The sequence below is a fragment of the Canis lupus genome, chromosome 26, assembly GCF_048164855.1.
Source record: "Canis lupus baileyi chromosome 26, mCanLup2.hap1, whole genome shotgun sequence".
NCBI classification, from domain to species: Eukaryota; Metazoa; Chordata; class Mammalia; order Carnivora; family Canidae; genus Canis; species Canis lupus.
The window spans coordinates 43,670,077-43,812,025 of record NC_132863.1 but is presented as its reverse complement, the minus strand read 5'-3'; the positions used below and the strand labels follow the sequence as shown (position 1 = coordinate 43,812,025).

The 141,949-nt window shown below is 48.2% G+C and overlaps 4 protein-coding genes across 11 annotated transcripts; 1 reads left to right on the top strand and 3 right to left on the bottom strand.

Annotated features, from left to right (window-relative positions):
- Positions 1-49,876: 49,876 nt before the first annotated feature.
- LOC140618670 (protein FAM209-like) lies at positions 49,877-51,539 on the bottom strand. Its single transcript, XM_072801498.1, has 2 exons — positions 51,207-51,539; positions 49,877-50,227 (listed from the first exon to the last, which is right to left on the bottom strand). Exons 1-2 carry the CDS (start codon positions 51,453-51,455, stop codon positions 49,964-49,966), a joined length of 513 nt encoding a protein of 170 aa, XP_072657599.1. The 5' UTR covers positions 51,456-51,539; the 3' UTR covers positions 49,877-49,963.
- A 40-nt stretch (positions 51,540-51,579) lies between these two features.
- LOC140618668 (beta-1,3-galactosyl-O-glycosyl-glycoprotein beta-1,6-N-acetylglucosaminyltransferase 7-like) lies at positions 51,580-79,745 on the top strand. 5 transcript variants are annotated; one of them, XR_012018730.1, is made up of 5 exons: positions 65,287-66,140; positions 71,806-72,834; positions 73,970-74,065; positions 77,168-77,696; positions 78,258-79,745. XR_012018730.1 is itself a non-coding variant. In XM_072801491.1 (4 exons), exons 2-4 carry the CDS (start codon positions 71,865-71,867, stop codon positions 77,389-77,391), a joined length of 1,290 nt encoding a protein of 429 aa, XP_072657592.1. In that variant the 5' UTR covers positions 51,580-51,698; positions 71,806-71,864; the 3' UTR covers positions 77,392-79,745. The 5 variants fall into 5 exon arrangements, 3 of the variants coding, with proteins under 3 accessions (XP_072657592.1, XP_072657591.1, XP_072657594.1); XR_012018731.1 differs by having other exon boundaries at positions 77,168-78,609; positions 79,537-79,745; XM_072801491.1 differs by lacking the exon at positions 65,287-66,140 and adding an exon at positions 51,580-51,698 and having other exon boundaries at positions 77,168-79,745.
- Positions 55,829-96,635, bottom strand: RTF2 (replication termination factor 2). 4 transcript variants are annotated; one of them, XM_072801494.1, is made up of 9 exons: positions 96,466-96,624; positions 92,125-92,219; positions 90,881-90,974; positions 88,554-88,693; positions 84,290-84,368; positions 60,353-60,466; positions 57,452-57,506; positions 57,054-57,146; positions 55,829-56,136 (listed from the first exon to the last, which is right to left on the bottom strand). In XM_072801494.1, the coding sequence occupies exons 1-9, from the start codon at positions 96,532-96,534 to the stop codon at positions 55,958-55,960; spliced, it is 918 nt and encodes a 305-aa protein (XP_072657595.1). In that variant the 5' UTR covers positions 96,535-96,624; the 3' UTR covers positions 55,829-55,957. The 4 variants fall into 4 exon arrangements, with proteins under 4 accessions (XP_072657595.1, XP_072657596.1, XP_072657598.1 ...); XM_072801495.1 differs by having other exon boundaries at positions 55,829-56,133; XM_072801497.1 differs by lacking the exon at positions 60,353-60,466 and having other exon boundaries at positions 55,829-56,133; positions 96,466-96,635.
- Positions 96,636-104,034: 7,399 nt separating this feature from the next.
- On the bottom strand, positions 104,035-140,517 carry CASS4 (Cas scaffold protein family member 4). The gene is made up of 7 exons (XM_072801489.1): positions 139,119-140,517; positions 118,782-119,204; positions 112,962-113,063; positions 111,048-111,128; positions 108,835-110,142; positions 107,272-107,349; positions 104,035-105,259 (listed from the first exon to the last, which is right to left on the bottom strand). The coding sequence occupies exons 1-7, from the start codon at positions 139,152-139,154 to the stop codon at positions 104,858-104,860; spliced, it is 2,430 nt and encodes an 809-aa protein (XP_072657590.1). The 5' UTR covers positions 139,155-140,517; the 3' UTR covers positions 104,035-104,857.
- Between the last annotated feature and the right edge of the window lie 1,432 nt (positions 140,518-141,949).

Sequence of the window (141,949 nt, the reverse complement as noted above, 5' to 3'; positions counted from 1 at the left end):
CCACTCATGCTCTCCCTCTCAAATAAATAAATAAATAAATAAATAAATAAATAAATAAATAAAATCTTGAGGAAAAAAAAAAGATGCTACTGTGCTAGCCACTTGGAGACTCACTACCTGCCAGTAGATAGAAGCCTTCTCAAAAGCAATTATTAGCATACCTTGCTTGAGCCTTTCCTAGGCACCAGGCAGTGGGATAAGCCTTACCCTGTCAATCCCAAACAATCCATTGGCCACCTACTAGGCACTGCCCTGATTATAGATTTTGGGCATAGAGCAGTGAACAAAACAGGACTCATAAATGCCCCATGGGGTTTCTGATCTGTCTGGAGAGACAGCCTCGAACAAATACCCAGAGCTGCAAAGTATGGTGGACGAAGAAAGATGCTCCAGGTCAAAGACATAGCATGTGCCCTGCTTTGCAACCCAATTTGAAGAACATCACCTACCGACTCCCAGAATGGATTTGGACAAGACAGTTAATTGCTTAGAACTTCTTTTTGTCATCTGTAAAGTAATAGCAGTCACAGCTCCTTTGACTGTGAGCCCCCAAAGTGTACCATTTTCAGCACATTATTGGGAACCTCCTTCCCAGAAGCTTGGCTAAGACTGAACCCCCACTCCCCTCTCACTGCTGATCAAAGGTCTGGGCACGGCTGCCTTTGAAATGCAGACACCCCAGCGGGGCTCTCCTCCCTAATCCTACTGCAAACCTAACCCAGACCTTTATCTCTGGGAGATGAAATTGTTGGGGGGAGGAATGATGTTCTCTGTGTGTGGTTCCAACATCCTTTACCATAAATGTCTTCTTGGGATAATAATACCAGCTTAATTTTTTATTAAATGATGTGGTGTTGGCACAAGAGCAATCAAAAACCTTAAAGGGAAAAACAAAAAGCCAAAAACCAAAAACCAAAACCTTAAAGGGGGGCAGCCTGGGTGGCTCAGCAGTTTAGCACCTGCTTTCAGCCCAGGGCCTGGTCCTGGAGACCCAGGATCAAGTCCCACGTCAGGCTCCCTGCATGGAGCCTCCTTCTCCCTCTGCCTGTGTCTCTGCCTCTCTCTCTCTCTCTCTCTCTGTGTCTCTTATGAATAAATAAATAAAATCTTTTTAAAAAGAATTTTTTTAAAATTTTTTTTTTAATTTACTTATGATAGTCACACAGAGAGAGAGAGAAAGAGAGAGGCAGAGACACAGGCAGAGGGAGAAGCAGGCTCCATGCACCGGGAGCCCGACATGGGATTTGATCCCAGGTCTCCAGGATCGCGCCCTGGGCCAAAGGCAGGTGCCAAACCGCTGCGCCACCCAGGGATCCCTAAAAAGAATTTTAAAGGACCTGAATAAAGACTTTTAATACTGTATTCATGTCGATATGAGGGTTTGGCAAATGGTAAAAAGTTTCATTTCGTATCAGTGGATAAAGAACAGGCAATTCGTGCATGACATTAAACGGAAACATTAAAAAAAAAAAACAAAAAAACGGAAACATTTTGCAGTGAAAACTTAACTCCTTATTCCAAAAGGGAGTTCAGTGACAGCAAAGAATTAAAGAGGTATAAAGTGAGAAAGGAATAAACAAATTTAGTCATGGACATGACTTTACCACCAACATATGAAGAATAATGTTGATGAGATTTACTACATAAAAGTTTCAAATATTGGGACGCCTGGATGGCTCAGTGGTGTGATCCTGGGGTCCTGGGATCAAGTCCCACATCAGGCTCCCTGCACGGAGCTTGCTTCTCCCTCTGCCTGTGTCTCTCTGCCTCTCTCTCTCTCTGTGTCTCTCATGAATAAATGAATAAATAAAATGTTTTAAAAAATAAAAATTTCGGGGGATCCCTGGGTGGCGCAGCGGTTTGGCGCCTACCTTTGGCCCAGGGCGCGATCCTGGAGACCCGGGATCGAATCCCACATCAGGCTCCCGGTGCATGGAGCCTGCTTCTCCCTCTGCCTGTGTCTCTGCCTCTCTCTCTCTCTTTCTCTCTCTCTGTGACTATCATAAATAAATAAAAATTTTAAAAAATTCAAATTACTTCCCAATGACTGAATCAAATATTAATTTAAAAAAAAAATAAAAAAAATAAAAATTTCAAATATGGATACAATATGGTACTGTATTAAAAAAATCAGTCTATAAGTAGACTTGCACAGTTCAATTCTGTGCTGTTCAAGGGTCAACTTTAAAAATAGATTATATTTTTAAAAAATAATAAATACTGAAAATTCAAATATAAGATATTTCAGTATTAAAAGTTGGAAGGAATAATAACATGCCTACCTGCATGCTCCCCATCCACCCCCAGCAGGAAAGAACATATGACAGCAAGTTAGCAGCCTAGGCAAATAGAAGTTGGAGTAGTTCCTTCTTTTTTACACTTTTTAAAGATTATTTATATATTTACTTGACAGAGAGAGAGAGTGCGAACACAAGCAGGGGGAACAGCAGAGAGAGAGGGAGAAGCAGACTCCCCACGGAGCAGGGACTCCAATGTGGGTGCTCCTTCCAAGGACCCAGGAATCATGACCTGAGCCAAAGGCAGATGCTTAACCGACTGAGCCCCCCAGGTACCCCTGGAGTATTTCCTTCTGTACATGTACCTTTTCGTTGTATTTCCCACATGGGATCCAGGAGTCATACACGGGTACAAAACTGGGTATAAATGCTGGCACACTGTGCCCTTCCTGCAGCCTGTGGTGTACGGGGCTGTGTCCTGGAGATGGGGCTGTGTGGGGACAGGTCGCTCTCCTACAGGAAAGCACAAACCACAGCTGTGGCCCGTGGTGGTTGGCTGTTGGGTGCCCAGCCCTGTGCTACGGTCCCTACAGCGTCACCCTAAACTCTTGCCTCATCCCCCACCGGGTTGGGAGTTCCGCTTACTTCCCATTGAACAGATGTGGTAACTGAGGCCAGAGCATCCACAGGTGTGTCTGGGCCTTGGGACCCACAGGAGGAGGAAGAAGACAGAACAGATGCTGCCCCGGATCCTTCCCTCCCTCCGCAGGGCAGGCTCCCCAGGGGGGCTTTCAGAATGCAGGGGGACCCCCACCCCCTCCGTGGGAAGCACAGCGGGCAGCAGCCCAGGACCGAGCTGAAGAGCAGCCCCTGCCTCTGGACAGGTCCTCCCGCTGTCCTACTGGGACGGAGCCCAGTTCCCCCAGTTGGCCGTCTGCCCAGGCACTGGAGCAGGGAGGGGTTCCTCCATGGGCAGCATCTGCGTCACCTGAGAACCATGAGAAGTGCAGGGAATGGGGACCCCCCCCCCCCGGAGCTCCTGGGTCGGGCACTGGCCAGGGCTCCCCTTGCTCCCGGAGACCCTGCGTTCCCAGGCTGGCGACCGTCCGCTCCATCTGGGACAGGTCGTCTGCGGGCTTGTTCCCTTTGAGCCCGTGGCCAGTGGTGCGCGGCAGGCACAGCACAGGCTCTCGTGACATTGGTCCTCCTGAGAGGACGTGGCAGCAGGTGCTGAGAAGATATTGCTGATTCCCGCCGCAGACTGTTCCTGAATGCCCATGGGTGGGGGCGGGGGGTATCCGGTGTCCGGGGCCATGGGACAGACCTGGGTGGAGAGAAGCCCATTCAGGAGCCCAGCTTGGACAGCAGGACCCGGACCCCAGCTGAGTACAGCTCAGGTGTGGGGAGCACAGGGTGGGGTCAGACCTGGAAGTGGGGCTGGCAGTTTCTGCCAGTCTGAAATGTCTATCTTTTTTAAGATTTTATTTATTATTCATGGCGACACAGAGAAAGAGGCAGAGACACAGGCAGAGGGAGAAGCAGGCTCTATGCAGGGAGCCGGATGCGGGACTCGATCCCAGGACCCCGGGAGCACGTCCTGAACTGAAGGCAGACGCTCAGCCACTGAGCCGCCCAGGCGTCTCATGAAATGTCTATTTTCTTAAAAATACCTATGTTTTAAACAATATATTTATGCGTAATAAATTGATTTTTAAAGATATTCTGTTTATTTGAGAGAGAGAGAGAGTGAGAGCACATGAGCAGAGGGAAGGGCAGAGGGAGAAGGATAAGCAGACTCCTTGCTGAGTGCAGAGCCCGATGTGGGGCTCAATCCCAGGACCCTGAAATCATGACCTGAGCCAACGTCAGATGCTCAACCAACTGACCCAGCCAGGCGCCCCCTAAAATAATCCATTTTTAATGATAAAAGCAAGACATATGCATGCCCCTCAAAACAAATGAGAAGAGCACAGAAATGCAGAAAATAAGGGCTTGAGTTCTCCATTCCCCAAGCCATCCACGTCCTCGTTGTTATATTTGAAAATATTGAAGTATTTTCTAGATTCCTGAAACAGATGGGCCACTGGGTCTAGCATCCCCAGGGCCGGAACGCCTTCACTGCTGTGTTAGCATGACTCTGTGATCCAATCATATCTGAGTCCAATCATATCTGAGTACAAAGAAAGTGAAACGTCCTTCCTGGGGAGCTTCCAACAGCGATAAGCCCAGGGCTGTGCTGCAGTCCAAACAAATCTAAGACATGTGGCCCTAACCTCACACCATATCTCTGTCTCCTTGGCACTTCTGTTTAACGCTGATCTCCATGCCTCAGTCTCTCACCAACGAAGGGGCTTCCTGGGACAACCCCCATGAGTATCCATCGCACCATTAGTTTCGTCCACCCATAATCCTGCTGCAGAGTGCCATGTGTCCCTCCCCTGTCACCCTGCGCACCTAGCTTAGTTCTGCTCTGCCTATCTCAGCCTTTCAGAACTTAATGCCATTGAGATGGGGTCACTGACCACCCCCCCACCCCAAAGCGTGTTGGCTCTGGTACCACGCTGTTTTGCTTGTTTATAGGAAGTTTTAAAATCTTTTTGGGTGTATCCTTTTTTATTTTATTTTGCAAAGTTGGAGAAAAAAGAACTGAAAGGGGCTGGAGACCCTGGTGGTTGGCTCCTTCGGGACGAGGGTCATCTCTGATTTCGCATTTCCAGTGCCTAATGTGATGACCTCCCAAACGAACAGTTGAGAGACCTGCAAGTCCCCATCGTAACCCAGAGGTCACTCACATCTCCCATCAGTTCCTGGTACAGAGAGGTCCTATAGAGCTTACAGCAGCACTATGATTTTACCGGGGTTGCCGGATAAAATACGGCATGCCCAGTTATATTTGAATTGCAGATAAGCAACAAATAATTCTTTTCTTTTTGCTTTTTTTATTTATTTTATTTTATTTATTTATTTTTTAATTTTTTTATTTATTTATGATAGTCACAGAGAGAGAGAGAGAGAGAGAGAGAGGGAGAGAGGCAGAGACACAGGCAGAGGGAGAAGCAGGCTCCATGCACCGGGAGCCCGACATGGGATTCGATCCCGGGTCTCCAGGATCATGCCCTGGGCCAAAGGCAGGCGCCAAACCGCTGTGCCACCCAGGGATCCCTTTTTGCTTTTTTTAAAAAATAAATATGTTTTTAGTAGAGGCAGGTTATACAATTATACTTGCAGAGGGCATAATTTACACTAAAAAAGTATTCATTATTTATCCAAAATTCAAATTTAGGGCATCCTCTATTTTTACCTGCTCGGTAGATCAATCCTACTCATGAAGAACTCTTTCTGTTTTAAGATTTTATTTTTATTTATTCACAAGAGACACAGAAAAAGAGAGGCAGAGACACAGGCAGAGGGAGAAGCAGGCTCCATGCAGGGAGCCCGATGTGGGACTCAATCCTGGGACTCTGGGATCATGCCCTGAGCCGAAGGCAGAGGCTCAACTGCTGAGCCACCCAGGGGTCCCCTAATGACGAATTCTTGACCAAAGAGTTTCACTTGAATCTAAGTAAGCCAGCAAACTCAACTTTCAGTTTATAGAAAATGAATTAAAAACACCACCAGAAAACAACAGGACAAGCACCGTGTGGCACCTTGTGAGGGTCCCTGGCCAGGTGTGGGTGGGGGGACATGGGATGGAAGACCGTTTCAGATCAGCAACTCAGGAGACATAATGAGCAAATGCAATACATGGATTCTGATTTGATGCTGGAGGATGATGATAGTGATGATGGTGTGTGTGTGTGTGTGTGTAGGAGGGGACAAGGGTCAGATATATTTTTGATATACTGTCTGATGTGCAGATATATGAGTTTTGATGGAGATTGAACCACAACTGTCTAAAGGAGGCCCCCAGGTGTGGGGATATGGTGTACGGTCACCTGTTGGCAAATTAACTGCTGAAAAGATACTTGAAAATTTACAAAATCATAAGGAATAAAATCAGGAGGTGGATGACATAGGATGGAAGAGCCTACCTTTTATTTTCTGCCTTTGTGTGCTCTTGTACTTTGATTTATCTGGATCATGGGCATATCTTGTTTTTGTAAGTAAGAACCAATTATTTCATTAAAACTAAGACCAAACACTCTCACACAAGCACATAAAAGTCCATCAGAAATGGCCTTGGAGGGGATCCCTGGGTGGCTCAGCGGTTAAGTGTCTGCCTTTGGCCCACAGGTGATCCTGGGAGTCCTGGGATCGAGTCCCACATCAGGCTCCTTGCAGGGAGCCTGCTTCTCCCTCTGCCTGTGTCTCTGCCTCTCTCTCTCTCTCTCTCTCTCTCTCTCTTTCTCTGTGTGTCTCTCATGAATAAATAAATAAAATATTTTAAAAATGGCCTTGGAGGGGAGATGGGGGGGATGGGGTAACTGGGGGACGGGCATCAAGGAGGGCACGTGGTGTAAGGAGCACTGGGTGGGATATGCAACTGATGAAATGATACACTATATGTTAACTAATTGAATTTCAATAAAGTAAGGTGGGGCGCCGGAGTGGCTCAGGAGTGGTTCAGTCAGTTAAGCTTCTGCCTTCAGCTCAGGTCAGGGTCCTGGGGTCCTGGGATGGAGCCCCACATCTGGCTCCCTGCCCAGCGGGGAATCTGCTTCTCCCTCTCCCTCTGCCCCTCCCCCTGCTTGTGTGCACCCTCTCTCTCTCAAATAAATAAAATCTTAAAATAAACAAATTAATAAAATACGTTTTAAAAATAACTAAAAAGAAAATGGCCTTAGCACAAGTCCTTCCCTTTGCACCACTGATGCTCAGACTCCTGCAAGCTCCCACTTTTGGGGGGTGGCGGGAAAATGCTGCTTGGTGCTTCTTTCCTTCTGGGTCTCCCCACTAGACCCTGGCTTCCCTGAGTTCAGAGACCATCTGCTCTTCCTTATTTCCATAAGCACCTACTTCGTGCCAGACCCTGGGCTAAAAGGGACCTGAGTTTGTCCCATGGAGGTAAAATCGGAGACTATTGGGTTAATGTCTGCACAGACTAGGTCTCCAGTTCAGGCAAATGGGCTAATTCCCAGCAGCAGGGCTCAGATCCAGTTCCTTCCTGGTGGCTGACACACCCCAATGCTGGTCGGGTCACACCCCAGGGAGCATGCCACCCTGAGGACAGGATGGAGGCCAGCATCTGTTCTCCCCAAATCTCCCAGGAAAAATAATAATGAAGATGAAACATTAACCTAAATACGACTTAAGACAAAGTCTTTATTTATTTATTTTTAAAGATTTTATTTATTTATTTGAGAAAGAGGAAGAGAGCGCAAGCAGGAGGAGCAGAGGGAGAGGGAGGGGGAGAAGCAGACTCCCCGTTGAGCAGGGAGCCTGATGCAGGGATGGATCCCAGGACCCTAGGATCATGACCTGAGCCAAAGGCAGATGCTTAACTGAGCCACCAGGGTGCCCCAAGACAAAGTCTTTAGTTTTTTTGTTTGTTTGTTTTTATTATTTTTAAAAGATTTTATTTATTTACGAGAGACACAGAGAGAGAGGCAGAGACCCAGGCAGAGGGAGAAGCAGGCTCCATGCAGAGAGCCCGATGTAGGACTCGATCCCAGGACCCCAGGATCACACCCTGGGCCGAAGGCAGACGCTCAACCACTGAGCCACCCAGGCTTCCCAAGTCTTTAGTTTTGATGCAGTTTTTAGGAGAAAAATGATTATTAATAAGTGAGAGGCCAAGACTGCCTCTTGGAATGGAAATTTCCAGATTGGCACCTTGGCCTCAGTCACTGTGACTGTCAAGTGGGGTCCAAAGGCACCAGTGCCATAGAGTTGGTGTGACCAGTAAGTGCAATGGTCTAGGCGGGCAGCTTGGCACAGCGCTGGCTGGCGAATGTCCCATCCCCACTAGCTACTATTGAGGCTGGAAGGGACGAGAGGCTTTCCTCCTTCTCGAAGGGTCTCAACTGAGCTTAGTTATACTGACCAAAGGCAGATAACAGGTGAAAAGCACAAGAGTTTTATTAGATTTTTCCACGTCCATGGGGGCCTTCGTGAGGTAAAGGTACAGAAGGGACCAGGGAAGGAGCTTCCGTACCTTCGAGAAAGACAGGAGAGTCACGAAGTAATGAGGCAGCGGGGTTTGAGCTGGAAGCCGCAGGGAGGGACCAGGAACTACCCGGGGAGGGACCAGCAGAAGATAAGGCTCAGTTCTCGGGCTTGTTTGAACAGATCCATCCCAGCACCGATTCCCAGTCTCTGGAATGTTCTCCTCTTCCTTGTACAGGATGGCCAGGCACCTTTCTCATGGGACATTGTATGACCTGTCTTTGGGTAGAGAGGAAGGGGTCAGGGGGCCTCACCTGCATCCACCGTTTCTCAAGCACCTGCAGGTCAAAGCAGTCAATAGGCCAAAGCAGCACACCTGCGCGCAACACGCTCCGGATGCTACCAAGGCCCTGCACACCACTGTGCCAAAGCTCGTGGATGAACAGACGCTGTCAAGCAACATTGCTGCTAAGAAAGTTTTCAAGAGCCCTTCACACAGGGCCCCTGGGAGGCTCAGTGGTTGAGCATGTGCCTTTGGCTCAGGTCGTGATCCCGGGGTCCTGGGATGGAGACCCACATCAGGTTCCCCATGGGGAGCCTGCTTCTCCCTCTGCCTGTGTCTCTGTGTCTCTCATGAATAAATAAACAAAAATCATAAAAAAAAAAAAAAAAAAGCTCTTCACACACCCGCCAGGATGACAAGGATCGGAGACATGGGAAGCCCCGGGTATCGCCAGTGGGAGCGCATCACGGTGCAGCCACTGGACAGAAGTTTGCAGGCTCCTCCAAAAGTTAAACATAGAACCACCATATGACTCATCAATTCCCACTTCTACGGATACATCTCCAAGAATTAAAACAGGCATTCAAAAAGGAGGAAAAAAAAAAAAACACAGTCATTCAAACAAAAATGTGGACACAAACGTGCATTGCAGCACTATGCACAATAGCCAAAGGCAGAAACATCCCAAATGACCGGCCCGACAAAATGTGGCACATCCCTCCAGTGGAATGGAGTACGAAGACTTGCTCCCATGAGGGTGGACCTCAAAAACATCATCTTAAGTAAAAGAAGCCAGTCACCAAAGGGCACATATGATGTGATTCCATTTCTAGGAAATATCCACAGTAGGCAAATCCACAGAGTGACTGCTTAACGGGCCCAGGGTTCCGTCTCACGGAGATGGAACATTCCAGAACTAGATAGAGGTGACAATCATACCACATCATGAATGTCGTACACTCCACTGAAGCGTACACTTTAACATGGCTCACATGGTGGGTTTTATGTTATGTGAATTTTACCTCGGTGTAAAAAAATTGGCATATCAGTATGATAGCTTTTATGCCGATTTTATTTATGTATTATTTTTAAGATTTTATTTATTTATTTATTTATTTATTTATTTATTTATTTATTTACTTATTGGGGGTGGGGAGGGATAAGCACACTCCCCACTGAGTGTAGAGCTGGACATGGGGCTCGATCCCAACACCCTGAGACCATGACCCAAGTCAAAATCGAGAGTTGGAGGCTTAACCAACTGAGCCACCCAGTCGGTTTGTTGTTGTTGTTGTTTATAAAGATTTTATTTATTTATTCATGAGAGACACAGAGAGAGAGAGAGAGAGAGAGAGAGGCAGAGACACAGGCAGAGGGAGAAGCAGGCTCCATGCAGGGAGCCCGATGTGGGACTTGATCCTGGGACTCCCAGGATCAGGCCCTGGGCTGAAACAGCGCTGAGCCACCCAAGCTGCCCACCCAGTTGGTTTAAATTTAAAATTTAAACCAATTTTAAAACATGCAAAAGAGGTATCAATCCCTCCGCAGGGAATAACAGAATAAAAATGTGAAGGAGAAGAAAACTCTGAACTCAGTTTACCGGGGGGAGGCTGGGCACTGTGAGGTCATGGAGAAGCAGCTGGGCTTTCCGGTTGGCTCCTCTGTCCTCTTTCGTGAGCTGCGAGGTGAGCGTGCAGGAAGTCTTGGTATGTGATGTCCCCTCTCCTTGCTTCATGCCTGAAATATTTCATCTTTGAAGTCCCTCTGGACTGAAACAGGTCAGCCTTCTTCATCGTCCTGGTGCTTCTCTGTTCTTTCTACTATTTTCCTGGTGAGAGTTTACGCACTTACCCATTTGCCAAATCCGCCCTTTCCTTGGGACAGATAAATGAATGAGGTGTCTTTTCTTTCTTATGTCTTTCAGTAATATATGTATTTTTGTCTTTCAGTAATATTATTTCAACTGATCAATTCTCCACTGATGTGAAATGACATGTTTTCCCATTTACCAAACCCCCACTGAGCTGACTGCTTTTCCTTCTGCTCGTAACCACATTCCATTCCTTTTGATAAAAAAATTGGAATGATCCATATTATTACCACAAGGACATGTGTTTGTAGCAAACAAAACTGAAATAGCACATAATGGCTGCGGTTTCCCATTGCCTGTGTCATCCCACCTCCCGGGTGAGGTCTGGGTTAGGGTTTACGGCAGGACCAGGGGGCAACAGACTAGCTGGGGTGCCAGCAATTTTGTGGACCTTCTAGATAGTCCTGATTTCCCCCCACCCCTTTTTATTAAAAGGTTTTATTTATTTATTCATGAGAGACAGAGAAGCAGAGACACAGGCAGAGAGAGGAGCAGGCTCCTTGAGAGGAGCCTGATGTAGGACTGGATCCCAGGACCCCGGGATCACACCCTGAGCCCAAGGCAGATGCCCAACCACTGGGCCACGCAGGGGCTTCTAGTTGTGACTCCTTCATGAGAGATGAGGACGCTCCGAGAGCTGTGTCCGCCAGTTCGAATGCCACACCTCCTCCTGCCATCACCCAGTCCTCGTGTCCTCGTGTCCTCGGGTGCACTCTATGCACCAGGCCGAGGACTTGGGGGGTATCAGAGCCAGCAAGAGGCTGAGTGGCCCTGGGCAGCTGACCCCCATGCTGCCTAGAGCTGCTCAAGGGTGCGGGGGATTCAAATCCCATTTTCGGGCCTCACTAGCAAGTAACTTAACCTCTCCGTGCCTCAGTTTCCACACCTCTAAAATGGAAATGACATTCTCGACCTCTTGGGAGTCTGGGGGAGGGAGAAGTGAAAAGAAATGTCTGCAAAGCCCTTGGTGAGTATCCACAGTGGGACCTGTGACCTTGAGAGGGACTCACTCTGCGGTGAGCTCAGCGTCCGCGTTTCTGGGGCACAGGCCCTGGAGAAGGCCTAATTCTCGGATCACCGTGAGTCATATGTGTCACCTTCTCGACCTGGCCTTCCCCAGCCACCTGGGTCCACGAGGTCTCTCACCGTGTGATTCCCTATCTCTGCTCTGAGTTGTCTCTTCTGCATTCATGCATTCCACAAATATTCATGGAGCATCTACTATGTGCCCAGCGCTGTTCCAGGTGGGAGGGATCCAGCAGTGAGCAGAAAGGACTACAGGTCCTGTCCTCGTGGATTTTTTATTCCAGGGAATGCACCTAATAAATAAGTCCGGTACATAGAGCGTCAGAGCCCACCAAGAACCCAAGAGAGGAATAGGCAGGTGAATGGGGCAGGGAGAGTCCCTGGCCGGTATTTCAACAGGATGGTTGGGAGGGTCTCCCCAGGGGCATCTCGTTATCAGAATTTGCAGTGCTTCATTTGTCAGGTTCCTTATTTTTTGCCTGTTGGTTGATGTCAACACCCCTCCTGGCGCCCACTTTAGGGTAAGATCCCAGGAGGTGGGGGCTCTGTTCATGGGTTCACCACAGTGTCCCTAAGGATGGCCGCAGTCCCTGGAACATTGGAGCATCAATGTGTATTCATAGGATAGCCAGGGAACCCCCCCACCCCGGGCAGCAGATCTCAAAATAATAATAATAATAATAATAATAATAATAATAATAATAATAATGTTGAAGTGGAAAAATCCAGAACTGGCTGATAGCCTCTCAGAATTTCATTCAAATATCTTACAGGGCTTTGCCCATGGCCCACAGCTTCCCAGTTTTTATTTTGGCCTGAAGGAAAAGTTGGAAAATACAAGGTAGACCACGGAAATGAGAATGACGGGAGCTCAGATTTCAGGAGAGGTGACAATTTAGCTACAAATGCATCTGATTCAGGCTCACAGTGTTATTACTGGTGCTTAATATCTTTATCACCCGAGGGATCTGGATGCCGAGTGTCAGGATGATGATGCCATAGGCCTAGGTACATTTTCCTGAGGAGAAGGGTCAGGGCCAGGGTGCTCATATGATTTATGAGACAGGGAATTTTCGAGCGTGGGGTGAAGCTAGTAGTTGCCCTAGCTCATGAGACGCCAACCAGGAGGATCTAGGAAACCTGTCCAGAGGTTCCCAGCAGGTGTGTGTGTGGGGGGTCTGGAGACATTTGCGGTTGTCGTGACTTGTGGCGGGGGTAGGGGCTGCTGCAAGCACCTAGAGGCTGGAGTCTAGGGACAGTGCCAAACTTCCCACTTGGCCCCAAATATCAGCAGTGCCAGGCCTGGTTTGACCTCTCACCTGGTTCGGAACTGGATTGGGGTTGACTTCTCAGGGTTTTTTCTGCAGAGGTCTGGGTAAAATGTTCATTGTAATTTAAATTTTCTACTGCATCTGCCTCGCCCTGGCCAGAAAAAAAAAAAAAAATCTAGCCTGACCCGGGAAGCCCCTGAGCTGGTGCATTTACCCACAGAGGCACAGAGCAGAGCTAAGCAACATCCCCCCCAAGCCCCCCTGCTCCCCCCAACCCTGGCCCCAGTTTAAGCTTGCTACCTTCCTGTTTGTTTCAGTGCAGGGTGTTTTCAAAGAGATCTGAATACAATCCCCTCTGTTCACTCTGAAGAGGTAACAGACTCAACCAATTTGCATTTCTAGGCCTTCGTCTGGGCAGTCACCTGAATATCAATGCGCAAAAGTCCAGCATTAACACTTGCTTTGTTCTCTGCACTCAGCCGGGATGTCGCCTTCCCAGGGCCTCCTCACCCTGAGCACCCGGCAGGCGCTCCATTGTGTGCATATGGCTTGGTGCTCGGGCGGGAGCCCCTTCCCCCTTAATGCAGCTTGGGTTATTCCAGTTTTTCCTGTTATTACAAAGGGAGATAAAAAGAGCATCCTCGTGCACACCTGTCGGCCCCGAGTGCTTCTGCCCGGGAGTTTCCAGGAACTGAAACTGCTGAGTCACAGAGTCTGCTCCGATTTTTAGATCGTGTTTAAAAATTCTCCATAGCGGTGGAGGGTTGGGATATCGGAGCCCTACGTTACCTTAGTCTAAAGACGTGCGTGTAGATGTGGGTTCCTTTCGTCCCGGGAGTAGAGGAGCCCTACAGGGAAGGCCAGACCTAAAGCATTCCTTAACATCTGTTACTCTTAAGAAGAGTCACTGTTTTATCAGAGCCCAAAACTCCCATCTGATTGGACGGTGATAACTTTGTGAGGGCCAAGCCCAAGGAATGGTAATTACAGGAAAAAATCCTGTTTGCTGGGGACGCCGGGGTCAGGCCCCAGCCCGGCACAGAAACCATCCCCGAGAGAGCCCAGCGCGGGGGCAGCGTCTCCCGCTTCCTGGGTCTGCCCGAGGTGGAGGGTAGATGGTTAGCAGAGCCCCGTCAGGTGGAGTGAGGGGCCCGTGATGAATTCCGGGGTGCTGCTTCCCGGGAGGCCCCTGGTGAGCGGTGGGAGCAGCTCTGCTCTGTGGCTAAGCGTGCTTCTCCGGGCTGGGGTGACGGACCCTCCCAGAACTCCAGGAGGCTGGCACCTTGGGGCCTGGGTGTCTCCAAGGGAACAGCTGTCCTGCCTACAGGTGGAACACTTACCAGGCAGCAGGCTAAGCATCTGCATGTGAATGACAAGTGTCTGGAGGACCAAGGCTGTCCTGGGCACCCCGGTGTAGTCACGATGGGACGCACCTGGTCTGTGCTCCCGGGGAGCTCCTGATCTAATAGGAAAGATGGATTTAATATATAAACGGCACAAATGGGGGGGCCTGGGTGGCTCAGTGGGTGAAGCGTCTGCCTTCAGCTCAGATCATGATCCCAGGGCCCTGGGATCGAGCCCCGCCCGCATCAGGCTCCCTGCTCAGCAGGGAGCCTGCTTCTCCCTCCCCCTCTGTCCCTCCCCCTGCTTGGGCGCTCTCCATCTCTGTCATAAATAAATAAATAAATAAATAAATTAATTCTTAAAAAAAAAAAGATCACACCCATCAATAGTCACAAAGCGTGGTTTGGAGCTGGGGGTGAGGGACTACTTCCGGTAGAAGGAATAGCCTTTGACCTACTACGGACTTGTAATGGGCAAATCCTGCCCCCTCAGGGCGTAGGTGGTCGCAGCTGGTCACCCAGCCTCTCTGGACTTTCCCTACAGAGTGGAAATAATAACCTGCGATTCACTGTATTGAGCTGTGGTCATACAATTTGTCATCTACAGAGGAACACTTTTTTGAGAATAGTAAGAAGGGCACCGTTGCTGGCGAAGCCAGGAGGGCAGGCATGAACCAGGCCGACGGCAGGCAAACGGGGTGTGTGGCCCCCCCCAATCCAAGTGGACACATGGTGTGTACCTGGCCAGGGCCACCGTACACCTGCCTTCATCCTCGGAGCAGGAAGTGGTGTCCTGACTTGCAGGTGAAGAAGTGGAGCCTCACCCAGAGAGTTCACCTGCCCATATCCACCTGGAAAGTGGGTGGAGGAGCCAAGGTTTTTACGCAGGATCTTTCGACTCCCAAATCCAAGAGGGGAATGACTGTGCTATCCTGAGGTTAGGTTGAAATTCTTGCCTTTAGGCTTAATTGCTGAAAGGTGATCAAGTTGTCTGGCCTGTAGGAGGCGCTTCAAAAAATGGGCACCATTATTAGTGTGAGTAGTGAGAACTAAGACCAACATAATTCTTTTGTTAAGCAAGACTGGGATGAGCCTCTCTGCCTGTTCCAGGAAATACCTGCTCCTGGAAGATAAGATTATGCATCAGCTCCCGCTTCAGAACCTCACCTCCCTGGCCCACCATTCCAATGCTCTTAGGTCAGAACCTCTGCCCAGTCCTCACCTGCTCCTTGCCTTGCAAGACCCGCTTCAAAATCCCCCAGCCAGGGCCCTAAAATCCTATAAATACCATCCCTAATTTCCCTAATTTGAGACTCTGTTGCAGCGGTGTTGTCCTTTGCTGCAGGAGGTCTAACAAACCCAGTTTTGCTCGATCGACAGGTTTTTCTGGTGGAATTAAAGGCAGTTAAAAATGCTTTTTGTTATTTTCCTAAATAAAAATCAGTAAACGCGGTAGCCAGAATGACCCCCGCCAAAGACATTCACATCCAAATCCCTGGACCCTAAACTATGTCACTTTCCACGGTGAGAGATACTTTGCAGATGTGATTAAGTTAAGGATTCTGAGATGGGGAGATCATCCCAGATTATCCGGGTGGGTTGGTGTCGTCACAAGCATCCTTACAAGAGGAGATCGGTCAGAGGTAGATGGTGTAATGGGATCTGTCAGCTTTAACGATGGAAGCAGGGAGGGACCCCGAGTGGCTCAGTCTGTTGAGCATCTGACTCTTGGTTTGGGCCCAGGTCACAATCTAGGTGCAGGAATGTTGAGCCCTGCGTCAGGCTCCACGCTCAGCACAGAGTCTGCTTGAGAACCTCTCCCTCTATTCTCACTCATACTCACTCTTGCTAAAATGAAAAAAAAAAATAAATCTTTAATAATTTGGGGTGCCTGGGTGGCTCAGCGGTTGAGCATCTGCCTTTGACTCATGGCCTGATCCTGGATTCCCAGGAGCGAGTCCCACATCTGGCTCCTTGCATGGAGCCTGCTTCTCCTCCCTCTGCCTGTGTCTCTGCCTCTATTTCTGTGGCTCTCATGAATAAATTTATAGAATCTTAAAAAAAAATCTTTAATAATTAAAAAAAAAAAAGATGGAGGCAGGGACTTTGGGCCAATGGGCCAAGGATGCTGGCGGCAGCTAGAAACTGGGAAAGGCACAGAAATGGATTTTCCCCTAAAGTTTCCAGGAGGAGCCCTGCCAACTGTTTTTTTTTTTTTTTTTTAAGATGTTATTTTTAGGTAATCTCTACACCCAACCTGGGGCTCGAACTTACAACCCCAAGATCGACAGTCACACAGTCTACCAACTGAGCCAGCCAGGCGCCCCTCGTTTTAGATTTCTGCCTTCCAGAACCAGAGAATAAATCTGAGTTGTTTTAAGTCACTGGGTTTCTGGAACTTTGTCACAGCAGCCGTAGGAAACAAACGCACCAGATGTTCTACAGTGAGAAACTGCAAGACCCTTTTTCAGTAGAGATGGCTTTGAAGCTGGAAGTCTCTGGAGCTAGATTACCTGGGTTACAATCCCTCCCCTGACACTTCCAGGCTGGGCTGCATTGGTTGAGTTAGTAAGTGACTCTCTGAGCTTTGGTCTGTCCATTTGTAAAATGTGGGTGATACGAGTAACAGCCGTGTGAAGTTCCTGCGGTGCGCGGATATCATGAGCCTACTCAGTGCCTGGCACATAGTAGGTGCTCAACACATCTCAGCACTGAGGTCAGAAACAGAGGAATTGCTTCTTGTCCATTTTCTCAAGAGAGAGTAGAGAAAGAACATGCGTTATTCGGATAACCAGGCAGTCTCCCCTCTAAGGCTAACCCCCCTGGCCCTGCCTTGCTTCTGAGATCGGTTGAGATCAGGTGCGTTCTGGGTTATTCTGTTATGCTGTTGCTGTATGCCACGAGCATTTAACTCACCCTCTGGCATTTCATGTCTCAGTCCACACAGCCAGTTGTATCCCCTGCCACGATTACTTCCACACGTCCACGGCATGTCTTTCTAGGTGGCTAGACACAAGCGACCATGTGCATCTAAGTGGCCCATATGTATGTGCAAGCGTGAAGCAAGGTGAAGAAGGATCCACAGTCGAGGCAGACGGGAAGAGAAGAACTCGGGGTGGAGAGTTTCTCTCCCCCTGCCCCTTCCCCTCCCAGTCCCTCTCCCGTTTCTCTGCCTCCTCTTTTTCTTTGTTGCATAGATTCCACAAAATGTGCAGAAGGAGAAAGGCAGGAATAGGGGTGGATGATAACGCTAGGCGTTTGAAACCAGCGGGCCCAGGTTCCCGGGTGGGCCACCAAAAATGCAGATCCCCTGGGCAGCTTTCTGAAATTCTGCTCAGCTCTCAGATATTCTGTTTGATTCTATGGGTCTCCATCTCCATCATTTATTTTGAAGTTGAAGTCTTTGAGCACCTCCTTACTTTGTAGCATGAAAAGACTGTCCTGCTCTTGCTCTACTCCCACCCCAGCCCTAGGATCACGCGGTGCTCTGTGGAGGCCTGCTTCCTCTTTAGTGCAGAGTAGAATTTAGAAACCAAGATCGGGTTGCTAGGTGTGCTCAGGGCTAGTGGGGTGTCCTTGCTCCCAGCCCCTCTCAGGGGACAAAGCTAGGAAATACGTGTGTGTAGGGCCATTTACATCCTTATTTATTTTTACATCTATACTAAAAATCACACATTCATATCAATCCTTGCAATTCTAAGCCAATTGCACACAATTTATTCTAGCATTCCCTCCTTCCATATTCGGACCTCTTCCCTTTAAGAGTAAGAGAGATGGATCCCGTGATTCTTAGTGTGTTTACTTATTTTCCCAATCCCCTGTGTGCAGCAAATCTCCTGCACCACTGGGCCCTGGCTCTCAGACACCCACTTTAGGTGGACACCGACTCCGGCAGGGCTGCCAGTCAGCCCTGCTCCAGCCGCCTCCACAGGATGGCTCTGACCCCATGTATGTTCTCCACCTTCAGTTCCATTTGCCTTGATGGCGCATTATGGAGGATTTTTATTTTTATTTTTATTTTATTTTATTTATTTATTTTTTTTTTAGGATTTTTAAATCTATGTTCAAAAGCGATGTTGGGCATGGTTTTTATTTCTCATGGTTTCTTCTCTGGTATCATACCAAGGTAAATCTAGCCTCAGAAAACGAGATGCATGGTTTTTCTTTCATTTTTTATCCTCTGGAACCACATAGGGATCATCTGGGTTTTGGTAGGACTTTCCTGTGAAATCATCAGGATCCTGTGGGGCCTCCGCTAGCTGGATGTGGAGCTGCTGGGACAGGTGGATACAGTAACGTAATAGATACAGGTCTCTTGCTGTCCTCCTAGGTGATGTTGGAAGGTTCCATTTTCCCAGGAAATTGTCAGTTTCCTCTAAATTTTCAAATGTGTGGGTGTAAGTCTGCCTCAGAGTGTTCTCTTACTTTCTAACTGCTACAGTGTCTGCACTGCTCCTCTTTTCATTTCTAAAATGTGTATTTTCTTTGTAATCTGTAAATACTATCATCAGGATTTTATCTATTTGTCTTTATTTTAGAAGAGCCAATTTTTGGTTTGTTGGTACCCTGAATTGATTCTAATGAATTATTATTATTTTTTTCATTCTCTCCCTCCCATTTTCTTTGGGTTTACCCCGATGTTCTTCCTCTAACTGGCTGAATTAGACATTTAGCTCATTTATTTGCCTGTGAGATCATCTACTTCTCTGGAGGTACCACCTTAGCTGCATCCACAAGGTCAACGGGGCTGGGTTTTCACTGTCCTGCTGTCATAATGTTTTCTTCTTTTTTTTTTTTTGTCATAATATTTTCTCATTGACATTATGATTTCTTATTTAACTCATGAATGTGTTCAAATTTCCAAACATATAGGATGTTTTGGGTTTTCTTTCTAGTGTGTTACATATAAACATAGTAAAATTAGGAACACAAAGTGAGCAATTTGTTTCTAGCAGAACACAGTTTTAATTTTTCCCCCTCATTTATACCTGAGACGATATTTTAAATGCACACAGTGTGTGCATTTCAATATGACTTATAGTTTGTGGGGTGGTGCTAGCTGAGGTATCAGCGCCTGGCCCCTACGAGGACCTCGGCTATCGGGCTAGCCTGCAGAGATTGGCGTGGTCCAAGACAATGAGGCGTTGGCGGGGAGCAGATGCCCCCTGGTTCCAAGGAGCCTGAAGATAGCGTGGATTAGAACGAAAGCACCCAAATTCATCATCCATCATGCATCCATCCATTGAAAACCCTTCTCCCACATCCAGGCTGCGGTCTGTGAAAGGACCCCTGTGGTTGCTAATTCCCAGGCTTAGTCAGAAGTCCTTCTGAGGAAGCACAGAATCAATGGCAGAGTCAAACAGGGACTTTTCCAGCCGCAGGGTGGAGGACGCTGTGCAGGGATGATGCTAGGCACAGGCTGTGACACTGGCGAGCCCAGCCGCTGAATGCCCAGGGCAGGCCATTGTGTGGTGTGGGACCTGCCTTTGTTGGGGGTCAGGTGCAAGGAACCTCACTGAGGCATCTGCTCCCTGGCCCCACCAACTCTCAGGCCCTCCCAGGTCCTGAGACTCTCAGGTTCTCCATTAAATGATGGGGTTGCCATCATCCCTCGGGGAACTGGGGTATTTCCAGCAAGGGATGCCCCTACTCCTCTTCCCAGGGGTGTCTTGTTAAGGGGATCAGAAGAAATCCCCAGAGACATTCACACTTCATACCTTTCTACCTTTGGAGGCTTCATTCATCTGGTTCCTCAAGCAGGTGGAGGCTGGGTGGGATGAGAGGAGGAAATGTCTTTATTTGGGTCCTGAGTTAGTATCAAGGCATTGAGGCAGGTGCATCGTGCCCACCATCTTTTATTCTTTACTTCATTTTTCAAAAAGCAATGAGTGAAGGTTGGAGCATCTGGGTGGCTCAGTCAAAGTGTCTGCCTTCAGCTCAGGTCATGATCCCAGAGTCCTAGATTCGAGCCCCTGCTCAGTGGGGAGTCTGCTTGTCCCTCTCCCTCTCCCTCTCCCCCTACCCAACCCCCATGCTTCCTCTCTCAGATAAATAAATAAAATCTAAAAAAAAAAAAAAAAAAAGAAGCAATAGGTGAAAGTAACCAATTCCCTCCAGGTCAGAGAGAAGATCATCAGCTCTGAGACAACGTGTCCCTCCTCATCACCTCTTTATAAGCCCCCACCCCGAAGAGCTCACAGCTTCTCTTGACTCCATACACTTTAGTGAACATGAACCCAATTTCTAGTTAAGCAGAGACGGTTCCTTTCTGGACCCTACCACTCAGTCGTCTTGTGCACGTCAAGACATCTCCCTGAGCCTCAGCTTCCTCATCTGTAAAATGGAATAAACTACTCGCAAGGCTGCTGGGAAGATTAAACAGAATAACGAGGTTATAAAGTGCGTTGTTCCGCAATCCCCCTAAGAAAAATGTTATTTGGTCGGAATGAGACCCAGGGCGACAACCTCAGCCATGCAGTTTGCTGGGATGGAGCAGCCACTACAACTGCCCAGTGCCTTGAGTGGCCCCTCCTCCCCGCTGTACCTCAGTTTCCTCTTCTGTAAAGGGACAGGTGTGGGGCAGGAGCTTACTCAGTGCCAGAAATTTCGCACCCCCAGAGCCCACAGCCCCACTCACAGGTTCTACAGATGCCTCTTGGTCACAAAGAAGGACTCGGCTTCCAAAGGGCCATGAGCTCCATGATCTTTGTCCTCACTGGCCTGGTTCCTGAACCCGGGTCTGGGTGCCCACCTGGGACCTTCCGCCTTCCAGCATCCTCGCCCTGAAGCCACAGGAGCAGCAGTTTGCATCAAGCAGTGGTAATCTTGAAGAGTCTGGACTTCTACTTTCCTCTTTCCCTGAGTCTGTTTCTTCCTCTTTAAAATAAGGTCACCCTAATGACACCCCAAATCCCTTCCAGTACAAAACATCCACCACGTAGGCATCCCACTTTCTTAGTTTAAGGTAATGCTGAAGAAAGATGCTCGTATCTCACCCTCAGAAAAACCATACCCATCAACCACAACCAGGAGAGTTTCCAAAAGCCTGTGAGAACCAGAATCTTATTTCTCATTGGGTCTTTACCCCAGAAATGAGTGTTGCTGTCCCCGCCATTCAGATAAGACACCCGAATCCTCCTCAGTCCTACGGCTGGGAGGGTGAAACCAGCACGTGAACATAGAGCCTTAGACCCCAGATTCTGGAGGGACCACAGACTGGGGTTCAAATCATTAATGCAGAGGCCCTGGAGTGTAGGATGGGAAGTGTGTGGTCCTTAGGTTTGACCACAAGATGGCAAGCTGACTCAAGGCATTGCCCTTACCGTGCAGGAGTGGCGGGAGGGAAGGTCATCTGGGATCACAAATGCACCTCGACACTCTCAGCTAATAATTTACTTTCTTTCTCCAGGCCTGGATATGGCTTTCCAGAGAGTAGCAAAGATATTAAAAAAAAAGGTTATCAGATCAGGTGGTATGTTTAGTTTCCAAAGGGCTTCTCACCATACTGAGAATGAGATTCATAAGGTCAGGGGCACCTGGGGGGCTCAAGGTTGAACGTCTGCCTTCGGCTCAGGGCATGATCCCAGGGTCCTGGGATCGAGTCCCGCATCGGGCTGCCCGCAGGGAGCCTGCTTCTCCCTCTGCCTGTGTCTCTGCTCCATGTGTCTCTCATGAATAAATAAATAAAGTCTTTAAAAAAAAAGAAGAAAGAAAAACCTGGTTTCTATAAAACCTAGCTAAGTATCTTTTCATGTGAGCAAAGAATAATTTCATTAACCAAGTCTCTGGTTTGATTATTTCATTTTCTGATGATCTGTCCCAATCAGCTGATCACATGAGTCACCTGTCAGGTAGAGATTTGTGTTTTCCTAGTGCTGTGTAGTTATTTATTTTTAGTTACGATCCTTACCCCATTTCCACTAAGCGGTAACAAAGAGGTCAAGTAAAAATGGTGCGCTTGTTATGCAAACAAACCTTCCTGATTTCTCCTCAGGGAAGAGAGGAATTTATGACTCAGTTTTTTGGTCTGATTGGATTTTGTTTGTTTTGGGAGGATGAGTCAGGGAAGGCTTCCTGGAAGAAATGACATCTCAGCCAGGCCAAGGACAGAGTGATAAATAGGAGCTAAGCGGAAGTGGGGGAAAGGGTAGGGTTGGGATGGGCATCCAAGAAAGGAGTAGCAAGTGTAAAGACCAGAGGGGAAGGAACGTTCTGGGACCTGAGCAGGCACCTGTCCCTGTGATTGGGACCTGGAGGACACCCTGGCAGGGGCGGGGGCAGGGCCAGGAGGTGAGAGAGGCGGGGAGGGGCCAGGCTCCACAGGGTTGTGTCAAGCTTGCAGGAGGTCAGACTTCACCTTAACCGCAGTAAGGAGCATGACATGGTTTTAAGCAAGGGACTGATCTGATTCAGTTTTCATTCTAGAAAGATCTCAGTGGCAGCAGTGTGAGAAGCCAGGGCTGACAATCGCTTAGGAGATCACTACAGGTGGGAGCTGCTGGTGGCCCGGCCTGGGGTAGTGAAGCGGGGGTGAAGAAAGTGGGACCCGAGGGACATGTGTGGAGCAGCATGACAGCTGGAGGTGGATTGGGAGGGTCTGGCGGTGGGAATGAAGGAACCAGGGACCACAGCTCGGGTGTCTGGGCTGAAGGGCAGTGCAGTCCCACAGGAGAGGAAGCCTGGGGAGGAAAGGCTTTGTTCCGGACGTGTGGAGAGGGGGATGCCCAAGAGACCTTCCCTTGGGGGTGTCAGTGGGCTCTCAGTTGTGAGGGGACAGCAAGAGTGGAGGGATATGCGTGGGAGCCCCCAGCCCCTAGGTCCTGGGGAAAGCCAGCTCTGCAGAACCCAACACTGAGAGAGCAGGCCGGGGAGGAGGCCAGGGGGAGTGGGGGAGGCCGGGAGGAGGCCGGGGTGGGGGGGGTGGGAGGGGGTGGGGAGGCCAGAAAACCTCGAGCACATCAGAAGGAAAGCAGGGAGGAGTTTCTGGAAGGAGACAGTGGTCAGCTGGGTCAGGTGCAGCTAAGAAGCCCAAGAGGGGGGACTGACAGGTGTCCCCAGTGTAGGGAGCACGGGCACCCGTTGTCCTAGCAGGAGGAGCTCGAGAAGGGGCAGGAGCTGATGGAGGGCAGGCAGCGGGCCCAGGGAAGCCGGTTTCTGAGGGACAGCAGCGACGGAGCTGGAGGCTGGCTGGGCCTGGACGCTGGCTGGGCCGGGCTTGGAGCGCTTCTGTGCTTCAGGTCCCAGGAGCCGCTCCATTGCTGCTGAGATGCAGGGGGGGTGGGAGGGGTGGGGGGATGGTGGTGGGGTGAGGGTGGTGGGGGTGGTGGGGGGATGGTGGTGGGGTGAGGGTGGTAGGGTGGTGGGGGTGGTGGGGGTGGGGGGATGGTGGTGGGGTGAGGGTGGTGGGGGGTGGGGTTTGGGGGATGGTGGTGGGGTGGGGGTGGTGGGGGTGGGGTTGGGGGGATGGTGGTGGGATGAGGGTGGTGGAGGTGGTGGGGGTGGTGGTGGGGGGTCAGGAGGCGGAGAGAAAAGGACAGACTTGCATCCTGGACAAGGTGGAGGGTGGGAGCCAGCAGTGGCCTCAGGTCGGAGCAGGTGGGCTGCGGGGAGGGAGCGCTGAGGGAGGTGAGAGAGGAGCAGGCTGGGACCCCACGGACCGGCCAGGCCCTTGGGCTCTGGAAGCGGGGAGCCCCCCCAGCTCTGGAGCAAGCGGCCCTCGAGCGCAGACCCAACCCAAAGCAATGGTCCGGCTCCCCACACTGGGCTCCCCTCCCTGGGCTCCCCACCCGGCCCCACCCAGCCAGGGGGAGCCCATGAGGCCCAGGGCGGTGTTGCCAGGCTAGTCTAGCACCGCTCCAGGCCTGGTCTCCAGGGCTCTCAGGGGGAGACTCGGCTGGAGAGGAAGAAAGGGGAGGAAGAAGGAGGAGCGGGGGGGGGGGGGGGGGGGGGGGGGGAAGAGTCCCGAAGCCCAGGAGCCTGAAGGGGAGACTTGACAGCAGTGCCTTAGGCCCCCCTTCCCCAGCACCGAGCTGGGCGCCTGCACGGCCAGCGGGCTCCGGGAGGCCCGGCGACAGGCCCTGGGCACCAGGCCTGCAGAAGCTGCGGGTCCCCACGCCCCCGGAGGGACCCTGCTCTGCCGGCAGGGAGCCAAGGCTCGGGCAGCTCAGGGCTTGGCCTCACCTGCCAGCGAGCCCCGCACGCCCCGCACCGGAGACTCTGGGAGGGGGACCGGGGGCGACCGTCGGGCCTTCGCGGTGATGAACCCGGTAGCTGCGTGATCTGAGGAAGGCTGCGAGGACCCCGCTTAGAGCTGGGGTTTAAGTGAGTTCATATTCACAAAGTACACAGTAAGGGCTACGTGGTGTCTGGCCTCCACGGGGTCACTCCGGGGTCACCTCCCCGCCTCTCCGTCCCCCAATATCAAGATGCTTAACCGCTCAGTCGGTTAAGCATCTGCCTTCTGCTCAGGTCCTGGGATAGAGACCCACATCGGGCTCCCTGCTCAGGGGCGATTCTGCTTCTTCCTCTCCCTCCACCCCTCCCCTCTGCTCCTGCACTCACACACACACACACACACACTCTCTCTCTCTCTCAAATAAATACCAAAATTAAAAAAAAAAACAAACCCAAACCCCCCAAATAAGCATATAATCTACATAAAAAGGATAAGCTTCCTAAGATTCAAGACAAATTCTGCTTCGAGACAAATACCTACATTTTAAGTAGTTCCTACTTCTAATCCTCCTCTACCTGCAGAATTTCAGGAACTGTTGGTTTACCTTTTTTTTTTTTTCTTTTTGGCTGTCATAGTTATTTTGTTTGATTTTTTTTGTTTGTTTGTTTGATTTTTTTTAAGATTTTATTTATTTATTTGAGAGAAAGAGATAGTGAGAGAGAAAAGAGCACCAGCGTGGGGGGAGATGGAGAAGCAGGCTCCCGGCTTAGCAGGGAATCCAACTAGGGCTCAATCCCACGACCCTAGGATCATGACTTGAGCCCAAGGCAGACCCTTAACCAACTGAGCCACCCAGACTCCCTACTTTGTTTTATTTTATTTTATTTTAAGTAATTGTTACACTCAACATGGAGCTTGAACTCACAACCCTCAGATGAAGCTTTGCCTCTACCGACTGAGCCAGCCAGGCGCCCGTTATGGTTATTTTAATTAAAATCACTTTGGATCAAAGCAAGAACTATCTGAAGATACTCTCTGAACAAATCTTAACTTCCCAAGAAGGGGGGAAAAAAAAACAATAAAAGGTATTAGCCACATCTCTAAGTCACCACTCTGGCATTTTTTTTTTTTTTAACCACTCTGGCAATTTCACCAAACAACCAAAACTGTCTTTTTAGCTGCACATGAATAAAATGAGAACCAAAGGCAAGTGAAATTTGCCTCAGTCAGCATAATTTCAGGCTCTTTGCTCTACTGGCTTTCATCCCTATTTCGACTCCTTATTGCAAAACTCTTTGAAAGGGTTTTTTTTTCTTATATTAAAATAAAGGCTTTAATACATTTGAAGGAGGAGAAATGAAAGCATCCAAAGGAAAGAAACATGGTTTCTACCTGCTACCTACTACCCTCTCCTCACATCAGATATATTAGGGGGAGGGTGTTCCCACACCAACCAATTCTCCAACTCCCCGGACATCGGTAGGGGCCTACAATTCAGGGCAGAGCTATTATGACACGAACTCCCAGAGTTAGAGCAGACCTCGTGGGTTAAGGGGTCAACACTGTAAGGTTCCCCTCACTTCAGATGCTCAGCACCCAGTACCTCTGACCAACGGGCTATAAATTAAAGTTCCCATGACCTGCTCTTTGGGTTCCATAATTTGCCAGAAGGCTCACAGAAGTCAGGAAAATAGTGTAGTTACTGGATTACTGGTTTGTTATGAAGGATATGACTCTGGAACAGCCAGATAGCAAAGGCGTCTAGGGCAGAGTATGGGGGAGAGGGCACGGAGCTTCCGTGTCCAGCACACACGTGGGGCACCTCCACACCTTCACCCACCTGGACGCTCTCCGAAGCCTGTTGTTCAGGACCTTCTGTAGAAGTGCTGTGATGTAGGCATGACTAAGTAAGTCATTGGTCATTGGTGTGATTAGTTCAACCTCCTGCCCCTCTCCCCTTCCTAAGGCTCAGGGCATGGGGCTGAAAGCTCTGACCCTCCAAACACAAAGTTGGCTACCCTGGCAACCAGCATCCCCCTAGGGCCACCCAGGAGCCCCCAGCCACCCATCATCTCATTGCCATACTAAAAGACACACCACTTTGGAGATTCCAAGGATTTCAGGAGCTCCTGGCCTGGCAACAGGGGCAGAGACCAAATATATATTTATTATGCCTCAGCATCTCAAAACGAGTAAGGAGGTATTTGGAAGAGTCATTGGTGCACCCAAACTCTCTAGACAGGTGAGCATATTGGGGTTCCCTCTGCTCGTCTGCTCCACATGACCCATCAGAACCCTTCTCTGGGATTTTTCAGCTTGAAATTTTGTGGTTTCTCCCTTCTGTCTGTCCTTCAGGAAGGAAGACATGAATCTGACAGGGTCAAATTCTAAGATATCGAGTATGATTTACTGAAGGGCTAGGTCACTGTCACTTAGATGGCAGCTCTGACCCCAGCAATTCCAACCGGCAAGTTCTCATCCTCGCTGGGTCGTCTCTTGGCAGGAGTCAGTCCTGGTGCCCAAGTGAAGGTTGACCGGCCATTGGCAAGAGATGAAAGGCTACCCTGTCCCTCCATCTTCACCACTAAGCCAAGAGACACAGCTCTATTTGTTAACAGCCTGCCTGCGAGTTTTGCCAAAAGCCGAGTTGATACTAATGAAGTTAACTTTTAATTGGCTTTTGCTTTTGCCCTAAAATAATTCAGGCATTCCCAGGATGGCCTGCCCAGCAGGGCCCTTCCCACTTCCTGTGGGGAAACCCATCCACCTAGAGCCAGCCTCCGCTTCAGCGTAGCTGCCGATCACACCATCCCATCTCAATATCTCTTGGTCTCAGAGAAGAGCGCAAGACCCAGATCTGGCCAACCAGACCGCCCCATTTCCCTAGCCACAGTGAATGGCCCAGGAGTGGGATATGTGACCACCCCCCCCCCCCCAAGCCCAGCCAATTGGATTCCTTGAAATCGGAGGAAAAGGAGTTTCGATGCTGAGGTAGAGAAAGGATGAGAGATGGAATCTTGATGCTCCATACTGATTGTCCCCAGTCCTGGTCCTATATAAAAATCACCTCGGGCTGCCTGGGTGGTGCAGTCGGTTAAGTGCCCTACTTTTGTTTTCAGCTCAGGTCATAATCTCAGGATCGTGGGATCGAACCCCACATCTGACTCCATGCTCAGCACGGAACCTGCTTAGGACTCTCCTTCTCCCTCTGCCCCTCTCCCTAAAATAAATAAATGAATCTTTAAAAAATAACCACCTCACAGGCTTGTTAAGAGACACAGGTGGGAGCCCGGGTGGCTCAGCGGTTTAGCGCCACCTTCGGCCTGGGGCGTGATCCTGGGGTCCTGGGATCGAGTCCCCCGTTAGGCTCCCTGCATGGAGCCTGCTGCTCCCTCTGCCTCTCTCTCTCTCTCTCTCTCTCTGTGTCTCCCATGAATAAATAAATAAAAATCTAAAAAAAAAAAAAAAAAAAGACACACATTCCTAGGTGAGAAAACTGAATCAGAATGTCAGGTGGGGAAAGAGGTGGGACTCCAGAGGTTTTCATCAGCAACGTGGGTGATCTTGGTGCATGCAGCCTGCCTGGGATGGCCTCAGAATTCAGAGTCACTCATTTATGATACAAAGAAGCCTAGATATGATGTGAAGCATTCCATCAGCTGTCAGGATATTTTTCTTATAGGGTACTCCATACCCGTATATTCCAGGATGGGCTGGATTTCCTCCTTCTTGTTTGGTTGAACAATAATTCTAAAATGTTTTCGTGTGGGCTGATTTGTGTGTGTATTTTGATGTACACTTTGCATTGACAAAAAAAAAACAACAAACCCACACTATATCAGCTGCTTTTAATTACTGTTGGGAGACTGTGTCTTTGCATGTCACATCGCATGGAGAGTGGATGAGAGGGGGCCCAACCTTTCATTCGGGTTATATAGCTATATTTCTCTCACAGCCAGAGATGGGGAAATGGGCCTCACTGACAACCAGACACGTTTCCAACAGGACACAAATGGGGCCCCGAGCAGATCACAGATGAGGCCACACAGCGACCATAAAAATAATTTAACGCAATATCCCTCTCTTCTCACGCGAGTGACTGCACGTCCGTCAGTGTGCATCCCAACCCTGCTTTACTCCAATCAGATACTGCCTCAGTTGTTAAGATAGTTGCCAAATGGCCCAGCTTTTTGACAGCATCTGGTCCAGAACTGGCCCGTTTCTTGCATCCCTGCCTAGAATCAGCCAGCACAAGCTCTAACCCCCCACCAATCTCCCAAAGGCCCCTCTGGGTACTCTCCTCTGGGTGCTTGCAGCAGCAGCTAAATAAGCCTATTTTTATTCGACTGCAGGAATGTTCCTAATTGGACCTGGTCGGTGGGCTTCTACAACGTGACACACGCGTGTGCGTGCACACACACTAGCTACTCAGTTCTGATACTTTTCACTACAGAAACAAAATCACGACTCACACCAGCTTAAAATTTGGGAGCATCCTCTGTCACATAAGAAGGGCAGAGGCATAACAGGCATAAGGCACTGGGCTCCTGCTCTATTTCCTACTCCCTGTGCTCTATTCTCTTTCCCACATCTGCTTCGTTGTCCCGTCGTGGTTCCTGGGGTCCTGTCTGGTCACCAGAAAGAATAGCAGGAGAGCATCCCCGTCAGTGCATCTCACTTAGGAGGAAGGCAACCTTCCCCAGGCGCCCCTCCGCAGATACCTGCCTTCTCACCTCATGGCCCATAATTACATCCCATACTCTGGTCCAAGACACCTGCCGGGAGGGAAATGGCCACCAGGACAAATTAATCTCAAATTGATTACCCCTTATTCAGGGACACCTGGGTGGCTCAGTGGTTGAGCATCTGCCTTTGGCTCAGGTCGTGATCCCGGATCCACTTCGGGCTCCCTGCAGGGAGCCTGCTTCTCCCTCTGCCTGTCTGCCCCGTTCTTTCTCTGTCTCTCATGAATAAATAAATAAAATCTTTAAAAAACACCCACTTGTCCAGAGTGGATGCCAGACAAAATCAGGGGTGTCTTAGGAAAAACGAAGAGAATGGATGCTGAACAGACAACCCACAGTGCCTGTTACCCTTACTTCCAGTAAGGGCTGGAAAAGTCTGTCCTACAGTGTTGTCTGTCTGTACCTCCTTGAACATGGGCTGGTGGCTAAGGTTGGCTTCCATTTTCCAATTCTCTAATGACCGTGTATCCTTTCATAATAACAGAATTTCAAATAAATTTCTTTTTTTTTAAGATTTTATTTATTTATTCATGAGAGACACACAGAGAGAGGCAGAGACACAGGCAGAGGAAGAAGCAGGTTCCATACAGGGAGCCCGTTGTGGGACCTGATCCCTGGTCTCTAGGATCACGCCCCGGGCCGAAAGCGGCGCCAAACCACTGAGCCACCAGAGCTGCCCTCAAATAAATTTCAAATGAACTTCAGAGTCCAAAACTTTTTTAAAAAAGTGTTGCTATCAATTTGAAAAATGAGCAGAATGATTGCCTCTTATTTCTGTCTGGCTTTTCCAGTTTACCTACAAGTTGGGGCGGGGAGGTGACATGTCTGTTTGGGGTGTTGGACGTGATAAACCCAGAGGTATAACTAGCCTGGAGATTTTTGGTTTTTCAAACTCCACTATTGATTGGTACAAGAAATACCCTCCTGGCTCAGGAGGAGAAATGTTCATAGTTTTTCAGGTGAAAATTATACCAAGGGAACTTGGCAGAAGTCCAGGGTTATAGGGTGCAAAGACTGTAATTCCTCTTTAATAAAAAAAGGAAAAGCCTAAGAGGCAACACTTTCCAAACAATTGTCTTCTCCTGGGGCTCCGGAGGGATCTAAGGCAACAACGAGCCCCAGGTTGTTCACAAAACCAGGTAGGGTTTCTGCCTAAGAAAAGTAAACCCACAGCAGAATCTGGAGAGTGCCTTGGAACTAGAAAAACTGGTTCAAGGGATCCCTGGGTGGCACAGCGGTTTAGCGCCTGCCTTTGGCCCGGGGCGCGATCCTGGAGATCCGGGATCGAATCCCACGTCAGGCTTCCGGTGCATGGAGCCTGCTTCTCCCTCTGCCTGTGTCTCTGCCTCTCTCTCTCTCTCTCTGTGATGACTATCATAAATAAATTAAAAAAAAAAAAAACTTAAAAAAAAAAAAGCCTGTGTCTTCAATCCTCTCCGTTGATCCAGCAGGAAGACCCCCAGCCCAGCTTGATTGTAGAGTGGACCCTAGCAAGGAAACCTTCCTCCAAATAAGACCAAGTTTAAACGGTAATTAAGAGGGGGAGAAAGATTTCAAGGAGCTCCTATAAACTGCTGAAAAGTAGCTTGATGTGAAGGGGACCCAGCTGCACGGAACAGAGGGATTTGTCCTAGATCTACCAGGAGAGGGTCAGCGGGATTCCCCAGCAGGTGGCCCAACTTAGGGGTTTGCAAAATTGCCAAAAAAAAATATCCAGACGATTGGATCCATGGGTCCTGAGAAGTGACTCAGAAAGTGCCCCCTTGTCAGCCCATCAGAGCTTAGAGACCAGGCCTAGGCTGGGAGAGAAGTCAGACAGGGCTTTGAGGACACTCCTCATTGCTTCCCAAATTCAGAGGGTGACTTCCCACGGCAAACTAGGTTTCTAGAACATTGGCCAGAGAAATGAATGCCCTCAGTAGAGCAGCTTTGAAAATGTTAGTGGAAGGGAAGCAAAATGCAGTCAATTAAAAAAAGGCAGTAAGGCGGGGGGGCACCTGGTGGCTCAGTCGGTTAGGCGTCCGACTCCTGGTTTTGGCTCCGGTTGTGATCTCAGGGCTCGTGGGATGGAGCCCCACATTGGGCTCTGTGCTGGAGCAGAACCTACTTAAGATTCTCTCTCTCCCCTCACTCTTCTCTAAAAAACAAAAAAACAAAACAAACAAACAAACATAAGGAAGGGTATTTACTGACTTGAAAGATATTCATCATATCTGACAGGGTTGGCAAACTCTGTAAAGGGCCAGATAGAAATTTTAGGCTTTGCGGTCCATATGGTCTCAAGAGGCGCGGCAGGCAGTGTGTAAATAGTACGGCTGCTGTCACTACAACAGTGAGTTGAGTAGTTGTGACAGGGACCATATGGCCCCCCAGAGCCCCAAATATTTATTATTTCTGGCCAATTACAGGAAAAGTGTGTGGACCTCTGGATAGATTGGGTGGATTAGGAGCCAGGTCAGGAGAAGCTGCCTCCTTGAAGAATCCCTGCTCTCATCATTATCAAATGATGGGATGGACTCAGAGGGGGAACTCACCAGCCACCCAGCCGCTAGCACCCGAGCCAGGGAGTGCTGGCAGGTGTTCCTTCAGGGGAGGACCCTAGAGCCAGGAGACCTTGGGTGTGACTCGCTCCCTCTGGGATGCTGGCCCGTATCTCCCAGCTGCATCTGGGCTGCAATCCCGTCTCCCTTTGGGTCCTCGGGGATCTGCCCACGGCCTACCTGACCCTGAACCCCACTGCTTCAGGCTTTCACTTTACATTCCCATAAAGACAGTATTTGGTGTTTCCATCCTCCAATTTCCATTCATTCTTCCTCTGAAAACACGTCCCCCCACCCCCAGTTCCTTCCACTCCTCCCACCCCACCCCTGGTAGGTGTCTCCCAGGTTGACCCACCCTGACCTGACGAGGGACGGGGCATGGCTGGTCATCAGTCTTAGCCACATTGAAGGGTCGGGGACGGGCAGATCATCTAGAAAGAGCCTAGGAGAGGTCATGAGGCATCTGACAAGGAAGCCAAAGGAAAGCCTCAGAGGCTGTGGCTCCCGGCAGGGCAGCCGGCTTGCAAGCACAGGGGGAGGCCTGTCCGAGAATGGAGCCAAGAGAGTAGAAACGAAGCCAGCGACAGAGAACGAAGCGAGGTCCTGGGGATGCCATCTGATGGCCTGGGTCCTTAGCATCATGTCCACCCCCACTTGAACTTATCCATCCTTTGAACCAACGTTGCGTTTTCAATCTATTTAGCAACACTTGGGGCTGCAACTAAGAGTCTTAACTGGTACCTTCTGCTTCCAGTTCTTGGCACATCTCCTGCAGCTCTTTCTGTCCGGGATGCCCTTCCCAGGGTGGCTCGTCTGGCTCACCCCCCCCCCCCCCCCCCACTGATTCTCTAGGGCTCAGCTCAGAACCACCCACCTCCTCCAGGAAACTTTCCTGAAACCCCTGCTCAGCCTCCTAGGCTTGCCTGGCTTCCGGATCGTGGCATTTGCATAAACCCCTCTGTGTACTGATTCATAGGAGAGTTTGTGTCGTGACAACCCAGTATGTCTTTGTATCCTCCCACTGTGCTGGAGTGAGACCTTGACTAGTGGCCGCAGACTCTGGAGTCACACAGACACGGGTTCAAATGCTGCTGCTCACCCGCAGGGTGACTTCAGGCAAACCGACAAGCTGCTCAGAGCCTCACATTGCAAGGCTCTTATGTAACTGTGCAAAGTGCTCAAGGCAGTGGAAGATTTTCAGTTTAGTTGTCTTTTTTTTTTTTTTTAAAGATTTTTATTTATTTGACAGGAAGAGAGCGAGCGAGCACAAGCAGGGTGGGGGGCAGAGGCGGAGGGAGAAGCAGACTTCCCGCTGAGCAGGGGAGCCCGACTCGAAGGCTCGATCCCAGGACCCCGGGATCATGACCTGAGCTGAAGGCAGGGGTTTCACCGAATGAGCCCCCCAAGCGCCCCCACATAGTGTTCTTTATAAGCAGAAATGATCTCTGGTTAATTTAGGCCAGAAAGGAATATGTTTGGAAGCTAAAAATAGCAAAGGAAAACCTCAGTAACTGGCCTTAGGCAGGATGTCGGCCAAGGTGGCTCAGGGTTACAGACCATGTTGTCTGGGTGCTACGGGCCCCGTGAGCCGCCAGCGTGTTCAGCCCTTGACACAGAGTCAGGGCTGGAGCGGAGTTACCCTGCTGGACCCCCGGATAACCGGTCCCACCAAGGTGATGCGCGCAGCAGGTGGTGGGAAGGGGTGCAGGGAGGAGGTGGCCGTGGCTCCCCAAGGGAGCATTGGGCTGCTTCAACCAAACAGGCATGGACGCAGGTGAGCAAACCCCCCAGACCCCGCTGGTTCCTGTCCCGGCAGCCAGAGGCCCCCTGATCCCTGATGGGCTGTTCTCTTCAGGGCCGGCCAAGCCTCACTCCTTTGCTTGCTCTTGTGTTCATTTTTTACCTTAAACATACACGATTTTATTTGTGAATCATACTTCCATGAAGCCTCTTCCGTGAGGCCTCTTCTCTATGTTTTGCTTGCGAGAGTCTCTTCTGCCAGTGAAGATGTGGGTGTCAATCTAGTCATCTCCGCGGAAGGAGGTGAGCTTAGGTAGGGCCCTCCTACTCCACCATCCCCCGTGAACTCTTCTGTTTCTGTGTTAATTTAAAAATCAAATTTCTCAGGATGCCTGGGTGGCTCAGAGGTTGGGCACCTGCCTTCGGCTCAGGTCGTGATCCTGGAGTTCAGGATCGAGTCCCGCATCTGGCTCCCAGCGAGGACCCTGCTCCTCCCTCTGCCTGTGTCTCTGCCTCTCTCTCTCTGTGTCTCTCTCATTTATAAATAAATACATCTTTAAAAAAAATCAAATTTCTCCAGGGGTGGGTGCCTGGGTCAGGAAAGTCAGATAAGCCTTCGTTCGGCTCAGGTCCTGATCCTGGGGTCCTGGGATTGAGTCCCACGTTGGGCTCCCTGCTCAGCGGGGAGTCTGCTTCTCCCTCTCCTTCTGCCTCTCCCCCTGCTTGTACTCACTCTCTTTCTCTCTAATAAATAAATAAAATCTTTTTTTTTTAAGCCAGTTTCTCCAGGGGTGATTCAGTCGATAGAGTGTGGGGCTCTTGATCTCGGGGTTGTGAGTTCAAGCCCTAGGTGGGTGTAGAGATCACTTAAAAATAAAATCTTTTAAAAACATGAAGTCTCTCTAAATACACAGATAATATATATACAAAAATACACACATTTGGGAAGCTCGGGTGTATCAGCGGTTTAGCGCTGCCTTCAGCCTAGGGCATGATCCTGGAGTCCTGGGATCGAGTCCCACATCTGGCTCCCTGCATGGAGCCTGCTTCTCCCTCTGCCTGTGTCTCTGCCTCTCTTTCTCTCTGTGTGACTCTCATGAATAAATAAGATCTTAAAAAGAAAAAAGAAAATACACGCATTTAAAATGTATAAACTTGCATGAACATGAGTGTGCTGTATGATTGGGGGGGATGTACTTGTGCTGGAAATTATTCATTGCGTATCCGGAATTCAGATGCAAGTGGGCATGCTGGATTTTTATTTGCTAAGTCCGGCGGCCCTAAGTGGAAAGCTACTGGAACCGAGAATCAGCTTCTGATGCAAAGGCTCGTTCACACAGGCCCCAAATGTGTGTCCGTAGACCTACTAATCGCCCTCAACCGTGGTCAGTCCAGGACGGGACCCCAAGCTTGGGGTGTCTGGAGGTTTACCCACAGCAGATGAGAGAGCAGTGCCCTACTGGTGTGGCCACTTCCACCCGCGTCCTTGCTTCTAGGAGGAGCCGCTGGCCGTGCTGCCTGTCATTATTCTGACAGCCTGGCGCGCGTTGCAAGAGCCCAGCAGCCTGGGGTAGCAGGTGTGGGGGCAGACAGGTGACTTCGGTTGACTATGTGAAGATGAATGCTTGATTCCTTTTATTTTTTTAAAGATTTTATTTACTTATTCATGAGAGACACAGAGAGAGAGAGGCAGAGACACAGGCAGAGGGAGAAGAAGCAGGCTCCCTGTGGGGAGCCCGATGTGGGACTCGATCCCAGGACCCTGGGATCATGACCAGGGCCAAAGGCAGACGCTCAACCGCTGAGCCACCCAGGCGTCCCTAACGTTTGATTTCTAATGACAGGTGGGCTTTGGGCTCTGAGGGAATTGAACTGTACCCCGTCACCCTGTGTCATCAAAAAAAGTTAAAAGACTTTCAGTCTACTCTGTCTGAAGGCAGTGAAATGCGTAAGACAGCTCAAGACTCACATTTTTAAACCCTTTATTCAGGAGACTTCATTTCCTTGGGCAGTCAAACTTTTTTTTTTTTTTTTGGTGTAATAAAGTATTGTTGAGAAGCGCCTACTGGGTGCCAGGCGTCACAGTGGGGATTTCATGGCCTTATTTTACTGAATCTTGGCAGCGATCCTGCTCCACCCCATTGTAAACCTCATTGTGCAAATGAGACCCAGAGAGGTGAAGGACATTGCTTCGGGGACCACATTTTGGGGACCACAGCCAGCAAGAGGCAGCGCTGGGCTTAGGAAGGCAGGACCTCCCGATGCCAGCTCCCACTGGCTGCCCCCTGCCGCCCGCTTCCTGCCTAGCCTGTGACACCAGAGTGCAGAGCTGTGTGCCCATCACCTGTCTGCCCCCAGTGCGGGTGGGGAAGGATCCCGAACTTCCCACTGCGCAGTGTCTGCCTCCAGAGCCTCGCCCCTGCTCAGAGCCCTCCCATCGGCACCCAGGGCGGGCGGGACCGTGGACCTGCAGGGGTGCAGGCCCAGGGGAGGGCGATCCCCATCCCCCAGCTTCTCCCCGCCTGCCCTGACACCCGACACTGTCCCGCTTACTGTCCTCGGTGCTATCCCAGAGGACAGGAGGGGCGCTCCGGGGCCGGGACCCTGCGCTCAGGAAGGCCCCACGCTTCATTCAGTGCTCTTCTGTAGGTCCCTTGGAATTCCTGATTTTTGGATGAGAGGCCCCAGGGTCTTCATTCTGTACCAGGCCCTGCAGACACGGCAGCCAGTCCTGCCTAGAAGGAATGGGGAATCCTCAAGCCCCCCCCCTTTTTTTTCATTGTTGTGGAGACTGCAGATGAGCGAGAAACCCGAAGGGAAAGCGAGTGGCCTCCCCCCTTCCTCGTTGCTCTGTACCCGGCTCAGCAGCCTGGGCCACTGGCTCAGAAATGCCCTTCGAGGGAGCGTGTGAAGCTTCCACTTGGCAGCCACCCGGCTTCCCCTGGGACCCAGAGCACCTCAGACAAGCCAGGAACCCCAAACCTCGGGGGCCCTGGGGCTGGTCACCTCTCGAGCCCGAAATCACGGAGCCAATGTGATTTGGGGGCATGTGAAGATACGAGAGCAGGTGCGGGGTGCAGGGCAGGTTCTCATGCCTCCCACCATCACCTCCGTTTCAGCCACGTGGGAGGGGAAATTCGAGAATGTGGTCACTAGTCCCAGGACCCACGGCAGCAAGGGATGGTGACCCGCAGCCCAGAGCTCTTTGCTGGAACAACTGTGGGGTTCAGTAGGTGAGGTGAACCCCGGGAAGCCCGTGAGCCCAGCTAGTGAGTCAATGGGGACCTTGGCACATGTGTGCAGGGCGCAGGGGTGGGAGGGGACACCAGGTGGGTCAGGGGAGCGATGATGTCCATCCAATGGGTTTTGGAGAATAAGGTGAGCAGAAGCCTGCGGGGCATCCCCTTTCCCTGGGCATCCTAACCCGCCCCCCGGGGGGGTGCCAGAGTTAGAGGTGGACGCAGGTTGTGGGGGCCTGGTGGCCTCAGGATGCTGCTGGACGGAGGGTCCTGGGCTGACTTCCAGGGAACTTTGGCAGAATGGTCACCTGGCCGCACTCCCTGGGGGGCTCCCCAGAACCTCCTAGCAGCAGGGCACAGGTTTCCCTTGTGAAGGTCCCTCTTCCAAGGTAGGAGAACCGCTCATCCCCGGAGACAGAGCTGGCGCCGAGGTGAGTCTGCACAGGCAGAGCCCACTCACATGACCCTTACCTCCCATCCGTTTCCCCGATATGTCCCCTGGTCACATCCCCATGGATTAGCATCCCTCAGACCTCAAACCCTCTGTCCTTTGCTAAAATGGCTCATAACCCCCAGAGTCTATCTTTTTTTTTTTTTTTTTTTTTTTAATTCTAGGTAGGTTCCCTGCCCCATTGCGGAACCCATTGTAAGCCTTGAACTCATGACCCTGAGATCAAGACCTGAGCTGAGATCAAGAGTCAGATGCTTAACCGACGGAGCCCCCCGGGTGTCCCTTTCCACTTCTTTACTTTCACTTTTTTTCTGTGAACTCCTGTGCACGTGGATATTAATAAAAATCATGTGCCTTGGGGATCCCTGGGTGGCTCAGCAGTTGAGCGCCTGCTTTCGGCCCAGGGTGTGATCCTGGAGTCCCAGGATTGAGTCCCACCCATATAGGGCTCCCTGCCTGGAGCCTGCTTCTCCCGCTGCCTGCATCTCTGTCTCCCTCTCTGTGTCTCTCATGAATAAATAAATAAAATCTTGGGCAGCCTGGGTGGCTCAATGGGTTTAGCGCCAACTTTAGTCCAGGGCTTGATCCTGGAGACCCGGGATCAAGTCCCATGTCGGGCTCCCTGCATGGAGCCTGCTTCTCCCTCTGCCTGTGTCTCTGCCTCTCTCTCTCTCTCTGTGTCTCTCATGAATAAATAAATAAAATCCTTAAAAAATAAAAATAAAATAAAATCTTAAAAAAAAAAAAAACACGTGCCTTTTCTCCTGTTGAGTGATCTTTTTAATTCACAGGTCCCCATGGGTATAACCTAAGAGGTTAGAGGAGAAATTTATCCTTCAAGACAGGCATCACATCATAGGTGGTCTCCTGTCCCTGGCTTCTTTCACTCGGCATAACTTTTCAAGGTCCATGCATTGTGTAGCATCTGCCACCTGTATTCCTTCTTATGGCTGAATAATGTCCCACTGCACGGACAGACCACATTTTATTAATCTGTGTATCCGTCGTAACGGACATTGGAATTGTTTCTACGTTTTGGCTATTACGAATAATGAATAGCTGTGCTGTGAACATTCATGCTCAAGGTTTCGTGTGGACCAATGCTTTCCTTTTTCTCCAGTGAACACCCAGGAATGGCATCGCTGGACCATACGGCGACTATATGTTTACCATTTTGAGGAAACGCCAGACTTTTTTCAAAAGTCCCTGCAAAATTTTAGACTTCCGCTGGCGTGTGTGAGGGCTCCAGTTTCTCTTCGTCTCCCCCAACACTTGCTTCCGTCTGTCCTTTCATCGTAGCCGTCCTGGTGAGGACACATGGTTTTGATTCGCAGTTGGTGGCTTAACGGGGTCGGGCGTCTCTGCAAGTACGCACTGGCCGTTCGTACACCGTCTTTGAAGAAATGTCAATTTATGTCCTTTGCTCATCTTTAGTTGGGTTATTGGCCTTTGTATATTTTGAGTAGTAAGTTCATATATTCTTTTTTTAAAAAAATATTTTATTTATTTATTCATGAGAGACACAGAGAGAGAGAGAGAGAGAGGCAGAGACACAGGCAGAGGGAGAAGGAGGCTCCATGCAGGGAGCCCGACGTGGGACTCGATCCCGGGTCTCCAGGATCACGCCCTGGGTTCAAGGCGGCGCTAAACCGCTGAGCCACCCGGGCTGCCCCTCCCTTCATATATTCTTAATATTAGACCCTGGCCAGTTATAGGACTTAAACGTTTTCTCTTATCCTTTGAATTCTCATTTTGCTTGCTTATCATTTCCTTTGAAGTGCAAAAGTTTTTAATTTTGATAAAGACTAATTTTTTTTTTCCTTTGGTTACTTGTGCTTTGGGTTGCTTTGTTTTTGCAATCAGAATTTTTTTTTTTTTTTTTTTTTTTTTAAGGGGAACGTTTGACAGAAAAATGGGCCCGGATGAAACGCAGTCTATCTACCCAACCACCTCTCTGTCCTCAAGGAGCTGACACTCGGTGGGACTCACCCTCAGTGCTCGAGCATGCTTTTTATCTTCCTCTTGGGTTCTTTTTCGGGTTGCTAGGCAAAGTCTTTCATATTCTGATGAACCAGATGGCCCACTAAACAGCTTTGAATTTAAGCGGGATGAGTCATCATATAACGGTACTTAGGAATTCTAAAATTAGTGAAGTGTAAGCCATTTTAGGCTTTTTGTTTTCTGCGTCTTGACTGGCTGCGGCTGCAGTGTTTGCTGACTGTGGGAGCTACCCAAACACTGGCAGATGGCGGTCGTGCTATTTGAAGCGACGATCACCAAGTCCTACCCAGTCTGGAGAAACACGTACCCTATGGGTTCGTAGTAACAAGGCACTGGGGAGAGTCCAGACACCCCTCGGTAAGGAACTGGTTCGATTACGGGACATCCAAACTCTAGAATAATCAGAGCCCACACGTGTGCTGAGGGTTGAGAATTGAAAATGTGGGGGAGGCAAGCTTTTCCTCTACCCTCTTAGGTTATTTTCCTGAGGGTTGTGAATTAAACCACAAAAGGCGGAACAACGGGAGAAAAGACGCGCTTTTTCATCGACTTCTGAGGCCCAGCACTGCATGTCACGTCCAAAGAAGGAGAACTCAAAGAAGCAGTCAGAATGGAGGCTTAGACACCATTTTAGCAAAAGAAAGAGGCTTTCGGGCTCCAGGGGTACGTCGTGGAGAACTGGCTAACACATGTGTGGAGGACTGACGGACGATGGACTTTAAGGCCTGTTGATGCAAATTCATCCCACTTTTAACTTCCATCTTGGTGGGAAGAGTCACTCTTCTCTCTTGGCCTTGGTGGGAGGAGGAGACACCTTCCTCATCGGGAAATTTCCTTCCTGCTTTTATTTTATTTATTTTTTAAAAGATTTTATTTATTTATTCATGAAAGACACAGAGAGAGGCAGAGACACAGGCAGAGGGAGAAGCAGGCTCCATGCAGGGAGCCTGATGCGGGACTCGAACCCAGGACTCTGGGATCACACCCTGAACCAAAGGCGGAGGCTCAACCACTGAGCCACCCAGGCGACCCTCCTTCCTGCTTTTAGACAGAAAGGGGGAGAACAGGAAACTGTTTCTGCTTCAAATGCCTTCAGCTCAAAATAATCCTTATGCTGAGACGCCTGGGGGGCTCAGTGGTTGAGCGTTGGCCTTTGGCCCAGGGCATGATCCCAGGGTCCTGGGATCGAGCGCTGCAGGGGTCTCCCCGCAGGGAGCCTGCTTCTCCCTCTGCCTGTGTCTCTGCACCTCCCTCTGTGTCTCTCACGAATTAATAAATAAAATCTTTAAATAAAATCCTTATGCCAAAGCAGCGCATTTGGGGGACACAACCTGCCTGGGATCCAATTATAGCACCATGAAGGTATAAATAAGGATGGGGGTTCTCCGGGGGAAGGAGAGGGTTTCCAGGAGAACTTCAGGGCCTTTGCACCTGCTGCTCCACCTGCCTGGAGGCTCTTCCCATCGCTGTGCTCCCCCCTCCCGCAGCCCAAGGTGTCCCCTGAACGCTGTCCCCTGGCCAGCTGCTCAACCGGCCTCTTCTGGGCCATTTTTCTTCCCAGCACGTACCGGCTCCTGACACCCTGCGTCTCTCCCCTAATTGCCCCCAGCCCCCATCAAACTGCAGGATTCGACTACTTCTGTGCTCCCAGAGTCCACACGGTGCCGACTTCTGCGGCCCAGCGCTGCAGCGTGTGCATCCGTCCACTCGGTTTGTCCGTCCTTCCCCCCGCGGCCACTCGCTGCCTCCACAGCCTGGCTGTTGCGAACCGTGCAGCCATGAGCACGGCTGTGCAAACCCGTCTTCAAGATCCTGCCTTCAGGGATCCCCAGGTGGCTCAGTGGTTGAGCTCCTCCCTTCGGCCAGGGTGTGATCCTGGGGTCCTGGGATCGAGTCCCGCACCCGGCCTCCTGCATGGGGCCTGCGCCTCCCTCTGCCTGTGTCTCTGCCTCTCTCTCTGTCTTTCATGAATAAATAAATAAAATCTTAAAAAAAAAAAAAAAGATCCTGCTTTCAATTCTTCAGTGTTTCTAGCCAGGAGAGGAGTTGCTGGATCCCACGCTAAGTCTGTATGTAGGTGTCCGAGGCCCCTCCGCCCTTGGTCCCAGCACGTCTTCACCGGCGGCCCCGATGGGGCCCCAGTTTCTCCCTGTCCACGCCAACACTTGCGATTCAGGTTCTTCGACAGTGGCCGGCAGTGAGGGTGAGATGGGATCTCAGTGGGCGCACGTCTGCGTTCCCGGGTGGGCCGGCGGGCCCCTCGGAGCTCCCCCAGTGCGAGCGGAGTGACCACCAGATGGATGACCCAACAGAGGAGAAATGAATGCGCGGGAGGATGTGGAATTTCTGGAACAACGGAGTGATGCGCTTATGGGTGATGCTGGTCCAGCCAAGAGGCCCGTGGTCCCCCAAGGTCAAGCGCCCTCAGCCTCCCAAGGTGTCCCCGAGCCCCACCCAAGGGCAGGGCTGTCCCCAGGGTGGGGGCAGGAGTGCACCTGGCCTGGGCCACCCCAACCCACAGAGACCTCAGTCCCCGGCGAGCAGGAGCCGCCTTGCTGAGCAGGGGTCCGAGGGACCCTGGGAGACCCGCACAGGGCGAGCAGTGGGGACACGGCCGCAGCCGAGGCGCAGCCACATGCCCCCCACGACCCTTCGGCGCCTCTTCCACGCGGGTGCTCTGCGGACATGGGGTTCCCAGAGTTCCGGGGGTTGTCGCGGAGCTGAGACCCTGCAGGGCTCCCTGGAGGACCCGTCGTTTCTCGGGGTAGCTGCTCACGGGTTTTCCCGGCAGCAGGATCAGAGCCTCTGGGGGGCCTGAGGGTGTCCCTGCCACCCCCCCCCCCCCCCCCGCTGTGACAGTCCCCGCAGCAGAACGGAGACCAGGTAGGTTCCCCGCAGGTGCCCCGGGGCTGGTAGCTGTCTGCTGAGGGATGAACTGCAGGCTTGGGGAGGGGGAGGAGGGAGCCCTCTTTCTGGGCTTCTGGGGATCTGGTGTTCTCTCCCGTGGCTCCCATCTCTCACCGAGGAAAAGTCCAAACTCCCGTGGATGGCCTGCGAGGCCTCCACGACTGGCACCCCACACGCTCCTCGTCTCTTATCTCTTCTCCCCACTCACTGGGCCCCAAGTACTCTGAGTAACCCCCATCCTGCCGGCCTCACTCCTGCCTCAGGGCCTTTGCACTTCCCATCACTTCTGTCCCTCACACGTTCCTGCTAGGTTGTCCTCATGGCTTACTCCTCAGTGCGCCCTTCCCCTACTACTGCCTGACTGTAAGCCAACCCCCCAACTCCCCGCCCCCCCACCTGCACACACACCCCTTCCCTTACTCATCTGCCTCTGTAGTATCTGTGTGCACCTGGCCGGCTACATAGTGGACGTGTGTGTGTGTTTATGGCCTCCCTCCCCCAGGCAGGATGTTTGTCTAGGCTCTTCCCCACTTTCACATCCCCAGAGCCTACAACAGTGCACAGAACAAATAAGTCCTTGAGGGAGTAAATAACCAAACGGCAAATGTCAATTGTTAACGAAAATAGTGGTATTTTTGCTGCTAGTACTATGCATGTTAGTCGCTGTTAGTAATAAAAACATGACTACTCTTCCTTCCCCTTACGCATTATTGTCAAGGGCCTTTGTAAACAAAATCTTGGGGCAGGGGGTTGGGGGCACCTGGGTGGCTCAGTGGGTTAAGCGTCTGACTTTGGCTCAGGCCGTGGTCTTGGGGTCCTGGGATCGAGCCCCGTGTCGGGATCCCCACTCGGCGGGGGTCTGCTTATCCCTCTGCCCCTCCCCCTGCTCCTGCTCTCTGTCTCTCTCTTGAATAAATAAATAAAACCTGTGTAAAAGAAGAGAAAAGAGGGTGCCTGGGTGGCTCAGTGGTTGAGCCTCTGCTTTTGGCTCAGGGTGAGATCCCGGGGTCCTGGGATCGAGTCCCACATCGGGCTCCCCGCAGGGAGCCTGCTTCTCCCTCTGCCTGTGTCTCTGCCCCTCTCTCTCTGTGTCTCATGAATAAATAAATAAAATCTTTTTTTTTAATAAATAAAATCTTAAAAAAAAAAAGAAGAGAAAAAAATTCTTGGAAACCAGGTGCCCTGCTCTCTGCAATGGGCGCTGTCCGCCCCCTCGTGGCCGTCTCCGGAACTGCAGGCCACGCGCGCTCCAAGAGCCGGTTTGGTTCACAAACTCCGGATGGGCATCCCGGGCGGGCGAGGATGCACCTGGCTCCACCTGAGGGCAACTTGGCAACGCCCGACAGAGGTACATGTGAGCCACCTTTCTACCCAGCAGCCCCAAGCACAGGCATCCACCCTGAAGGTACCTCTCCAACAACACAAAACCGCTTTTGTACGAGGTTATTCATTGCACCATCGCTGGTCATTTCACTACTGGAAACCACCTGCATGTCCACATAGAGCAGCTGAACCAGCTACTGTCGGTTTTGGTGCAACCACGCGCTGAGCCCTCTGCGGGCAGGAAAACGAATGAGGAAGGTCCCTGTGAGCCTAGATGGAGCCGTATGCGGGACCCGCTCTTATGCAAAACAACAACAGCAAAAAAGCCCCAGAGAATATCGGGTAACATGGTATCCTTCACGTGAGTAAGAGGGGCTCTGAGAAAACACACCGTCTGGCCTGTTTGTGCAAGAGAAACACAGGAAGGGTAGAACAGAAACCAAAGAGGCTGATCCTTGATCCATGGGAGGGAGGGGGAGAGGAGCAGGGGGAGGGGGGCCCACGCACCAGGGACGGGGACAGGGCGGCAGTTGTCCGGGTCTATCTTTTTCTCCATCTTTGACTCTCAGCACCAGGTGATCCGTCCCACACCTGCACACACAGGTAAATAAGTGAACCCAGCCAGGATGTGGGGAACCCCAATTGGAGTGGACCTAACACACGGCCATGGGCTGGCGACCCACCAAGGGGCGGGTGAGAGAAGAAGCCACCTCCGGAACCCTGGAAGTGTCTTGGCCGGATGCTGCAGGGCCAGCCACACTAGTTATAAGTGTGCTCCTCGCGGGGCCCGGGTTCGAGTCTCGAGCTACTCTATGTGCGTTCTAGAATTGAGCGAACCCGTAGATGCAGCTCTGGAGAGCTGGGTTGTCACTGCGGGAGGCCGAAGCTATAAACAGGGGCCGGGGGACGGCTGGAAGGAACCCGAGGTGTCGGACGGGAATCAGAGGCACCAGGAAGAGGAGGTCGTGGTCACAGACTCAGAATACAGACTGGGGGGGGATGGGTGACACACGCTCGTGGTCCCCGCTGGGGGGGCCTGGGTGCTGTGACAGCCCAGCGTGGCCTGCCCAGCCTGGTTGCCAGGTGCCGTCCTCCGGTACCGGGGCGGGGGCGCTCCGAGCAGTGGGGGACCTGACGCAGGAATAACCAGGATGATGCTGGAGCATCGTGAGCTGCCAGAGAGGCGAATTGCTCGAAGGAGGGCGGGGCTTGCTCAAGTTCACCAGAGCTAACCTGAGGGCACCGGCAAAGTTGGAGCCAGAAAATAAACAACAAGAATGTTGGATTTGTGGGCGCCTGGGGGGCTCAGTCAGTTGGGCGTCTGACTCTGGCTCAGGGCATGATCTCAGGGTCTTGGGATCGGGCTCCCTGCTCAGCGGGGGGTCGGCCTCTCTCCTCTCCCTCTGCCCTGCCCCCTGCTCACGCTCTGTCTTTCTCTCTCTCAAACGGATACAATCTTTAAATATATATTGGGCTTTAATAAAGTAAAATAAGTATTTATGTGTCTCTACTGGTATCAATCAACCAATAAACGGGGAAGAAGGCCCAGGTCTTCCTCACAGCAGACTTCCAATTGATGAATGAAGACGGAAAGAGGGAATCAAAATTACCATCAGGCAAATACCAGTATCCCTGAAATAATTACTGCGGAAGAGCCCCGGGAGGGATGCTCCCATCAGTGGGTGACAGTCGGAGGGGCCGAGGGCGCAGCCTCAGGGCGGCCTGGGACACATCTCCACCTGACCTGAAGCCGCTGCAGGCCCCACCTTGGTCACAGGTGAAGGTCGGGATGCTCAGCGCTGCGGCTCCTCGGGGGCACAACAGCACGTCTCGGGGCTCCTGCCCAAAGGCGTCACCTCATTCCCACCGCGAGAAAACAGGCGCCACTCAACCCAGACGGAGGGACATTGTGCAGGACCGCTGGTCGCCCTTCTCCCAACCGCCAAGGCCGAGGGGACGAGCGCAGGGACCGCAGCAGACACATCCCTGTCCTCATGGAGCTTACGCTCAGGGGACCGGGACGAACAAGGAGCAGGTCAACAGAAAGCATCATGTCGCACGGTGATGGTGATGCAGAGAAAACAGAAACTGGGTGATGTGGGGAGAGCGGCAGGGGGGTCAGCGGGTGGTCAGCGGGGGCCTCTCTGAGCAGGTGACCCTCTGGGCAAAGACCAGAAAGATAAGCACAACAACCAGCACCGTGACAGCTGATGGCAAAGCGTCCCCCAGGGCGACAGGCCGCGTGCCACTGCCCCGAGGCAGAAGTGGGCCTGGTGCGGCGGGACCGGGAGGAGACAGGTCACGGGGCTCAGAGGCCGCTGGGTGCCTCTGCACGTCGGTTGGGAAGGCGCAGAGGGCGTACGTCCTGCAACTCCCCTTGTGTTTATTTGTGTTTTATAGAGACTTGCTGACTTACTGTGCCTCCCTCACTAGAATATAATGTGGAATCTCATCGTAAGATGTTGGCCACGAATCCCGAGTTATAACAATTTCACTGGAGGCCAAAACACACCCTTTCCCGTATGACCTGGCAATCTGGGCATTTGTCCCCGAGAAATAAAAATGCATGTCCACGCAAAAACCCGTACGTGATCCTTTGCAGCAGATGTCATCGAAGAGCCCGAACCTGCGAATGACCAGAATGTCCTTGAGCAGGTGGATGGGGAAACGAGCTCGGCTGGTGGACGGCACGAGGGGGAGGGTCGGCGCAGGGAATCACTTGAGGGGAACGCGGGGCATTATGCTGAGTGGAAGAGCCGACCTCCAAGGTCACACGCCTGGTGGCCCCAGTCATGTGACAGCCTCGAAACAACAAAAGCTGGTGGCTCAGCGGTTGAGCGTCTGCTTTTGGCTCAGGTCGTGATTCCGGAGTCTCAGGTTCGAGTCCCACATCGGGCTCCCTGCTTCTCCCTCTGCCTCTCTCTCTCTGTGTCTCCTATGAATTAATAAAATCTTAAAAAAAGGAAAAGAAACAACAAAATCTTAGATGAGCGGCTGCCGGGGTGGGTGCGAGGGGGACGGTATGCGGAGGTCCCCGAGCCGGCGCAGACCTGTCTCTCGGCTGCGTGGGTGGTTATTTATTTATTTATTTTTTAAATTTCTTTTTATTGGAGTTCGATTTGCCACCACATAGCATAACACCCAGCGCTCATCCCACCAAGCGCCCTCCTCAGTGTGGGTGGTTGTACCAACCTCCACGTGGGTAAGATGCCACAGAACCCTTCACCCACGCCGTCCCAACGTCAGGTCCCTGCTTTGGTGTTTGAACCAGTGACGCCAGACACGACCGCTGGGGAACTTGGGGGAAGGGCCTCACCGAGTCTCTTTTCTAATCTTTTCAACTTCTCGTGACTCGTTCGGTCCCCGCGCCAACACTTGGTAGCCTCTGGTTTCGAGGCCCAGGATATTCCCATTCTTGATCCTGTCCTGATACTGGTCCTGCTTCTCGGATCCAGAGGCCGACGTGCAGCTCAGAGGGCAGGTGGACGCGTCATCCCGGGCGTCAGAAACAGCAGGTAGAAAGATCTGGTGCGTCCGGGTGCGTACACGTCCTGCATTACTTTTTTTCTACTTCGGTGTAATGAATTACCACAGACTTAGCGGCTTAAAGCAACGCACACTTACTGTCTCCCCGTTTCCGTGGGTCCGGAGTGTGAGTTCGGACAGCGGGCCCCTGTGCTCAGGCACTTGGATGTCAGCTGGGGCTGCGGGTTCACCCGACTTGGGGGCCTCTGTCCAGGGCACTGGTTGTTGCTAGAACCAATCTCGTCGCTGCGGTGTGACCGAGACACCACCGGGAGGGTGTCTGGGCTGGGATGGAGCCTCACGGGACACACCGGCATCATGCAGTGACCACCCCGGCAGCTCCAGCCCACACTCAAGACAGAGACTGACTACACAAGGCTGCGTGCCCCCTCCCCGGGCCCCCCCTTCCGCCCCCGTCCATGCCCAGACACACGAGAAAGGCCTTGCGGATGACCAGGCCGAGCGGGGCCCCGACCGGACTCCCACTTCTCCGTTAGCATCCTCTAGCGCTGGAGCGGCCGGCCGCCCTCTCTGCCGCGGGGTCTGCCGTGGCCCAGTCCTGCCGCTCATGCCGGGTGTCACCCCCACCCCTAGAGAGACACGTTTCTATTCAGTAGGTCATGTGACAGCTGTCACTCCTGCGATTTCCTGATTTCCTGGGGTCCTACTCCTCCTGCTGGCCTTCAAGGAGCAAACCACTGGGACGTCCCCGCTGCAGGAGACAAGCATCAACGCTGCGGGGGAGCCCCTGGGCCGAGCACGTCATCGCTAGAGGACCACGGTCACCGTTGGCCCGTCAACCGCTCTTTTGAAACCAGAGTGTGGTGACGTTAGGATTTGAGTTTTTGCTGGAACAGCAGAATTCAGTAGCTTTCTTAGGCTCTAGGTCCCGAATTGAATGCATTTTTTTGCATGAAAATATCGCATGAAATTGGGTTAAGAAAACACTGTTGTCTACGCAAAACTGTGGCCTGCAAAGCTCTGCATGAGGCAAGGCAAAGACCCAGGGACACTGTTTATAGAAATTGCTACATCCATGGGGCACCTGGGGGGCTCAGTGGTTGAGCACCTGCCTTTGGCTCAGGTCGTGATTCCCGGGGTCCTGGGATCCAGTTCTGCATCGGGCTCCCCGCAGGGGGCCTGCTTCTCCCTCCACCTGGGTCTCTGCCTCCCTCTGTGTGTCTCTCACGAATAAATAAAATCTTAAACAAAAAAAAAGAAATTGCTACATCCAAAGGCACAGCAGCTTTTGTTCTAATTTGTATCCTTGTCAGCTTGCTGTAAGGAATTGTGCTGTTTTGCCTTCTCTTAGGGTCCCCATCTTTAGTTGCTCGTGACCTGGACAGAACTACAAAAAATGTGATTCATAAAATTACTTGTTTGCCTATCAGACAAATGTGGGAGGGTTGTGAAGGTTACAGCCTTATATATATATCTGCTCCTCTTGGACACTCTCCCTGGTTGTTAACATGTAAATAAGATTAGCATAAACCAGGGGTTGGCAAACTTCCTGTAAAGGGCCCCCATCAGCAAATATTTTCGGCTTTGTGGGCCACAGGGTTTCTGTCGCGCGAACTCAACCCTGCCAACCCTGCCAACGAGCACAAAAGCAGCCATTGGCAGTACGGGGATGAACACGCGTGGCTGTGTGCCAGCAAGAGTCAATGGACACTGAAAGGTGAATTTCATGTTATTTGCCCGTCGTGAAATATTACTCATCTTTTTTCAACCATTGAAAGACATAATAGCCATTAGCAGCTCATGGGTAGTATGAAACCGGGTAGCGAGCTGGCCTGTGAGCCATGGTTTGCAGACCCCTGGCCTCGTAGGTGATCGCCATTCATCTAAAATCTGTGCCACGTGGAGATCACAGGTTCCAACCAAAATATCTGTTGCCTCTGAGTGTCCTCAGAGTCGGCTGTGAAAACAACTCGCATGGTCCCATTTGCTTGGACAACTCGGAATACTGAACGCACAACTCCGCTCCTTCCATTTTTTCCCATCCTGTTAAGACAATAAGTGTTCAGGAGGGACGAGACGGGAAGAGATGGGCTTGGCGGCTCTTGTCTGAGGCCTGACTCCCCCACACACGGGACAGAGCCTGAATGCTCGGCCCAAACAATGGGGGTTCGCTGATGGAGACTCAGGACTCCCCTGTCAGGCACACATTGATTTGGCCCTTCCGTGGTCCTCCCCACTAGCTTGCCTCTCCAGGCCTGCACCCGCTGACCTTGACTGGGGCTCAGGAGGCTAATTTAACAGCCTTGGGTAAGCATAGTTCCCATTAGCCATACAAAACATGCCAAAACATCCATATTTTTAATAAGCATTATACACATTCGTGTCAACTAATTTGGGAAGCCCCGGTTAGCTCACCTGTATCTGAATTACATTGAAAATATAGATCAATTCTCTATTTCTTAATCCAGTTAGACATTTGGTACAAGAAAAGGTCAATACGGGTCATCCACGAGACAGAATGAATAAAAAGACTTTTCTGATGGTAAGAAGATCAAGTGCTTCTAGAATCAAGCATTCCCCGACAGAGGCACACATGTGCATCCCCATGCGTGACTGCACACACACACACACCCCCTCTTAATTCATTTTTCTTTTAAACCTGTAAAGTTGGCCTTTATAATAAGTTATAAAGAGGGATCCCTGGGTGGCGCAGTGGTTTGGCGCCTGCCTTTGGCCCAGGGCGCGATCCTGGAGACCCGGGATCGAATCCCACGTCGGGCTCCCGGTGCATGGAGCCTGCTTCTCCCTCTGCCTATGTCTCTGCCTCTCTCTCTCTCTGTGACTATCATAAATAAATAAAAATAAAAAAAAAAGTATAATAAGTTATAAAGATAAAAATTGGTTCCATCTTTTGCACAAATAGCTACTACAAGGATGACTACCATGAAGATGGTTTCTGCATCGTATCCCAAATTTCCTAAGCCGTCTCGTCCTCCAGGGGCCCTGGTGCCGTGGCTGAGAAGGCCGCCCTGCCACCATGTTGCTGTCTGTGCTTTTCTCACCACTCTCTGCTCTAGTGGAGGTGAGGAAGGCAAAAACAAGAGAGTAACTGCTGCGGCTACTGGCTCACATTTATTTTTTCTTCCAGTTTCAAAAGAGAGGGGGCGGGGGAAGAAAAGGTGTCAAATTTGAGAATTCTTTTTCTTCAGAATAATTTTATTGGTTTGCATACGGTTTGTCAACACTCAATTTTGTCTCTCCTACTCTGACACATAAGTGCATTCATTCAGAGTCTTCTTCGCCCCATATTTCATAGATGGTAATATTATTGTGTGGCTCTGGAGGTACCTCCAAGTGCTGAAGCTTGAGGTTACTGCCAGTTGCCATGGCGACTTTCAGGTTCCGCACCTTGGACACGAATTTCACGAGGTCCATCTCCAGTTGGGTTAGGGTATTGAATGCATAGTCTTTGTTGGGGGAAGCATTTTGATTTTTCTTTAGTGGAGAGCGAAATGGACAGCCTCGAAGGCCGGAAGGATTCTGCTCCTGTCAAGAAAGATACTCAGGGTGAATAGCAACATGGGTGGCTTTGCTGTCCTGACGCAGTTCCGACAGGGTCGGGCTCACCTTGAGAGAAGACGGTTCTAGCATTGCGCTCTAGTCCAGGGATTGGCAAACTGTGGCCCAATCGGGCCCACCGGCTGTTTCTGTAAATAAAGTCTTATTGAAACGCAGCCTTGCTCATTTACTGGCACATTGCACGAGGCTGCTTTCACGCCCAAACGGCAGGGTTGAGGAGTCGCAACCGAGACTGTGTGGGCTGCAGAGCTCAAAGCATCTACTATCCGGTCTTTTCCAGAAAACGTTTGCCAAGCTCTGCTCTATCAGTTTGGACACAGTGTCATGAAGTTGGGGCCTGTCTAGCAGAGAACATGCTGTATTTCTCTCCCCCTTTCCCCGTCGGAGGCTTGTGCAGCCCTTTAGGGAGGAGCTGTTCCTCCCTTACACCTTTATCCCTTCACGACAGGTCTTTTCCTTTTCCTGGGATAACGATGCCACTTCCATTCGGTTCGGCAACTGGCGAGAAATTAAGAAACTCTTCTAGGGAAATTAAGAAGCGGGGGCGGCGAACCTGCCTCCAGGAATAACTTCGGCCCGAAACACCCCACGATCTCGAATCGATCTATCCCTTGTCAGGAAGAAGACCTCATTTAGTAGGACGGAGATCGAGCCACGCTCTTTGGGGGCCACCGAACAGCAGGGCGTCCTGGGCCGTGTGGGCCCCGAGCCCGAGGGCCGGGGGCAGGAAAGGATCGTGGCCCCGGGTCATCACAGGACCTCGGGGTGGGCGCCTCGCACCCCGCCTGCGCCCTGCCGCGTTCCAGCACCCCCCCTGCCTCCAAGGACCCCAACCAGCACCCAGGTCTCGGAGTCGGATGCGCCTGCGGCGGGCCCAGGGCGGCAGGCCCAGGGTGGCGGGGCCCGGGGAGGGCCCGGGGTGGGCCCGGGGTGGGGCCGTCCTTACCTTACTCTTCTCACTATCTCCTCGAAACTTCAGTATCACGTACAGCACAACAACGAAAAACAGCCAGAGCCATTTGCTCCCCAGCCAGCCCTGGGCATGCTCCGGGAGGTTTTGCCGGATTCGGAAGTGGCCTCCGCAGGGCACCTTCCCCTGCGGCTCTTTGGCCTTGTCTCGCAGCGGGGAAAACATGAAGGCGTAGCCGCAGGAGAGGCACACGGGCAGCAGCAAGAGCCATGTCAGCGTCCGCATGGTGAGCAGAGCTGGGGCGCGAAGCTGCTCATGGTGGGTCTGTTCCCGCGCACCCGGAGACCGGGTGCCTGGGGCCCGGCTGTTGGTGATGTCACAGAGGCCATTGTGACGCTTCGGGCGGGGGCTCAGGAGGCTCCCGGGGGTCGCCCTGGAGCAGCCTCCAAGGCGGGTGCAGCGAGGGCGGGGACACAGGCAGCCCCCCCGGCTCCGCCCTTTCTCTACGTGTCCAGTCCAGACGTTGAGGTGAGCGGGGCAGACGGAGCACGTGTCCCTGTGGGACCCAGAGCCGGGGGTCGGGGGGGGGAGGGTGGCGATGACACCAGAGGCTACACGCTGGGAGCCCCTTGGGCTTTGCTTGGCCTGCGTTGTTCCCAGACATGATTATTTGGGGATATTTATTTATTTATTTTAAATATTTCATTTATTTATTCATGAGAGACACACACAGAGAGAGAGAGAAGCAGAGACACAGGCCGAGGGAGAAGCAGGCTCCCTGCAGGGAGCCCGACGCGGGACTCGATCCTGGGTCTCCAGGATCACACCCTGGGCCGAAGGCGATGCTAAACCCCTGCCTCCAGGAATAACTTCGGCCCGAAACACTTCACGATCTCGAATCGATCTATCCCTTGTCAGGAAGAAGACCTCATTTAGTAGGACAGAGATCGAGCCACGCTCTTTGGGGGCCACTGAACAGCAGGGCGTCCTGGGCCGTGTGGGCCCCGAGCCCGAGGGCTGGGGGCAGGAAAGGATCATGGCCCCGGGTCATCACAGGACCTCGGGGTGGGCGCCTCGCACCCTGCCTGCGCCCTGCCGCGTTCCAGCACCCCCCCTGCCTCCAAGGACCCCAACCAGCACCCAGGTCTCGGAGTCGGACGCGCCTGCGGCGGGCCCAGGGCATCAGCCACCCGGCTGCCCTATTTGGTAATATTTAAATATTGGGAGGGACTCGACTTTTGAAACCAAGGTTTCTGGCTTCCTTGGAAAACAGGGATGAGCTGGTAACACCGGCCACCACTCAGCTGAGGCCAAACAGGCCCTGTGGGTGGCCACGCTCTCCCCCGTGCCCACCGCTCCCTCGCGCCTCCCTCCCGCCTCCCGCCTCCACTCACCGATCGTCCCTGGCTGTGCGGTGCGTGGGGAAGAGGATAAATCACTTCATTCAAATTGTGATAAGCAGCGAGCACTTTAGGAGAACAGAACTGTAGGAGGCGGCTCTAGGTTAGGTTATGCAGGGAGGCTTTCCCGAAAAAGACTTTCGGGTAGTTTGAGGGGCAATGAGGTGGCTGGGGAAGGTGGGGGGTGCTGGCATCTGGGGGGGTGTGAAGACCCTGAGGGAGAAGGACCCCGCCTGTATGCCAACCGAAGCCAACTTGGGGACGTAAGCTAGGGCTCGCTGGCCAGTGTATTTGAAACCGAATGTTTTCGAAATGACACGAAACCGAAAGAATCACATTTAACGGAACACAAGGCCTATGTACCTGTTCCCCCGTGTCGTCTGGTTCACACTCGGTCCCTAGGAATGAAATGTTCAGCTGTCATCAAGGATCCACGGGGGACCCTCCCCGTGCCTCGAACCATGCTGAGCTCTGGGCAGTGACCAAGAAGTTTTCAGACTATCTGAAGGCACAGGAGAAGCCGGCTCCTACACGTGCACAGCTCATGGAGAGGCGGGGGCCTTCCTGTAGGAGGTGGTCTGCTCGGGGCCTGCAGAGAGGCAAAGCCAAAGGGCTGATTAGAAGGTAGGCCGGTAAGAGAACCCATTCCTCGTGAGGGCCTACTTTGAAGTTGCTCCTTGGGGAAGCAGCTGGCAGGTACCTCTGGCCAAGTGCCAGAGGGGGTGCCCGGTGCCCCTCGGGGGCTCATCCTTGGAACCCAGACTGCCCTGGCCCTCCCGAGCAGCCTCACCCGGCTCTGGTGGGAGGGTCGCCCTGTTGCTGAGCCACGGCTGCAGAGCATCTTGGGGTGGCCCTGTGTCTACATGCACCCCGTATTTTAAGTCACTCCCCCACCACCAAACAGGGCTCTAATATGTGGCGGTTTTGGTGTGATGCAGTGAGGGGCAGACAGGCTTTATTCACGTAGATGACCACACACAACAGGAATGCTCAGGAAATTTCCCTCCGTGTGATTTTTGTCGTTTGGAAATGTTTATGTATATTTAACAATAGCAAATGCCGTCGTGGTTTATTCGGTGCTCAAAAGCCTAAAGCAGCTTTTCAATAGGAGGAGGACAGGGGAAAGGCAGGTAAGAAGCAGAAAGATCTTTGAGCCCAAGGCTCTCTGGGTCAAAAAGCAGGAAGGTTCATGGTGTCGAGTGGCAATCTTCTCAGTTCACTGTGGGGAGGCTGTAAAACGAAAGAAAGCGCGTTAAACAGCCTGTGTCCTGGAGCTCTTGCCTTCCCGTGTCCCCCCCCCGGCTAGCAGAGGCTCGGGTCCTGCGGGGTGGCCATGGGGCAGGAGCTGGCAGGTGCCCCGTCCTCCTCCCTCTGGCCCTCACCTGCTGGGGCTGCGATGCTTCAAGGAGGGACGATGGTCACCGGCCGCTCTCTGTGCATCAGTGAGTCCCAAGAGACGAAGGCCATCGAGTGCTTAACTCTTCAGGTGAGCGCTCAAAACAGGGCAGCTCCGAGCCCCTGCCGCCTTGCTCTCCCTCCCCTGTGTACCAGCCATCCTGCCAGGCCTGGGGTGGGGGGGCACCGGATGAGTGCCACTGGCTCCTCGGGCCTCCGAGGGCTCGACGCCTCGCTAGGCACTGAAGGCTGAAAGGCCTCTCCAGAGCAAGCTCTCCTGGGGGGCCGCAGGTGGGGAGAGGCTGGGGCGCTGGGGGGGCTGCAGGCATGGAGGGAGGGGAGGGAGCGCCATGCAGAGCTTGGAGGTGACCTGGAGGGAAGTGGGCGGCCTGAGCTGCCCAGGTTCTGATGCTGGGGACACTGTGACCGGGTCACTGGGAAAAACTGGGGACAGTCGAAATATCCACCTCAATAAAATTAAAGCTAAAATTAGGGAAATCAAAGTTGGCAAAATAATGGCCGTTAACCTATAAAAACACCTCATGACTGAATCTGTGATTAGTGACATTCAGCTAAAAAGACTGTTTAGTTTTGTGAAAGGAGAAAACTCACTGTGACAGAGAAATTTTAGCCAAATAAAACAGGTACTGATCGTTATGAAAATAATTTGACAAAAGGAATAAAAAAGCAACTAGAAATGGTTTAACCGGGCTGTACAGGAAACACGTAAGAAGCGAGTGGGCAATTCAGGTTTGTTCTGGAAAAGTCTACAGCAAAAATTCACTGATGTTACTAGAGTTCTGATTAAAATGCTTCTGTATTCAAAGAAAGATGCCTTGGGGAGCCAAACTTTCTGCCCCTCAGAGGCAGAGAATGTGGGGCCTCTCACACCGCGCCCCCTCCTGCCCCCAGCTCCTTTTCCTGCTTGTTAACGGAAACCAGCCGGTCCCGTCAACAGTGCGACTGGCTCCAGAGAGCCGTGCTGACTCTGGGATATTCCCAGCCCTGACTCAGCTGTCCCATGGGAATTCCAATGACTGCTGTCAGCACACGTTACGCATTGGTAAGAGACACCAATATTACATATAATTTCCTTCATCTTCTTTTTTAAATATATTTTTAAAGATTTTATTTATTCATGAGACACACAGAGAAAGAGAGAGAGAGGCAGAGACACAGGCAGAGGGAGAAGCAGGCTCCATGCAGGGAGCCCGATGTGGGACTTGATCCCGGGTCTCCAGGATCGCGCCCTGGGCCAAAGGCAGATGCTCAACTGCTGAGCCACCGAGGCGTCCCTATTTCCTTCATCATCTGAGTGAAAAAGGAACTCAAGATATGCAAACGCTATGACACTATCAACGGAAAGGCTGTAATTTTCTTACTAAAAGATTATGGAAGAGAGAAAAATACACACAGGTGAGAGAAAAGCGGCCTTGCTTTATTTTTCTATCAAATCCTCAGGTACCCAACTAAATCGCTTTCATCTTGAAACTGCTAAAGTAAAGGAACTTCCCTGAAGTACTCAATTAGCAAGGCCCCAGCTCTACTCAGGGGCACAGATGCCTTCCCACAAACAGACCTGCAGGCAGAGTGCATTTAAAATTCACTTCCTAGAGCGCAGTTTCATTTGGCCTAACTGTTGGCAGCAAAATCATTACAATTTTAGTCAAAAGGGCCCAACCATACACCCCACCAGGCATCTAAGTCCTTAATTATTTCAAGCATAAGAAGTGTGGCCAGTGCGTCTCTCTGGGCCGCGGGGAGAGCAGGTGCATGTGCGTTGGAAGGGGGCGGCCAGCTGCCCAGCACGTCTGTCACTGGGAACCCACGCGCCTCACAAGCAAGAGCAACTACACCAGCAAGGAGGTTTGGGAGGAGGACTTTATTGCCCCGCACAGAGAGTGAGCAGAGTACAGGGGACAGTGACACCTATGCCACCTGCTCCCATGGAAACGAAACGGAGCCCGCATGGCGTGGAGTGCAGCATGGGCTTCAGAAGCAGTAGGACGTGTGGGTGACCCAGTGGGCCGACTCCTCCTTGGAGCGCTTGGCAGAGCTGTGAGTCGTGAAAAGGGACTTGTAAGCTTCAGATTCTTCACTATCGGCAATGGATCTCTTTGCAGCTCCACTCAGAGGCTTCCCAATTTTTCCAGAAGAGCTCCCATTTGCTGCTGGAAGAATGAAAAGCCAAATACTTTACGGGGGGGGGGGGGGGGGGGGGGGGGGGCTACAGATCACTCCAAATATCACATTCTTTTTAAAAGGAAAAAAGTCTGTTAGTCTCAGTAATTTCCCCCTTCCTTTCTTGGGATAAACGTCACAGTATATCACCTCAATTGCCAACTCCTAAAGCAGGTGAAGCTACTGCACTTAAATCACTGAAAATCAACAACTATGCTCTGCTCTGCTCCCCACCCTGTGAATGCTGCAGATCGGACCGAAGCGTGGGGGCTGTCAGCCTGTTTCACAGGGCCAGGAGCAGAACTACAAGAAGGCTGGGTCACCTACCCCAGGCCAGGTGGCTACTCCGTGTAGGCTGGGGACCTGAAGCCATCAAGTAGTACTGTGGGTACTTCTCACATCATGAAATTATACATTCCTTCACCTAATAATAAATCTGTGTTTCCTTTTCATAAAAGAAATCTTTGAGTTAAAGGCAGTGAGGAGAAATGCACCGACTTCTGGACTATATGTCAAATAGCCCTTTGACATGTGGCCAGGAGGCAGGTAAAGGCTGGCTAAGTGCCTTGTGCGCCATGTAAAACCCCAGCCTTAGTGGGACTGGGAACATTCCCGCCCAACGCCGAGCCTCAGGCCACTAACCAGTCTCCCCAGTGAGTCTGAGTCCAGCTCCCCGTGGAGCCTTGGTAGCTTGGCAGATATGTACTCAGCATCTCTGCCCAGGCTCCTTCAACCAGGCTTTGGGATAGGGGGACTGTTTCTTGGCCTCCAGGAGAGCTCAATGAACTCCTCAGAAACAGGACTTAGCATAAGCTTGAGCTTTTGAATTCACTCCAAGGAAACTGCAACATAACCCTCTGGGTTACCAGCTTTCTAAACAGCTCCCTGTTGTCTTGGCAGGACCCACCTGCACTTTTGGGAGCTGAGTTGGCTTTCTTCTCCCTAGAATCCAGATTTTCTTCAGGCTTCATTGCCTTAATTTTTGATGGTCCTGGGGATTCTGTTAAAAAAAAAAAAGAAAAAAAAAAAGTAAACCAAACAAAGCAAAAGCATTAACTTTTTTTTTTAAAGATTTTATTAAAAAAAGATTTTATTTTTTTTTAAAGATTTTATTTATTCATGAGAGAGAGAGAGAGAGAGAGAGAGAGGTGCAGAGACCCAGGCAGAGGGAGAAGCAGGCTCCATGCAGGGAGCCCAACGTGGGTCTTGATCCTGGGACTCCAGGAACACACCCTGGACCAAAGGCAGCCGCTAAACCACTGAGCCTCCCAGGGATCCCCATATTAACTTCTTCTAGTGTCTTACCTTCACTGACTCCTGGCTTTGAGACAGACTCTGCCGCCTTGGGTTTCTTTCCTTTCTGTAAAAAGAAAGAGGCAACTGGAGATGTGCTTGGGTCCACTCTCAGGGTACGTGCAGCTCCTGCCATCTGCCATCCAGGGGGCCCGGCCACCAAGCCGATGCAGTTCATCCACAGCAGGTACTTGTTCTGGAGCAGACTCTGATACCGCATCAATCCTAAACCTGGACCCTTGCCACGTTTCCAGTTACACTCCTCCGCCTCACTCAGGAATACACCTGAAGAGAGCTCCCTAGTTCTCTACTTATGTTCCAAAAATTTCAAATAAAGATGCCAGATTCCAGGGATAACAATGTTCATGGTGACTGCTGTATATAAAAGAGCAGTTAAACAACAAAGTATAGATGGGTACCTCAGGTCCAGCTGCCATAAAATATGTACTGAATCTAACCCACTCCAGTAACTCTTTTTCAGAGTTGTCCAACTGCTTTGATATTTAACTATGAGGACTTGGGGTTAGGGACACCTGGATGACTCAGTTGAAGACTGAGTGCAACTCTTGATTTTGGGGTCATGGGTTCGAGCCCCACATTGGGTGTAGGTAGAGGTTACTAAGAAAAAAAGAGACTTAAAAAAAAAAAGACCTGACACGATAGCGAATTCTCCTAAACTCTGGATTACTCCGGTTAGATTTTTAGGCACTAGAATTCAGTCATTCATAATAATCAACACTGGTCAGCAAAAATTTAAGAGATGACACTGACCATTCGAAAATCACATGGCTGTGTTACAACAGATTCAGTCACCGCACAAACAGAACGACGCTTACGCAGAGAATTTAACATGCCAGTCTCCAAGCTTCCAGAAGGTGGCACTAAAGACACACGGCCTACTCGGCTGGGAAGGCTGCTGCCCCTAGAAACTGGGGAACCCACCTTCCTGGGCACAGGCCTTGAACTTGGAGCACAGGCAAACAGAGTGACCTGTAAAAGCCGCCCGTCTGTTTCACACACGCAGGGCATGCACTCAAATCCGTGAGGACGATACCCCAGTCTTCAAAAACAGACAACTGGATTCTGAAGCCTTTCCTTCACAGCTGAGGTTATGGAAGAAGCAAGAGCAGTAAGAAGTTAGAGTGGAAATGCTATGTCCTGCCTTCGGCTGAGGGTATATTTGGGAAATATTTTGGTATCCTGGTAGCAGTATCTAAGAGGCATTCCCAGAAGCTGAGAGAGTATCTTGCGGAGAGGGCTGTGCTGGCCCCACTGGGCTCTGAACACGTTGGCAGGAACTCTGGGACTGGAGACGACTCACCCCAGTGACACCGTTAATGACCATACAAGACACTGGGAGCTTCCTCTGAAACACACTTTTTAAACAGTGAGCTCGATCATGATAGCGAGGGAGAGTCCTTTTTGTTAACTGTCAAAAATATCTCAAGCTTTTTTCTTTCTGTTTTGCTCATTTGTAACATCAGCCATTTAGACAATGGAGAACGAGTGCACTTATATTCCAAGGGTCCTTCTCTTTCCTCTGTGATAATTAAAACAAAACAAAACAGGACAACTCTGAAAAATCTTTAATAATTACGTCACTGGTAAATGCATGCCACACAGGCAGGCTATTTTTCCCCACAATTTTATGTCCTCAGGACACGGAAACAAATTTTTTTTTAAATTAATTTATTTATTTATGATAGTCACACACACAGAGAGAGAGAGAGAGAGGCAGAGGGAGAAGCAGGCTCCATGTAGGGAGCCCGATGTGGGATTTGATCCCAGGTCTCCAGGATCGCACCCTGGGCCAAAGGCAGGCGCCAAACCGCTGCGCCACCCAGGGATCCCAACAAATTTTCTAATACTTTAAGCTTTCCTTTGACTTAGTTCTGATCCCAAAATTTCTCCCACATTTACCCTGAAACTTACTTTCTTTTGTGGTTTTAATTTATTTTTAATTTTTTAATTTAAAATTATGATTATTTTTAAAAATTTATTTTATTATTATTTTTTTAGTAATCTCTACACCCAACGTGGGGCTGGAGCTCACAATCCTGAGATCGAGAGTTGCGAGCTCTAAGGACTGAGTTAGGGACAAATAAGTCCCTAACTTATTTTTTTTTTAAGAATGAAAATCTTGCTGTTCAGGAAAGATGATAGGGATCATCTGTAAATACTTAAGCAATAACAAAATTTCCTGCTAGATCTAGAATGGATGGCACATAAAAATGACTTCTTAACTGATAAACTGTTTTGAGCCTGGTTATTATGCCAAATCATGAGGCAATGAAACCACTGCCTACGGAATGGGATGCTAAGGCCAGGGCCACAAAACAAAGCCTCCTTGTCACGCATCCACCCTTAGCTTTGGTTCCTCACTGGCTTCCCCGCCAGTCCTCACCACTAGAGGCCCCACTGGAGGCTCAGGGAGGCTGGGGGCAGCCCCCAGTCATGGGAAGGCTGTTACCCCACCCCACCCCCCGCCGGCTACCTGAGGTGCCTCAGCAGTGGGCAGGGATCACAGGCTCTGGGGGCCCCCCCGATCTCCAGGGTACTCCCAAGGACATTCAGACCTGCACAGCAGAGGCTCTCCAGATGTGCTGGGAACCTCTATGGCACAAGTTTTATGCACCCAGGACACACTCTTAAAGCCAGTGGCAGCACAGTGGTGGTGGTGGCTGCCCCTCCCTGGGCTGCACTCCAGGGACAATCTTGGTGACCTCCTAACCACACCTGTCCTGCGCAGGGGCTGTCACCATCCCCACGTCACGGATGAAGCAGCTGAATAAAGGAGAGCAGAAGTGCTGTGCCCCACACAGTGAGCCCTGACTGGAACCCTTGGAGGTCATAAAAAGCACCTTAATCACTGCACACCCGAAAGCACCGCCAGGCACCTGAAGGCTCCATTACCTTCCCGACCTTTGCCCTCAGCCTCCTCTCCTCCATCCTCTTCTTCAGCGTTTCCACATCCTCCTTGGTGCCATTGAGCACAATGACGTCGTCGTCCTGGAAGGCAGCCCCACACTGGAGAGGGAGAACACAGAGGAGACTGCATCACCACGCAGAGGGCAGCTAGCCCAAACGCTCACCCTGAGCCCTGCTTTGGCAAGTTCTGGGTATGGAGTCAGCGTGGCAGGCTTGAGAGGGCTAGCTCTGCAAGGGCCTAGCTCTGCGCAGTGAAGGGTGCCCACCATTTCCTGTGTCAGGCTTCTTTCCACCCAGGTCTGTCCCATGGCCCCGGACACGGGATACCCCCCGCCCCCGCCCATGGGCATTCAGGAACAGTCTGTGGTGGGAATCAGCAATATCTTCTCAGCACCTGCTGCCACGTCCTCTCAGGAGGACCAATGTCACGAGAGCCTGTGCTGTGCCTGCCGCGCACCACTGGCCACGGGCTCAAAGGGAACAAGCCCGCAGACGACCTGTCCCAGATGGAGCGGATGGTCGGCAGCCTGGGGACGGCAGGGTCTCCGGGAGCGAGGGGAGCCCTGGCCGGTGCCCGACCCAGGAGCTCCGGGGGGGGGGGGGGTTCCCATCCCCTGCACTTCTCATGGTTCTCAGGTGACGCAGACGCTGCCCATGGAGGAACCCCTCCCTGCTCCAGTGCCTGGGCAGGCGGCCAACTGGGGGAACTGGGCTCCGTCCCAGTAGGACAGCGGGAGGACCTGTCTAGAGGCAGGGGCTGCTCTTCAGCTTGGTCCTAAAGCCCCCCTGGGGAGCCTGCCCTGTGGAGGGAGGGAAGGATCTGGGGCAGCATCTGTTCTGTCTTCTTCCTCCTCCTGTGGGTCCCAAGGCCCAGACACACCCGTGGATGGTCTTGGCCTCAGTTACCACATCTGTTCAATGGGAAGTAAGCGGAACTCCCAACCCAGTGGGGGATGAGGCAAGAGTTTAGGGTGACGCTGTAGGGACCGTAGCACAGGGCTGGGCACCCAACAGCCAACCACCACGGGCCACAGCTGTGGGTTTGTGCTTTCCTGTAGGAGAGCGACCTGTTCCGACACAGCCCCATCTCCAGGACACATGACGTCTCTTAAGTAGCTTCCTTGGGAGAAACCTCACACACGTGTGGCTGCATCTGCCTTGCAGAGGCAAGTGTGTCTGTGTCCCTTCATGGAAGGGAGAGAGCCTGCTGGATTCCTGCCGAGTCTGCCTGGGTCTCTGTCCCTTACCAGTGGCCACAGAGCCTTACTAGAATGCCGGGATAAATATGAGCTGTGAGCACATCATGTGCTGACCCCAGTGAGTCCTCGAAAGCCTACTATCCCCGAAACAGGAAGAGCCACTGACCTACTGTACCCAGAATCTCTTTTCTACAACACATTCTCAGCACAAGACACTGAATTGTTCTTCTTAAAAGCTGCCAAGACCTTCCCAGCACCTCCCAACACACAGGAGAGCCAGTCGACATGCGCTGACCCTTCAGGTGCTGCCTAAGCTTGGTTCTCACCTCCAAAACCCACCACACGGGCCCAAGGCACCTCCTTTTCTAGGGGAGATCTGGTAAGCTGTCACAACTGACGAGATCCCACTGTGGCCCACAAATCAACATCAGGGCCACAGAGAAGTCACATGAACAATAAAAGGGAACCTGACAGGGCACCTAGCTGGGACTGCCTTGGAAGAAAAGGAGCTTGTTTTTTGTTATCACTGCTGGGAGGCCTCCGGGCTCTGCAAGAGGCGGCCCTCTGGGAAGCCCCGCGCTGTGGGAGGTTTGGGTAGAGCCTTCCCCTGGGAGATCTCTGTCCTGAGGTGACAATGAAAAGGGATCTACAAGAACAGAATTGGGAGGTGGATACAGCCCAGTGGGGCCAGGGCTATGGCGTCAATAACCCTCCGAGCACACAACCAAGAGATAGAAAGGAGTCCCCATTTGTCCCGCTGGCCCGTCTTGCCCCCCCACACTCCAGGCTTTCTACAGCAGCTCTCAGCAGTCAACTGTCTCCTCCACCTGTGACCGTTTAGTTGTCTAGATAGGACTGTGGACCCTGTTCTACATACAGTTGTGGTGTGTTGTGCCTGGAGTTATATTTTTAAAACTGAATTAGCCACTAAGCATATAAAAAGTCAGGAACCTCTCACACTTTTAAAAATTGAGATATTTTTCTTTCTCCCCCAAATGCAAAAGATCTATCAATACTGAACCTGTACTCTCAAGGCCTCAATTGCTGGGACCTGAGCAGGGCTGCCCCCTAGAGCTGGGGCACATGACCCTCCCACTGGCCACAGGCCCTTCACATGCTCCTGGTATGGGTTTGACCCTGGCAGGCCTCTGACTGACCCCAGGAACTTGGGTGAGTGGCCCATCCCTTGGGGAAAGTGAAGCCAGAGCAGGAAGCAGATTTCTGTCCACAGTACCAGCTGCCAGGCTGGGTTCTTCTCTAGGGACTGAAGGGTTAAGGGAGGGTCACTGAGGGAGGGGAGGGCTGCGGCAAAAGCACGGCTGACCCAAAGGGACGGACCTTTTCTCCACTTATGAAGTAACACATATATGTGCAAACACCCATGTATGCCCGCAAATGCATTTTTCTTTTTGTTTTTTTAATTTATTCATAAGAGACAGAGGTGGAGACAAAGGCAGAGGGAGAAGCAGGCTCCCTGCAAGGAGCCTGATGTGGGACTTGATCCCAGGACCACAACCTGAGCCAAAAGCAGACGTTCAACCACTGAGCCATCCAGATGCCCCCAAATGCATTTTTCTATGTGTATGGTTACTTACTGCACAGTTGAAACCACAGATTTATCTTCAATTAGCTTCCTTTGATCAGTTATAATCTAGATGTCCCCCAAATGGGGAAATAGTTAAATATATCACAATAGGGGATCCCTGGGTGGCTCAGCGGTTTAGCACCTGCCTTCGGCCCAGGGTGCGATCATGGAGTCCCGGGATCGAGTCCCGCGTTGGGCTCCCGGCATGGAGCCTGCTTCTCCCTCTGCCTGTGTCTCTGCCTTCTCTCTTTCTATGTCTATCATGAATAAATAAAATCTTAAAAAAAGGGCAGCCCCGGTGGCGCAGCGGTTTAGCGCCGCCTGCAACCCAGGGCATGATCCTGGAGACCCTGGATCGAGTCCCACATCAGGCTCTCTGCGTGGAGCCTGCTTCTCCCTCTGCCTGTGCCTCTGCCTCTCTCTCTCTCTGTGTCTCTCTCATGAATAAATAAATAAAATCTTAAAAAAAAAAATCTTAAAAAAAATAGAAAAAAAAATCACAATACATTCTTTAGAAAGAAGGGCAGATAGTTATTTCAGAGTTTCTGAAAATGTTGAAAGTGCTTATTATCATGCTAAGAGAAGACAACTACAAACTGTATATCCATATGACCTCTGGAGATTAATAGTTTTTAAAAGCATTAGAAAAAAAAAAGTCAGCAGGAAAGCACCGAGGGAACGGGTAGAATTATGACTGTATGCTACTCTATCTGTATGTCTGTATCACAAACAAATGGAAGAGTGGTTTCTCAATCACTATTCTTACAAATAACATTTGTAAAAAACAATCAATGAAATGCATCTCAGACCCCTAAATCCCACTGTGGGACTTGTATATTCTCCGCCACACAGCCTGATTCCTGCAGAGTGCTTCGTGGCACACAGTAAAAAAGCATGTGCCCATGTGTGTACTGACTTGTAAAACAGTGCTTCCCTCTGTCACATGTCGGAGGGAGGGACTGGTCATTGTCGTCTTCAGCTGGGGCCCAGGATCCTGCACACAGGGCATCCAGTAAATAATCATGCTATGTCTGAATGAAAATAGAGACTGAAGAAATACTACTCCAAATGAAGAGGAAAGGGAATAAAATTTTAAAGCCAAATAGTTCCCCTGAAAGATCATATTAACTTTACACTCCCTACAACATGTGAGAGGGCCCAGCAGACCAGATAATTTGAAGGAACAAAAAAACTTACCCTGATCTAGAAGGCAAAAGAAGGTAAACTCCTTTTTGGCTTTGGTTAAGAAACAAAAATCCCTACCGCATTCCTACTGCCTCTCTCACTGATTACGTGTATATGCTTATAGGTCCACTTTATTAGGACATTCATTCAAAAACATTTTGACTTGAACCAACCTGTATAAGAAGTCAATACATTAGGCCTATTAACCTTTGCTCCATTTATGACAGTAATTCCTCCCGTATGTTTGGTTTTATCCTATATTTCCCTTAGGGCTATGGAAGTGTAAAGATGCATGCAGGCCACTCTATGTTCTCAGCTGTTTCTTTCACTGCTTTTTGGCTTAGTGATTCTTCCTCCTTCCAGGTTCAGGCTATGAGGTCACAGGTGAAATCCAGCACCAATCCTTATCCCCTAGGGACAGGCCACTACAAAGGGCCCAGGTCACGAGTACCCACAGGATGACTTTTCCAACAAGCATTCAAGGTACAGGGGGCACACACCGCAGCAAGACTTCACCAGCAGCCTTGCCATATGTGAAAGGACCTTTCCTTTCCTGATTCTTGTTCAGGCATCCAAAGATCTCCAAACACATCCGAGATCTCACTACTGAAAGGCGGCACAAATCTTTTTTATAAAAAGCATACCTGCCACACACAGCCATGCTGCAACTCCATGAGCCTAAAGACACTAGACTTTATCTGCTCAATGAAGAAATCTTTCTATGGCAACAGAAATCTGTTCCACAGAAGAGCAACAGATGCTTCGAGTCACCTGCGGGCAGGTGAAGTGAACCTGTACTCCTCTGACTAAAAGTCAAGCTCCAGTGCCTGGATCCATCCATGCAAGAGGATAAGCCTCCACCGTGTGTAACTCTAGTCTCTTGGCTCCACTACTCTTAGCAGAGCTGTTTGTGGGAAACCTAAAGACATAGCAAGTGAGGGAAGCTTTTAAACTAGAGGAGGGAAAGAAGGGGAGAGTACAGGCATCCAGCAGCGGAGAGCAACAAAGGGAAGAGTCACTGACGGTGGAGCAGAGGGGCCACCTCAGCCACGTGCCGCGGCACAGCCCCGCCCCTGGGAGCCGCAGAGGACTGAGCAGGGCACGGCTCACCTGCGTCCCTGAACTCAGGCCCTCTGGAGAGCCGTGCTGAGACGCTTGCATTGTTCCGAATGCTATTTAGGAAGCAAACAAGATTTTTTTTTTTTAAGATTTTATTTATTTATTCATGAGAGACACTGAGAGAGGCAGAGACACAGGCCGAGGGAGAAGCAGGCTCCATGCAGGGAGCCTGACGCGGGACTTGATCCCGGGACCCCAGGATCACACCCTGGGCCGAAGGCAGGCGCCAAACCGCTGAGCCACCCAGGGATCCCCGCAAACAAGATTTTTAAAGGACTTTTATTATTTATTCTTCTGATGAAAACTGGCCTCCAATTTTTAAAAACATTTATAGAATTTGCCCTGCAACTGCTAGGGCTTCATCCAGCTTTCAGAACACCAGAGCACTCTGCTGCCCTTCATCTGGGCTGAGTGATTACGGCTGCTGTCTCGTCGTGTTTTGTGAAGCAGTGATCCGGTCGTTGAGAAATACTCAGAGAAGAAGCGACTATTTTTCAATCTGCAGGTTGCAACCAACAAGAATAAAATCCTCCAGGGATGAAAGGGTAACAAAACCTGCCAAGCAACTCCGTTCATGTGATTTGAGCGGAAGCCATGGGAAGAGAACCACCCATGGGAGAGAAAAACTGGGCTGGGACGGACACGGCCAGCATTCCAGCCCTTGGAATATGAGGAACGGCTTTTGGTAAGTGCTTCACTAAATATGCCCAGATCATGAATGCCAGAGGCTGAGCAGGTTACAATTATTAAAAATTTTTTTTGCCTCCTTTATAGTTTTAAAACATAAATAGTGGAAGATCAGTAATATTTTAAAATGCATATGTAGCAGGCATCTTTTTCTCTCAAAAACAGCCCTTGGTCTTCGTTTCAGCCAAAGAAAATAAAAGTGGAATATTTTCAAGTTGGAGATTAGATTTTTAAATTTAAAATGCCACCAGCTGCTCCTTCCTCATACCGCAGATAATAACCAAGTCAGCCTCAAGGCCATGTTCAAGGCCTCACTTTGTGCCAATCATGCTATTTTTGTTGTGGTGATTTTGGGTAGGATATCATAAAAAGTTTTCCTCTTTGTATTGAAATGGCTGAAACCGTATACATGCTGTGACTAAGACATCTATTTTGCTGGATAGTTGAACAGTGTTTGAATTCAAAATCAGTCTCACGTTGTAAACTAAAAGAGTTCAAGAAAACCAAATGATTTAATTTGTGGATACTGGGAATCATTCTGAGCCCAGAGACCATAAAATAACAGGCACCAAATTTTCATTGCTGTGGCTTAAGTGGCTTTTTTAGGATAAACCTACTATAAATAGAGAGCATCGACATTCATGGTCTTGGGGTCAATGCTAAGCACCCCAATCCTGCTAAAGCTGAGTACGTCCCCCAGCCAGGCTCAGTAGGAAACTCACACCCATCCACCTGCTCCGGAACTCCTATCCCGGTGTTCCTATGGGGCAGGTCCTATGGTACATTCCATCTTAAGTCCAGAAAATGGAGACTCAATGATTTAATCTTGGCAAGCTAATGTTAATGCTCTAAAACAGTAATATTCTAAAACATACAGGAAACTATTTTAAGTTCATCTTTAAAGAGGCCCACTCATTATCTGTTAACTCACAGAAATTACCCTTGTAAAAAAAAAAAGTATAAAAGATTTAGCAAAAAGAGTTAGCTTCTACAGGATGTTGTCAACTCCCCTGAAAAGTCTTTATAATTAAATCCTATCCTAACAAATTCAAAATGACTGCTCTTAAAGAAAGTGTTCTCGTGGTAATACACGATATCAACCCACGCCGCTAACTTTTGTTTCTGGCTGTTAAGGCTTGCCATGGGGTGGTGAAGGGGGGGCACTGTGGCTGGCTAAAGAAGAAAAGAAAAAGAAAAATATACTCACTTGGTCTAATAATTAGGGGAGTAATATGTTTTGAAACAACTCCTTGACAGTATTATATGCTTGGGCAAAAACATAAAAAGCAAAACTAGGGATCCCTGGGTGGCGCAGCGGTTTGGCGCCTGCCTTTGGCCCAGGGCGTGATCCTGGAGACCCGGGATCGAATCCCACATCGGGCTCCTGGTGCATGGAGCCTGCTTCTCCCTCTCCCTGTGTCTCCGCCTCTCTCTCTCTGCCTCTCTCTCTCTATCATAAATAAATAAAAATTAAAAAAAAAAAAGCAAAACTAGTCCATTTTGAGAACTATTACCTGAAAATCATTTCTCCTATTATATAGATTCTAACACTATAAATAGGGAAAAACTATTTTTTAAAAGATTTTATTTATTTATTCATGAAAGACACAGAGAGAGAGAGGCAGAGACACAGGCAGAGGGAGAAGCAGGCTCCATGCAGGGAGCCCAATGCAGGACTCGATCCCAGAACCCTGGGATCACACCTTGAGCCAAAGGCAGACGTTCAACTGCTGAGCTCCCCAGGTGTCCCAGGGAAAAACTTTAAACCCCATCCTTAACCATAGCTTTGGTAATTATTTTTACTGAAAGAGACTCTCCACTATCTGTTGGGTGTCAAATGTCTTCAGTCAACTAAACATATGATCTTCAAAACATTACTCATGGTCTATTTAATTCTATTTGCTATTTGATTCTATTGCACCCTGAACATACTCACTGATTCTGCCTCCCAAAGGCTGTGGTGATGGAGGGACTAACAGATTATTAGGGTATGTAAGGCCCAGGAAAGGTAACTTCAGTAACTGACAGTACATGAAAAGAGAATGTTCTCACACACAAAATAACAGTTTCAGGAGCCATGTGTGACTCCAGTAAGGTGAGGAAAGAACATACTGGAATAGTAAAAATGGGCCTGATCTGGACAATCTTCATATTATCTGCTCCATAAAACACAAGGATAACTGCTACTCTTTCTAAAGTCTTTTTCTTTTTCTTTCTTTTCTTTTTTCTTTTTTTTTTTTTTTAAGATTTATGTATTAGAGAAAGGGAGGGAGAGATAGTGCGAGCAGAGGGAGAGGGAGAAGGGGAGGGAGAGAGAAGGAGACAGCAGGGAGCCTGACCTTGCACTGGATCCTAGGACCCTGAGATCATGACCTGAGCTGAAGGCAGATGCTTAAACAGCTAAGCCCACCCAGGCGCCCCTTTCTAAAGCCTTCAAAATAAATATTTTAAATATAGGTTTTTGTGGGAGAAAAAAAGGGTCCAGAAGTCAGTAAGACTGTACTTTTTAATGAGCTGTGTATTATCCCCACACTTGAAAAACACCACTTACATGTCTCAGAAATTAGTTCAGTGATAGAAAAGTTGCATGTTTAATAATTACATTTTCATTATGGCAACAAAAGTCGAGTTTACATGATAGACAAACCCACAAGTCACCAAGAATCAAGGCTAGCCAATATTTGCAAACTGAAAATGGTGCCCACCCCCTGCTGAAAGATGACCTGGCCAGCCCCGAAGGGGGGAGGCCCGTGGGGATTTCCATGCTGCCCACTAGGTGTCGTATTAAAGCCACAGCAAGAACCGCGACAGTGGCGAGGCCTCGGGAGGCCGCACTTAGGAGGCAGGGCTGCCTGCCTTAAAGGGCCTGTGCTGAAGCAATGACAACAAAGCTTCACTGCTGCTGACCCTGGTCCCCACGGCCGGTGGCATTCTAGGGCACACCTACTTCTCAATCACAGAGGGAACCTGAGCTGGAAGGAAGGTTTAACTGGGCAGCGCTTCATTGACAGAATTGGGAGGCCGAGTGGCGGCAGATGAACACAGCCAAGCTCTTCTGTCTCTACAGAAGGGAGAGAAAACACTTAGCCCAGGTATTACCCTAAAGGATAGCGGATTACACATGGGACTTGTCCTCATTTAATTATTACAAACTACTGAAAAGATCCAATTCCCTGTGGTGGAGCCACAGTTTACACGGGGTGTGATTTGTCAGTGAAGTGGGGCTAGCAAAATTTCTGTGATGAGACCACAATGTTTTACTTTGACCACAAGCCTAGAAACAAAACCAAACAAGCCAAAGCTATAGTACAAGAGAAAATGCAACAAACTATGGCACATGGGTGCCCTTGAATTAAAGTTTGTAAAAGTAGTTAAAAGCTTTATTTTAATTTCAAGAAGGAATTTTCTTCCTGCTAAATTTCTAGGTTTTATTTTACATACCAGATATGAAATGTGTTCATTACGTGAGTTTTTGCATTTGTAAAAAGTATTACATAATTTCTAAAAATGTCTTTAAAATTATGCCCTAATGTTTCATGTTTGGGGCTATCTATAAACATTTACTGAACTGGCCTAAAACACTGTAACTTGGTCTATGTGGGCAGTAGCTGCTTTTTATGTTTGAAGCAGGGTGGGTAAAACAAAACCATACAAGGAAAATAAATACTTTTTTTAAACTCACAGCCCACAGTCAGCATTTAGAACTTTCACTGGCTCACAGTTTAAGAACACAAGGATAACTCAAAAGGCTGCCTGGTCAATGCTTCATCTAAATGCCATTTATAATAATGTAGGAGGCCAAGGGACTAGTGTCAAATCTGAGACAGAACATTGCTCAAAAGCAAATGGGATTTTTAAATAGGCAATGGTAAAGCTTTTTATGGAAATTGTAATTACTAACAACACAGACAGTTTACCTGCTCATTCTTCTTCCTAAATTTCAAAGATGATGATGCCTTTCATGCATTAATAATTAATTAATTAAAATGCCTTTGGTCACCACCTTTACTCCTGCTAAGCCATTTATGCATTTCTGCAGGGCTCCAGAAAGGCAACTCAATTATTATCAAATAATATTAGATAAAGATATCTTGTTTTTAATCACTGAAGCCTTCTCTAAACATAATCAACTCATGTCAACAAGACAAATTCTATGATCATAATATTTCTGATTTGTTGCTTCTTTTACTGGAAAAGAGTTATATAACATGATACAGAGAGACAGCACAAAATGAACTCTGAATAACGCGGAACAGAAAAGTATTTCTGTCCAAAATAAATATTTGAGATTTTTTTGCCTGTCAAGATTACAGCAGTAAACACATGCAAATATGCTCAACATCATTAAGGAAATGCAAAGTGAAATGCAAAGTAAAATGCAAAGTAAAACCAAAATGAACCATCACCAGTCACCTATCAGAATGGTTAAAATAATGAATCTGACCACACCAAGTGCTGGGGAGGATATAAAGTGACTAGAACTCTGCTACACTGCTGCTGGGAATGTAAAATGGTACACCCACTTTGGGAAATAGCTGGCAGTTACACTGCTATGTATTTACCCCCAGGGAAACAAAAACAACAGTCCTGTTAACATCACCCTGGAAACCTGCTGATTTAACATTCCAGAAGTTTTCACTAAGTGTTTTTTTTTTTAAACTGCTATTGCTCCTAATTTAGAACTGTGTTTAAAAGGATGAGAATTATACTTTCACTAATTGCCCCTACTGTGCCAAAAGCAAGTCTTAGGTAGGCAACATTTATGATTATGAACTTTTTAGTCATCAGGATTTTCTAGGATGTCAGTGAATGTAAGGAGATCTCCAGCATCACAAGTTTTGCAAACAGCTACTCAGTGCAATGTGTAGCCTGAGTCCATCCAGGACAGCTGTGCCCAATTCTGATATCACATTATTGGTCAATAAGTACCGGAAAATAAACCACAGACCCACAGCATATCTTACACTTTTGTAAACATGTTTCGTGGATAACTTTTCAGTTTTCCCAAAGGCTGATCTATATTTCAATAGTTTGAATACATCAGTGTTAATTCTGAGTTGCTGGAGGTCACCTAACAACTACTATGTTTTGGTGCTAAGGGCTATAGCTTTCAATAAAGCTACTGAAATACAAAAACAAAAACAAAGGGTCAAAGTCTTGTGCATGAATGCTTATAGCACCTAGTAATATCCTATAACTGGAAACAATTTCAATGCCCACAGCAGATGAACAGGTAAACTGTGGCTTGCCCACACAATGGAACCCTGCTCAGTTATAAAGAGGCAAGGACGGTGATGAATGCAATGATGTGGATGAAACCTCAAAATCTGTACCCTAAGTGAAACAAGCCAGGCAAAAACTACACAGTGTACAACTCCATTTATATAAAGTTAATGGAACATGCCAGTGAATCTACAATAACAGAATATCAGAAATAGCCCAGAGGGAGGGTGGAAGGAGGATGGAGTAAAAGGCATACAAGGAAACTTTCAAGGGTGAGGGGAATGCTTGTCCTGGTGACTGTGGCGATGGTTTCGCAGGCGTATATGCAAACAGGTACAGAAACACTGAGCATGTTATACACGTTATGCCCCTGCGCTTCAGTCGAGCTGTAGGTTGGGGAAGAGTTGCCACACCCTAAAGTCTACCTGTTGTTCTCTTAGGAAGCTGAAAGGAAAACATTTTAAACCATGGTGACAAGAAGGCCCTTGGAGCCCGAAACATGAGCCAGCTGCGAGCCACGAAGCCTGGGCTCCTCGTGTGTGCAGGCATTTGCATCTTTGTTTTTCTTTATTTAAGGAATCCAACTCCTGAGGAAGCAGAGGAGAAACCCACCTATCCAGCAGTAGTGGAATGTGGTTTTTATCCAGATGAACTGTGTTCAGCTTTACTTGAAGGGAAAGGGGCCGCCCTTCAAATCGCAAGATTTTGTAAAACCCCTCATGCTTCTCAAATACTTGCTCATTTACGCACACCAGGAAACTGTTCTAGGATTTCCCAGGACTTGCATTTCATAACCAGACCCTTGTCTGCAGAAGAGGGAAATTTCTCTTTGGCATATATTATAACTATTCATAAGGAGCTGGCGATGTTTGTGCAACTTCTCAGAGCTATTTATGTGCCTCAAAATGTTTACTGTATTTATGTGGATGAAAAGGTCCCAAAGAAGTACACGACTGCTGTGCAAACCCTGGTTAACTGTTTTGGAAATATTTTTATTTCCTCAAAGAGAGCAAGAGTGGCTTACACTGGCTTTACAAGACTACAGGCAGATATTAATTGTATGAAAGATCTGGTCCATTCCAAATTTCAATGGCACTATGTCATTAACCTTTGTGGACAGGATTTTCCAATCAAAACCAACAAAGAAATCATACATTACATCAGAAGCAAATGGAATGATAAAAACATCACTCCTGGAGTAATCCAACCACCAAATGTGAAATACAAGACAAGTGAAAGTCATCCTGAATTCAGCTCTGAAGGAAATATGCACATATCTCCAAATTCAAAATTCAAAGACAAACCACCCCATAACTTAACAATTTATTTTGGAAGCGCCTACTATGTCCTAACAAGGAAGTTTGTAGACTTTGTACTGACTGACGCCCGCGCAAAAGACATGCTCCGGTGGTCCAAAGATGTGCAGAGCCCAGAGCGCCATTACTGGGTGACGCTGAACAGGCTGAGAGGTAAGGCCAACCCAGCAATATGGGGTCTGGTCAGAGTAGAGGCAGCAACAGCAGAAGTTTACTCTTGAGTGACAAGTCTTGCTATTTCACTATTTTACTATGGCTTGGCAAATAGCTCCACGTTGTACAGGATCTTTCACTTGAGGTTACAGAAGGGTCTTCAGTTTTAGGGGTCTGAGGTTTGCTGAGAGTGCACCACATTCCCAAACCAGCCCAGCTGCTTCTGTTTCCTCTCTGGAAAAAAATCATACCAGCATCTGGGCATAGATCTTCAGAAACTTCTTCATTCACTTAGTAAATACTACTGCATACCTACTAGAGCCAGACATTATGCTAGGGGCTCTTGAAGAATAGAATATATTGGGGCGTGTGGGTGGCTCAGTCAGTTAAGCGTCTGCCTTGGGCTCAGGTCATGATCCCAGCATCCTGGGATGGAGCCTCATGTCAGACTCTGCTCAGCAGGGAGCCTGCTTCTACCTCTCCAACAGCCTGAGGCTCCCCCTGCTTATGAGCCCTCTCAAATAAAACCTTTTAAAAAAGGAATAGAAAATATTAAAAGTAGTAATTTTCTGGGTGGCAGACAGGATACCTCTGGTTCTCTGAAGGGCAGAGGGAAATCTGATGTCCTTCTTTAAGTGGAATTATTTTCTCTTTGTACAAAGCTGATCAGCTTCTATAGCGGGTGTGGCTTCAAGTTCAAACAGCTAAGCTAACTGGTCCAGATGACAGCGCAAACAATGAATCAAGCAGAACTCATGGTCTGGTTAGGATCTCACTATAATCTCTCATATCTATTAAAAATCCTATTTTCAAATCACCTCAGAGGGCTATCATGGAGAAAACACAATCCCAAGAAACCCAACATCATCATGCCAAGGACAGGCTGTTCAGTGAATTACTAGGAATGGAGAAAAGGAAGAAAGCGAAAGTGAAGCCCAACTCCAGAACAGAGGGCCAGCCCAGCACCCCCCACCCATCCCCAGAGCATTAACCCCTCATCAGATGATGACCCAACACTCCGAGTGAGGCCAGACTTTCCGTTTCCCCCCTCCCCCCACCTCTATCCCTGACAGTGGAGGAGGGGAGGGCTGAGGAGCTGTCTGTGTGCTGCAATGCTTGTTCTGTTTCCCCCCAGATGCCCCAGGAGCCACACCAGACTCCGGCTGGGAAGGAAATGTTCGAGCTGTTAAATGGAGAAACGAGGAGGGAAGTGTTCATGATGGGTGTAAAGGTAAAAACTGAACCAAACCAAAAGCAAGCCTTCCAATTTTATGAAAACTATACAACTGCTGCCAGGGTAACATGGGGAGACGCAGACAATCATTAGCAGAAGTAGCGATGTGATTAGTGACAGTCCAATTCCATTGGATCAATCTTTTTAGAACTTACTTAATTCTAACATCTAGACATTAAAGTGCACAAATTGATAAATTTTCACAAAGTGAACACAAAACCAGGCTGTAACTTTAAAGGTTTTAAAATAAAAATACACAAGCTAGCTGGCTTCCACGTGCTCCTAGAATTCAAACTCAAACATTTATTTAAAAAAGCTCCATGTAAAAAAAAAAAAAAAGCTCCATGTCTCCCTAAGTCTCTACTGGAATAGACGAGTAATACGGGTGTATGCTCCAGAGCGGGTTTTTGAGTAGTTCTTGCTGAAGGAAGATCTTTTCGCTTTGCCCTCAGAAGACTCTCCCTGTGAACTGTGAATTATTTTGCCTCTGTGTCCGCTGTCTCAGAGGTTTTAGTTACCAGGACAATACAGAAAAGCAAGACTTGGGGTGGGGAGGGCAGTGCCTTCTCTGGTGAAAAGGCTGGAAAAGAACTGGCTGACTGCAGATTCTCAGGCACCACAGTCTAGGGGGAAAGGCCCAGGGAGTGGGAGCACTGGGCCTGGGCTCCCGCCAGGCTGTTCATGCCTCCTCTCTGGGCACCGGCTCCTCCCGCCCACCTGAAGCCCAGGATCTGATGGCTGTCTGAGAGGAGCAGATGGTCTTGGGGAGGAGATGGAGGCAAACGGTCACTGCGCCATGCACACAAGTCCGGTAGAGAGAGGTGCAAATGCTCTGGGAGCCCACATGGAAAGGAAGTCGAGGTGTCTGACCTTTATGGGGCTGCCAACTGTGGGGGACAGAGAAAGCAGGGAGAGCACAGCAGACGTGCGTGCAGGGGACTGGGGAACAACATCCTCTGTCTGAGCAGATCTGGCCCACCCTTCTGCCTGCTTGCAGCTTTCCAGCCACAGTGGGAGCTACTGTGAAAATAGAACCACCTAGTCTCATGGTGCATTCGGGTGCGGTCCGCGGGGTTGAGTTACAGCAGACCAGATATGCAATCTCAGCTGGGTTCACCCCAGTTCTCAAGGTATTTATAAGACTGACCCAAAAGAGACAGGTTGTAAACAAGTGAAAAATGTAAAACCTAATATCAGAGTAATTCAAAGATGAGTAATTCCTGTTGTCATGTGCACAGCCACCCTCCTGACAGGTTATCAGGTCAGGAAGGGCTAGAATAATTTTCTAGTAATAAATACTTTCGCCAGGATTCAATTAGGGAGCTCTTCACACACAGAAAAAGGTGATAGCCAAACAGGAGGGTAAGCAGCAACCTTGGCCTTTCTTCAGAAAGCAGGTTCTTGCTGCCATGATGCACTGGGATTGACAAGACTGGGGAATAAATGCTCGGGAAAGGCCAGGGGCCTGCAGGGTGGAGCTCAGATTCTTCCTGAAAACATGATTCACTCACAGAAGAAGTCATGTAGGGCTGCTGCTATCAATAATATCGATTTAGAATTTCATATAGTGACAACCTGGGTATTTGAGCGTCTGCCAAAAAGCCTAATTACTGTGGATCTTATCAACAATCATCACTGCCCCAAAGTAAACACTTCTGAAAGTTCTTGCTGTTGCTCACTTCGGTATGCACACCGTTGGCCAGCAGAGCGGTGATGTGGCCATGGATGGCCAGCATTCCGCCGGCCCCCGCCACAGGCCAAGCCCTGGCAGGGACTGTGCTAGACCCTGCCCCCTCCCAGAGCCCGGCTCTGGGCCTGCAGTCAGGCCTCACAATGACTCTGGGTTATTAACTATCATAAGCACACTGTACAGATGGGGAACCCTAGGCCTGGAGGAGCGAGTCACCCCCGATGTCCCAGGCAGCGGCACAGGATGTGGGTCTCGAGCCAGGTGCCGCTGCCTGGTGCCCCTCCACTGGATGAGCTGATACAAAGAGTGCCTGTCACCCTGCTGTTATCAGCAACAGCCTACTCCTGGTCACCAAACAGCATGAACCCAGCTCTGAGGACTTTCCACTGGCTTGGGTTCCCTTTCCCTTCCAGCTCTAACTTGTGTGTATATAAAGGACAGGATTATCCAGGCACAGTCGAGGGACTCTTTTTCACTCTGTCCGAAGTTCTTCACACTGCTTGTCTTCATACTCCGACTTTCCAACTGGTGAAATGCAATTCTACTGAGACTCTGTGACGCTGTACCAAGGATGCCTCTCAGTGAGAAAGATCTGAGTCCTGAAAACAGGGCCATCGGCAGAGCGTTCTCTGCGCGCCAGCTGCTTGGCTCCTTACGGGATGAACACCTGCTCCCAAGGGGAAGGTTCTCCCCACCTTCTCCTGCTCACAAACACCACTCAGTGATCCTGTGCACACAGTTCCTCCCGTCCTGTGGTATTTCCCTCTGGCAGGTTTTAGGAGAAGGAGGGCTGTATGGGCGTGGAGAGAGGAGCAGGGCCCACCTGGACAGACCCCTCCCTCACACAAACTGAGCGCCCGCTCCTCTGTGAACCACAGTGGCGGCGGGGCCACGTCACGCTGCCGGGGAGGGCCTGTGAGTGCACGGAACAGGCTGCTGGGAGGTCAGCACAGGATTCGAACCACCATTTCAGTTCTCCCTCCTAGTTACATCACACACTCACCCTGCCGGAGCAGAAACGGACTGCAGCAACGACCTGTTAGCACCTATGCAATTCTTGCGCACCCCCCACAACTGAGGTTGTTCGTGAAGGCTGATAGAGAATTCAGAGCTGACCAGGCAAACGAGAGACAAGCACTACTATGCCTCCCTTGCGTGTTCATGATTCACAACCATTCCACCGCATTCCCTTAAAGTAGCACCCATTGCACACAGCACGCCTGTCCCCCATTTAGATTCTAAATCCCACACAGAAGCTCCCATCAGGGCCATCCGGGAAATCGTGTCCCGTCTAAGGTCCTGTGAGGCAGGGGCCCGACGGCTGATCCGGGAGAAGCGTCCCTCTCTGTGTGTGAATGTAAACTGACGGAGGACACAAAGGCAGCTAAGTTCTCATGCTTCTTTTGCAGGTCGCTATGTCCATGACAGCTGCGTGTACGGACCAGGAGACCTGCCGTGGATAGTTCGGTCCCCTTCCTTGTTCGCCTACGCGTTGGACTCGACGGACCCCCTGGTGGTGACGTGCCTGGAGCGGTGGCACCGGCTGCGGGCGCTGCGCGGGGCGGAGGCTGCAGTGGAGCCGCACTGGCATTTCCCACGGCAGCGCCACCTCAACGGGAGACTGGGCCGCTGAGCGGGAGCTGCACGCTGCCTGCCCCCCTGGGGCCATCGCCTGTGCCCCAGACTTGTAATGAGAGAACTTTCAACCAAAGAGACAATGAGAGACGACTCCTTGATACAAGCTAGTCGTGAGATGAATTTACAAACACACTGCTGACGAGCGTAGGCCACTTTTCTAGCTTTGAGGAAGAAATCACGAGGAAAAGGAGCTCAAGGAACTGCTGGGGGCATGTGGATCCGCCAGCCGGAGGGCTGACTGTTTCCATAAACGGCAGCAAATCAAAATCTCCAAACACTTAGACGCTGGCCCAAGTTCGAGTTAAGAACACATCTTGTTTTGAACACACAATTGCATATGAGATTCTAATAAAGAGCAAACTCCCCCTGAAAACTAACCTTTGCTTATCTAAAACAGCCTCTTTGGCTGTGAACCACAGAACTCTGTTCTGGTAATCCTAGGAAAACACAGAAGAGTCTGCTTCCTTTGGGTAAAATGAAACTAACCAGAATCCAAACACACTTTCTTAAAACGGTTGCTGTGAATTCCCGTAGTCTCGGGGTGCTAACAGCACCGTCTGCCCTGATGGCTACAAGCTCCACCGGGCTGTCCCACACCGACCATGACCACAGGGCAGCTTCGGGGCATTTGAAATGCAGACAGTGTGACAGATTAAGTGAATTTTATTCTTTATTTAAAGAAAATTTTAATGAACTGAAATTGAAATAGTCACATGTGGCTGGTGGTTACCATACCGAACAGCACTGGCCAAAGGCAGGAATGATCTTAACCCTCTCCACTCATAGATTCAAGTCTCTCAACAGTCCATGACCTTTTCATTGTTCTGAGAACTTTCTCTCTATTCTCTTTCTCCAAAACAGTTCATGGCACCATATGAGACTGAACATGTATAAAACTATGAAGTGGCACAACACGGGAGAACTAAAGGAGAAACGGGAAGCACAGGAAATAAATATATAATTCAGGAGCAGAGTCTAAAGCCTTAATAAACTGAAGCTTTGCGAGGAAATGAAATCAAATCCACTAAGTCAGTGCAATAGCCCTTGGAAAGCAAAAAGCGAAATAGAAGGAAAAAAGGCTTTGAAAGCACATCCCACAAATCAAATGTAACTAACCAAAGAACATTAAAATGTCCGTTTCAACAAGCATTTTTTTCATCCAGGCACCTCGATCCAAGGAAAGCACACACTGAAAATGTTAAAACTGTCAAAGGTGAGAACCCAGGACCTCTACAATCGCACAGCTCTGCTTTTCAACACACTCTTATAGGCAAACACAGTGCTCATGGATGGTGCCAGCTGGCTGGTCTGAAGGCTCAAATTCACCATGACTGTGTCCCTTATATTTTAACAACTCACTAGCAAGTTAAGTGCAAAACCCATTTAAAAAAAAAAAAAAAAAAAAGTTTACATCTTTTCAAGTTACTTGAAACACAAGCCTGCGTTCATTTTGTTTCAATGTCAATTCACAGTATAATCACATTATTATGAAAGGGTCTACTCTGGATACCTACTTGCCAGATTTGCCGTATTTTGCCATATGAAGTACTTAGAATAACATCTGACTTGTCTCACAGATGAGGAAACCAAGGCTCAGGGCAACAATGGAACTTTCCAGGACCACACGGCTAAGCAGGTGGAGCTGGGACTTGGACCCAAGCCGGGAGTCTGGCCCCAGAGCCCATGCCTTTACCACACCACCTCACCTCATACAAAGAAAGATGAACTTTGAGAGCTGCCCTCAAAGGGATCACACATAACAGAAGAAGATATTTCAACAAGTCATTTCAGTAACAGATAAAGTACTAATACCCACACACCTTACTCACTGACCACAAAGCCTAAATAAATGAAGCCAGTGGCAAGTCAAATGCTACAGGTCACACCTCTAACATCTAGATCAGGGGTTCTTATACTTTACAGTGCATGCAAATCCCAGGTGAGGGGGAGATCTCATTAAAATGCAGATTTTGATTCCAGATCTGGGAAGGGACCTGGGAGTCTGCATTTCTTAAAAAGAAAAAAAAAAACCTCCCAGGTGATGCCAATATTGCAGGACCATGGATCATGCTTTGAGTAACAAGCACATCATTTATTCAGCAAACTATAATTACTCCAATGTGTTTCTCTTTATTCCAAGGAGGAAGAACACAGTGAGGAATACAATTAATTTTTTGGCTAGTGACTTGTTTAGAGTGAAAACAAACCAACCAACCTAGCAACTACATCTCTTTCTAGAAATCAAGTGTGCCCAAAGTGATCTGAAGCCCTGAGTCTCTTCTAGTGAACTGAAAAACCAAATGTGTATAAAGCTACAGACTGAAGAATAAAGAAAACGTATATCCTAAATATTCATGAGGTTCCTGAGTCATTCTTATGACACTGGTTTCTCTAAATTTCAGACATTATTTGAAAAAATGAAAATATTTGTTTTTAGACTTAGACGCTGTGGCTTCATCTCACTTTACTGACCGTTCCCTGATGTGCTGCACATCACTCTTCCTTTTGGCAGTTTTGGCAGAAACAGCTGGGGTTCACTTCTTCCCTGGCAACCAGCTCTACTACCTTTCCTAGGTATCCCTGTAGTTCAGTGTGGCCACATGACTGAGTGATGGATGTCGGAACTGCACCACTCCCCGGCCTGGGCCCCTATACTGTATGGTCTCCTCTGTTCCCATCAGTCAGCTGAGTGCACAATACTCCACACCCCAGGGGAGGTCTGAGCCAGAAGAGAGCAGGAGCCTGAGTCCTTGAGTTTCCCTTGGCAGAGAGCTGCCCAACCAGAACTTTCACGGAATTAGGTGAAAATGTGAAAGCTGTGGGTCATAGCAATTAGCCAACCTTGGTTGATACACTTAGCATTTCTACACTTCAGAGACTTTAAATTAGAAGCAGGAGTTTGATATCTGATAGCAGCATACAAATTTGTCATTTATGATTTTAAAATGCCATGGTTTGGAACCTGGATCAAAAAGGAAAATGTCTAAGAATTTACTATAATCCTTCATTTTACATATTAGAATCCGAAACCCAGAGAAGTAATATTCCCAAGCCAGTGCTGGAGTGTGACCCAGCGTTGATACATACCAGGCTATCAAGCGTTGGTTATATGGCTGAATGGCTCCCACTCAAGTGGGCCCCTGACTGTCCCACGCTCTATGATTTTCTAAATTGCACAGTGTTCTACACTGAACGTATCCCCCCACAAAAAGTTGAAGCGCTAGCCCTCACTATGTCAGAATGAGGCCACCTTCAGAAGTCAGGTCGCTGTAGATGTAGTTAAGATGCTGTTACTGGGGTGAGCCCTGATCCAATATGACTGGTGTGTCCTTATAAAAAGGGGACATTGGGACACAGAGACAGACTCCACAGAGAGAAAATCGTATGAGGACATGCAGGGAGAAGGTGGCCATCTCACAGCCCTTAGAAGGAACCAATCCTGCCAACACTGTGATTTCGGACTCTGTGCCTCAGGAACGTGAGTAAATTTGTGTTGAGTTACCTGGTTTGTGGTGCCTTGTTATGGCAGCCAGTATTAGCAAACTAATATGGGGGAGAATTCTATGTGGCTCTGCAGGGACAATTTTTATGTGAATCCTGTAGTTAAAAGTGTTCATTATCTTGCTCTTCTGGCAACAGATTCATTGTTCAGAAAATTCTCTCCTGAGGTATCCCTGGAGTATAGCCGGTGTCCTGTCTTGACTGGCAGTGGCTTCGACAGCCACCTTCATGAGACAGGAGGAGCCAACACTCCTAGTTCTCACCTGCCCTGCATTTCCCTTGTGCAACCCTGGTACCCTCAGTTCCCCTTTCCTTCCTACTTCCTTTCCCTTGAAGCGCCCAACGTGCTGATCTTCAAAAGTTTGCCAGTGTCTGATGAAACTTCTCAGGTAACCAAGAAATGTTTCAGACTTCCCTTGCAATGTTGTATTTCAGTGACATAAAATCAACTTCTCTGTGAAGCTCTGTGCAGACAGTCCTGTTTTGCTGTAGGTTTGTCAACACGGTCATTCATATGGATGTGCGAAGTCAGCCTACGCAAAGGACGGCTTCGTGCCATCTAAGGGACGGTGACCGTTATGGGGCAAAGAAAATAACATCTGATTGCTCTGGATCCGGCAGTTCCCCAAACTCAGCTGCCCACTGGCATCACTCTGGGAGCCCTTAAGTTAAATCAGAAAGCCATGGGGCTTTACCTCAACTGTAAAGACTCAGATTTGGTGGGTCTGAAATGGGGATGGGAACTTACACTACTGTCGTGAATAGCCTGGTTTTGGTACCACTGATTTAGGGTATTGGGCTTCTATCATAAATTTCAGCTTAATTTCCCACCTTCTCGTATTTCTGTTCTTTCAAGCAGACTTCGAGAATGTACCTGTGAATGTGTCTAACATGTAAACAACACCTTCCATACTATGTGGGAAAACACACACACCCTCTTGAACCCAATGTATAGAAAGTTCCCTTCCTGCCTGAAGGAGCCCCAGGCCAGCCGAGCACTGGATCCCACAGTGCTTCTCCCACAGGAACCCTGCGCTCACCTGCTGCCAAATTCCTCCTCTTGTTTGGCCGTCACCCTCTGTGCATCCTGCACAGGCCTACACATTTATGTTCCCACAGGTGTCAACGGCTCTACACTGCATACCCACCTGGACCTACCCCTTGGGCTGGCCCTCGAAGTTTCCAACGTGCAGTCCGCTCACTTCTCAGGCCTCTCTCTCTCTGCTCACACACCCTGCCCTGCCCATGTGAGCACTACCTCTGGCACTGCACCTCCGTCTCCATGGGCTGCCTGGGCCGCCTTCTCCTTCCGAGGTGGCAGCTGCTGCTCCTCCTCCTCCTGTTCCGCTCCCACCTGCTACCTGTCCTGTACCTTCATGCTTCCCTGCTGATGCACTATCAGTGTCTTGTATTTCTGTAAATGTGCCCATTGGTTCTAATTTTACTTACTTTTACTTTAAATGTTAGCTTTGTATCCCTGCCATAAATACAAAACAGCACCCCTTGCCATAAAGCAAGCACAGAGTGCAGAACACAAAACAAGTCTCACCAGAACTGCCTGCCAGAGCTCTGAGTGTAGTGTCCTCTCTCTCGGGGGGCCTGGCATGTGTTGGAGTGAAATGAAATAAAACCTATTCAGAGCCTTTCTCCTCAAGGCAAGCAGGCATCTGAAGGAGCCCAAAATGGGAGTCCCCATGTTGCTGTGTGTCTCGCAGACCCGTCTGGGGTCCTGTCTGTGCACTGCCTCACACCAGCACTCATACCACTGGTGGTCACATCCCAACCTCTGGGAAAGTCTGACCAATGAGAACCATGCTCTGCCTTGAAGGCTTAGAATGAACATCTATAAAGCCACTGCTCACCAGCACAGTCAAAACAAAGTTCTCAGGCCCCTGAATTTAAACAATATCTTTGTCATCCACATGGTAGCTGGCCTCAAAAAAAAAAAAAAAAAAAAAACATGATTTTTCATATAACTTAGGATTCCTGTAGGACTATAGTCTCTCGTTGAGTGCAGGGACTATGTCAACTCTTTGCCCTCGGAGTACCTGCCACTTCACCTTTAATACAGAAGATGTAATAAACAGTGGTGAATACATAAATGACGTAAGTCAATTTCTGAATGCATTCCGTGAATTTCTTTTCTTTTATAAAAGCTCAATGAGACATGCCAAATTCTGTGATGGCTTTATTCACAATCACCCCAAAATGGAAACAACTCCATGCCTCTCAGCGACTTCCTCACCAACAATTACTTTTGGCTTGTCTTTGCATCCCAAATAAATGGAAACGCTCTGGTGTCATCCTCTGCATCTGGTTTCTTTTATAGAGGGACCATTTTCAAACTAAAGTACATCGAGTCCACTTTAAAGCTGCCCTCTGCCTTCCTTCCCACTGTTCTTAGAATAAAATCCATAAGCCCCAATGTGGCCTGCTGGGCCCTGTATGAAGTGACCCCTACCTAACCTGTCTTTCCTACTTCTCCCTCCACTGGCCACTCCTCCACCACACTTTCTGTTCCTTACACTAGCCAAGTCCTCTGTTACTTCAAAGCTTTTGCTCCTCCTTTGCACCCTTCAGGTCAGCTCAAACCTCTGGAAGTGCCTTTGCCAACCACCACTATGGCAGCCTTTCTCCCTAAGGGACATCACCGTGTGTCTCCTTCCTAGCATTTGTCACAACTGCAGCTGCCTTGCTCAGCTGTCTGAGTGCCACTCTCTCCAACTAGACTGTGGGTTCCATGAAAGCAAGGGCTCTATCAATCTTATCCCTTAGGCCATCCCACCATATGCTGCTTAGGACAGAGGCTGGCCCCGTCCTAAGCAGGGGGAAGCAGAAGGAATAGGGGAAACCCCTTACTTTTCTCTTAATTTTGCTGTGAAAACTACTCTAAAAAATAAAGTCTTACAGAAAATAAAAAAGGAAAAAAAAAAACAACCGACCCAGTCTAGTGGGGAAATCATCACATAACTAGCAATTACACTCTGATGAGATCAGTTCGATAACAAGGTACCCAGGGAATGGGGAAGGAGGCTTGGCAGCAGGGGTTTACAGAGGAAGCAACTGCTCTGGAACTAAGGTTTACGGGGGACATGACCTTCCGGGCCGGCAGGTTAGGGCTGAGGGAACAAAGGCACAGAAGAGGGGTCAGGGCGTGGCCCGAGCTTGGCCTGTGCCGGACAGGCCGCCAGGGACAGGTCACAGAAGGCAGTGTGAATCTACATCCAGCAAGCTTGAGCCACGGAAGGGTTTTAAGCAGAGAAACAACTAATGAGATCTGTGTTTCAGAAAGAATTGAAGGATGTTGAAATATCACATGAAGGGAGGGACCCTAAACCACCTGATTTCCTCAGCTACTAAGACGGAAAAAATGATATATGTCAACAACTCACTGTGTGACAAACTTCTGCTTTTATCTCTTTCAAGGCTCGCTCAGAAAACACACAACCACAGCACCGCAGGAAGCAAAACCTGGAGAAATAATCCAAAATGGAGGATGACTTAAATAATTTAAAAATGATCACCCAGACTATCAATTAACATTTGTCCAGTTTGTACAAAGGCCAAGAAGTACAAAGAAAAAAATGGTCACATCTGATTTAAAGGAAAAAAATTAACACGTCCCATATATATCTATATGCTACTTTATATATATACACACATATATAAAAACCAGAAATATAGGCCACAGTCCTATTCCTGCTCCCCTGTAATAATCCTTTAGAATAAAGTCCCTTCTACAAAAAATAAATTAAAAAAACCCTACAAACATAAAAAGTCAAAAGACGGGGGCAGCCCGGATGGCTCAGCGGTTTAGTGCCAACTTCAGTCCAGGGTGTAATCCTGGAGACCCGGGATCGAGTCATGTGTCAGGCTCCCTGGGTGGAGCCTGTTCCTCCCTCTGCCTGTGTCTGTGCCTCCCCGCCCCCCCCCCCCCCCCCCCGTCTCTCATGAATAAATAAATAAAATCTTAAAAAAAAAAGTCAAAAGACAGAATAGGAACTCTGGGAGAAAATATCTTAAATATATAAGAGATTCAGTGTTTATGAATATAGAAAAAGGTCTCAAAAAAGCAAAAATAAGCAATATATTAGAAAAATGGGCAAAGGCATTCACACAGGAGAAAGATAAATGGCCAAAACCTATAAAAGATGCTTAACCTCAACTGTTAATTAAAGAAACTCACTGCAAAACAACGATGTGCCATGTTTTACATAGCCAGCAGTAGTGAGAGAGACTAAAGGTATCCAGTATCCAGCTGGAAAAGGAGGAAACAGGCGAGTCTTGGTGGCAGACACCGCATGGTGTGTCTCAGTGGGACAATTTGCAGTATCAAGGAAAGAATCACTTTTTTGACCATCTCTTAAAGGTTGCAAGATATGTATGTTTCCATGACTGTGGGAAGAACGCTGTTTATTTGTATTTCTAATGGCAGAGGTACAGGGAAGTGCAGAGTATGCATGTTGGTATTGGGCAGGTCTGTAGGGGGCATTAAATTAAACTCCAAACAACTAAGTCCACTGCCACTGGAGGCAGGAACTGCGGGAAAGGGGCAAAAATCACGTGCACATCTAACTTTATATATTCCTCTAAAAATGCCACAACAGAAATTCTCACCAATTCTCTAGGGATTGTAGTGGATACAGATTGCCATAACAAAGACCCAATTAATAACACTTACTACATTCATTTACTGTTGCTTAGGACCCCCCCAAAAAAATCCTATTTTATGGATGATTATTAGTAATTTAGAAAATGATATTTTTTTAAAAAATATTTTATTTATTTGAGAGAGAGAGAGAGAGCGAGCGAGCACGAGCAGGGTGAGGGGCAGAGGGAGAAGGAGGTTCCCTGGTGAGCAGGAAGCAGGATGCAGGACTCAATCCCAGAACCCTGGTATCATGACCTTAACCAACTGAGCCACCCAGGTACCTCAAAAATTATTTCTCTTTAAATAAAGGCTCAATGTTTTCATTACACTAGTCATTTATTTCCATTTTTCTCTGTATTTAAATCTTCATTGTGTAAACTATAATAGCGACACCTGGGTGGCTCAGTGGTTGGGCGTCTGCCTTGGGGTCGGGGCGTGATTGAGTCCCCTACATGGAGCCTGCTTCTCCCTCTGCCTGTGCCTCTGCCTCTCTCTCTCTCTATGTCTCTCATGGATAAATATATAAAATCTTTTTAAAAAAAAAAAAAACTTTAATAAATGTATGAAGTAACCTTCAAATCAATTTTGCAGTGTGGAGGCCCTATTAATAGCAGGAGGGCAGAGCCAAAACAGGCAAAGCTCATTTAATGGGGAGGAAAGAAGAGAGGAGAATAACCAGTGAATAAAAGGGAAAAACTAGAGAAGCCACAATTGGAGCAACAGGCTGTGTACAAGGAACCCCTCCTCAAGACCCCAGATTGAGTCTGTTTCTAAGTTCCTCTTTTGGGGTGAACCATAGTTTTCTTAAAAAGAAGTGGGATGCCAGACACAAAAGGTCAAATACTGAGTGATTCTACACATTGGAAATCTCCAGAACAGGCAAATCCATGAAGCCAGCAGACTGGTGGTAGCCAGGGGCTGGGGGTGGAGGTATGTGGAGGACTGCTCCGTGGCTAGGGACTTTTCCTTTGAGGTGAGGACAATGGAGAAAATGGAACCAGACAGAGGTGCGGGCTGCCTAGCACTGTGGTTGTACCAAACACCTCTGATGTGTGCACCTTAAAATGGTCATTTTTTTAAAAAAGATTTTATTTAATCATGAAAGACAGAGAGAGAGAGAGAGAGAGAGAGAGGCAGAGGCAGAGAGAGAAGCAGGCTCGATGCAGGGAGCCCGACATGGGACTCGATCCCGGGACTCCAGGATCAGGCCCCGGGCTGAAGGCAGGCTAAACTGCTGAGCTGCCCGGGCTGCCCAAAATGGTCATTTTCATGTTACAACTTTCACCTTGAAATGGTGCATGCATACACCACATACAGAACCACACACAAAAGTGGGACAAAGCTAGGTACATTAGTCTGCTTCCCCAGAACTTCAGCTTTTTAATTAATTACTTTTTCTTTCAGCTTTATTTAGGTACAAGTGACCAACACAAATTGCATATATTTAGAGCGTACAACTTGATGATTTGATATATATACACGCTGTGAAACGATCGTCACTGTCAAGCCAATTAACATATCCACCACCTCAGAGAGTTACCACTAAATGGGAAACTTTGAGAGGCTTAAATGATTTAAAGTCAAATGGTCTGAAGAATGTAACCTTTACATGCTCCTTGGGGCTAAAATTTTACTTCTCTCCAAGGCCACAAAGCCACAGGCTATTCCGTTCCAGAGCATGCTGGTTACACTCTCGGGCAGTTTGCCACGCACAGCATACACATGTCCATTAAGTGGATATGCATAAATGTGCCAGAATGCTCCAGAGTCAATGTGGCTGTTTATAACTCAATGAAAGTTTTTACTTACTTGAGATACTCCCTGTCTCACCCCCACCCGTTTCCTGAATGAAAACAGTAAAACAAAGTACTACTTTCCAACAAGTAATATGTTAGATGGAAGATTCCATGAGATGGTAGGTGGGACCACCAGTTACTAAAGGTATTTCTAAATGGTGGGAAAAGAGTTGGAAGCTTTGACTTACTGACACATCCTATAAAAAGGCACCTGATAACCCATTCAATATTCATATTTTTTAAGGCAGAAACATACGGGTTGCTTACATTTGCTATAGAACTCTTGACCTTATGATTACTGGTACCCTAGTCAGAGGATCTGGTCGCTACAACTTCAAAGCAAGTTACCTTTATCAGCTGGGTTTTAGCTGACTGAGCGACCACATGCTCAGGGATATTGTTTTCCACAATTAGAAAGAAACGGGGGGTAGCCCAGGTGGCTCAGTGGTTTAGCACCACCTTCAGCCCAGGGCGTGATCCTGGAGACCCGGGATCGAGTCCCACGTTGGGCTCCCTGCATGGAGCCTGCTTCTCCCTCTGCCTGTGTCTCTGCCTCTCTCTCTCTGTGTCTCATGAATAAATAAATAAATCTTTCAAAAAAAAAAGAAAAGAAATGGGAGTTGTCTTACAGGCACCATTTGTTCTCTGCTTTGCTTCCCATAGGGAAAGACCAAGTAATCCTATTCAAGTCTTGTTTTTTTTAAAAAAAAAAAAAAAGATTTTATTTATTTATGCCTGTAAGACAACTCCCATTTCTTTTCTTTTTTTTTTGAAAGATTTATTTATTTATTCATGAGACACAGAGAGAGAGAGGCAGAGACACAGGCAGAGGGAGAAGCAGGCTCCATGCAGGGAGCCCGACGTGGGACTCGATCCCGGGTCCCCAGGATCACGCCCTGGGCTGAAGGTGGTGCTAAACCACTGAGCCACCTGGGCTGCCCCATTCAAGTCTTGTTAAGTGTCACACTGGAAATTTTTTAAAATCCCTCTTTACTTCAGGTGCTCCTATTCTCAAGAACAGAAAGCACAGACACCAAAGCTGGGTGGACTTGGATGCCACCTTATAGACATCCAGCACTTCTGCCCTAGGCACGACCCAAAACAAACCAGACTTTAATGAAGACTGTGTGATCATAAAGCTATAGGACAAAACAGCACCAGTATTCTCTAACCAGACCACACACCGTCTGCCCCATGTCCGTTACTGACCTGTGCCGGCCATTCATCTCTAAGCCCACGACGGGGCAGATGAAACGTGCCCGCTGGAGGTCATCATGTTTGTCACCTTTTGTGTTTCCTCTGTCTCCTTCCCAGGCAGGATTATCAGAAAGTCTTAGTTCTGTCACATTCTGTGAAAAACCATCAATATATTAAGAATTCATCTGATTAAGGGATTATTCTTAGCTTCAATAGCCACCTAAATTAACCACCTAAATTATTCCAGTTCAGAATTTCACATCCAAACCTGATCTTCCTAGCTACTTCCTTTGACCACCAATTGTAACATGGATGAAAAACTTAAACCATAAATTGTGATAAAAAACAGGACTTTTAAAATTCACTGGCTGGCAAGTGATTAATTTCCACTTTGCCAATATTTTGCTATTTAAAAAAGTAACTTTTTTTTGGTTTCTGTTTTATTTTTTTAAGATTTAATTTATTTATTCATGAGAGACACAGAGGGAGAGAAGCAGAGACACAGGCAGAGGGAGAAGCAGGCTCCATGCAAGGAGTCTGATGTGGGACTTGATCCTAGAAATCCAGATCAGGCCCTGAGCCAAAGGAAGATGTTCAACTGCTGAGCCACCCAGGCATCCCTAAAAAAGTAACTTTGGACATGAAAAATAACTCCACTAACAGAACATTTTGTATTCGTTTTATCCAGAAAGGAACACTTCCTTTCCCTGTGAATGAATCCTCACTAAGGCTGCTCCATATTACTGCTACCCTCGTTTATTTAATAGTTGGACAGACAGTAAAATCTATGAGGCCAACAGTCTAATGAGCCCAAGGCAGAACATTAGCCAGAGAATACTTCCATATTCCAAGATCTGGCTATTCAGGTTCTCAAAAACTCACCTTCACAAGGAGTGATCTAATGGCTCCACTTTAGCATTTGAACACTTCTTGACATTTAATTGTACCATTTTGTTTTCAGCACCCCAGAGAGCAGCAGAGTGCCTCGAAAGGAAAGCCACCCTGGTACGGTCAACTTCCTGGTTGACAGCTAGCCGCCAAGTGTCTCATCAAATTCTCCACTCAAGAGTATTTGTGGGCTATTAATTGACGGTAATGATCATTTTGCTAGTAGCATTGTTTTATTTGAATTCTCTGCTTAAAAGTTCTGATTTCGGGGACGCCTGGGTGGCCCTTTGGCTCAGGGCGTGATCCTGGGATCCCAGTCCCGCATCAGACTCCTTGCATGGAGCCTGCTTCTCTTCCCTCTGCTTGTGTCTCTGCTTCTCTCTCTCTCTCTCTCTGTGTCTCTCATGAATAAACAAATAATATCTTAAAAAAAAAAAGTTCTGATTTCTTGAAGTTTTTTTTTGCATTAAAAGTTCAATCATATACCTTGAATATTATTTTCAATATAGAATTGCATAAATTAATTTCAATGATAATCACTTTTTTGAAATAAAATAATTATGCTACCATGGTTGTTTTAAGAATGAATTCTCAAAAAAAAAAAAAAAAGAATGAATTCTCTTCCCAAGATAAAGGGTGACAAAAACCAGGATGGTTACTTCTGAAGCACTATTTTAGCTACATTTCAGAATTACTAATTTGCCTGAAATTAACATATTTTGCATCCTGTAATCAATCCAAGAATTCAAACAAAAAGCCTAATAGAATAAAAAATTTACAAAGAAAGAAAAGAAAAAAAATCCAAAGCCTTATATAGGGAGCTAGGAATTCTGGTTCTGGTTTAGGTGCCTGATTAACTGTGTAGCCTCAAAAAGTCATGGAGAGTGAGCATTCTCACCTGTGAGATGAAGTGTTTGATAAGCTTGATGGTCCTCAAATTCTCTATCATTTTTCTGATTTTTCTCCCATTGACCAGATTTGCAAGATTTTGTCCTCTCAACCAACCTCTTTTAGTGAAAAATTTGTTTTTCCATTTTTATAAAAGAATTTTAACTGCCAATCAGAATGTCTAATTAGTTGGAGATACCACACAGATTTAACAAGTGATCTCCCTATAAAAACGGTAATTCTTTAGGTATATTCCAAATCAGAAATTCAAGTCGCTGAGTTTTAACTACAAAAAAAGTTCCCAAATATTTATTCATCATATTAAGAGTTTTCGAACCTCTTTTGCACATATTAAATTATAACAGATGTTTAAGGCAGAAGGACAGGTGTGGGAACTTCTGGCTTGAGCTTTACATGACCTGCCCCAAATCACACTTATTATTAGGCGGCTGGGTAGAAATGGAATTCCAAATTTCTGAGTTCAGTCTATAAAGTACATGAATTCTATAAAGTAAACACTAACCACTGAGATCCTTGGAGAACTTCAGAATCACTGGTTTTACCTTAATGCTTTTAATGTGGGATGCGGCCTTCCCAAGAGCCTTTTCAGAAGATTTGTCCAATAGAAACTCAATGACAGCATCTTTGTTATAAAGTCTGCAACAATAAGGATTAGTCAAAACATTCTGGCAACATTCTGTGAAAAACCATCAATATATTAAGGAGTTCTTAATATACTAAGAACCTTAATTTATTCTTACTCCACACAAAGGAGTAAGAATAAATTCACTACAATCCAAAGCAATTTACATTTGATAACAGAAATGCCCTGCATTATTAAAAAAGTAAATTAAATCCTGCCTCAACTATTTCCAGAGCATACAAAGAAAGAATCTAGTTTTGTTTTGTTTTTTTAAAGATTTTATTTAGGGATGCCCGGGTGGCTTAGCAGTTGAGTGTCTGCCTTTGACTCAGGGCGTGATCCCAGAGTCCAGGGATCAAGTCCCACATCGGGCTCCCCACATGGAGCCTGCTTCTCCCTCTGCCTATGTCTCTGACTCTCTCTCTCTGTACCTGTCATGAATAAATAAAATCTTTAAAAAAAAAAAAAAAAAGATTTTATTTATTTGACAGAAAGAAAGAGTGCAAGCAGGGGGATCAGCAGAGGGAGAGGGAGAAGCAAATTCCCCGCTGAGCAGAGAGCCCAATCCGAGCCTGAATCCCAGGATCCTGGGATCATGACCTGAGCTGAAGGCAGAAGCTTAACTGATTGAGCCACCCAGGTGCTCCAAGAAACTAGTTTAAATCAAGGGTTGCAAACTGGCAGTCTTAATGTGATCTGAATAGGATCTTAAAAATTGGGAAATTTAATAGAAAAGTACACATTTTCAACTTTTCCTGGGAAAAACAATCAGAAGTTCTGGAAGCAATAGGCCCACATTCTGGAACTGCAACACCTGGCTGGAAATGAGCAGTAGCCACCCTTTGAGACAGGACGTGAACTCCCCATTTTCCTACAGTCCCCACCATTCTCTACTACCCCACATTGCTCCTTCATGCATTTATGTTTATCATTCAGCTCTTATTGGGCCCTGAATTTTCAGATCATGGATTAAGTAAACCAAACAAAATAGAAAAATGCAGAAGTATGTTCAGAGACAGGGAATGATAACTCAGACTTCGTAAGTTTGAGATAATTCACATTTCATGAATCAAGAACTGTATTTAAAATTCTTTTTTTTCACATTAAAATTCTTTAAAAAATTAGTTAATAAGAATTCATCTCAATTAAGTAAAAGAACCATACCTGCCAAGTTCACAGGCAACTATTGGTCGCCTTAGTATTTCTTGACTTAGAGTACAATAGTTCCACTGGGCCACTAGTTCAGCATCTTTGTCAACCTAAGAAAAGAAAAAAAAAATCCTTTCAATTAACTTTCAGCTCTGAAAGACATATGGTCCACAGTTCTACATATAAAGGCTTATTCAGTAATACCACAGGTGATGATTTTTGTCTTTTATATCAAAAACAGTGACATATGAAACTGGGACTTAAAAAGTCAAAGTAACTACTACCATGTCAAATAAATTTCCCTCCAAATGTGATGCCTACAACAGAACAGTTCACATCAAGTCATTAAGTTGCTTATGAAAGCTTCATATAAATATCACTATCTTGTTTTAAGTTTATTTATTTATTTTTTAAATAAATCTCTACACCCAACGTGGGGCTTGAACTCATGACCCCAACATCAAGAGACATGTTCTTTGAGCCAAAGGTGCCCCTAATATTTGTATCTTAACAATAAGTTAGAGAATCCATACAGAAAAAAATAAGCAATACAGGCTCATTTCTGTCAATGGGAAAGGCTCTAAAGTTTTCGCTGATTTTAAAGATTAAGAATTTTAGAAAATAGATATATTTTCTTAAAAAGTTCAGCAAAAGACTATAAACTTCTTTATAAAAATCACCAATTTAACCCTGTTCATCAGGGGGCATACGAAATCCTTACCCAAACTATTAAAATCCAAACACAAGACCTTCTAATTGCCCTCAAATGATATCTCACCTATGTAATATTCTATGTCTCACTCTTCCCCTCCTAGAATGCCAAACCTGAATATAATAGGATGGCCCAAGTGGGAGAAAATAGGAAGAGAGAAAAAAAAATGTGGAAAAATTCCCTTAAATTTACTTTTTGTAGTAACAACTGCTTAAGTGTTTACTGAGTGCCAAGTGCTGTGCTAAACAGTTTCCGTGACTTGATCTTTTAGCCCTCATAAAAATCCAATAACTTATTATTTCTACTTTGTTACTGAGGAGCTGGAGGTACCAAGAAGTTAGGTTACATGTCCAAGTTTTCACAGCAAGTAGATGAAGGAGCTAAAATAAGAACCCAAGCAGGCTGTTTTATTTTGTTTTGAGATTTTATTTATTTATTTGAGAGAGAACGGGGAAGAAGTATGGGAGGGAGAGTCTCAAGCAGACTCTGCAGTAACCGCGGAGGCCAATACAGGGCTCGATCCCACAACCCTGAGATCATGACCTGAGCTGAAACCAAGAGTCAGATGCTTAACCTACTGTATCTCTGAGACCATGCCTTTTTTTTTTTTTTTTTTTATTTATTCATGAGAGACACACACAGAGAAAGGCAGAGACACAGGCAGAGGGAGAAGCAGACTCCATTCAGGGAGCCCGACGTGGTACTCAATCCCAGGTCTTCAAGATCACGCCCTGGGCTGAACTGAAGGTGGCGCTAAACCGCTGAGCCACCCGGGCTGCCCTGAGACCATGCTTTTAATCACTACTTTCTATTGCTTTTCTATTATTTCAAATAGAACAAAACAGAAAAAAATAGAACAAAGCCCACATTACTATAACTGTTATTCTATCCACACCCCAGATCCAAGAGCCACATTTTGTCAGCTTAAACAGCTTTTATCAAAATTCACAATGCAGCCAAGCCCTAAGAAAAACCTTAGTAAAGTTCGATTTTCTATACCCTTTGCAACGTCAAAAAAAACACATTAAGTAAGTCTACTTTCTGGAAGCCTCACCTGCTTTACCCATAGTCCTCTGCTGATTCAAAAAATAACCGGGAGAACCGGGGATAGGGAGAAAAGTGTTAAACTAATCCTTATACCCAGAGATTTAAAAATTAGCAACCCCAAAAAACTTCTGAAATCCTTTTTTTTTAACCAAGGTCTCTTTTCTTTTCAGGGAAAGGCCTTGAACTACAGCAATAGTTTTGTCAGATCAAACATACCATATGAGTGATCAAAAATATTACGTTATGTATCTATTTGTGTTTTTTAAATTATGTATCTATTTGAAATGTAAGCAATGCAAAGGCTGGACAATGTTCACTGCTGTGTCCCCAGGGCCTAGACTGGTGTCTAAGGTAAGCATTTAATAAAATATTTGTTAAATAAATAAGGTTAACAAAAATCCATCATGCCTGAGCACTCTGGTTGTCTCAGATCACCCTTTCTTTTTTCTACCCCCTACTGACACCTTGCCAAGCTTTTCATTAAGCTGCTCCTCTTCAGTCCTAGCCACAAGTTAACAAAATTAGCTGAATACTTTTTTTGGCAAGAGCTCTCATGAGTGTTAACCATCTACCATTAGTGTATGTATATGTAGATATGAGTGGAGGGCACACTCCATCCTCTTGAGTGCTCATTACCACATTCAACACATTTACTAAGCGTCTACTGTGTGGTGGGCAGAGGTAAGACACGCAAAGTCTCTGCTCACGTTGGAGAAAGACAAACAATAAACAAACAAGAACAACGATAAGCTCTATAAAGAAAAGGAAAGCAGCAAAAGAGGATAGAGAACAACTGGAAGTGACACGTATTTTGGCAATAGTGGGGTTGAAATGACATCTGAGGAAAGAACTGAATGAAGTAAAGAAATGAATAGCTCAGCAAAGAACATTATCAGGTTGTGGAAATTATACTCCAGGCTGAGGAAAACAAGGCTTGTACGACTGGAAAAGGATGAAAGACCTGGAAGCGGGTAGAAGATGAGGTGGAAAAACAGGCAAGGCATCTGATCACACAGGACTTTGTGCGATTTTGTTCTGAATATGACAAATAGCTGGAGGATTTTAAATATAGTAGTGATATGTGAGATTTACTTTTAAAAAGATTTCTCTAGTTGCTGAAGGGAGAATATATGGAGTACCCACATGTGCCAGGCACTGTATCTGATCTTTTACATGCCTTCTGTTATTAAAAAGCAATTATTGGGGGTGGGGGGCACCTGGGTGGCTCAGCAGTTGAGCATCTTCCTTCAGCTCAGGGAGTGATCTTGGGTCCTGGGATCCAGTCCCACGTCGGGCTCCCCACAGGGAGCCTGCTTCTGCCTCTGCCTGTGTCTCTGCCCCCCGCCCCCCATCATGAAGAGATAAATAAATTTAAAAACCTTAAAAAATTTTAAAAAAAATCTTTAAAAAAAAACAAGTAATTACTAACATGGGGCACCTGGCTTAGCTGGTAGATCACATGACTTGATCTTGAGGTCACCAGTTCAAGACCCATGATGGTCGTAGAGATTTTTTTTTTAAGATTTATTTATTCATGACACACAGAGAGAGAGACAGGCAGCGACACAGGCAGAGGGAGAAGCAGGCTCTCTGCGGGGATCCCAATGCGGGACTCAACCCCAGGGTCACGACTTGAGCTGAAGGCCGACGCTCAACCGCTGAGCCACCTAGGCGCCCAGGTCGTAGAGATAATTTTAAAAATAAAGCATTAAAAAAATAATTACTAATGCTGACTTTGAATTCCTGAATAAATGGCTGGAAATTGGGATCCCTGGATGGCTCAGCGGTCGAGCGCCTCCCTTCGGCCTGGGGTGTGGTCCTGGGGTCCTGGGATCGAGTCCCGCGTTGGGCTCCCTGCGTGGAGCCTGCTTCTCCCTCTGCCGGTGTCCCTGCCTCTCTCATGAATAAATAAATAAAATCTTAAAAACTGGCTGGAAATCCTGGCTTCATTATCTGTCCGTTCTGTGATCCTGATCACGCCACTCACTCAATTCCCCTGTTAGCAGCACGGAGATGATCACAGGCGACCTTCTCGGAACACCGCCGGCTCGTTCACATACTCACCGAGCTTACTGGGCCAGGGGCCGTGCGCTATAGCGGCAGGGGACGGACAGACAGACTTTGCTCCGGGAAGCTCACCTGCCTCTGTGACCGACACTAATCAACCACGAAGGCAGGGTGCAGGGGAGTCAGGTGGTTAGGGCCCGAGCTCGTGTGGATAAGGGAACCTCTGGGAGAAAATGAGGTCCAGCGTGCACCAGGCTCAGGGAGCAGCAGCCGCCTGCCCCGGCGACCAACGGCAGCCAGTCTTCAAGTCCCGGCCCCGCAGCTGTGTCCTCCGGGCCCTCGATTTCTCCGTCTGAAAAGCGACGGGGCAACGACAGTGCGTGCCCACGGGCTGCTGTGAGAACGTACGAGCCACCCCGCATTATTAAGAGCGGGCAGCAGGCAGGGTCCGACAGCAGTACCGCTGTCAACTCTGAGTCTCCCCCCAACCAGCACGGCGGCGTCAGGAGCCCCGCTGGCCCCACCCCCACCGCCCCTCGCTCCCTGGACACCCCACGGCCGCCGGGCCCCCCTGGACCCACGTCGCTGACCTTCTCAACCTTCTTCGGCCCCTTGACCAGTTCGTGTCTCTTGGGGATTGTTCCTCCGTCGCAACCCATCGCGAGCCGGGAGCCCGAGTCCGCAGCAACTCCCCGCAGCCGCCACTTCCGGAAGTCCCTGGCGAGCCCCTGGCGACTGCGGCCGTCACTTCCGGCGCGCCCGGATGACGCAGGCGCCCCTCGCGCGCAGCGGGGCGGATCCGTTGCCAAGCTCCGGTTGCCATGGAGAGCGTCGCTAGGCGCTGGGCCGGGGAGGCCCCAGCGGCGCGGGTTGCGGGAGCGCCGGCCTGTGCTTGCGCGCGCCGGGCTGGCGGAGCGTCCCGGTCTCCCGGGCCCCCGCAGGTCCCTTCCTGCCTTCGGGTGGGCGCAGGGCGCAGGGGCTCGGCTGCACCGTGGAGGTGGCTCGCCGCGCTTCGGGAGCAGGGGTGACACAGGGGTCACCCGCCCCGGGTGTCTGGCGCCGGGCGCGGCACATCCCGGGACCGCGAGGGAAAGGGCTGCATTTTCTTAGTGCAATCAGCGATGCATGTGACGGCGCCTGTTATTTCCGCTAACGATTAGGTGTTTACTCGAGAACTTGTTAGGGAGCACCCCCGTGACTTCGGAGCTCACGACAATCCTGTGAAGGCTGTTGCAGGAGGTGCAGGGGAAGTACCTCTGTCTGGGTAGGGCCTGCAACTTTGGCAATGCCGCGGTCCGGTCCACGGAGGAAATGCTGCAAAGCAAATGCATGCTGTGCCTGCATGCATTGGAGTCACAGCCTCCTCTTTTATGGAGTTTATTTATTTATTTATTTATTTATTTATTTATTTATTTATTTATTTTTTATTTAATGGAGTTATTTAAAAGCAAGTATAGTGAGTGAAGAGAGGCAGGTATGAGAGCCGCACTGATGTCAACCTGCCTTTTCCAAGACACGGGTTGTATTACTTCGGAACGACAGCACAGATCCCTTGCAGCCCCCCTGCTAACATCCATGACTGTCTACTTTCATGCTCTTGACCTTCTTTCTACTTGTTCCTTTAATTATTATAGCCATTAGGGGAAGGTCAACCACAGGGAGTAAGGTGGGCCTACCTAAGTGGATGCTACCTTGCTGACCCAAAGTGAGACGGAAAAACAAAAAACCCCCAAAGACACACACACACACAAAAAAAAACAACCCTGAAAACATTCCCCAGTTGGGAACAGAAAATATGTGGCTATGAAAACTTCATAGATTGTAACATTGGATTATCTGTTCCTGCAATTAATGGGAATTAAAAGAAAGTAAGTCCTTTAATCGGTTGGTCTCTTACGGCCTTGGGATGTATTTTTATGCCAGCTAAAGAAATTGTTGACTCTGTGAGGTGGGGGCTTCATTTTCATCTCTATTATATCCTCAGTGCACGGAAGAGCCTTTGGCACACTCAATGGTCATTTCCTCAATGAACCAAAAAGGAAGTGCAGACACATTCATGTCCAGTTTGGGCAGCCCCTAAAACTGATAAGTGCCATGAAAATCCATTTGCAAGTAAGGAACCAGAAGCCTGGAAAGATCAAAGGACTCGCCCAAGGTCCCACAGCTAGTAAGAGGGAGAGCTGGAACTGGATTGCAAGATTAGTTTTCTCCCCAAAACGACAGAAAACCAGGAACAGAGTAGCATGAACGTGAAGGCCTTTAGACAGACTCTCAAACCAGTGCTCTTTTCTGGCTACTAAATATGCCCCTCACCGACTTCGTTTGGAGAAATTAAAATAAAAATAACCATTCTTTATTAAACCATGACTGTGCCCGGGAGATTTGGAGGCATGGTTTCCTCTGTCTTCACAATTTAGGAGGTTGGGGATATCATGCCTTCCATCTTCCAAATGACAAAACTGCGATTGAGGTGTACAAGGTGTCTCGGGTCAGGGGCACACAGCGGTTGAGTTAAAGGAGTACAAGATGAGAGGCTTTCTCAAATGAGGCCCATGTGACTACCAATGCCACGTTCCTTAACTTCTCCCTGAAAGCTGCTGCAACACCCAGCAGTGCCAACTGGGTGGGCATTGAAGCTTGGGCAGCTGAATTTTTTTTCTCTCTTCCTCCCTGGTTTCCTCATTTAGAATATTGTTTTTTTTTGTTTTTGTGTTTTTTTTTTTTAGGCTACTCTGTGTCTATAAAGTCTGTGCCTATGCACAGCTTAAGCTTTTGTAGAGTTAAAATCATCAATAACAAGTAATTTGTATTGAGGGTTGGCTGAGTATCAGATGCTATATTCAGGGCTTTACACGATTTGAGACATTTTGTTGTGGGCACAGTAGACACACTGGTGTCCTTAGCTGCTATTTCCACTGCCTTTGCTGAATGAACTGGTAACAGGTTATTTCCTTACAAGGATCTTTTTGTAAAAAAAAAAAGATTTTATTTATTTACTCATGAGAGGCACAGAGAGAGGCAGAGACACAGGCAGAGGGAGAAGCAGGCTCCCTGCAGGGAGCCCGATGCGGGACTCGATCCCAGGATCCCCAGATCGCTCCCTTAGCCGAAGGCAGACATTCAACCACTGAGCCCCCAGGTGCCCCTCCTTACAAGGATCTTTGGTGACAACTTTGCCCCAGTCAAACCGTGAATTTAAAGGCTGGGAGAGAAATAAAACCAGGAAAGAGAAAACCATCACCCCTTAGCAAAACCAGTGTTTCTTAACCTCTGTGGGGTCATGGGACCTGATAGAGAATTTACTGAAAACTTATTCCCCTGAAAAATAGCCAGTAGTACATAGAAAATTTTGCTGCAGTTTACACATCTGTGTATTTCATTCATCACCCTGTGAGGCCCAAGCTAAGAACCCGTACACTGCTACTGCCTGCTACAATCTTTCTCAAACGTGTCGGCCTTCTGACCGGTGAGGGTCTGATTTCCAGTCCGGTGCTCTTCCGAAGCTGTAGTTTACAATTCTGCCCAGACAAGGCAGACAGACAAAGTGACTCATTTTAAGGGTTAGCATGGAAAAACGACACCAGACAGTTATGTGTTAGGATTCTTCAAGAGGTTCACGGCATCATGTAATGTTGCATTTCTGAGGATGTCCCAAAGAGGGTACAGTAAAATAAAGTGGAAAACTGAAGTAATTGACATAATTCAAGTCCAACAAATTACTTTTATTTTTTTAAAGATTTTATTTATTTGAGAGAGAGAGAGAGAACGAGAACATGAGCAGGGGGAAGCAGCAGGGAGAGGGAGAAGCAGACTCCCTACTAAGCAGGGATTTCCCAATCTGGGGCTTGATCTCAGGACCCTGGATGGTGACTGAGCCATCCAGATGCCCCCCCAAAATAACTTTAAAAAATATTTTATTTATTTATTCATGAGAGACACACACACACACAGAGGCAGAGACACAGGCAGAGGGAGAAGCAGGCTCCATGCAGGGAGCCCAATGCAGACTGGATCCCAGGACCCCGGGATCACGCCCTGAGCCCAAGGCAGATGCTCAACCACTGAGCCACCCAGGTGTCCCAATTCTGCATTTTCATCAGCAGTTATGAGAGTTTCGGTCGCTCTGCATCCTTGTTAGTACTTGATATCAGTTTTTATTAATTTAATTTTTTTAAAGATTGTATTTATTTATTCATGAGCAATACAGAGGGAGAGAAGGGGGGGGGCAGAGGCATAGGCAGAGGGAGAAGCAGGCTCCCTGCAGGGAGCCTGACATGGGACTCAATCCTGGGTCTCCGGGATCAGGCCCTGGGTTGAAGGCAGTGCTAAACCACTGAGCCACCCAGGCTGTTCCCCGCCCCTCCCCGCAAAATAACTTTTAATTTGCAGTTTTAGGGAAATGTTAAACACATTCCAGGAATAGACAGGCCTTGCATGATTTGGCCTCAGGCTACCCATTTCATCTCATGTCACCCACTTTCCCTTCCTCTCTTGGTTCCAGCCACACTGGCCCCTTCTGTCCCTTGAGAGCTGCAGGTACGCTTCCACTTCTGGGCCTTGCCCTGCTGTTCCCTCTCCAGGAACTCTCTTTTCCTGTAGTTTGCCAGGTTGGCTCCCTGAGTGACTCAGCATCTGCTCAGGGATGGTCACTTACCACCACTGACCTCATATTATAAATTTAAATTTTGATGTCTTGTTCATCATGGACTTCTTTGTATTGATTGTGATTTTTAAAAGATTGCATTTTAAAAGGTAAAATACAATTTATCTTGATTACTAAGCGTTTGGGTGCCCCTCTACATTTTTTATTCAAGGCGAGTGCCTCTCACTTCACCTTTTCCTGGCCCTGGTTTCCCATCCCCCTCAGCTGGAATGAAGGCTGCAAGTTGCAGAACCTTTGTTTTGTCCCCTGCAGCATCTCTAGTGATCAGCAGAGGCCAGGTAGATAGGAGATGCTCAATAAATATTTGTTCAGTGAACGAATGAAAGGAAAAAGGCATTAGCAAGTCCTCTACACAAATGGGCAACTTTTGTAAATGGGCAGCTTTTGGAGACCTGGGTGCATACTTGGAGAGAATATAAAATTTTAAAAACATGTTTTATATATATATAAAAAAAAAGATAGTTGCCCCCAAACCAGAAACATGGCTCTCTACTACTTGTCACACTGGAAGATCTCTCAACTAGGTTCGTCACCACTTCCATCCTCCTGATGAAATTTAACTTAATTGAGGTCAAGTTGCTACCACCAGCACCACCACACCACCCACCATTTCCTCTTCCTACCTTGAGACGAAGCAGCACAGAATTCTGGGCATTATAGAAAACTGCCGAGCAAAACTGTGCTAAAAGTTAAAAAAATGTGATATTATTTTACTTTTAAATATTTTTCAGGAGCAATTATCCTATCAAGGTAGTGGAAACTCATCCCATAACTGCCCTCTTTCAAAAAAAAAAAAAAAAAAAGGGAAGGAAACAAATTTAGCTAAAAGCAGCAACTTTCAATATTTTCAACCCAATGGCTTTGTACTTTGTCAACAATCATCTCAAAATATATCCAGAAAAGGAACACTTGGGTGGACTCAGTAGTTGAGCATCTGCCTTTGGTTCGGGGTGTGATCCTGGAGTCCCAGGATCAAGTCCCACATCAGGCTCCCTACACGGAGCCTGCTTCTCTCTCTGCTTGTGTCTCTGCCTCTCTCTCTCTGTGTCTCTCGTGAATAAACAAAATCTTAAAAAATACATATATATACAGAAAAAAAGTACAGATAGGCAGATATATCTCCATATATGTTTTTCTACCTACCTATCTACATACCTACATCTATAGTGTTTTGAGGGCAATGGGGAGCTGTTGATTACCTGTTAGAGCCCCTCACGGATGAAGCTCTGAATGAGTTAAAACATCTAAAGAATTAGAACAGGGTCTGGAATGTAGTAATCACTTAATAAATATGTACTGTTGCTATTCCTATGGTGCAAAAATAATCTTGCCATCCAGAGTAAACATGTATTGGTGCCTTCCTGCAGCCACCCCTTCCCTTCTTCCAAAAATACTCCCAACTTGGGTTGGGGTCTCTGTTGAGACACAGTTCTCTGGGGTCTCTTGCATTTTTGTGTGTCCTCTGAACAGATGCATCGATGCCATTTTGTTCTGAATTACCTCTTCAAGGTGGTTTTTAGCGAACACCCTTGGAAGATAGAGATAATGTCTCCCTCCAGAGCAGAAAGGCGGGTTTGTTTGCCGTCTAGAATAATAACGATAATGTTTTTTCTGAGGCAAAGCTGGGCCAGGTCTGTGCAGAGACCATTATGAAAGACTGGGATTGCCTCTGCTCAGAGTTCTTTGGCTTTGACACAAACCCAGAGTGTGCACAGCATCACCTGTGCCTTCCTTTGCTCTGCCCTGGGACTTGAGGTGAGGGGGACATGATGTAAAGATGAAGCATAAGCTGCTGGCAAGGCGGTAAGGAAAATCCTTTGCCTCAGGGCAGAAGAGTTGACATCGCAGGCCTGAATAGTATCCTTAGAAAGGCTGGCTTGCAAGGTTGGCCTCTTGTTGTTTATGAAAACTTGGATTTGGGGAGGGTTCTCACCCTCCCCAGAGTTGATGAGAAGGGGTCAGCATGCCTAAACTGTACGAACAATGTGGTTCATGCTGGACACTTGCTTTCCTTCTGAGAGTCTGGAATTTGAGAATGTGCCATGTAGAGGCTGCTTATGTGATCAGCTCCATGGTAACCCTGGATGTGAGGCTCTTGTGAGCTGCCCCAGCTGGCAACATCTCACGGGTGCTGTCACAATTTGTTGCTGAGGGAATTAAAATGGTCCTGTGTGACCATGGAGAGAGGACGCTTGGCCTTTTGAACCTGGTATTCCTTCGCCCTGCACTTTTTGAGTTTTTCTTTTCCCTTTGCTGTTTCCTTTCATTGCAATAGATCATAGCCATGAGTATGAACATAATGTTGAGTCTTAGGATTCCTCCTTTCAAATCATTGGACCTAGGGGTCATCCTGGGGACCTCAGACATGATCTCTGATCCCAGAATCTTGTGTCTTCTCTCAACATCCATGAAACTGGCAGGTAAACTTGTTCATTTAAAGCAGAGGGATCTAGGGCATATCATAGTTCTTGGCAGGGCTATTCTTTTCCTTCTCTTAGGACACAGTGGGGAGAGAGAGAGTGAGAGCGCGCGCAAGAGAGCACAGGGGTGAATCCCAAGTGTAGGTCAATCTGGGTACTACAAGCCCTGTTTGTTGTGGGGCTTTCAGGGGCAAGCAGCCACTCCAAGCAGAATCAAGGCTCTTTCTTTTCTTCTGGCCACAATCCAAGGGCATAGCTTGGGGGAGCCACCTTGCAATCATGAGACTTAACACAGAGAAAGTGGGGCTGAGAAACTGGGCACCCATATCAGCTGGCCTTGAAGCCAGTCTGCCCCTGGGTTATTTTTAGATACTTGAGTCAATACATTTCCTTTATTGCTTAAGAAAGATTGGATAGGACTTAGAAGGAGTCCCAACCGATACAGATCACAGCTGTTCAAAGAATGTGGCCTCTCTGTTCTAGTGTAGAGAACCAAACAAGCCTCACAAAGATGGTGGTCCTTCTTTTGAGATCCTAGGAGTAACTCGGTGAAAACAACCAGTCATCTAAGAGTCAACCATTTCGAAGTGCCTGCCAAGTGCAGAATAGCTGGCAGGAGCAGGAGCTGGTGACATTTTAGATGCCTTCCGGCCTGAGGATGCTGTTTCCAGGCTACCAAGGTGTTTAGTGGCCGATGCGTAAAGGAGACGCGGGCCTTCACTTGAGGTGAAGTAGAGATGGTGCAACCATAGCAACATGAGCTGAAGACCCAGCTGCAAGGAGAGGAAGAGGAGGTGGTTTGACGTGAGGGGAGCTCTGCACCACTTTCAGATCCATGCCCAGCAGTGAGTATCCTGTCCACATTACACCTCTTGGTTGCACCACCACGGGTGATGGCTTTGCTTTTGCTGTACTAGCCTTGTGCATGAGCGCTTGGCCTCTACTACATCTCCTTGTGCACCTTGGGGAGAAGCATTTGAATAAGAAAAGTAAACACTGGTGGCTTTGCTTTGGTGCCAGAACCTGGGTGGCATGGATCACCAACTCTTCCAAAGAAAGGATTGCTACAAAGGATGTTTCGATTCATGATTATATTTACATAACGTTATAAAAGGTCACAGATCTGAGACTGTTGAACTACAAGCCTTTTACGAGTAAACATACTGAATTTATCAACATAGACTATTATATACAAAATAAATTAATGAGGAACCCAACAGAACATGTTATGTTTTAAATATAGCATGAATCTTTAACTTGGTTAAGATAAAATAGAATATATATATCCTATTCTATATGTATATAGAATAGGATATATATATTCTATATATATAGTGTAAGATGCAGATACATAATTTGTACCAAATCTTACAGAATTAATTAAGTCCAAAATAAAAAACTTACATTTGCTAACGGATGCAACAGAAATTCATCATTTGAAAATAAGTCTTTCCTCCTTTACTGTCTTCCTAGCACCTGACATATCATGCATGTAATTCTTCATCACTTATCTTCTGTCTCTCCACTAGATTGTAAGCTTCCTGAAGGCAAGGCCTCTAATTCCCTACTATATGCCCACCACCTAGAACCTGACACATAGTAGGTGCCCAATAAATAAGCATAGAATGAATGAATTTAAAACAGGTATACATTCAACCAATGTAACACTGGTTTCTACAACGTCACTTCATACACTGACCCCACATGCCATGCTAAAACCTTAGCAAGGTCCTTATTTACTACCTGGCTGTCCATGGGATAAGTCAATGTCCTGGGTTGTTTAGCCACTTGGTAATACCAGCTTCATCACTGCACCCTCCCCGGCTGGCTTTTCCCATAGGACAGGGTGGCACAGGTTGGGGCTGGGGGCTCAGCAGGGAGAAAGAGAGAGAAGGAGGCTCATTCCAACATCCCTCTGAATTGGCGAGTGTGTTGCTCCAGCTTCTGGGCCTCTGCCTGGAGATGCCCCAGGGCTGCAGGGCTGGGGTACTTGAGCACGGCATGCTTGGTGGCCAGGGCAAGGTTCTTGAGCAGGCTGCAGAGGTGACTGCTGCCGCAGAGGATCTCGTTGCGCACGTCCCTCTCCTGGGTCTCCTTGCACAGCGTGTCCACCAGCTTCTGGCCCACCATGATGACCAGCTTGCTCTGCGTGATGAAGATCTCGGGGGGCTGGCTGTTGCTGAGGGTGCTGTTAAACACGCCGATGGCTTTGAAGAGCGCCCCGAAGTAGAGGTGGCAGTGTTCAGAGAGGTGGAATCTCTTCTCAGGATTCTGCTGACTCAAGGAGAGGGAGCTCGGATTCTGGAGAAGGGAGGAAAACAATTGATAAGAGACACGTCTGGTCACCAGGCTGTGGTTGTCTCCCTTCTTCTGGTGTGCTCAACTTCCTAGGCTTTTTATAAGAAAAAATATAGTTTTGCTTGGGAAGCCCCACAGTGCACCATTTGCCTAACAAATCAATGTTTTCAAAGCACTTACATGTAAATTATAGTATTTACTTTTCTTTTTTTTAAAAAGATTTTATTTATTTATTCATGAGAGACACAGAGAGAGAGAGAGGCAGAGACACAGGCAGAGGGAGAAGCAGGCTCCATGCAAGGAGCTAGGCCACCAGGGCTGCCAAATTATAGTATTTATATATACAGTCTTATCTATTGCATTGTATATATAACCTCACATGTTAAATATATAAAATCCTATTCAATACCCTCAACAAACCATTAGCAGCCCCTTCTAAGAAGCACATTGACAATGACTCAATCTATAACTTAAAAAATAAAATAAAATGAGAGACGCCTGGGTGGCTCAGTGTTTGAGCATCTGCCTTCGGCTCAGGGCGTGATCCCGGGGTCCTGGGATCGAGTCCCTCATCAGCTCCCTGCAGGGAGGCTGCTTCTCCCTCTGCCTGTGTCTCTGCCTCTCTCTCTCTCTCTCTCTTCTAAATAAATAAATAAAATCTTTAAAAAAAGTTTTCATCTAGAATTTTACTCTCTTGAGTTTCATTTTCTAAAATATGGAGCCAGTGTCTTCCCAAAGCCTAGGCATTGTTGAAAGATTCTCAGTATCTAACTTAGTGGCAACCACTCCAGGTAATGATCCAAAGCTCCTTTGTTAGGTTACAGGTGGGGCGATGGGCACTCTCTGAAGTGAGGGGGCTGCCCATGGTCATTCCTTCAGTGAAAAGAAGAGCTGGAGTTCTGAACTGAGTCAGTTAGGTCTGAATGTCTTAATCTTTTCATTAATCTGCATGCTCTCTCATCCACCTGCCGTCTCAAAACTTGCAGCCTCAAAGCACTCAGATGGTGTTAAGGTCTGATTTTTCACGCTTCCTCCACTTCATATGTTGAAACTCCATCCCCTAACATGAAGGTAGTAGGAGATGAGCCCTTGGGAGTTCACTGGGATTGGATGAGGTCATTTGGATGTGGCCCCGTGATGGAATGAGTGCCCTCGCCAGAGCTCGCTTCCCTTCTCTGCTTTCTGCCTTGAGAAGACACAACGAGAAGATAGATCACCAGGATCTGACCATGCTGGCACCCTGACCTAGGGCTTCCAGCCTAGAGTTCTTGGTCCATTTTACCCCCTGAGAAGACAAATGGTCTTCCCATGTCATCAGACATCTCTGTTCTTGCCTCTTCCACCCCCATGCACCCCTAGCCAGGGAGCTAATCTGGTTCACTGGTCCTCAGGCTTCAGGTACTCAGATGACCTTCACAAGTTAGGCCCTATTTGCCTCCCTCTTGACCTTGACTTGCTTCATTTGCGTCTTTAACATAATCCACTGGTTTTATATATATTAGTTTAATGGAAACTTTTCAAATTGGTAACTGGAAAGTCATTGTCACTTGCCACCAGTAGAAGGTAACCAATAAAAATAAGCACAATGATAACATCTTTAACTAAAAAAAAAAAAAAAAAAAAAAGGAAGGTACATTAAGTGTCAAAGAGTTGATGATAAACAAGCCCCAAACCAAAATGGTTTTTCTATCGTGATCAGAAGCATTAAAAGAGAATACAAAAAGGAAATGTGAGTACATGCTATTGAAAGCCATGTCAGTCCCACCCATGATAAACCTGCAGGCCACCGAGAACTATGTCCCTAATGGTTAGAAAATCATGCTCCACCCTACTGGGGTGCATCGGGCCTGCTCATCTCCAGGGGTCCTTCTACTGCAAATGGGAAAAACTATCATAAAAACATCTACTCCCAAGTGGGTCGTGGCTCTCATGCTGACTTGTTCAGAGCAGAAGACATCTCTAGGGACAAAGCGTGTGAGTCACAAGTACCAGGCAGACTCAGCACCATCACTTACCTGTGCTTCAAAGTTTTTGTTTTCATCCAACCTTCCTTCTGAGATGGATTTTTCTGTCTTTTCTAGGTTAGGCAACTTCTGAAAAATAAAATCCCTCCTGATTACCAACTTGAATGGTTTTTACACGGTATAGAGGTATTTATGTCCACTTTAAAACCTGAACAATTCTCTCTCTTTTTTAAGGATTTTATTTATTTATTCGTGAGACACACACACACACACACACACACACACACACACACACACACACAGGCATAGATACAGGCAGAGGGAGAAAGCAGGCCCCATGCAGGGAACCTGACATGGGACTCGATCCCAGGTCTCCAGGATCACGCCCTAGGCTGAAGGTGGCGCTAAACCCACCTGGGGTGCCTCAACAATTCTCTTTATAGTTTTGCCAATGGTTCTGCCTCCAGATGCCCTTCCCTTTTAAAATTTAAAATCAATCAATTGACATATAGTATATTATTAGTTTCAGAGGTCTGATGCCTTTTCTTAGCAAAGGAGACTTTGCAAGACCAAGGGCTGAATTTTTCCTACCAATATGGCTTCATATAAGGACACATGGGTTTTTAAAAAAGTATACATATATTTATATTAATGTGTACTATATCTCTTTATATCTATATTTTTAAATTATAATTAAACTTGGATAATTAAAAATTATCCAAGTTTCTAGCTTCTCTGAGAATGTGTAGAAGCTGTTACACCGACTACCAGGCATTTTGTCAGAATACCATGCAAGATTGGGGGTAAAGGGCCAAGTCATGTTGAGACAGCCCTCTCAGTATGTGCTGTGCCTCTTGATCCTTGATCCTCGAAATCCTTGAACCAGAGGTTCTCTTTCTATAGCATCTGAACTCATGCAGCAAAGAATTTCTAACAGTAACTGCAGTCTGGAGGCTGCTAAGATCATGCACAACTTGGAAGAGTGTTTACACTTCCTCTTCTGTTTCTAAGAAACACAAAGAAAATGATTAAATCTGAAACTTTCAAAAATGCAAGGAAACTCATTGGTGAGATTAAAAAAGGTGCTCAAAGAACAGATTTCAAAAGGTTTTCAAAGTCCTCCCTAACCCCAGTATTAGAGACAAATCCCAAGACACCAAGTTTCCTGAAGACATCCGTTGTGCCTTAATATTAAAGTGTTTAGGGATGCCTGGGTGGCTCAGTGGGTTGAGCATCTGCCTTCAGCTCAGGGTGTGATCCCGGAGTCCCGGGATCAAGTCCCACATCGGGCTCCCTGCATGGAGCCTGCTTCTTCCTCTGCCTACGTCTCTGCCTCTCTCTGTGTGTCTCTCATGAATAAATAAATAAAATCTTTAAAAAATATATTAAAGTGTTTATCTTACTTCTTAATAAGATTTCATCTGGAACATTACTTTCATGAATTTTATTTTTTTTTTAAATGGAACCAACATCTCTCAACAATTATTGGAAGACAATAATCCAATTATTGAACTATCTAATAATTAATCAGTGAAATATTCTTAGCATCTAACTGATGGGTGACCACTCCAGATAAAATTTGAAAGCATCCTTATAACACCACGCTGAACTCACCGGTTCGCGGATAATTGTCCCGTTTTTCTTCAGTAGCTCTGGGGAGTGTACACTTTCCTTTTGTTTGTGAACAGGAACGCTGCTCTGATATGATTCAATCTCCCTTTGGGGAAGCTGGAGGCATTTTGCAAGCTTCAATGGTGCATGGGGGGTCATGGGCAAGGTATCTTCCTTCTCGCAGTTCTGCTTGAAAAGGAGCTTCCCATTGGCAATGACGATGGAGGCAAACCTCTTGATGTCTTCTGGAACCATCCGTGCCACCATGACAAAGCGCTCGAGGTCATCCGGGTTGTTTTGGACCTTGTCGGTCACAAGGACTTCCAGAGACCAGTTGCAGCTGTCCAGGCTTTCCTTTGTCCCGAGCAGGATCTGGTAGGAGTTGGAGATGGTCTGTAGCTGGTCCCGGATCCTGGCCTGCAGGGTGGTGTCGCTGAGGTTACAGGCGCTCCCCTGGACGCCGCGGGCGAACTCCAGGAATGCTCTCAGAGACTCCTCCACGCGGTGGGCAGCCGTGCGGATGGCGCCGAGGTTGGCCTCCAGGTAGTCTCGGAACCTCCACTTCCTGCTGACAAAGAGCATCAGGCCGGCGACCGAGCCGGCCACCTGCTGCTGAAGTGCCGCTACCGTCTCCCTGGCCAGGTCTGGGTCCAACGAGAGCTCCTTGCCTGAGTCCTCCGAGCAGGAGCTGGACGAGGAGTCCGTGGACGTGGATGAGCACGAGGACACAACGCTGGCTCTGCTGTCACAGCTGGAAACGGACAGCCTGTCGGGGTCCGGGGACAGCGATGGTGCCTGTCCTGAGGGCCACGCGGATTTGCGGTCCGTGTTCTCCGAAGGCCCGTTCACTGTCCCCAGCTCGGTCGCGGCCCGTCGGCCCCCGGCCACCACTTTCGGGGTGTCATAAATGTTTGGCTTGGTGTTCTGCTGTTCCACCCGGGGAATCAGAAAGCTCGAAGGGACCTTGTAGCCTGCACTCTCGTCCAAGGGGATCGTGTCCCTGGGAGCCAGAAATTTGTAGCAAGGAATTTCTGGAAGGCTGAGTTTTTTCTGCATGGGCACGTTTTTATGCAGGTGTGGATTGAGGGACCTTGCTCTGCTATTTGGAGGATTCTGGAAGCTGGACATATACCTGGGGGGAGTGTGGGGCTCTGATTCTTCCACAAAGCTGCCTAGAGATGCATTTCTGCCATCAGCTTTTTCTGGAGACACTGGCGTGTCATAGATCCATTCCGACTTCTGGGGGCTCGGCAACGTGCTGTAGCTGCCTTGCCTCGTGGCGATCGCCGACATCGCGGCAGCGCTCTGCCTCTGCGAAGAGCCCCACAAAGATGCCCAGGTCAGCAGCAATAAAAAGAGGGTTCGAGCGACTCGTCTGACAAATGTGCATTACGCTGAGGACCTACTAAGTGCTGGGTTGCGTGCTTCTTACAAATCTGATGGTCACTCCCCCACTCAAGTGTCTTCAGCAGCTCCCCATTGCCATCATCGCTCAAGGCCCTTCATAATCTGGTTGTATCCGCCTTTAAGCCTCCCCACCACACCTGCCACCAGCCTCCCTGTGGGCTCAGTCACCCTGGCTGTTCACCATCCCCTGAACTCCAAATGCTCACTTAGCCCATTATAGTTCATTTTGCCCAAACCAGTCCTTCTGTTCTACCTGCCCTCCCGACCCCTTCCTTTCCCTCTAACAAACCTCTATGCATCCCTCACGATGCTGCAGAGATGCCATCACTTTCTAAAGGCCTTCCCCAATGACCTTGGGCATAGGTATATGTATTTTTAAATGCATTCGATAATGAACATGGATTCCAGATTTTCAAATTAAGACATGTCCTCTATAAACAGATAAAAACCCATTTTAACACAACCCATCTCTGGAGTGTGTGGAAGGCGAGGAAGAAGAAGCATTTACCTAAGATCTACTGAGCTTTTGCTCTGTGCCAAGCACTGTATCTGTACTAGGTCCTCTGCAGGAATGATCTCAGTCCTCACAATTAGTTTGTTATAAGAAACTGAGGCACGGAGAAGGTAAGAGGACTTGCCCAAAGCACATTGCTCGCCCTGTTCCTGAACACCACGGCCAGCAGGGGGTTCAAAGGAAATAAGCTCTGTTATGAGGAATTTGCATTCCCAGTTTTGGCCATGTTAATAAAACATCCTGGAGGATGCTCACATTTTCCTAGTATCGAATCTCTGGGCCTCATCATACTTACACCTGGTGGGCTGGTCATGGAGCCAAGTGCTGCCCTTTTGGGGCTGGCGGGTATATCATATAACTGCTGCTTCTCTGGCTCCTGGGGAAAGATGGAAAAGGATAACTTGGAGTTTTCCTTCCTGATGGATACACATCACAAACTACCCACTGCAAGCGTTCTTTCCAAAAGAGAATACAGAACACCAAAGATTTGGGGGGCTCTCGGTCATGATGCTCACATGGTGGAAGTTTATGTGGTTGTTTTCAACAACAGACTTTGTGCTTTAAAAAGATACCTTCTTGGGATGCCTGGGTGGCTCAGTGGTTGAGCATCTGCCTTCGGCTCAGGTTGTGATCCTGGGGTCCTGGGACCGAGTCCCACATCGGGCTCCCTGTGGGGAGCCTGCTTCTCCCTCTGCCTCTTTCTCTCTCTGTCTCTCATAAATAAATAAATAAATAAAATCTTAAAAAAAAAAAAAAAGAAGATGCCCTCTTGACGGAAGCTGGGGACAAACTATAGGGTGGCTCATTTGCATCTGTAGGTTAGCCTTAGCATGGACTTAAAAAGGAATACATGAAACTGTGACTTAATATGCTTCCATCTTTTTTGTTTGTTTTTCTCAGCAGAAATTTTCCTGGTGCTTGTAGGTTGTGTCATCATCCTGCAAATATTCACAGAATAACCACCAGGACACTGGGCCATATGACATATAGACACCCAGTAAGGAGCATAAGACATGGTTCTGGACAGATGATGTGCTTTTTTTTTTTTTTTTGTACAGCAATTAGAAAATACATATATCAGGATGTGAAAAGTAGGTGCCGTGTTCCAAAGTGAGGGGAAAGAAAGTAGGAAACAGGGTTCTGCAAAGAAAGAGCTGGACTCTGGAGAGGGGGTTGCTTTGGAGAGAGCTGAAATGTGGGTTTCCTACCAACTCCTCCTCACTGGGGAAGGGTGGGGTGTACTTCATCCCCCTCAAGCAGAATGGAGAGTGCCCCAGCAGGACCTTCAGGGACGAATCATGCCACCTGAGCATAGTGTCCTAGTGCACAGGGGCCAACTCCAGCTCAGGGAAAGCTAAGGGTGGGAATCTGATGGCCAAGCACAGGGGGTGGCTGTGCTAGAGATGGCGTCTTCTCGGGTGGGGACCAGGGAGAAGGAAGAGAAGCAGCTGCCTTGGCCACAGCAGTTGAGAGAGCACCAAAATTCTCAATCATTAAGGTAAATAACAATGTGATGCAACATTAAAAAAAATCACAATTAATGCAAAAAAATCACGATGAACAAAACCTCACTATTTTCAATAAAGACAAGGGTGAGGGATCCCTGGGTGGCGCAGTGGTTTAGCGCCTGCCTTTGGCCCAGGGCGCGATCCTGGAGACCCGGGATCGAATCCCACGTCAGGCTCCCGGTGCATGGAGCCTGCTTCTCCCTCTGCCTGTGTCTCTGCCTCTCTCTCTCTCTCTCTGTGACTATCATAAATAAATAAAAATTAAAAAAATCTTTAAAAAAAAAAAAAGACAAGGGTGAGAGGCCCAGGATGAGGGTGAGGTGAGTGAGGTGAGTGATATGAGTCCAGCATGTGTGTCTTTATTTAAGACTTTGGTGCCCGAAGCCAGTGCCTCAACTCTGCTTGTCCTGTGTGGGGGCAGCCTGTGCTTCCGGCATCTGTCATGACAAAGGGAGCAAGTGTGCTCATCCATGGGCCAGATGAGGGTCACACCTGCCCTGGAGCAAAAGCCAGGCCGGAAGTGTGGGAGGGGGTGAGAGCATCACAGGAAGCCAAGGTTAGAGATGACCTACCGGCCTGTCCCCAGAGCCCAGGGAGGAGCCACCTGGGAACCTGCCCCCTAAGAGATGCTCAGTGACAGGTGGAAGGAGAGGCAGGAAGCAGAAGAGCAATCTGTGTGATGCTGGGAAGGCCACACTCACCTTCAGAGCTGGGGGGCCCCGGCTCTGGGCCGGCACGTCATACACCTGGGAAGGCAGGGTTGGCAATGAGGCCCGAGCTGGTCTGGGAATCGTGAAGAGGGCCTTGGAGGGGAAAAGGAAGAGCCAAGGGAAGGAAATGTCACCGCGGAGTCCACATGTCACGTTGCAGGTTACCCTCACACAACAAAGGCTGCCCCCACAGCATGCAGGCAATCCCCCTGCACCCCTAAATGGCAGCCCTTCACTCAGACCCCCAACACGGGATGGGGAAGCAGGTTAGAACGCAGATTCCCAGGCCCCGTGTCAGTTATACTGCGGTCTCTGAGTCCTGCCGGGGACCCTGGGAATCTGCACTATCAGCGAGCCTCCCAGGCGATTCTGAAGTTCTCTAGGGATCTGGGGCTGTGATTTGAATCTGGGTGGTTAATGTGTTCATCCGATGATGCTGGGGATGCAGCAGTGAGCCAGACAGGCAGAGAGGCTGGAAAGGTGTCAAGTGAAGGGATTATGGGGGTGGGGAGGGAGCAGGGTCCTGTCGCAGGACATGCCACTGGGGATGAGGGTCCCATGGGGCAGCAGGAGGTGAGCAGACCCGTGGTGGCCCTCAGCCTTGGAGGCTGTGCCTATGACTGGATTCCAGTTAATCCTCCAGAGTTTATGAATATCCGCTCTCCACGGAGTACCACACTGTCTGCTCCAGGGCGGCAGCACCCAGACCTGGCCAGGGAAACAACCACCAGGCGAACTTTAAAATAATGCAGTTGCCAGGGCTCCATATCAGACCTTTCAAGCAAGGATGTCTCCAGGAGGGATGATTTTATCGGTGAATGGATACTGTCTGCCATGGTTAAGGTCTAAAGGGGGAAACAAGGTGTGGACACAGCCAGGATGTGGGCTGGAAAGCAAGACAGGCCCTTGAGGAGAGGAAAGGGTCAAGTCCAGAGAGTCTGGCAGAGGGAGATGCATTTCCCACTGGGCACCCAGGGCTTTCTGAATTGGATCGCGAGGATGGTTAGGACCTGAAGAGGTGCAGATGGGTGGGCGGTCCAGATAGAGGAGCAGTTGATGACTAGAGCAGAGTCCCTTTGTTCAGGAGGGCAACCCACCTCTGTGCCTGGCATGAAGGAAATGCTAGAACCTACTTATTGATTTGTTTGTTTGGGGTGAAAGAACTGGTACCCCTTGAGGCAGTGGTAGCAGACCAGTGGGTCCCACCACCGATTGGGCTGGAATAACTGGTGCAGGTAAAGCAGCTGCAAAGCAAACAGGACAGACAGCCCCCTTTCCCCCAGGACACAGTCAGCTGTCACGTGTCAAAATAAGGTCCCTCCGAATGCTAACTGCTTTCTTACAGAGAAACCTGGTTCTCTAAAGTCCTAGGCTCTCAGGAGCATTGCAGCCTGAAGTTCTATTAGGGAAAAGGAAACATCCCACTCTTGTCAGAGAAGTAGGCTCGCTTTCCACCCCTGACACAGAGCTCCAGGCAGGCGGCATCAGATGGGACATTCCACGTCTACCCTAACCTGGAGGGTCCCAAGGAGAGAGGAGCCTGCTTTGCAGCCTGGGCTGATGCCAACCCTTTACACGCCGCCCCATTTTGCATAGAGCCTCTGCGTACCCGTCACCTAAACCCCACCTTTTCCCAACCCGATAACTAACTGTGCTCAAGGGAGCCTGTGTTTGTGAGACGCCCCACGGTTCCTCTGCTCTATGAATGCTCTCCCTGCGGTGGGGCAGGAAACCTGACTTCGTCCCTGCTGCTCTTAGGCTATGACAGTGGTTTTCCACCCCACTCGGGGTTAAATCCAAGCTCCCGACAGGCCTGCCCTGTCCAATCGCAGTGACCGTGCATGGTGTGTCTCGGGCTAGGCCAAGGGCCATCACCTCCAGTCCGGGCTTATTCCAACATCCCAAGCTCTCTCCTACCACAGAGCTTTTCCAAATGCACTTCCATTGCCTATTACCCCCTAGGACCCGAGGCTCCTTTTCTTTTGTAGCTGGCTTTGTGGGTAGACCACCTGCAGAGGACAGAGGGACTTTCCGGTGGGAATTTCAGGTAGAGGAAGCTGGCTCGAAAATGCCCAGTGTTTTCTTGGAAAAGAAATTAAGGAACAATGTTTGGGCACCACGGTTTCAAAGGTTTAGGAGGATAGGAGGGAACTCCTGTTCAAGAACTAGTGGGTCCGGGCAGCCCGGGTGGCTCAGTGGTTTAGTGCCGCCTTCAGCCCAGGGTGTGATCCTGGAGACCCGGGATCGAGTCCCACGTCGGGCTCCCTGCATGGAGCCTGCTTCTCCCTCTGCCTGTGACTCTGCCTCTCTATCTGTTTCTCAAATAAAAGAAAGAAAGAAAGAAAAGAACTAGTGGGTCTGAAAGTAACCCCACTGGGAAGTTGGAACCCCTTTTACTTGAAATACTAAAGATTCTCCTTCCTGAATTCAAACCAGCATCAAATATGTTCTCTGTATGGTGATTAAAAAAAAAGTCAGGCCAGTCCTATTCTATTAAGGAAGTTGAAATAAAAAGTAAAACAAATCTCAAGATAGTGGCCACCCCAGAGGAAGTTAAGTGACCAGGAGAAAGTGTGAGGGGGCTCCTGGGGTGCTAGTTTTGTTCAGTCCCTTGATCTGGATGCTAGTGACTAAGCTACACCCTTAGGATCTGGAGGTTACGTTTCAGTAAAAAGCTCATTGCAAAGAATGGACAGTGTCAGCCGTGGAGTCAGGACAGCCAAGGGCAGGGGCATGCAGAGGCTAGGTGCAGGGACAGCTGTGGGCAGGCTCACAGAAGCTTCGGTCCTGGGCATCCGTCACCCTGTGACCCTGGATGGGCCACCCCACCTCTCTGGGAATTAGTTCCCTGTTTGGAAAGTGAAGAGTTGTCCTCAAGACCCACATAGGTCTCTTCCAGAGATGTCTGCTTCTGATACGGGGGTCCCTTGATCAGACAACTCGAAAAAAAGTGATATCTTTTCACCTTTCTTGGTTTTTAATTTTTGGCCATCTTACTTGAGTGAGAGTCAAAGCAGGGGATAAGGAGGGGGGTCTGTGAAATGGGTCATCTGGTCGCATGGGCCGGTTCCAAGCCCATGAACTGCCCGTTGGAAAACAGCTCCAAGCTTGTGGCTGGACTTGGCTCGTCCCATCAAGTGCTTCTACTTAGTATGCACTCCCTCCACCACCACAGAGTCAGGGCCGACCCCCAGACTACACGAGCGGGGTGGCGAGGGCTCCTCTTCCGCAGATCAGAAGATTCTGAACCGGTTTTCTTTTGAAAGATTTTTAAAATTTATTTATTCCTGAGACACACACACACAGAGGAGCAGAGACACAGAGGGAGAGACAGGCTCCCCACGGGGACCCCCATGTGGGACTCGATCCCAGGACCCTGGGATCACACCCTGAGCCAAAGGCAGATGCTCAACCACTGGACCACCCAGGTGCCCCTGAACTGATCCACCTCTTCTAGCTCCTTCCTTCTCGTAGCAGAGGAAACAGTGGAATTATTTAGAATAGCCAGAAGTAAAACTTCAAGACTTCGAAATGGCAGAGTAAGACACAGAGTTACAGGGGAGCGTTGGGACGTGTCCCCTCTCCCAGCATGGCCCCATCAGCCCCATCAGCCAGCCCTGCTGATTTCCAAGCCACAGGTGGCACCTCTTGCTCTGAGACAACCCCCCGCCCCCAAAGCAGAGAGAAGGCGATACAAAAAAAGTGGGGAAGGAGGAAGCAAAAATGCAGATGGAGCAGCCACAGAGGAAACAGGCAGGAAACTTCCCCAGGTGTTTTACTGGGGCCACGTCAAGCAGCTTCCTTGAGTGGCCAAGAGCCCCTGGTTTCTGAATTCCCCTCGGGTGGCTGTGGTTTGTGTGCACGGCCGCAGCCTCACATGTAGGAGGGCTCCAATCACAGACACGCTTCGTGTCGAGGCGACTCGCACAGCCCATGCTCTGACCCTTTTCTGAGTTAGGTTTAGAAAGTAAACTCGTCTTTATCATGATGCCAGTCTAGAACTTGGGAGTCCACAGTCACTTCATTTACTTAGCAAGTGTTAACGTTGGGGACGCCTGGGTGGCTCAGTGGTTGAGCCTCTGCCTTTGGCTCAGGGTGTGATCCCCGGGGTCCTGGGATCGAGTCCCGCATGGAGCCTACTTCTCCCTCTGCCTGCGTCTCTGCCTCTCTAGGTGTCTCTCATGAATAAATAAGTAAAACCTTTAAAAACAAAAACGTTAAAGTTGTAGGAGCCTGCGCTGGCTGGGGTGCTAGGGATACCTGGTGGACCGCAGACATGGCACCTGTTTGCCTTTTAGGGAGAGGAGGAAACTCAAAGTCACTTCAGAAAAGGCCACTTGTTCTTGGAGAAACCGCCACCAAGGCCCTGCCTGGAGTCAGCTGCTCAGACAGCAGCTGAGCATGCCAGGCCTCGACTGGCCAGCTGTTCCAGAAAAGTGCCTTAGGGTCCACCTTGGGGGCAGCTGTAGAAGGCTTGACCAGCTTCATTTTGGTGTTTGTAGCCAGCGCCTCTAAATGGCAGCTGTTCTGCGTAACAAATGTCTGGTTCTCCACCTGGCAGCCCGGGGGGTTAGAAAATCTGAAGTGTTTAAAATATTCTAAGAAATCAACACCTTTCTCTGGTCGGAAGTGGTGTGGAGAAGGCATGCATGGTTAGCAGGACCTTCCCAGGGCCCCCAGCATGTACATCAGGGGGAGCAGCCTTCCTGGACATAGACCTGGCCAGGACCCCCCTGCCTGGAGCTCGAGCCAGGTGGGATGTGTCCTTTGAGCTGGAGGCAGAGTGTGCAGGAAATGCCCACAGTGACCGGAGACCACGCAGATCTTTTCTGCATGCTTAACACCTCGTGAAGGCCTGGGAAAAACAACACTTGATTTTTCTCCTCTGTTCTTTAAATTTCTTTCCTTCTTAAAAAAAAAAAAAAAAAGTGTTCATTCTGCATTTACCTGGTGCTTCTTTCCCTCTGCTTTTTAAATGGCTATTTTAAAAAATTGCAGATGCAATACATACTGCATATAACACACAAATCAGCTTCCTTATCTCTCTGCTCATCATGTATTTACTGAGTACCCACCCCAGCCAGGCACAGTCCCAGGAACATAAAAATGATCAACTCCACTTCTTAAGGGGAGCCACTATTGGTGTGTGATCTCTTCTGGATGGGCATGCACACATATACAAACACAGATTTTTCTTTTCTTTTTTTTCTTTCTTTCTTTTTTTTTTTTTTAGTCTTTGTTTGGTTTTTGTTTAAATGATTGTTTTTTCGCCCTGATACATGTCCCCTAGAATTACTTCATCTTTTTTTTTTTTTTTTTTTTGACAAGTGCCTAGTATGTTGTAGGGATAATAAAAAGTTAGGTAACCAATCCCCCCCATTAACAACCATTTAGTCATCTACTATTTTACCCTGTGACAAAAAAAAAAAAAAAATGCTATTATGGCCATGGCCTCCTCACCCAGATATGTTTGCCTTCTTGTGTGTTTCTGTAGCAATACTGGAAGTAAAGTCTCTTGGGTTGAAGGGAATATAGATATTAAATCTGTTGGGTGATTCCTTGCCTTTGAACCCATCACTAGAAGTCCTAGTGCACCAAGAGGCCACCGCGAAAGTTCTTAATACTTTCATGACCAGCCCCACTAAGCATCCAATTTCCTGCCAAGGAAATCATCACCGAGTCAGAGGAGTCCAGGTTCCCACTTAGCACATTTGATCCTCCTGATAGACACCAAGAATTCAAGGCAGAGGTAAGCCCCTGGGTGTCTCACATACTCCTTGACCCATCTGTTTTATTTGGAAACATGCATACCTGTTTTGGAAAGGTTAGAGTCTTTTCACAGATGATTCTGGCACTGGCAGGTGGGTCGGGGAATTCGTAGATTTCGGCGGTGGCAGGTGGAGGCCCCTCCACCCAACTCTTCATGTGCTCGTACACGGGGCCTGGAGTCAGGGGCTTGAGCAGGGTGGGCACCTGGTAGGTCTCCTTGGAGCTGGCGAGATCTTCTTCCAGGCCTCTCAGGAAAGGGGGACAGGGCCTGTCTGCAGGGGCCTCAGGGAGGATTTGGAGGCGGTTGGCAGGAGCCAGACCTTGCCTCCCGTGGAGCAAACACTTCCACCAGCCCTCGCTTTCTGGCACGTCTTGTTCCAGGATGGTCAAGATGTCTCCTCTGCAGAAAGCCAGCTCATAGGAACAATCTGGGTGGTTGTCGTAAAGTGCTCTGGCCAAGAGTGTCTGAGGGTGGGAGGAGAAAGCATTCATTGTTATTACTGTTGCTGACAACCACTCCACCTACACCACTGGCTTAGAAACACTAGAGGACAGTCATATGTTTCCTTGACCCACAGGCTCTTGTTCCTACTCTTTGCCTGATTGTTTTCTACCCATCCTTGGGGTCTCTGGTGAAATGTCATCTCTTCAGGCCAGTCTAATTTGGCAAGTCTCCTGAATGTACCCCCACGGCACTGTTTCAATTTGTGATGACCATGACCTGCACAGGTGAGTGCAGCATAGCATGTAGTCGAATTGAAATCCTGGCTTGATGACTTCCTAACTGTGTGCCTTTGAGCAAATGAGCCACTCTCTCTGGGCCTCCATTTCCTGGTCTGTAAAATGGGACTAATGATAATACCTCCCTCAGGGGGTGAGAATGAAAAGGGTTGTTATGTACATAAAGCTCACTGAACAATGCCTGGCATTTAGTAGGTGCTCCGTAAAGGTTGGCTGTTACTGTCATAATGATCGTGGTGCTCTTTCTCTGCTTGTTATTTTTCTCCTGAATTGGATTGGAAGCTCCATGACTGCCTGGGACCATATCTCACTTATGTGCTGCTCTGGCCCCAGCACAGACTCAGGTGCATAGGAGATGTTCAGTGAATGTTCATTAACTATGAAGCAGAGATATGGGGGTTAGTGACTAGTCTATGGTCACATAGCCAGGATCAAAACCCAGTCAGGGGCGCCTGGGTGGCTCAGCTGATTAAGCATCTGCCTTTAGCTCAGCTTGTGTTCTTGGGGTCCTGGGATCAAGCCCCAAGTCGGTCTCCATGCTCAGCAGGGAGTCAGCTTGTCCTTCTCCCTCTATCCTTCCCCCTGCCTATGCTCATTCTCTCTCTCTCTCTCTCTCTCTCTCTCAAATAAAGAAATAAAATACTAGAAATAAAATTCTTTTAAAAAATCCAGTCAGTCTCCATAATTCTCAGACTCATTGTCTTTCCATAAGCCACATGATCCTCAAAGGTAAATCACCCTGTCGCAGGGGCAGCCATGGGTAAGCATCCTTCTTATATGGATTTTCTGCTATAATTAAACAAAGGCAGTTTGTTTCTCTGGGTTTTAACATAATCACTTGTTACTATATCAGTGCACACTTATCACAGAAAAATTAGGAAATATATGGAAGCAAAAAGAGGTAAGTGAAAATTACCCATAAACCCACCACTCAGAGGTACCTTTTCATACCATTTTGGTATTTATCCTTCTGGTTGCTTTTTTCTTTCTTTAACTAAGTTTAGTTAATTATACTTTTTATACTCACTAGCTCCTAGTACATACAGTTTATAAATAAAATGAAGCAAAAATGTTCAACCACCCCATTACGTTTGTTAAGAAGTGTTGCTTTTTATTTATTTTCTGCATAAAGTTCTTCTGTTACAAAAATGGAATTGAAAAAAAAAACAAAAAACAAAACAAAACAAAAAACAAACAAACAAAAAAAAATGGAATTGGATGTCCAACTATTGAAAAGTATCACCTTAAACCACAGTCAGGTCTATAGGTATTTAGAGAAGCATTGTTACACGTGTATCTGAGAAGCATAAGTGGAATCAAATTCTCCATGCAGACACTGAAAATCCCACATAAAATCTACTGCAGTTGAGATCCTCAGAGACCATGAACAAGTTTCATCCATGGAACCTTCTTCTTACTACAAAAGCAATAAAAGTTCACAACAGAGAGACCATAAAATAATGAGAAGCAGGTAGAAGAAAACAGAAATGCCTACCACAGAAAACCACTGTCACTCCTTTTGTTCATGACCTCTTGGATCTTGTGCATATTTGTCATTTTATTTTATTTTATTTTATTTTATTTTTTATTTGTCCATTTATATACCCAGAGTCAGTTGTATTTTAAAAACCTCATGGGATCATATGCTACATACAGTTTTACAATCTGCTGTTTCCCCCTGCTTAATGATAGGTTATGAATATATTTCTGTGCCCCCAAAGACACATGACTCAGTATCCTTTTAAACAGTGGCACTGTTTTCTGTTTTAAGGGTGAACCATGCTTGTTCTTCCTGCTTCTGCGTCATGCTAGCTAATTCCAGTTTTCAGTTATTCCAAACAGTGCAAAGATGATCATCTTTATAGTCAAATATTTGCAAGTCTCATTTATTTTCACAGAGAATTTCCTGAAAATAAATTTCCAGGTGGGTAAAATCCTTAGAGCTCCCCTCCCTCATTGCCCTCAGGCACAGTTGACCTGTGTACACTTCCGTCCCAACAGTGGAACAAGACTGCTCATTTCCTCACACCCCATGACCCTTGTCATGATCTTGGTTGGATGGTGCATTTGTTTAAAAATCTTTGTCGTGGAAACTTGAACTGTTTTTTTTTAAATACATTTTTGGAAATTAACTCATTTTTAAAAAGGAACATGTTCCTGAAGTGTTAGAGGCATGTGTGTTGCGAAGGACATGCCTGCCTGTGGGCATCTCCTCTCCCATCCCTGGGGAACCAGAAACCCTCCCTGAGAGGGATGGCGCAGATCTCACTGGTTGGAGGCAGAGTGTGCATGTTTGGGGGGTTGCACTGAAAAGCAGAAAGCCAAGTTAGGGCTAATAAGACACCGACTGCCTTCTGGGTGTGAGGGACCCCATGAAGTGTCCCCTTGGCCAGCCACATATTCCTTTGTAAGGGAAGCCGACCTTGGCTGAATGTGTGTGAGGTATGGCACTGTCCCCTGTGCTTGTGTGGGGCCACCAATTCTGATCATGTGATGGTCCACTCTGAGCTTTCCATGGCTCCCTCGGAGCCTTTACTCTGCCCAAACCTTCAGGCCCTAAGAGATCCCACCCCTGCCTACATTTCCAGGCTCGTGGTATCAACTTCCTCATCAGCCCCACAAGAGCACCACCCTTTGTGGGGGTTTGAGTCCTTCACACAGGCTGTTCCCTCTACCTGAAAGAGTGAGCAGCTGGGTGCCTGGTCAGACCCACTCATCTTTCCAGGCTCCATATAGATGTCCCTTCCCTGCAAAAGATTCCCTGATGCTCAGACTCCCCTAGACTACACTAGGCCTCTCCAATTCTTTTGCTCAATGCTTTTCCATATCGGTGCTGATGATAATCACATATAATTCACTAAGTAGGTGATGATTGTCTATGTGGTGTCTATGTCCAGGCTAGAGCACTGGCTCTGGAGAGCACACCTTCCTTGCTCTAACAGCATCTCCAGCTTCCGGTATAGGAGCTGCTCGTTGGCCACTTTTTGAGTTAATGGGTGGATATGGACGCACAATGTAATGCCCCTGCGTTCAAGTCTTTGGGAGATAAAGAGACACACAGCACCAAGGTGAGAGCCCCTGTTTCCTTCTAGAGTAGAGTAGATGGAGGCTCTCTGTGACTCTCTGCCCATCTCCTTAGGTGGCCATCACCATCTCTTGATGGTGAGAATGACCATCAAGACGTTCCAGAAGGTGGGCTCAGGACCTGGCTAATCTGCCCACTCAGTGACTGTCCCGTCAATGTGGTGTGAGCGCCTTTCCAGCTTGGAGAATCCAGCAAAGATGAAGCATTTAGAGGGAACAGAGTTTTAGAATCTTATAAAGAGTACGGATTAAAGGCCAGGATTCAGTGAAGTTCCATGCTACTTTGTAGATTTTTTTCTAGTTAAATAATAATAATCTCTGTATAGTAAGAAACGAACCTGAAAGTTTATAGTTTACTACTTTGTCAGACTTTAACCAGATGTATAACTAGCCTTGCAATCGTCTCTTAATAATCTTTTATTAAATTATCTACAACGGGGGCACTCAGTTGGTTAAACGTCTGCCTTCGGCTCAGGCCATGATCCCAGGGTCCTAGAATCCATGTCGGGCTCCCCGCTCAGCAGAGTCTGCTTCTCCCTCTCCCTCTGCCCCTTCCCCTGCTCATGCTCTCTCTCTGTCTCTCTGTCTCTCTGTCTCTCTCTCTTTCTCTCATGCTCTCTCAATAAATAAATAAGATCTTTAAAAAAAATTGCCTACAACTACCTAGGTTCTCAAATGCTCTTTGACTTAGTTTGAACATCTTACTGTTTCTCCCATTCATTGATGAATTTAATAAAATCTTTGACATGAGGTCATTTTAAATTCTCCTGAGAGTCATGATTTTACTGTCTTGAACATTACACTTCAACTGTCCACACAGGCAAGAAAACAAAAACAGTCTCCAGCCAATCACCATTTCATCTTCCATCTTATGAAAGACACTTGACACATCCATAAAAGAAAAAGCCGATCATCTGAGTTGTGCTTGCATTTGTCTAGAAACAAGATCATGTGTATGTCCAGACAAAGCAGTTGCTGCAGCGTGGCAGCTGCTCGGAAGCGTCCAGATTGGCAACAGCTTCGTCGGTGGATTTGCCTATTGCGAGAGGCAGGGACTATTTCCCAGAGAATAGTGGGTTTGTCTGGTCACCCACGCCCCTGGGCACCCACAGCTGTCCAAGATGGACAACCCCAGTCTTATTTGGGAGGCAAGGTTTACTCCGGGCTTCCGGCCTGCAGCCTGGGGTTACAACCACGCCTACCTTACAGGCCATAAACTCCCAGCAAAGGAAAATCCTGCGTCTGTTGCTATCACTAATTCCCTTCGTTATAACTGGCAGGGATGTTTCTGGACACCTCATGCAGTCAGTGTCTCAGAGTTTTAATAACAAAGCCCATCAAAGTTTCTGTTCCAAAAGAATTTAGCACAAGTGAGGTGTCTTGGGGGCTCTTCATCTAGAAAACAGAGGACCATATTGAAGGGGGCCCTATTTGGTGTTGGGGGCACTGCAGTCATTATTATCATTTAACTCTCAGAAGCCTCAGAGGTGGGTTTTCTTATCCTCATTTTACAGAGGAAGAGACTGAGGGTCAGAGAGGTCAAATGACTTGTCTAAAGGTCACTTGGACCCTAACTGCTCTCCCCATATCCATTAGTGCACCATTCCCTTACAATTCATTTTCCAGACATTTATACACATAAGTATTTATATCCATAAACCAGATCATATTGATCTGTTATTTAAAAACCTCCAATGACTTAGAAATACACTTAGAACAAAACCTGCGTTCCCTGTCTGGTCACCCTCCTGGCCCACCACTCTGCCTGCTAATTTTTCTTCAGCCCCATTGTTTTCTCACTCTTCCCAGATGCACTAAGCCTGTTTCCACCTCAGGACCGTTGCCCTTGCTATTCCTCCTGCCCAGAGCCCTCTTACACCAGACCTTGCATCACTTGGCACCTCCTTCGGATCTCAGCTCAAAGGTCATTTCCTGCAGAGGCTTTCCCTGAATGAAAATCACCTCTTGCAGAGGTGTCCTGACCCCCACTTAAGGCTAGTCTCCTCCTCTGGATCCACACAGGCCTGAGATGCTGAGCCTGTGGGCATGCTGAGGAACGAACCCAGTCAAGGCAAGCCAGACTCTTTTGAGCTGACTGGTGGTGTGGGGAGGAAGAGAAGAAACAGCAGCAGCAAACACTCATCGTGCACCTATGTTCCTGGCACTGTCCTCAGCTTTTATAGACAATACTTGGAAGCAACTGTCAGCCCACCACGAGAGAACCTAACAACAACTGCAATAATCTCTGAGGCCACTCACAAGGTATTTTTTTTAATAGGGTGTTAATTTGGAAACATCTGTGCAGATATTTAAGAGATGAAGGAAGATATGTGTTTATAGTTTTGTTCCCTGCGGGCACACTGGCAGCTAACTTCTATGAGCAGTGAAAGAAATATTCCTGGGGATCCCTGGGTGGCGCAGCGGTTTGGTGCCTGCCTTTGGCCCAGGGCGCGATCCTGGAGACCTGGGATCAAATCCCACATCAGGCTCCTGGTGCATGGAGCCTGCTTCTCCCTCTGCCTATGTCTCTGCCTTTCTCTCTCTCTGTGACTATCATAAATAAATAAATAAAAATTAAAAAAAAAAAAGAAATATTCCTAACTAATTTCCAAAAACGGCATTTCCCTCAAATGCCCATCTCCATACAGCAGCTAGAGGAGGGAAAAGGAAAATGAATATGGAGCTGGAAGAAAGAGACGAAGGCGAAGAATAATGTTCTCATTCTGGAGAGACCTTTGCACAACTGCCAGATGCAATGTGTTCGTCTATGTTGAATCAGCAATGAGCTATGGGAATAATTAGCTACAATTAGAGAAATCTGGGATGTTGTTACATCATTCATTTATTCATTCATACATTCATTCATTCATTCATTCACGAAGATTGTATTGAGCACCTACTATAAGCCCAGTGCTCTGCTGGAGACACAGCAGCGAACAAAACAGTTCCTGATCTCATGCCAATCTACGTTCCAGTGGAGGAGGCAAAGTCCAATCAGATTTTCATGGAAAGCAATACAGGTTTCCACCCCTCTTTGGGCAATGAAGGAGAATATGGAAGTTGTGAGAAATATGGGTGTAGCGAGAAAGGAGCTGTGAAGGTTGTGCTCTGGGGGTGAGTAGGAGTCAGAGCAAGAGTGGGGGAGAGAGCATCCAGGGGGAGGAAGAGAAATGTCTGAGGGCTGAGGGAGGAGACGGAGTGTGTGTGTGTGCGTGTGTGTGCAGTGGGTAGCAAGCTAGAGGAACTGAAAAGTGACCAGGCTGGCTGAAGACAAGCAAACAGAGGATCTGGAGCTTGATTCTTTATCTGGTTGCTGGGTGAAAGGGATCGGAGTGGGGCTACTGTGAGGCCAAAGAGGCTCGTCAAAGCCAATAGCCCAGTCCAGGTGGGGGATGCCCATCGCTGAGACGAGGGTACAGGTTGGATTTAAGTTAGCCGTAGGGAGCAGGTGGTGATGGCATGCAGTCTTTGAGGCGAGTCTTGAAAGAAGGGCAGGGTTATGATTACCAGAGAAGGGAGGAGGGACGTGGTATGAACCAGGGAGAGCAAGAAGTGGAGAGAGAGAATTGGTTCTCGTCCTTTCTGTCTTCCACAGCAGCTACAGTTCTAAGCAGAACCAGATGGAACGAGCCCATGGAGATGCCACCTGCAGAAGCTTCAGTTCTGTGCTTCTTCACTCATCACCCTCTAGACCAGGAGGGTGGGCACAGCTCCTTGGAAACTGCAAGAGCTCTGCTTGCCTTCTGGCTTTACTTTCCATTTTTATTTTCTCTACTTCACTTGAAAGAGCGAAGCTGCAGAAACTCAGAGCATTAGGGCAGGACGGGGACCCTGGATGCTGTCTTCTGGGTTTGCCTCATTTGAGAGCTTTATGTGCCTGAGACCAGGAGAGGTTACATGGCCTGCCTAAGGACACACAGCAGCAGACAGTTGTGTAGGGATTCAGATTTGAGTCTGTCTGATTCCAAAGTCTGCTTTGCCAGCCTCATGCACGGCCTCTCCAAGTCCAGGTTAACATCTTGCTCTGATCTGCTAAAGTCTAAATGCAAGTGCTTTTAGAAGAAGTGGCTTTAAAGACATCCATAGGAAGGAGCAGCAATCTCACATGATTATAGGATCTGGGCAGAAAGGATATTGAGGCAGGCCAGGTATAAGGCATTTGGGAGTGCTGGAGGCTGTGGCATACTCATACAGATTTTAAAATATAACTTCTTGGGCTAAGTGAAGTGCTCTGCTGCTGAGTCCAGCCCACACCTAGGGTCTTAGAGGCCCTCAGGCTGTTTTCCTTGGCAAACCCAAAGTTAATGGGCAGGAGGCTGGAGCATTTTTGCTCAGTGCAGGGCTTCTCTTAACAGGTGATCTGCTCTTCTGTCCTCCCTTTCACAGGGGTCAGATCAGCATCACAGCTGATACAAGTGCTATCCCCACCTCCATCCTCTTGTATTCCTAACAGTAAAAAGTTAGTAGCCAGGGGATAGGATAGACCCTGAGATGGTTTCCTTCAAAGTAGCCAGAATATCATCATTTCCTTGGGGACATAAATCCTACTACAAAGTGACCAGCTCAGGGCAGGAAATAGTAAATAAGAAGTGCCCTGAATAAGACAAGAGGAGATGGTCCATGGGGCAAGGACCATGAGTGACAAGTGGTGGTTGGATCCCTGCTCTTACAACGTCATAGAACCTCATTGTTGACTAAATGGCCACCTGTCTTCTACTAAACTCCTTCTTTGAGAGATGTCCATGTTTATCATTTTAGCTTCTTTCTCACAGAATCCATGACTTGTTTCCAAGAATCTGAGTTTCAGGAGAAGGTGGCAAAATTGTTCATACTTCCCCTCTGAGGATCATGAGAGAATAGTAACACATAAACCACAATTTTTTTTAAAGCATACGCTGTAAATATTTCAAAGCCTTTGACATATGGCAAGTATGAATCGTTGAGGTTAATAAAGGGCTTCCCCTGGCTGTAGGAGCCTTGACTTTGAGATCAGTGAAAGCTTCTCTCATATACTTCTATGGGGCGGCTGAATCCAGAATCAGATGCCCAGGAGTAGACGCAAGGCTGAGAAAGCCCTTTGATTGTCGCTAAGGACAATCATCTCCCCTCAAACGCACTAGAAGAATTCACTGGAAGTATTTCATGCTCCGTAAATATGCAGATAGGCTTGGGAAGACGAAAGTAGAGAGAATGGTGCTATTGCTTGGTTTGTGCATGTTTACTTTCCATCATTTGTAAAAGCACATTATGTTAAAAAGAAAATATAAGTTTCCAAGAGCAGAAGCAAAATCCCCTCAACCACCTCCGTTTTCCCATCCACATTCTCCAAAAAGGGAAGAAAGACAGAGGAAGAAGGACAACCCTGAGGAAGAGACCAAGTATCTACATGACACTCGTTCAGTAAGAGGTTTTGATGGGTAACAACATCCCGTGAGGTGAGATGCCAGGGTTGACAGGGTTTTAAGCAGTCATGGCAAAGATTGCCTGGAAAGGATTCCTGGTTTGCAAACCCCACAAAACAATGCAGCCTTCTTCTTACACATGCTGTGTGTCCGCTACTACTAACTTCCTGTAATTAATCAAAGTGAAAGAAAAATCCCTGCTAATCTTTTGGCTGCATATGGAGTCAGGCATCACTTTACTTTCTTTGTTAACTATTTAACCAATGCCTCCTGGGTGAGGATAGCTCACAGTGTTTCAACTTCTGTGCCAGGCCATAATTCGATAATTCGCCCAGATTATCTCCTTTGGTCTACACAATCCCATGAAGCAGTTACTTACTAATAGCCTGTTTGAGAGATGAGAAAACTAAGGCACAGAGGGGGGGATTAAGTAGCCTAAGGATGCTCAGTGAGCAAGGCACAGGACTGAACGGAACACAGGCAGTTTTCAGCCTGGAGTCTGAGTTTTTGGCCTACAAATCACAGTGCTCGGCATAGACTCCACTGCAAGATGACACGCGCATTTCGATAGACAAGCGAGTGACCAAATATGCCTCGGAGAGAGGGATGGTCAGCTAATACTGTTTTAACTCAGGGGTGTACATTGCATGGCCAGTAACCAGAATTAGATCCTGCCCTAAGAATTTGTAAAATAGCTTCCATGTAATTATTGGTAAATAATGAAACATTTTTATAACAGGGTATCATACAGCCATCAGAATGAGGTGGTATTTATATGAGTTGAAATGAAACATTCTCCAAAAACACAGTATTAATTTAAAAAAAATGGGATGATAAATCGTGCATGGTATGCACCCACTTATGCTGTTGGGAGGATAGCATCTTTCTGGAAGACAACATAAGGTTTTGGTTGCGGCTTTCGCTCTGGCCGGGGGAACCAGAGCCCAGGAAACTATAGAGATGCGGGGTGAAAGGAAGACGTTCCTTCCATCCATGCTCATTGGTACAGTTAGAATTTTGTAAACCACGTGTATGTGTTTCAGTTTTTAAAAAAGGCTTTGGTTCTATTGGAAGAGAATGGCTGTAGGTTGGTAGACCCGAATGATTGGTCACTGTCCATCATTTCTGTCCCTTCTGCCCCGAGTGGATAGGAGCCTGGCCTCCAAGTCAACCTCATCTTGGCTGAAAGCAGTTTTCCACGCAGAGTCATGCCATCGACAGCGAAACCCAGGAGGAGCCGCTGCAAGAGAGCAGCGCTGCTGTGGCACCTGTAACACGGGGGACGGGGCGAGATGGCCTGCTTCCTTCTCCTGGGGCTGTGTCCTGAGGTCTGCAGTTGAGATGGGATCACCTCCTCTTCCTTTCCTTGCCCTTCACCCCATTTCCTGTTTTCCATTTGTCCCTCCTTCCTTCTTACCTCTTTTTTTTTTTTTAAGATTTTATTTATTATTTATCTAAGAGAGAGAGGACTTGATCCCAGGACCCTGAGATCATGACCTGGGACTTGATCCCAGGGCCCTGAAATCATGACCTGGGATTCGATCCCAGGACCAATGGGGGACTTGGTCCCAGGACCCTGAGATCATGATCTGGGACTCTATCCCAGGACCCTGAGATCATGATCTGGGACTTGATCCCAGGACCCTGAAATCATGACCTGGGATTCTGTCCCAGGACCAATGGGGGACTTGGTCCTAGAACCCTGAGATTATGACCTGGGATTCCATCCCAGGACCAATGGGGGACTCGTTCCTAGAACCCTGAGATCATGACCTGGGACTCGATCCCAGGGCCCTGAGATCATGATCTGGGACTCGATCCCAGGACCTTGAGATCATGACCTGGGATTCCATCCCAGGACCAATAGGGGACTTGGTCCTAGGACCTTGAGATCATGACCTGGGACTCGATCCCAGGGCCAACATGGGACTCAATCCCAGGACCCCAGGATCACAACCTGAGCCGAAGGCAGATGCTAAACTGACTGGGCCACCCTGGGCGCCCCCTCTCTCCCCTTTAAGCATCTCCCTTTGGAACAAGCGTCCAAGGAAGAAGCTGGTGCCCTAACTTCTGGTTCCCCCCGCGGGTTTCAGTAGCTTTCCACAGCGACACTTACATCAAAGAGCACAACTCCACTAGGTATAGGGAACTAAGCATCATGGCAGAGAGCAAGACGGTCTAGTTCATACTCAGAACTCGCCCTGGGAGCTGGACCGTATTCAATTACTGTCGTCCCATTTGTCACGCCCGATGTGGTGACAGGATTAGTTTGCTGCGCTGTGGCGCTCGGGACAGCTCCGCTCGATAATCTGCATGTTCGCCTCGGAAATACTTGGGGTTTTTTTGTTTCTGTGTTTTTTTTTTTTGTTTTTTTTTTGTTTTTTAATGAGGTGACAGCCATGCAACTTCTTGCATCATCCTACACATACAGAAGAGCTGCTTCTCTTGGAGTGAATTTTTAAAGACTCAGCAAAGTGGGTAAAGGAGAGACTCTGAGGAAAAGCTGCTGTTGTCGGCCAGGGAGGCCGGGGAGGCCGGGGAGCTTCGGCTCCAGCAGCCCCTCTGAAAAAGTGGACGAGTTCTGCAATGGAAGGCTCCAGAATATGGAGAGAGTCACCCGAAGTCATTGAACTGGAGGTGACATACTGGAACATCTCCCTCCCCACCCCACCCTTGCCCCAATTACCTTTACGTCTAGCGTCACACTTAAGCTTAAAAAAAATTTTTTTTAACCTAGTAGAATATAGCTTTTTAAACAAAACATAAATTCTCTTTTTGGTTTCAAAACATGGGCCATGAGTAACTTTCAGTTACTTCCACTGGGGTGACAGTTATTTGAGGAACAGCATTACCTCCTCCCTTAACATGGGGGAAAAACTTGAAATAACAAGTCACGGATCCCTTTACAAGGTTAGAGTCCCAAACACTTGGATAGTTGCAAGACATGGATATCCGGAGAGAGAAACTCAGATACTCACATTCACCTTCATCTTGGTCCCTTACAGAGATGATTTGTAAAGGTGATCATTCCATATCTGGAAAGCACGGCCGGGAAGCGCGTGGGGAGGGAAGTTCTCCGGGGGCAGTTTGTGCCGGAGTGCAGGGACGCGTGGGCACGGACGCGGGGGCCTCACGCTGGGGCGTGGACGCGTGCAGCTCTGCAGCTGTTCCCGTCAGCAGGTGTGGGCTGCGCCCAGGGGCCCGGGAAGGATGGATCTGGCCACACCATGCATCCCCTCCACCTGCTCCCTGACTACCCCCCCCCCATCTGGGTTCAAGTAGCCTTGTGGGGGGAATAACCCTGGTGGGCTCAGCAATGTGAAGATAATAGAAGAGAAAAAGAAAAACTTAAGAGTGATTCCTTGTCTTCCTAACACCTGTAAAAACGGCCCTGGCTGATGGCATCGTCTGTGAAAAAGCACCAGCTGGATGTGCTTTCTCCACCGTAACGTCGGACTCTGGTGTCTCCAACTTTAAGTTCTTCCTGACGGTTCAGAGGAGAAAGCCCCTCGTCGCAGGACTTCCGTAGCGGCAGAAGGACTTTGGGGAAGTGACTGGCCAGAAAAAAATTCCAAAGCCACCCCCATGGAAAGGAAATGTTTTCTTCCCTGATGCCTGAATACGGTGGTTTTCCAATAAGTTTGGGTCTTGACCAGATGGACTCGTTTGAATATGCCTCCCCGACTCCTGAGAACCTCACTAGAAGGCACTTGCAGCGCTTCGTTGGTTTGACAGCTACACATTAAGCACCTACTGTATGTCTGGCAACGTGTGCTGGGGGGAGCGAGCGGCACCAGGTCCGCTTGATCTAGCCCCGGGATTGAAAGGACGCAACAGAGACCAGGCCTTCCAGCAACTGATTCGGTAAAGCTACGGCCCAGGACGGGTCCATGTTCTAGCAAACCGTGTTCGACAGCCCGTATGCCCTGGAGATCCAGCATCCGCATCTGTTCCTCTCTGTCCCCCTTCATGTTCACCCTTTGCCAGCCACATCCCTGGGTCATTGATGAAGGTACCTCGTTTGGGCAAAAGAGAAGTTGGAAGGAACTTCTGGAGGTGGTTGAGGTTCCGCCCTCGCTCTTGAGCTCATGGAGGGAGGAGGGCGAGTAACTGGGAACTTCTCGGGGCCTCTGCAGGTAGGTTCTTTCCCTTCTTAGCTCCCTTTCCTCTCTTCTTTCTTTCTTTCTCTCTCTGTTTTTTTTGTTTTTTTTTTGTTTTTGTTTTTGTTTTTTTTTTAAGGGGAAAAGAAGATGAAAGGCAGGGGAGATCCAGCAAAGTGTTCTGTGTGATCTTACCGCCTCGGATGAGGAGGACACTTTGCCTGAGACTGAGCTTCAACATCCTGTGTCTACCGACAGCTTGCTTCTCCCCACCTCCACCTGCTGTCTGGAGGGTTTTTTTTAACTTAAAGTGAAATGTTACTTGAAGCCAATTAAAAGCAACTCTCCCTAAGCAACGTTACCTATAAAATTACACTTTGATGAGCTAGTTTAAGGTGTTTTTTTTTAAGATTTTATTTATTTATTTATGAGAGACACAGAGAGAGGCAGAGACACAGGCAGAGGGAGAAGCAGGGCTCTCTGCAGGGAGCCCGATGCGGGACTCGATCCCGGGACTCCGGGACCCCGACCTGAGCTGAAGACAGAGGCTCAATCACTGAGCCACCCAGGGACCTCTGGTTTCAGTGTTTTCTAACGCACATCAGAATACATAACTGACATTACAAAAAGGTTCTATCTGTATCCTGCACCTAAAATCATCTTGTGTGACAACAATCAAGGTCCCCGCGGGGTGTGATTTTATTTTTTTTCTGTCTGATCAAGGAGATATCAAAGCTGGCCCAAGCCATTTAATGGATCACAGAAAAATAAGGGAAGGTTCATGCCTATTCACCAAGTTCTCCATCCCCCCCAGGGTCGTTTTTATGGGGTGTTAGGAAAGCAAGGAGCTGCCCTATTATTTAAGGTGTGGGTCTCCCAGTCTGTGGGTGTGGATTTATTCCAGTCCCTGGCCTTATTCATTTTGTCATCAGTAACGGGCTACAGATAAACCCATCGCAGGTCTTACAGGGGAGACCACATGGAAGATTGGAGACGGCTGTGCGTTGATCTCACCGTGCTTGCTGATTATCTCCTCACTTTGGGCAACATTCATGTAGGAAAAAAGCAATTTAAAGGGCTCACTATCTATAACCGACTCTCCTGCCCTTTCTACCTCGGGCAGGTTTGAATTCTGAACCTGGAGTGACTATCCCACAAAGCTCTTTTTACTTTTTGCTAACCAGGGGGCAAACATCTCCAAGGGAGAAAGACCCTAGTGCGTTCTTATCTCATTTCTTCTGTTTTCTTCTCCCCAGATGACGGACCGCCTGTAACACATGTGTAGCCAAGGCTGCTTTTGATTCTAAGGAGAAGCAACCCTTTAAGGAAAAGAACAATGCTGTACGTTCGGTAACTTCTAAACGCACGGAGACATTCTCTGTGGAGTGAGTGGCCACAGGGATAGCCCAGACTGGCCCATGGATAACTTTTCAGAGGTTCTCATGCGTTCCCCAGAGGGGTTTGCAGAGGCTGCCAAGCCCTTATGCAGGAGCCCCGGATGCTGTCCCGGGTGCAGGATGCGCTGCCTTCTTGGCATTAACTCGGCTCCCATGGTGTGGACACAAGAGTCCTCTTCCATTCCAATCCACAAATGGCTTCTGAGCAATACAGTTGGAAATGGTTCCTAAAATATTTATTTCCCCTTTTTGCAACTCATTTTGGAGTGTCCGAATATCACTTGTGTAGCATATTTTCTACCCGCCTCCTACCTCCATCCTTTGAAGTTATTTCCCCTCTAGGCACTTGTCATTTCCTCCCTTAGTCATCCTAGTTCCAAAATGACCATGTTCTGTTTCTACGGCTGCTTCCCCATTTGATTATCGTGCAGGCCACTTTCCTTTGAATAGTCTGGTAACTTTTGGGCTCGTGAGGGTGTTCTGTTTAACTTTTTTTCTTCTTCTTCTTTTTTTTTTTTAAATATAGTGAGCTCTCTGGCAAATATAATGTTACGAGAATACAAGTTCTTAAACAGGAGTGATCATATCATGGGACAACTTTTTACTACTAAAACGACGGTTTATTATATGCAGAAAAGGGGCCTAGATGCTTTTGTCCTTTGTGGCATTTAGAACAGTGTGTGGCACGGGGCAAAGCACTTGATATTTGGCGAATGGATGAAAGGTATATTGTCTGGAAATAATGTTGGTAAAAAAGAAAAACACTGGTTTCAAAAAAAAAGAGGTGTGTAGCACATGTAGTTCAATAAAAGCTATTTATATCTTTATTTACTATTCTTTCTGTTCATATCCTCTGACAATTTCAAATGTCAAAAGTTTTTTTCCAGAAGGCAGGGCAAGCAATTTTTGTCCGCATCCCCTGAGGACCCCACAGCAGTCTCCAGAATGGAAAGAGAGACCACCCACCCTTGTCTCCTCACCCTTCCCTTTGCTCTGCTCTTCCTGGCCAACAGTCCATTAGTTGTTGGATAGCAGCCTGAGGGATGTCTTAGAAACATAAATCAGACCATGTCATCTCCTGCTTTAAATAGGCCAGTGGCTTCCTTTGCAGTTAGAATGCACCTCAAAGTTCTCACAGGACCCACAAGGTCCTCTGTGAACAGGACCCTGCTGACCCTTCTGATCTCATTTGTGCCCACTCTCTCTCCTTGTCCTCCTGTCCCAACGACACTGGCTTTTTTAAAATTTAATTTAATTTAATTTAATTTAATTTAATTTTTAATATTTATTTATTTATTTATTTACTTACTTACTTACTTATTTATTGACACTGGCTTTTTAAAGGATCCTTCATTAGGCCGCATTCATTCCCACCACAGGGCCTTTGCATTTGCTGTCTCCTCTGTCTAGAATGCTTCTGTCATCACTGAGGTCTGCAGAGAGGTCCTTTTCTGTCCGTGACTTCTATCAGATTACCTTGTTTCATTTTCTGTGTGGCCGTTATCACCACCTGAAATCCTTGCGTCCGTTGACTCATTTACTGACTCTCTGACCTCACTGGAACATCGGCTCTGTTGATCATCCGAAGGCCACAACCTGATAACTACACTCTAGGTAGAAGGCTAAACGAGGGACAGTGAATTGTATTTTGAAGCTGGCTGTTGTATCTGGGCTCTTTTGCCTTGTGAGGCAAGTGAAGGGCTGGAGCTGCTTGACCAGGTCACAGGGAGGTCACAGGTTCTTGTGAAAGCTCAGATCTAAGGCAACAACTGACCATGGGAGCAGTGGGGGCCAGTTCTCAAGAGACTACACTGAGTGGGTCAGGCTGGGGCCAGGTTGAGGTTAGGGAGTTAGAGTCAGGGGAGGCCTCAGTTCCCAGATGTCTGACAACTAGGAAGTGCTATCTTTGACCTTGTGGCAGGGCAGGGCTGTGTGGCAAGGGCTCTCACTCTCTGTAACCTCCCATTCATTCACACGCACATATGCGAAGTGTTTATTGGACACCTATTATGAGCAGGTACTGCTGTAGCTGCTAGAGACGCAGCTCTGAACAAGAAAGCCCGGCTCTGGGATGCCTGTTTGGCTCAGTAGTTGAGAGTCTGCCTTTGTCTCAGGGCGTGATCCCAGGGTCCTGGGATCGAGTCCCGCATCCAGCTCCTTGCCTGGAGCCTGCTTCTCCCTCTGCCTGTGTCTCTGCCTCTCTCTCTGTCTCTTGTGAATAAATTTTAAAAATCTTAAAAAAAAAAAAAAAAAAGCCCAGCTCTGTCCCTCATGGAGCGACACTTCAGAGGGGAAGACAGATGATGAACAAAGGGAGAAACAATTGGGAGGGATGATTTCAGATGTTGATTAATGAAGAGGAGGTGGAGGATGAAAATGACCAGGGAGGGTGTGGGTGGGGAGGTGACTTGGATGGGGTGGTCCAGAGAGGAGTTGAGCAATCGAGTGAGCAAGTGTGGAAGATGCTTGTGGGGATCCATGTGATCCAGTCCCCAAACATCCCAAGGCAGAGGAAGGGGAGGAAGTGAGATGAGGGGGTGTGGTGGGGGGGAGGGGTCAGGCTGGGCTTGTGGCCGTAGTAAGTTCTCTGCATACATTCCTACTTGCTGCTCCTCAACAAAGCCTGAGTTAAATGTGTTGCTGCCCACCTCAGAGGTTCTAAGGCACAAGGAGAGCCTGCATTGTCCCCCATCCACAAATGACATCCCCACTGCTCTTGCCTGGAAGCACTGAAGCAGTTGGGTCTGGCAAGTGGCAGACACTTCGCATTTGGGTCTGTTGTTGTCTACACCAGCCCTGGGGATGTTGGCGATTTTAATTCTACATCTTTGGGATGCCTGGGTGGCTCAGCGGTTGAGCGCCTGCTTTTGGCCCAGGGCGTGATGTAGACAACAACTACATCCTGGGATCCTGGGATCGAGTCTCACATCGGGCTCCCTGCCTGGAGCCTGCTTCTCCCTCTGCCTGTGTCTCTGCCTCTCTCTCTCTCTCTCTCTGTCTCTCATGAATAAATAAATAAAATCTTAAAAAAAATTCTATATCTTTCCTGTGACTCTTCTTGAGGGGCTCTCGGACCACTCCACCCAGGATTGGGAGGAAAGAGGGCTAAAGGATATTTGCTCTTTGCTCGAGGCTGACTCTGAAATGTTAAGGACATCTAAGAACATTTAAATGTGCGTAAAACATAAATATTATTTTGATCAGTTCTCTGGACATCCATCCTTCAGCAACAGGAGAAAGACATCTGTTTGAAAACTCCCTTCAGAAAACCAAGTGCGCAAACAGCCATATTGACAGAAGAAAGTACAGCGTGTAGAGAAAACACTGTGATAAAGCCGGTTTAGAGTAGAATCGAGTTTCAGAAATTCTCAGAAAGTGAAGGAAGACAAACACCGTGCTTATCTGCTCTGTAGTTCTCCTTCAATTCCTGGACATTTACCTCAATGAGACAAAGCTGCCTGTGCCCAAAGATGCTAATTTCAATGTCACCTCTAATGGCCTGTACTCATGGGCACACGTGTACACACACATAAACCCAGGCATACTCAGATGTGAACACAATTTGTAACACATGGGACTCCACCAATAAAGTACATGCAGACTCCATTTTCATAAATAAGGCACTTTTGAAACTACCCAAAATCCCAAATAAGGGCTTACCTATAATAAAATCACTTCTTCACCCTGTTAGACCAAACTCTCCATCATTTCTTGAATGGAGTTGAACACAGAGTCAACCAGCTACAGTCCAGTAAGCCAACGAAGGACATGTTAGAAGGACCACCTTGCCACACACGACAGGTTCCCCTCTCTGCTGCAAATGTACCGCTTGAGCCCAGTGTTTCCTACCACTAATATCATAATATTTATTTTCCGGTTTTCTCTTGAATTTTACAAGATAATTAGGAAAAAACCTAATGAGAGTCAGACAACTAACTACACAACAGCTGCTGGGAACTAAGGTGAAGACTCTACTGGCACAGAACTGCTGTGTGGCGAGCAGCAGCACCAGGGGACAGTGCAACGGGGTAATCACTGGTCACGATCTACTGGCCACGGGCCACCTTCAGGGTATGAGAGGTGTTCTGGGGTGCCCCTGATGAACGCGAGAGTGCTTCAGAGCCAAATGCACCAAAGCGGAGAACTGCTTTACGTAGTATGACCCCTGACTGCCTTGTGTCACCATCTAATAAAAACCAATCAATGAACAATAATCAAGGAGCTCAGTTGTGCTAAAATAAAAGGAACTCTAATACATAATTGTAAAAAGTGAGAAGCTCAACAGTTAGTGCTCAGTTAGTGCTCCTATTTATAGAAAGCCTTTTATTTTATTTTTTTTTTATAGAAAGCCTTTTAAAACACAAATCATATGTGCATTGGCAGTTTTGTAGGGGAACCACAAAACCCTGAGCTGAGGTTACATCTGGACGAGGAGCTGAAGACGTACTGCCATTATGTGGACTGAGTATGAGAAGGACGTTATGCATTCAATGTTAAATTTTCTTGCCTGTCATCATATTGGAGTTGTGTAGAAGAATGTCCTTGTTTTTAGGAGACACCTATTGAGGTGAAGTGTCATTTAGGGGTGAGGTGTCATTATGCCTACAGTTTGTTTTCAAATCGTTTAACAATAATCACAACAAACTGTGTGCACATGTGGGTCCAAATAAATACAAATGGATGCAGACGAATGTGACAAAGCGCCACGAACAGTGAATCTACGTAAAGGCTATACAGGGGTTACCTGAATTAACTGACCCCCAGTTTTCCATGGTTTAAACATTTTTCCAATAGTTTAAACATTTTTCAAAGAAAATAGTTGAGTACAAAATTCTAGGGTAGCTTAGATATTTACAGACAATCCATATAAGAGAGGCTGTCATGGGCTTGTTAGCCATCAAGAGACATCCATTGTTATTATTTGAATAATAAGAAACATATATGTAATTCATAAGCAAGCTTCCTCTTTAGTAATTTTTTTTCCTGTTCTGATTCAGATTTTATAAAGGTATAGCAAGATAATCCTCAGACTTCATTTTCCTTGTGTCCTAGCTGTTTTTCCTTTCAAGCAGCCGTTGCGACTTTCTAAGTGGCGAATCTTTTTCGATGCGTGCCACAGACCTGAGCCCCACTCACACGTATCAGTACAGAAGTTCCCGGGAAATAGCCTGTAGAATGCCCCCTATGGACTCAGCACGGGAGGCTGAAGCCAGATCTGGACTCTGCTCCTGGAAAGGGACACAGAATCACCCAGGCCCCCTGGGAGTGACACTAAGGGCCTGCGGGGTCCAGAGGGAAGAGAGGTCGGGGTGGGCTGAGGCTGAGACTCGCATCTTGCTCGAGAAGTTTGTTAGAAGGTGAGTGGGCCCAAAGGGATGGTTGGGTTGTGTTATCAACCCCATAAACTGGCTTCTGCTGGGAAGTCATTTTCATCCACCTCTGAATCAAGCCTCACTGGTAGGGGCGTTAGAGCACGTATCTTCTCCGCACTTAGACTTACATGAAACTTTTCCATCTCTAACTCCCATGTTACTAGTGTTCATTACTATTGACTTTTTTGACTTCCTTAGAAGCTTGGGGCTAAAAATCCGTCACTGTCCTTAACCATAGCGGGCTGTTTTTGCCCCCTGCCCCTCCAAAGGGCCCCGCACTCACCTTGGGCGCACCATCCATGACGCCTGCTCCTTTCATCTTGGTGTGAACCGGCTCCCGTGAGCTCTCCGCCTGATATCTCCGGCTTCACAGGAGGATTATGCAATGTCACTGCATGCCTCTGGCCGCTTCTCAGAAACTGGATTCTATGGAGCTGACAACAGGGGAAATTGTCAAAACGATTCTCCCAGCAGACAAACTTTCTGGAAAGCGCGATGAGAGTAAAATAAAAGGCTGATGGAGACGCAAAAGAAATCCAGGCCGCGCTCACTCCTCGATGCCTGGCATGTCACTTGGTCTATAAGTAGAGATTGTCACACATTTGCTATGTGAAACCACAAAAGAATAAAAAAAAATGCTCTTCTGCTTTATAGGGTGAAGTTCCTACTTTGAAAGCTCGGCGTTACGAACGCTCCACATTCTCCTCCCCACAAAGACTCTGAACGACTGCCACTACACAGACCGAGCTCGTTCTCCTGATTAGAAGCCACTAGGCCAAATTTGTGATCATGGTCAACGACTCTTCCTTCCTGCTTCCTAAACTTGCCCCGCAAACGGCCGGGAGAAAACAAGTCGAGGGTAATGCCCTAAAGGACCTAGTCCCAGCTCATCTGTCCTCTGAAGCACACTGCTCCTTGCTCTGACCCCACGCCCACCTCCTGCTCTTTGCTCACAAAACTTTAAGATGACCATTTTCTGAGTTCTGACTCTGTACCAGGGCTCTACTGAGCACCTTTCGTTTCGATTAAATTATCTCTTAAATCTCTCCCATCCACCGTCTGAACTTGAAAGCCACAACACTAGCTCATTGCAGCTCAGCATTACTTGCTAAGTCTTTTTTACTTTCACTAAATTCAGACTAAACACTCAGTGGGAACCTATAGGGAAGAACACTTCTCGTGAGGCACATTCACAGTTTTATTTCATTCAAACGAACTGGCACCCATTCTTCCGAGCCTGGCTTGGTTCGAGTCTCCAGCAGGTGGCCTCTCCCATTGCTACCTTCCTGCCGTGATAGCACTCGCCCACTCGCCTTCGGGTCTGCTGGGCATCCATCCCCGTGTAGGAAGGCCTCACCAGTCAGGACACCAGGAAGGATTTACTGGTGTAAATAGCTGACTGATTTCTGGCTGAGATGATCCATATTTTAAATTGTTAGCATTGTTGGAACTTAACTTCCGGGCCAAGTAATGGACGTGCTGCAGATGGGAGCGCATAACAGGGAGGGAACAATGACCCCACAGAATGAACCCAAGCTGACTTAGCAACAAGTTCAAAGTGGAGGTCCACAGAGAAGCGGACAGAGATGGGAGAATGGGGAGGTATTTAGGGAGGGCTTCACGAGGAAGGCAAGATAGGAGAAGCAGGGGCTGATCGGTAGAGAGGCAGAGCTTGTTCCTAGCTGCAGCACTGTGAACGTGCAAAAAAAAAAAAAAAAAAGGATAGAATTAGCAAGTTCCATTTAAGGAAACCAAGCAGATTCAGATGAAAGAGCAATGAGTCATAAGGGCTGAGGTTATGAATGACAGCCTGGACTAGCAGGAGGATTTTATCCTATTAGTCTTTACAGATAAGACGAATCATTAAAGCAGGTACTCCTGCAAGGCACATAGCCAGTGATACTTGTAAGGTAAAGGCCTCTACCACCCGGCAGGTGATTTCCATGTTGTTGAAAGTGAATCTGGACATCTTTCGTGGGTGTGCCTCCTGGCTGCTGCTTTCTTCTGGCCCCACTGGTGCCTCCACGTTGGTGGGCGTGGGTTGTCTGCGATCTTCCATGAGGAAGAGGCAGGCATTACGGAGCTGAGGCCGAGGTTCATGTTTCCAGGGTGGGAGTCTATTAACTTCAATTTGATGCTTCCGTGTAGATTTAGATGTAATTATGTTATGATTTTGTTTTTTAAAATGCCCTTACCTCTCAAATGCACATACTGAAAGATTTACAGATAAAGATATGAGATTTGCTTCAGAATCATCCAAGAGAGGGGAAAGTGGCTGGGGGGATAGGTAAGTAGGATTGGCTACGAGTAGCAAACTGCAGAGCTTGAGTGATGGCTACATGGAAATGCATTGTACGGCACTGCCCACACTGAATTAAAAAAAAAAAAAACAGCTTTATTAAGATATAGTTCACATATCACAAAACCCATCCTTTTAAAGAGCACAGTTCCATGTTTTGTATACGCAGAGTTGTGTAATCATCAGCACTATGTAATTTGAGAATATTTCGTCACCCTAGAAAGAAAACTCATACACGTTAGCGGTCACTCCTCATTACCCCAGTCCCTGGCAACCATTGTTTTTGTTGTGTAATTGACTTTTGCATATAATTTGGAAAAAAAAGTAAAAGGAAAGGATGGACAAACTGGCTCAAGGTCACAGTGATTAAGCTGAGGTAGAGTCCAGGCCCGAGCCTCTCAGAAAAAGGCTACCTTTACTCCAGGTCCAGTTTGGACAGTTCCTGTCATCTTGGCAAACTCCAGAGAGTGATTCTTCCCAATACCGAAGGGCTGACCCTGGAGTTCCCAATACTGAGGTCAGAATGCTGTAACTTGCGGGTCTTCCTAATTTATTTTGTTTATTTAAGGGAAGACAACCTAAATTAAAAAGAATTAAAGACACCAAAGCCATAGATTTGGCCCTGAAATCAAACAGACTCACCCTTAAGTGGATACCTAGTGTCCTATTGTGGGAATGAGGGGCTGGGTTTCTCAGTCCGCTATTTGGCCCTGCCATTTGTCTGAATGAAAGCTCTTAGACATTTTGCTGCAATCCATTCGTATTTACTTATTTAGGCAAGTGGGTCCTTGTGTGCACAAATATTGAGGAGTTTG

Bases quoted from the DNA above. Each gene is read 5' to 3' on its own strand.
- LOC140618670 (XM_072801498.1), bottom strand. From the start codon at position 51,455: ATGCGGACGCTGACATGGCTCTTGCTGCTGCCCGTGTGCCTCTCCTGC. The intron at 50,228-51,206 runs GTAAGGACGGCC...CTTTCTTGACAG, and splicing joins GAGATAGTGAGAAGAGTAAG to GAGCAGAATCCTTCCGGCCT.
- LOC140618668 (XM_072801491.1), top strand. From the start codon at position 71,865: ATGAGCCAGCTGCGAGCCACGAAGCCTGGGCTCCTCGTGTGTGCAGGC. The intron at 72,835-73,969 runs GTAAGGCCAACC...GTTTCCCCCCAG, and splicing joins GACGCTGAACAGGCTGAGAG to ATGCCCCAGGAGCCACACCA. The intron at 74,066-77,167 runs GTAAAAACTGAA...CTTCTTTTGCAG, and splicing joins TGTTCATGATGGGTGTAAAG to GTCGCTATGTCCATGACAGC.
- RTF2 (XM_072801494.1), bottom strand. From the start codon at position 96,534: ATGGGTTGCGACGGAGGAACAATCCCCAAGAGACACGAACTGGTCAAG. The intron at 84,369-88,553 runs GTCAGTAACGGA...TTATTTCTCCAG, and splicing joins GAGATGAATGGCCGGCACAG to GTTTTGCTTCCTGCGGTGCT. The intron at 57,507-60,352 runs GTAATGGAGCCT...TTCTTTTTACAG, and splicing joins TGAGGGCAAAGGTCGGGAAG to AAAGGAAAGAAACCCAAGGC.
- CASS4 (XM_072801489.1), bottom strand. From the start codon at position 139,154: ATGAAAGGAGCAGGCGTCATGGATGGTGCGCCCAAG. The intron at 119,205-139,118 runs GTGAGTGCGGGG...TCCCACCCTCAG, and splicing joins TCATGGATGGTGCGCCCAAG to ACACTCTTGGCCAGAGCACT. The intron at 107,350-108,834 runs GTGAGTTCAGCG...TTTATTTTTCAG, and splicing joins GGACAATTATCCGCGAACCG to AAGTTGCCTAACCTAGAAAA.